Below are 137,975 nucleotides of genomic sequence, written 5' to 3'. Positions count from 1 at the left end.
CAAAAAAAAGAGCCATTGGATAAACTGGACTAAGTTGAGAAAGCTCTTTGTCCTGAAAAGCTATTGGTGTGTTCCTTTCTCTGGGTGGTTTTTTCGACTGTCCTGTCAGTAATATTACACAGGCAGGTATTTCAGCAAAAAAACACCTTCACTGTGTACTGTCTTCAACAATGCTTTATTTAGATATATATATATATATGTGAGGACATACAGTAGCCACACGCAAAATGCCACAAAATATACAGTGAACTTCGGAAACTATTCAGACCCCTTGACTTTTTCCACATTTTGTTACGTTACAGCCTTATTCTAAAATGGATTAAATACATCAGCAATCTACACACAATACCACATAATGACAAAGCCAAAACAGGTTAGACATTTTTGCAAATGTATTAAAAATAAAAACATACCTTATTTACATACGTTTTCAGACCCTTTGCTATGAGACTCGAAGTTGAGCTCAGGTGCATCCTGTTTCCATTGATCATCGATGTTTCTACAACTTTATTGGAGTCCACCTGTGGTAAATTCAATTGATTGGACATGATTTGGAAAGGCACACCTGTTTATATAAGGTCCCACAGTTGACAGTGCATGTCAGAGCAAAAACCAAACCATGAGGTCGAAGGAATTGTCCGTAGAGCTCAGAGACAGGATTGTGTCAAGGCACAGATCTTTGGAAGGGTACAAAAAAATTCTGCAGCATTGAAGGTCCCCAAGAACACAATGGCCTCCATCATTCTTAAATGGAAGAAGTTTAGAACCACCAAGACTCTTCCTAGAGCTGGCCGCCCGGCCAACCTGAGCAATCTGGGGAGAAGGGCCTTGGTCAGGGAGGTGACCAAGAACCCGATGGTCACTGACAGACTTCCAGAGTTCCTCTGTGGAGATGGGAGAACCTTCCAGAAGGACAACCCTCTCTGCAGCACTCCACCAATCAGGCCTTTATGGTAGAGTGGCCAGACGGAAGCCACTCTTCAGTAAAAGTCACATGACAGCCCACTTGGAGTTTGCCAAAAGGTACCTAAAGACTCTCAGACCATGAGAAACAAGATTGAACTCTTTGGCCTGAATGCCAAGCTTCACGTCTGGAGGAAACCTGCCACCATCCCTACGGTGAAGCATGGTGGTGGCAGCATCATGCTGTGAGATGTTTTTCAGTGGCAGGGACTGGGAGACTAGTCAGGATCGAGGGAAAGATGAACGGAGCAAAGTACAGAGAGATCCTTGATGAAAACCTGCTCCAGAGCGCTCAGGACCTCTGCCTGGGGCGACGATTCGCCTTCCAACAGGGCAACGACCCTAAGCACACAGCCAAGACAACGCAGGAGTGGCTTCGGGACAAGCCTCTGAATGTCCTTGAGTGGCCCAGCCAGAGACCGGACTTGAACCCGATCTAACATCTCTGGAGAGACCTGAAAACAGCTGTGCAGCAACGCTCCCCATCCAACCTGACAGAGCTTGAGAGGATCTGCAGAGAATGTGAGAAACTCACCAAATACAGGTGTGCCAAGCTTGTAGCGTCATACCCAAGAAGACTCAATGCTGTAATCGCTGCCAAAGGTGCTTCAACAAAGTACTGAGTAAAGGGTCTGAATACTTATGTAGATGTGATATTCCAGTTTTTTATTTTTTATAAATTAGCAAAAATGTCTAAAAACCTGTTTTTGATTTGTCATTATGGGGTATTGCATGTAGATTGTTGAGGGTGGAAAAAACAATTTAATCAATTTTAGAATTGTACCTTTAACAGATGTTAACATTTTCTTAATGTTCTTGGTTGTAGCTTAAGAAAATGTACAAAATAAATTAAGGAAGTGTGCTAGTGTTTAGGAGGCACCCAATCAAGTCAGTGTTTTACCCTTACTGAAATTGTTCACTGGTTTATTAAATCAAGATATACACTTTATATTCCATAAAAAGTACATCGTCTACCAGTTTTCCCGAATCAAAATCTTCATTTGTCTGTTCTCGATCATCTACTTTTCAACATGTTACATCACTTTGCGCAGATATAAACTTTGAGCACTGATCTATTATTGAGTTATAGTATATTATTAAGGTCAAAGGAATCCATATAAGAAATAAGACTGGTTATGTAAGCCAGGATAACAATGACTTGAGTTGGAAACTGACCCTAGAGAAGTCAAAGGACTGGAAGAATTACATCACTACCACACAAATGGTTGTCTCCAGATTTAGCAAACAACCAATAAATGAAGTTGTCAATTTGAATGAGGTTCTCATCTCAACGCACAAAACCAATCGCAAAACTTTCAAATATATTTTTTCAAGTAAAACAAATCCAAACTACTTTCCAAAGGTAATTCTTCAGATAAATCCCAAAACGAGCTAGAAGCACTGCAATCACTTATTTTCCTCTTATTACATCAGCAGGAATTAGGAAAGTGATAACAAGGAAACATGATGGACCAAAGGGCAAAACTCACGAGACAAACCCTGAAAGGAGGCTTGAATTTCAGTGTCTGATATGGTAATAGTGAACACATGGCATTGCCCTGTGAACAGACAGACTGGGCACTGCACTGAGTCAGCTGAAGACACTTGAAGGTCCTTGTTGAAACAGAGGCCCAGTTCAAACCACACTGACGAGTTAAGAAACTTCCTGATTTTGACAAGGAATTTAAACGGCAACATTTATCAAAAGTAATTTAAAAAACTGTAACAGAAACCTCACCATAGTTCTGATGTAACCTGTTTTCTGGTTTCATGAGGTAACTACAATGTATTGTACTCATTTCAGACAGAACACAAAATCTGTCACCTTTTTACATTGAGTGTGGTAACTGTCCATATAAGATCAAGGTCCCAGAGAAGTTGGAGAAACTACTTTCCAGAGTAGTAAACAGGAGAGGGGTTGGAGGTTTACATTTGGTTGAGAACACATAATTGCAGAACACTCGTAAATTGCACAGTAATATCATAGATAAGTCAACAGGTTTATGTTTTTGTATGGAGTTATTTGAAAATAAGGAAAAGGTCTAGAAAATAAAGCTCTGCTACTTTTTACAAGCATTTAGTGTATTTCTATTTGCAATATGGCAAATAGAAATCAAAACTGGATAGTGTTCAGAGATGGGAGGGGTTGAGGGTCGCTGAAGGATGAGATTAAAAACAAACATAAGATAACTATTGTAAAATACACTGTCCGAAAAATGGATATAGTATGTTTAAGCTGGAAGTAGAAGCCTAAGTGTTGTTGTCCATTAGTTTACTCCAATTAGGGGATGCAGACAATAACATTGATGGAAGCTACAATCTATCTGCAATGTTAAAGCTGATCTACCCCATAATAAAATTACAATTAAAAGTCCAATAAAAACAATAAGCAGGGGTCAGTCATACAATTCCACAGTATCTACATGGCAACATCATTCACTCTCTTCCAGACTCCATCTTCTGATCCATCTATCCATTGTAATTGATTCATTTGTTTCGCCCACGCCACAAATATATCAATAGTCTACTGGTCTTCCAGCAACGCACTTGAAAGAGAAGAGAAAAAGTAGATTATTTACCAGGAAAGGAAGCGGGGGAGTTAACATAAGGTGATGAGGGGAGGTTAACATTTCATTATCACATTATTAATCAATTCTACCCATCAAACTTGTGTTATATAGGAGGTATTGTGTTATAAAGGAGCGAAACACAGAAGGTCATGTCTCACTGGTTATTTTGTATTTGAACATTTTGTAGTGTATTCAACGTGATGTCATTGTTTCATTTTCTTCATCTGTCTCACTGAGGCGCTCAAATTCACTGCATATCACTGTCTCTCATTGTTTGGTATGCAGCTAATGTGAGTAGCGCAACAGTGGATATTCACAATTGATTTATGACCACAAACAAAGGATGTTGCTACTTTGTGACCTGACCAAAATGAAGTGACTAGCTGATGCAATCTGTGTGCAACGGCCAGCCAGCGGTTGTCTGTGTTTGTCTGTGTCTTACAGGTCTCCGAATTTGGCTGCGTAGCGGGCCACAACATTCTTGCTGCGGGCAAAGTCCTTCCGTAGCTCGCCCACTTCCTGTCGTAGCGCCGTGTTCTCACGCTCCAGGAACGCTGCCCGCACCGTGATTTGGTTCTCCTTGAGTCGCCGCGCGTCCCGGGAACGCTTAGCCGCCACGTTGTTCTTCGTCCTCCTCTGCCAGTACTTCTCATCCTTGTGAGGAGGAGAGAGAGGGGGAAAGAGAAAGAGCAGAGAGAGAACAAGGTGGTTTTTGAAAGCGACCTTGATGAGAGCATGCTTTCAATTCAATGTCGCTGCTCAGTTATTGAAAGCCTCGTTAAAAAGCAAAACCTAGTTTTCCCTCACTGGTGATAATTCATTTAAAGAGCCCTTCTGAATGACTGAATGCTCTGACAGTGGTCACCAACCTTTGAGTCAGGATCACTTTCACAGTCAAAAAGCAAGCAGAGATCTACTGCTCAGATTATTATTCTTTTTTAACATGACTTAAACAAATGTAACATTAACCTAATAAAAACCGTTCTGTAGGGAATGAGGTACATTATTATCACAGCATATTGGCTATTTGCCTGGCCTGACAATATTGTTCTTCTCAGACCATATTATATACTGAACAAAAATATAAACACAACTTGTAAAGTGTTAGTCCAATGTTTCATGAGCTGAAATTAAAAGCTCACAGAAATTTTCCATACACACAAAAAGCTTATTTCACAGACATTTTCCATACGCACAAAAAGCTTATTTCTCGCCACTTTTGTGCACAAATTTGTTTACATCCCTGTTAGTGAGCATTTCTCCTTTGCCAAGATAATCCATCCACCTGACAGGTGTGGCATATCAAGAAGCTGATTAAACAGCATGATCGTTACACAGGTGCACCTTGTGCTGGGGACAATAAAAGGCCACTATAAAATGTGCAGTTTTGTCACACAACACAATGCCACAGATGTTTCAAGTTTTGAGGGTGCGTGCAATTGTCATGCTGACTGCAGGAATGTCCACCAGAGCTGTTGCCAGATAATAGAATGTTAGTTTCTCTACCATAAGGTGCCTCCAATGTCATTTTAGAGAATTTGGCAGTACGTCCAACCGGCCTCACAACTGCAGACCACGTATAACCATACCAGCCCAGGACCTCCACATCCGGCTTCTTCGTGTGAGACCACCCACCCGGACAGCTGATGAAACGGAGGAGTATTTCTGTCTATAATAAAGCCCTTTTGTGGGGAAAAACTCATTCTGATTGGCTGGGCCATCCATGGCTGCGCCCCTGCCCAGTCATGTGAAATCCATAGATTAGGGTCTAATGAATTTATTTCAATTGACTGATTTCCTTATATGAACTGTAACTCAGTAAAATCGTTAATTGTTGCATGTTGCGTTTATATTTCTGTTCAGTATATTTCAACACTTGAGCTTTGATAATAAAATAGATCAGTTTGTGTAGCACTTAAATTGAAATAATTTGTACCTGCATCTGATGGTCATGGTGCTTTCAAGACAACTGGGAACAAAAAAATAAAAAAAAGGTTAAATCATGAAGTCAGTGATCTTCAGGTCGGAGTGCTAGAAAGATGCCAGACTTGGAATTCAGAGTTGGATGACCGTTCAAAAATATTTTTCCCAGTCGGATCTAGTTTTTGTCAGAGTTCCCAGTTGTCTTGAACGCACTGAAGTCAGAAATGTCCAAGTTCTGAGTTTCCAGTTGTTTTAAACACGGCATTAGTCTCAGCGGAGGGAGGGAGAGAGCAGCAGAGGGTCCGCCTCTCACGGTCCCTCTCTCCCTTCCTTTCTTCCAGTGAGACTGACCAGAGAGAGGGGACACAGTCTTCCACCTGATGGCGAAACTCGAGTCGCACCGCATCAGCATCTGCCTCATGCACAAATTCACATTGTTCCTATGACCAGAGAAAGTGAAATATTTCTCAATATTAAAATAGACACGACGAGCTGCTAATAATACTAAAAACGCAGGGATATGGATTCACTTGGCTACTGATTCATAGCAGCTGGAGCGAGTGGTAGTACGAAGAAGCGTGTTTTATAGTGTTGAATAAAAACAGTGTTGACAGTGCTGAATAAAAACTTAAACATGAACTCGCTCATAAAAACAGCAGCTCTTTTATGTATTCTTTGACTGTCTCTCTCTGGTCAAGTCTCATGTAGGCTAGTATCAAACTTTGCTGGAAGCTGTAGGCACGGTGACACTCGATTTAGCTACAGATCTCCCAACAGCGAACATTTTTTTAATGGAGCAAGCCTTTATCTTTGGCTTTTCTACAGAAATGTTTGGTGATCGACTAGGAATGCCTTGAAGATCGACCAGTCGCGGTTGGTGACCACTGCTCTATGAACTATCTGGTGGTACTGTAATCCACAATTAAATAACATTTTTTTAAACATACAATTTCTCTTCTTGGAATTAGAATAAACATACACCTACCCACACACCCACCTACCTACCCACCCACCCACCTACCCACCTACCCACACACCCACCTACCTACCCACACACCCACCTACCCACACACCCACCTACCTACCTACCCACCCACCTACCTACCTACCCACCCACACACCCACCTACCCACACACACACCCACCTACCCACACACACACCCACCTACCCACACACCCACCTACCTACCACACCCTTATCATGCTTTCCGACCTCCATGTGTCTGACTTACCTTAGAATCCTCAGGTACATACACCTTCTTGGCCTTCTTGATCATGGGCTGTGGTTTGAGTTCCTCCTCTGAGAACTTGTGTTTGCGTGGGTTGAACAGCTCTCCTCCAGGAACGCTGGACAGGACCAGGTCTGTAGGGTCTGGGTCAAAGTTCACGTTCACCTCAATCTCCTCCGGGTCGATGGTTTCAGGGGTCAGCCTGTCCTTGTCTGTCACCACCTCTGTGGGGGAGATACAGGTGACCAAGCATTAGGTTAAGGGTTCAAGTATCCCGTTTGGGTTTGTTGGGTTCTAACTTGAAATATACTTATTCCTGTCACTGTATAAGAACATATGGATTACGTTACATGTATGATAACCGTTTATGTTCTATGTCAATGAAGGGTGAATAAGGAATGTGTATTGAAAATTACTGTGCGTGGCGAAGGGCAACAGTTAATCTCTGATAAGGCAGGCCAGCTGCGGAACTAGGGTCAAGTCAACAGATGAAACGAGAAGAAACCACTGGAAGGGGGGCCAGAGGGGCCCACCACAACGACCCTCCTACTACAGTCCTATCTCACACACACATACACTTCCACGAAGGTTCTAGCATCAGGCAGGGCCATGACTACACCAGTAAGAGGAACCAATTTAGTTCCTGCCTAGCAACAGAGATGTACTGGCTGTCTAGATGTGTGTACGGAGTTTACCCCGCCTAGTAGGTTATAAATATATGTGCTTGTATCGTCATATCCTGTCTTTGCAGCTATATGACCCAATGGGATGAAATTGGCTTGAGCTTTTTCCTAGTCGTCCTTTTGAGTTATTACTATTTTTTCAGAACCTTACAGGTAGATGGGCAAAAGCTACAATCAGTTTTAAGGGTAAATAAATGCTCCCAATGTAAATGGAATATTCTCTTCTGTGAGACTGCAAGTAATTTAATTCCTGTTCCAGAACCATACATTTGGCTCTACCCTCCTTAAATCCAGGCTTCTACATTTGATAAAGATGACCTCATGGAGCACAGCCCACGTCTGTTGGTCAGCTCTAGTAAACACCTCTGTTGTCTTGACCACTCAGCATAGCTAGGATCTATTTTTACCACCATTTACAGAAGCACACACAATGGTGCATACAGCCTTGAATGACATTCAAACAAACCAGTAAGTTTCCCTGTACATGTGCGCCCTTGGTGCTCAGACATGTCTGACTGTCTATGGCAGAACCAAGAACAAATTACTTGATTTACTTTGATCTTAAATGCATTTGAGTCCACGCTTTGTATTATTTACGCATTATACCATGTAACTACTAGGGTAAGTATCTATGTAATAACACTAACAGACCATTAAGACATAAGGCTCTAATGATTTCACAGGTGTATCCTACCGGTGTTGGCTGTGATATCAGCACTGTTGAGGGTGATGGTGACCACCTCCTCCTCACACTGGTCTAGTTCCAGGACGGGCAGCAGGGAGATGGGGGCTGTCGTGGTGCTGGTTGGCTTCTCTGTCTTCTTCTCTGCAATTTCCATGTTGAGAGCATCGTCCAGGGACGAGGATGAGGTGGGGATGCCGTTCTCCATGAGGAACTCCTCCAGGTCCATGTACTCCAGGTGGAAGGTCTCCCCGTCGTACGGGATGGTCTTGTCCCAGATGGCTGGGGTCAGGGCGGCCGACGGACCCATCCCGCTCCCTCTTTCAAGGTCCACATTGTCCCCCGTAAACAGCTTATCCTTGTCATTGTCTGTGGCAGCAAAACAGAAGAGCCTTACTTAATGTAATGGGTTATGGCAGGCAGGATAAAACAAGTCAAATCAAATGTTATTGGTCACATACACATATTTAGCAGATGTTATTGCGGGTGTAGCGAAATGCTTGTGTTCCTAGCTCCAACAGTGCAGTAGTATCTAACAATTCACAACAATAAACAAATCTAAAAGTCTAAAAGTAAAAGAGATAAGACGGGCATTGGAAAAGGGTTTATTTGACATGGTCATTCAGTAAATGGTTTTATCCTGAGCCATTTACACTCAGGACATATTTCATCTAAGTGGTCCATGTGAGAACCAAACCCACAACTCTGATCATGCAAGAACCATATTTCAACCAATGGAAGAGATATGATGAAATATAAGGCCTACATCACTATTTGGTGGAAAGCGGACCTTGACACTAGTCAGACGAATACGTGACCTAGCCTACTAATTTATGCAGTGTTCAAAACTGGGAACTCTTAAATAGCCTACTTCAATGCGTTCAAGACAACTGGGAACTAGGAAAGAAACGAGCTACGACTGGGAAAATCGTTTTGAATGGTCATCCAACTCAGAATTCGAAGTAGGTATGTTTCAATTAACTTGTCCATTGATTTTTTTGTGACATTTATAAAGTTCGCATAGAAAATATATGCGAAAATTGCCTGCTAGGGTGCGTTTCCATGTAACTCGTGTGGATGAAAAAGACTGGACGTTTTCGCAAAAACCTACAGCGTCAAATAAAAATGTAGTGGTTGAAGTGTTTCCATTACCCATTTAGGCAAATACATTGGCGACAGCATGTATGCCCTCCCACCTATCTGTTTCATGTCTCAGGTAGCCCGCGAAAGTCAGCATGGATAGAATGCAATTACTGACTAATATTTGCCAACCTATCGCCACCGTCTATGCCACACTCCTATAGATCTGAAATAATTGGATGGTGAAACTTGACAGCCAACCAGGAAAGCAAGGCGAAGCAATTCAGGCATTCTTGAATGATAGGACGGACAATCGTTGTCCTTCAAAGAAAATGTTGTATAGTTGAAAAATATTGATTTTGCAAGACTTAGGCATTTATAATTTATTGTAGAGTGGAACTTTATAGTTACACCGTGACATCACGTACCTTGAAAATGATTCGTCAATCATAATTTATTCGAAAAATACTGTTTCCATCGTCATTTGTCGCAATAAAGAAAGTTCGACAGAAGAAAGATCCACCCCTGTCGAACGAAAAAAATATGTATATCTTTAGAAAATGTATCCTATACCTGCCGTTTCCATTACACGTCGCATTTTGCGACATTGCTTTTTTCTAATACAGCTGGGTCAATGGATACCTGCCTAGTTAGTGTGGTGATGAGGTGGAGAGTAGAAGGGAGTGGGGGAGGGGGGAGAGAGGAATTTACTGTCAACTGTCAACTGTGTATGTGCTGTCTGAGAACCAAAGGACTGAAGTGCAGCTACCCAATTTTTGTTTAAATTCAGATGAAGGGATATCTGAATGCTTGGTTGATCATAACACTATAGAAACAAACAGACAGGATGTGATTTTGTGTAGGCCTATCAATTTTAGGCTACTACATTGCATAAAATGTATTCGCATTCGGCTTTACCCGGCACAATTCGGCCGCTTCACAGTTTGTTGCCTAGAACTAACAGTGCGTGTAACCCCCACACAGAAGCATCTAGACTTACCATCGTCGCCCTCGAGTAAATTCGGTGGGGGCATTTCCATTATTTTCTTCAATACCACGGGAAACGCACCCGGTGACCCCTTGAAGTTTTCCATCGTGGTGGCGATCGGCTCTACAGACATTTCTGCCGGTAATTACGCAACAACTTAATTTAAAGATATGCTACTTCAACAATAAAGCCTAGACTACTGTAACATAATCTCCTATCCCTTCAGAGATAGTGAAACTAAGATTAGACTAAATGTTTACAATGTTACAGCATACGACTCGACATTAGTTTACCTCTTCAGAGTTTGACCGATTCTCCAAATAAAGCAACAAAAAACGTTTTCTTAGTCAAGAGAAATCGCACCTCTCGAATAGAAAGTATAAAACAGTCCATTCTTTGAGCGACGTAGGCAAGGCGTAACACCCCATTGGTTGACCAAATTATATATCGTTGTAACCCTGCATAAATTAGAGGAACATTTGGTGGGAGGGGGAGCAGCCCCAATGATATCTCCATACTGTTAGACTTTTGCTGGCTTCATATGCTCGTGGAAACTGGGAAGTCGTAATGCCGCGTTCAAAACAACTGGGAACTCCGCAGGCGGTGTCAGAGGAAGGCCCTAAAAATTGTCAAAGACTCCAGCCACCCAAGTCATAGAATTCTCTCTGCTACCACAATGCAAGCGGTACCGATGCACCAAATCTGGAGCCAACAGGACCCCGAACAGCTTCTAACCCCAAACTATAAGACTGCTAAATAGTTAGTTAAATAGTTAACCAATAGCTACCCGGAATATCTGCATTGACCCTTTTTGCACTAATCTATTTTGACTCATCATATACGCTGCTGTTACTGTTTATTATCTATTCCGTTGCCTAGTCACTTTATCCCTACCTATATGTAGGGTGAGTATTGGTTAAGTGGGACACCTGGCAAAGTGGGACACTTAAGCTTTGTAATGGATATCTTTAAATATGTACAATAACATAACCAACCATCAATGCCTGTGTGTTAGTGAGTACCTGTACACAGCCCATCTGAAATTAGCCCACCCAACTACCTCATCCCTATATTGTTATTTATTTTGCTCATTTGCACCCCAGTATCTCTATTTGCACATAATCTCTTGCACATCTATCATTCCAGTGTTAATACTAATTGTAATTATTTTGCACTATAGCCTATTTATTGCCTTACCTCCATAACTTGCTACATTTGCACACACTGTATATATATTTTCTGTTGTATTTTTTGACTTTATGTTTTGTTTTACCCCATATGTAACTCTGTGTTGTTGTTTTTAAAATCGCACTGCTTCGCTTTATCTTCGCCAGGTCGCAGTTGTAAATGAGAACTTGTTCTCAACTGGCTTACCTGGTTAAATAAAGGTTAAATAAAAAAAGTGAGGGAGTATGTGATGATTTTTTTTTTTTTAAGGGTTCAATGGTATGACGTCATCATTGTGGGCGTGGCATCCCGTGTAATGACACGTCTCTAGATCCAGCCATAATGGTAAGTAAAATTACATGGTCCTGAGGTAAATAATGTTAAGGTTATAAAAACGTAGAAAGGATATTCAGTGTCTCATTACAACATATTTTGTAATGGGGTGTAGTTGTAAAACAAAATTACTGTAAATGTTGTTTTTTTCACTACTCTCACCTTTTTTTAAATAGTGACATTTTGACAGTGTCACGAGTTACAAAGCCAGAACCCAGAAGCAGACCAGGACAAGGTAAGTTGAAACGAAGGTGAGTGTTTATTTACAAATTCAAGAGTGATGCTGAATAATCCAGGGAACAGAGCGGGCGGCGTTGATTAGTTGTTGGGGGTGCAGTGGTTGATCCAATCATGGCTCGGCAGCCGCCGACCACCAGGCAGAGGTTGGATGAAGGTTCCGGACGAGTGATGTTCATGGCTAACGATCCGGCAGGGAATGGATGTTAGGCCAGAGCCTAAGAAGGGTGATGATCAGGACCAGGTGTGCAGATTGCTGATGGGATGCAGGTGCGGAAATCAAGAGAGCTCCCCGGAGCGTTCCAGAACCCTCGGGAAACTGGAGATCCCGAGCAGAAAAACTAGTCCACAGACAGGACCCGACTCAGACTGCCGGGATCGTTACAGTACCCCCCCTCCGGCCAGACGCCACCGGGCGGACTCCCGGAGCGCCAGGATGGAGGCGGTAGAAGTCACGGATGAGGTCAGCATCTAGGATCTGTCGCGCGTGAATCCAACTCCTCTCTTCAGGACCATACCCCTCCCAGTCCACGAGATACTGGAAACCCCGGCCCCGCCGTCTGGAATCCATGATGCGTCGCACCGTGTAGGCAGGACCACCTCCGATCATCCGAGGAGGAGGAGGAGGGCGGAGGAGGCAACAGAGGACTGAGGAGAACAGGCTTGAGGCAGGAGACATGAAAGGTGGGATGGACTCTGAGCGTCCTCGGGAGTTTGAGTCGAACTGCCACCGGATTGATCACCTTCTCCACCACAAACGGACCAATGAACCCGGTAACAACTTCCTAGACTCAGTCCGTAAAGGAAGATCCCGTGTGGCCAACCAGACCCTATCTCCGATGGTGTAGGTGGGAGCGGGGATCCGGCGACGATTCGCCTGGAGCTGATACCGGTCCGAAACTCTAAGGAGTGCCTTTCTGGCCCGATGCCAGGTCCGGTGGCAACGACGAATATGGGCCTGAACAGAAGGCACTGAGAGCTCCCTCTCCTGAGAAGAGAACAAGGGAGGTTGGTAGCCATACAGGCACTGGAAGGGAGACATCCCAGTGGCAGATGTAGGGGAGAGTATTGTGGGCATACTCAACCCAAGGCAACTGAGAGACCCAGGAGGTGGGGTTGGAAGAGGCCAGGCAGCGTAGCGTGGATTCCATCCTCTGGTTGGCTCTCTCCGCCTGACCATTAGATTGGGGGTGAAAACCAGATGTGAGACTGACTGTAGCTCCAATGGCCAAACAGAAGGACTTCCAGACAGCAGAGGTAAACTGAGGGCCACGGTCGGAAACGATATCACTGGGCAACCCGTGGACCCTGAAAACCTCCCTAACCAGGATCTCGGACGTCTCCGAGGCCGAGGGAAGCTTGGCAATTGGCACAAAGTGGGCGAACTTGCTGAATCTGTCCACGATAGTCAGAACGACCGTGTTCCCCTCAGAAGCGGGCAACCCAGTGACAAAGTCCAGGGCCAGATCGACCATGGTCGCGGGGGAATAGGAAGGGGGTGAAGTAGTCCAGAGCTGGGCCGATTGGTACTCTTATTCTGCACACACACTGGACAGGCAGCAACATAACCCCGAGTATCCTCGGCCATGGCAGGCCACCAAAACGTCTGCGAAGAAACGCCATCGTCCGAGCCACGCCAGGGTGACAAGCCATCTTGCTGGCGTGGGACCATTTGAGGACCGCAGGACGAACCGACTCAGGCACAAACAACCGACCGGGTGGACCGTTACCGGGACCGGGCTGCGTCCGAAGAGCCGCCATCACCTCCTCCTCAATCTTCCACCTAACAGCTCCCACGACGCAGTTCCGGGGAGAATTGTCTCGGTCTTGGACCCACTCTCCTCCGTCTTGGAGAACATCCGAGACAAGGCGTCCGCCTTGCCGTTCTTAGATCCAGGTCGGAACGTCAGGGAAAAATTGAATCGTCCGAAAAACAACGACCACCTGGCCTGGCCGGAGTTGAGACGTCTAGCCCGATTGCACGTAAGCAAGATTCTTGTGGTCAGTCCAGACAATAAACGGCTGCTCCGCCCCCTCCAACCAGTGACGCCACTCCTCCAAGGCAAGTTTCACCGCGAGAAGCTCCCGGTTACCCACATCGTAATTCCTCTCCGCAGGCGAAAGGCGACGAGAGTAGTAGGCGCAGGGATGGAGTTTACTGTCCGTGGAGCATCGGCTGCGACAGGATGGCGCCAACTCCCACATCAGACGCGTCCACTTCAACGACGAACTGACGGGCCGTGTCCGGTTGAGAGAGAATCGGTGCGTTGGTGAATCGCCTCTTCAAATCCAGAAACGCTCGATCCGCCTCCGGATTCCACTTGAAGCTCCTGATACTGGAAGTCAAGGCCGTTAACGGAGCGGCCACACGGCTGTAATCCCGGATGAATCTGCGGTAGAAATTCGCAAACCCCAAAAATCTCTGGAGCTGCAATCTCGTACCGGGCTGGGCCCATTCCAGAACCGCTCTAACCTTCTCCTGGTCCATCCTAATCTCTCCCCTGGAGATGATGTACCCGAAAAGGATGTCGTGTGGGCGTGAAACTTCGCACTTCTCGGCCTTCACGAACAGGCGATTCTCCAACAATCGCTGCAGAACCTGCCGGACATGCTGGACGTGGTCGGAAGGTTCCTTCGAAAAAGATCAGAATGTCATCCAGGTAAACAAACACAAAGAGACCGATCATATCTCTCAGGACGTCGTTCACCATACTCTGGAATACCGCTGGAGCATTGGTCAGTCCAAACGGCATCACCTGATACTCGAAGTGACCCATCGGTGTATTGAAACCCGTCAACCACTCGTCTCCCTCTCTGATCCGGACCATGTGATACGCATTGCGTAGGTCTAGCTTGGTGAACACCGTAGCACCCTGTAAGGAGTCGAAGGCAGAACTCATCAAGGGCAGGGGATACTTGTTCTTGACCGTGATGTCATTCAACCCCCGATAATCAATACACGGTCGAAGAGAGCCATCCTTCTTACCCACAAAGAAGAATCCTGCCCCCAGGGGGTGATGACGAGGGACGAACGAGACCAGCAGCTAGGGACTCCTTGATGTAGGTCTCCAAAGCCTCACGTTCAGGGCGGGAGATACTGTATAACCTTCCCTTGGGGTAGACAGCTCCAGGGAACAGGTTGATGGCACAATCATATGGTCGGTGGGGAGGAGTGACAGAGCCTTCTGCTTACTGAACACTTCCCCAAATCGTGATATGTCTCGGGAACCAGGGACAAATCTGGGGGTTTAGCCTCAATCACCTGGCTGGGAACCGAATGGGGACAGGCAGTCTTGAGACAGTTAGCATGACAATCAAGGCTCCAACTCGTTACCTTGCCCGTCACCCAATCGAACGTGGGATTGTGTTCCTTCAGCCAGGGGTATCCAAGGACCAGAGGAACATGGGAAGACGGCAGAATGAAGAATGAAATCATCTCCGAATGATTCCCCGACAACAGCATCTTAACCGGTTCAGTCCTCATCGTGATACGTGCCAGACTACTGCCGTTCAGAGTGGTCGCTTCAATGGCTTCCGGCAATTGCTCCTTGGAAAGCCCCAGCTGTTCCACCAACTCGGCATCAAGAAAGCTTCCATCGGCACCTGAATCGATAAAGCGTTAATCGCTAAGCTCTGATTCCTGTTCACAAGGGTAGCCGGAAAACGGGGTCTGACAGAGGTACTGAGAGGTTGAAACTGGCTCGCTAAAAGTCCTCCCAACTTTAGCGAGCCGGGCAGTTTGACGACCGCCGGGAACAAGTGGAGATGTAATGTCCCGAGCTACCACAGTAGAGGCAGCAGTTGGTCTTACGTCTATGTTGACGCTCCTCCTTGGTTAACCCGTGCCGCCCCCACTTGCATGGGTTCAGAATCGGGAGAGAGGACCTCTCCACTAATCCTTTGTGGTGGAGAATGATCGACGTGTTCTGGTCCACCACCCGACCCGACTGGGAACTGAGAAGCTGATCGATTGGACGGACCCCATTGCTTCTCCCTCCTTCGCTCTCGGACTCGATTATCCACCCGAATAGACAAGGCTACCAAGCTGTCCAGGTCACTAGGCTCCGGATAGGAGATCAACTCATCCTTGAGCTGCTCCGACAGACCCTGGTAAAAGGCCGCTTGCAGAGACTCCTCATTCCACCCACTCTCCACAGCCAACGTCTTGAACTCAATCACGAAGTCGGCCACGCTGCGAGTTCCTTGGTGAAGCGAAAACAGGCGCCTAGCTGCGTCCCTCCCTCGGACGGAATGGTCGAAGAGCTTCCTCATCTCGGCCGTGAACCCCTGGTATGAAGCCATGCAGGGGTCTTGTCGTTCCCAAACGGCTGAAGCCCACTCCAGCGCTCGACCACGCAGCAACTCAATCACAAAGGCTATCCTAGCCTTGTCTGTGGCATAAGAGTAGGGCTGTAGATCGAACACTAACCCACACTGCATAAGGAAAAGCAGCATCTTCCCAGCTCCCCCTCATATTTATCCGGCGTCGGAACCTTGGGCTCACGGAAGGACACAGCTCCAGACGCGGCAGGCGAGATGGGTGAAACCGGTAGTGGATCCTCCACCGGAAACTTGCGCTGGCTCTGGACCTCCGTCAGACCGGTAGAAAGGTTCCGAACAGACAACGCTATCTCCTGTAGTGCCGTGCTATGTTGTCCCAACATCTTCTCCTGATGGGAAATGGCATGGCGAACAGAGTCCAGGTCCGCTGGGTTCATTACTGGCCGGATCGTTCTGTCACGAGTTACAAAGCCAGAACCCAGAAGCAGACCAGGACAAGGTAAGTTGAAACGAAGGTGAGTGTTTATTTACAAATTCAAGAGTGATGCTGAATAATCCAGGGAACAGAGCGGGCGGGCGTTGATTAGTTGTTGGGGGTGCAGTGGTTGATCCAATCATGGCTCGGCAGCCGCCGACCACCAGGCAGAGGTTGGATGAAGGTTCCGGACGAGTGATGTTCATGGCTAACGATCCGGCAGGGAATGGATGTTAGGCCAGAGCCTAAGAAGGGTGATGATCAGGACCAGGTGTGCAGATTGCTGATGGGATGCAGGTGCGGAAATCAAGAGAGCTCCCCGGAGCGTTCCAGAACCCTCGGGAAACTGGAGATCCCGAGCAGAAAAACTAGTCCACAGACAGGACCCGACTCAGACTGCCGGGATCGTTACAGACAGTGTCCCAGTATGCCAATTGCCTACTGTCAAACTGGGTCACCCTATTACTGTCAAACTGGGACACTCCTCTAGGCCATTTTAATGCAGAACAAATATTTTGGGGGATTAATTAATACATGTTTTCTTAACAGAAATCAATTTTCTAAATAGGATCAAATGTTCAACTTCATTTTCCTCAAATCTGCTAGAAAAAGCTAGCATAGCTGCATTTTACTTAAAAAGATATTACCTCACCAGCATTAAACATATAGCTATATTCATAAACATACAGGTATATGATGATTTAAAAAACGTTCATTTTACAGTATTTGACTCTGGTGACAATAAAACAGTCATTGAAATTGTTGAGAGTTAAGGTCTTTCTGGTTTCATTCTACAACATGTCCATTAGTGTAGTGTTGAGAATGTTGAGCTGATAGGCCTAGATGAAGTTAAAATATATATATTTATAGGCTATACAATTACATATAGGCTACATCATATAATTATAATCAAGTATGATGATAATAATAATAAATGATCATTCTTAATGTTCCACAAAAATAATTTTCATTTAATTTGTATGAATAATTGAAGTTTATCATTAAAATATCGAAATTACTCCTATACGCTCTAATTTATCCTTCTTTACAATAAATAATTAAGTGTCCCACTTAGCCAATCAAGGTCTCCCAATTTGCCAGTATCAACTTATAAAATGTGGTCTCAGCACAATTTGTGTTTGATGAAGAGTCATCCATCCTGTGTTTAATATATATATATTTTTTTCTAGTAGAGTTCTTAAGCTATTTAGAATGGTATCATGTTGGGGGTTAACATTTACATTACATTTACGTCATTTAGCAGACGCTCTTATCCAGAGCGACTTACAGTTAGTGAGTAAGACATTGGGATGATTCTGTAAGGTGTTCCGGAAAACACATTTTCAGAAAGTGTCCCACTTTACCAATACTCACCCTGCATATCTACACTACCATTCAAAAGTTTGGGGTCACTTAGACATTACCTTGTTTTCGAAAAGAAAATCATTTTTTTTGTCCATTAAAATGACATCAAATGGATCAGAAATACATTGTAGATATTGTTAATGTTGTAAATGGCTATTGTAGCTGGAAATGGCTGATTTTTTATGGAATATCTACATAGGCGTACAGAGGTCCATTACCAGCAACCATCAGTCCTGTGTTCCAATGGCACGTTGTGTTTGCTAATCCAAGTTTATCATTTTAAAAGACTAATTGATCATTAGAAAACCCTTTTGCAATTATGTTTGCACAGCTGAAAACTTGTGCTGATTAAAGAAGCAATAAAACTGGCCTTCTTGAGACTAGTTGAGTATCTGGAGCATCAGCAATTGTGGGTTCGATTACAGGCTCAAAATGGCCAGAAACAAATAACTTTCTTCTGAAACTCGTCAGTCTATTCTTGTTCTGAGAAATGAAGGCTATTCCATGCGAGAAATTGCCAAGAAACTGAAGATCTCGTACAACGCTGTGTACTACTCCCTTCACAGAACTGGCTCTAACCAGAATAGAAAGAGTGGGAGGCCCCGGTGCACAACTGAGCAAGAGGACAAATACATCAGAGTGTCTAGTTTGAGAAACAGACGCCTCACAGGTCCTCAACTCGCAGCTTCATTAAATAGTACCTGCAAAACACCAGTCTCAACGTCAACAGTGAAGAGGCGACTCCAGGATGCTGACCTTCTAGGCAGAGTTGCAAAGAAAAAGCCATATCTCAGACCGGCCAATAAAAATAAAATATTAAGATGGGCAAAAGAACACAGACACTGGACAGAGGAAGATTGGAAAAAAGTGTTATGGACAGATGAATCGAAGTTTGAGGTGTTCGGATCACAAAGAAGAACATTTGTGAGACGCAGACCAAATGAAAAGATGCTGGAGGAGTGCTTGATGCCATCTGTCAAGCATGGTGGAGGCAATGTGATGTTCTGGGGGTGCTTTGGTGGTGGTAAAGTGGGAGATTTGTACAGGGGAAAAGGGATCTTGAAGAAGGAAGGCTATCACTCCATTTTGCAACGCCATGCCATACCCTGTGGACAGCGCTTGATTGGAGCCAATTTCCTCCTACAACAGGACAATGACCCAAAGCACAGCTCCAAACTATGCAATAACTTTTTTTTTTTTTTTTTACAATTTGGGGGTAGATCAGCTTAATATTGCAGATAGATTGTAACTTCTATCAATGTAATTGTCTGCATCACTTCCAATCCCCCATGTTTTTTATATATATACTCCCCTTTATTACTTTTCAACCCCGCCATCCTTTCCCTACTTGGGGTAAATTAGTGAACAACAATGCCCAGGCCTCTACTTCCAGCCTATACTTACTATCTACACCTTATGGACACAGTCAATTTTACAATAATGTAAATGTTTTTTTTGTTTTTGCTCCTGAACTTCTTCTACTCTCAACCTCTCCGATCATTTTCATGATGTCCATCCGGTTTGCTTCTATATGCCATATCTTTCTAACTGTGCTCTTTCCCAAAAGCTCCCAACTATATACTTATTATGGACACAGTATGCTTACATTATTAGTTATCTTGTTATTATTTGTTGTTATTTGTTATTAGTCCCATCCTTCAACTCCATTCAATACCTCCCATCTATCGCTTAACACCATCCATATAGGATTTCTATTTGCCATAAAAATTTCAACCGTACTGTGATGTTTTATAAAAGTTCTGAACCTTTCTATTCTCATTGCTTCTACAGATTGTGAATTAAATATAAACATTTTTGCTAAAAGTATTATATTATTGATCGATTGACTATGACTTTTCAGATCACCCAGTAATGCTATCTGCAAGGTTAGCTCCAGGTAAATATTGCAATCCTTTAGCCATTCCTGGACCTGTGTCCAAAAACAAGCTACAAATGGACAGAACCAAAACAAATGATCTAATGATTCTGTCTCTTCACAGCAAAATCTGCAGAGCTGGGAAGATTGTATCCCCCATATAAATAACATTCATTCTTGCAACGCCATGCCATACCCTGTGGACGGCGCTTGATTGGAGCCAATTTCCTCCTACAACAGGACAATGACCCAAAGCACAGCTCCAAACTATGCAATAACTATTTAGGGAAGAAGCAGTCAGCTGGTATTCTGTCTATAATGGAGTGGCCAGCACAGTCACCGGATCTCAACCCTATTGAGCTTTTGTGGGAGCAGCTTGACCATATGGTACATACAGTGGGGAAAAAAAGTATTTAGTCAGCCACCAATTGTGCAAGTTCTCCCACTTAAAAAGATGAGAGAGACCTGTAATTTTCATCATAGGTACACGTCAACTATGACAGACAAATTGAGGAAAAAAAATCCAGAAAATCACATTGTAGGATTTTTAATGAATTTATTTGCAAATTATGGTGGAAAATAAGTATTTGGTCACCTATAAACAAGCAAGATTTCTGGCTCTCACAGACCTGTAACTTCTTCTTTAAGAGGCTCCTCTGTCCTCCACTCGTTACCTGTATTAATGGCACCTGTATGAACTTGTTATCAGTATAAAAGACACCTGTCCACAACCTCAAACAGTCACACTCCAAACTCCACTATGGCCAAGACCAAAGAGCTGTCAAAGGACACCAGAAACAAAATTGTAGACCTGCACCAGGCTGGGAAGACTGAATCTGCAATAGGTAAGCAGCTTGGTTTGAAGAAATCAACTGTGGGAGCAATTATTAGGAAATGGAAGACATACAAGACCACTGATAATCTCACTCGATCTGGGGCTCCACGCAAGATCTCACCCCGTGGGTCAAAATGATCACAAGAACGGTGAGCAAAAATCCCAGAACCACACGGGGGGACCTAGTGAATGACCTGCAGAGAGCTGGGACCAAAGTAACAAAGCCTACCATCAGTAACACACTACGCCGCCAGGGACTCAAATCCTGCAGTGCCAGACGTGTCCCCCTGCTTAAGCCAGTACATGTCCAGGCCCGTCTGAAGTTTGCTAGAGTGCATTTGGATGATCCAGGAGAGGATTGGGAGAATGTCATATGGTCAGATGAAACCAAAATATAACTTTTTGGTAAAAACTCAACTCGTCGTGTTTGGAGGACAAAGAATGCTGAGTTGCATCCAAAGAACACCATACCTACTGTGAAGCATGGGGGTGGACACATCATGCTTTGGGGCTGTTTTTCTGCAAAGGGACCAGGACGACTGATCCGTGTAAAGGAAAGAATGAATGGGGCCATGTATCGTGAGATTTTGAGTGAAAACCTCCTTCCATCAGCAAGGGCATTGAAGATGAAACGTGGCTGGGTCTTTCAGCATGACAATGATCCCAAACACACCGCCCGGGCAACGAAGGAGTGGCTTCGTAAGAAGCATTTCAAGGTCCTGGAGTGGCCTAGCCAGTCTCCAGATCTCAACCCCATAGAAAATCTTTGGATGGAGTTTAAAGTCTGTGTTGCCCAGTGACAGCCCCAAAACATCAATGCTCTAGAGGAGATCTCCATGGAGGAATGGGCCAAAATACCAGCAACAGTGTGTGAAAACCTTGTGAAGACTTACAGAAAACGTTTGACCTGTGTCATTGCCAACAAAGGGTATATAACAAAGTATTGAGAAACTTTTGTTATTGACCAAATACTTATTTTCCACCATAATTTGCAAATAAATTCATAAAAAATCCTACAATGTGATTTTCTGGAATTTTTTAAATCATTTTGTCTGTCATAGTTGACGTGTACCTATGATGAAAATTACAGGCCTCTCTCATCTTTTTAAGTGGGAGAACTTGCACAATTGGTGGCTGACTAAATACTTTTTTCCGCCACTGTATATCAATGATGTCGCTCTTGCTGCTGGTGACTCTCAGATCCACCTCTACGCAGACGACACCATTTTGTATACATCTGGCCCTTAATTGGGCACTGTGTTAACAAACCTCCAATCGAGCTTCAATGCCATACAACACTCCTTCCATTGCCTCCAACTGCTCTTAAACGCTATAAAAACTAAATGCATGCTCTTCAATCGAACGCTGCTTGCACCCGCCCGACTAGAATCACTACTCTACTCTTGGCGGGTCTGACTTAGAATATGTGGACAACTACAAATACCTAGGTGTCTGGTTAGACCGTAAACTCTCTTTCCAGACTCACATTAAGCATCTCCAATCCAAAGTTAAATCTAGAATCGGCTTCCTGTTTTGCAACAAAGCCTCCTTCACTCATGCTGCTAAACATGCCCTCGTAAAACTGACTGCATCCATCGACTTCGGCGATGTCATTTACAAAATAGCTTCCAACACTCAACTCAGCAAATTGGATGTAGTCTATCACAGTGCCATCCGTTTTGTCACCAAAGCCCCATATACTACCCACCATTGTGACCTGTACGCTCTTGTTGGCTGGCCCTCACTACATATTCGTCGCCAAACCCACTGGCTCCAGGCCATCTATAAATCACTGCTAGGCAAATCCCCGCCTTATCTTAGCTCATTGGTCACGATAGCAACACCCACCCGTAGTATGCGCTCCAGTAGGTATATCTCACTGGTCATCCCCAAAGCCAACACCTCCTTTGGCCGCCATTCCTTCCAGTTCTCTGCTGCAAATGACTGGAATGAACTACAAAAATCTCTGAAGCTGGAGACACTTATCTCCCTCATTAACTTTAAGCATCAGTTGTCAGAGCAGCTTACCGATCACTGTACCTGTACACAGCCCATCTGTAAGTAGCCCACCCAACTACCTCATCCCCATATTGTTATTTACATTCTTTATTTTGCTAATTTGCACCCCAGTATCTCTATTTGCACATCATCTTCTGCACATCTATCACTCCAGTGTTAATACTAAATTGTAATTATTTTGCACTATGGCCTATTTATTGCCTTACCTCCATAACTTACTACATTTGCACACACTGTATATAGATTTTCTATTGTGTTATTGACTGTACGTTTTTGTTTATTCCATATGTAACTCTGTGTTGTTGTTGTTTTTATCGCACTGCTTTGCTTTATCTTGGCCAGGTCGCAGTTGTAAATAAGAACTTGTTCTCAACTGTCTTACCTGGTTAAATAAAGGTTAAATAAAATAAAAATATCTACTGGTAGAAATACTGATTTTTCATTGATATTTTCATTTTTAAAGTGAATTCATACTTTCTTATCTTTTGGTTGCTAGAGACGCTACCCAGTTGTTCTTTCAATTAGTTCAATATTTATGGGCGCGACCCAGTCATTCATTCTTTATGTTCCATGCCAACGTTCTTATCCCTTGCTTGCTAGCTAGCCAGCTAGCTATGGCTAATACAGTCACGACCTCTGCAGCAAGAATAACAGCAAAGTAGCTGTTTTCTATTGACATTCATTTGGATACATCCATAACAATGAGCTGATGATGCCCGATTTTGCCTGGCATAGCTAGAAAAGTTTGCCTTCTCGTCAGGACACTCGTCAACAGTGACTGTTAATTACGAGGAGATCGCATTGCATTTCAAACACTAGGCTAGAAGCTAGCTAAATAGTTTGTTGTTAGCCAACCGGCCAATATGACAACCGAATTCAAAAATATCAGTTGCTAAAAACAGCTGGTCAAACTAGAAAAGTGGTAGAATTTGACAGCATAGCACCACTTGCGTCATGACTGCAATAGTAGGGACCAGAGAAATTCATGTTAATCCCTCACCACGTTAGGTAAAGAGATGCTAAAAAAAAAAAAATCTGCAAAAACGAATTAATGCTAGCTAGCTACGTTTTTCCTCGTTGGACCTGCGTTTACAATGTTTACAATTTTGGTTTGTGTGGTTGTTGGTTTAGCTTTCTGTAACTTTGTAGCAAGTATGGTCTGCATGTGTAGGCGCTTATTGCGACATGATTACAAGGTGTCCTGATATCTTTCCAACTGTCCCGATATCTTTTCCAAATGTGTCCCGTTATCTGGTTTTAATGTCCATTCTAGAATGCCCTTCTAGCCAATCAGAAACGAGTATTCAACAATGATGTAGTATAATGGAAGTGAATCAGTGAAAAACAATATCCCCACATTAAAATAGCCAACTTGTCAACAATGCCACAATGTGCGGCATATGGATGCAGCCAGCACCAATTCAAGGGATGTGGGAAGCCATTTAATATGTAAGTATTTACTTTTTGGTTTATTTTGAGAGACCACCTGCTCCTGACAGCTTGTGGTACTGTGTAACCATAGCAACATATGTACGCAAATGTCTGTGTATACTAGCTAGCTAGCTAGCTTACTTAAGTGACAATGCCAGAGAAGCTGGTGTTTGGAGGATATACTTGCACGGGTGTTGTTAGGCCCGAGACGAAGTCGAGAAGAAAATAATGCTTCAATGTCCCAATAATTAAAGGGCACTGTATACAGTGCATTCGGAAAGTATTCAGACCCCTTGACTTTTCCACATTTTGTTGCGTTAAAGCCTTATTCTAAAATGGATTTAATTGTTTTTTTCCCTCATCAATCTACACACAATACCTCATAATGACAAAGCAAAAGCAGGTTGAGAAATTTTAGCAAATGTATTAAAAAAAAATTGAAATATCACATTTACATAAGTATTCAGACCCTTTACTCAGAACTTTGTTGAAGCACCTTTGGCAGCGATTACAGCCTCGAGTCTTCTTGGGCATGACGCTACAAGCTTGGCACACCTGTATTTGGGGAGTTTCTCCCATTCTTCTCTGCAGATTCTCTCAAGCTCTGTCAGGTTGGATGGGGAGCGTCGCTGCACAGCTATTTTCAGGTCTCTCCAGAGATGTTTGATCGGGTTCAAGTCTGGGCTCTGGCTGGGCCACTCAAGGACATTCAGTGACATGTCCCAAAGCCACTCCTGCATTGTCTTGGCTGTGTGCTTTGGGTTGTTGTTCTGTTGGAAGGTGAACTTTCACCCCAGTCTGAGGTCCTGAGCGCTCTGGATCAGGTTTTCATCAAGGATCTCTCTCTGTACTTTGCTCCGTTCATCTTTCCCTCCAAGTTCCTGACGCTGAAAAACATCCCCACAGCATGACGCTAACACCACCATGCTTCACCATAGGGATGGTGCCAGGTTTCCTCCAGACATGACGCTTGGCATTCAGGCCATGGTCAATGGAAACAGGATGCACCTGAGCTCAATTTCGAGCAAAGGGTCTGAATTCTTATGAAAATAAGGTATTTCTGTTTTTTACTGTTTTCGCTTTGTCATTATGGGGTATTGTGTGTAGATTGATGAGTGAAAAATTAATTGAATCAATTTTAGAATAAGGCTGTAACATAACAAAATGTGGAAAATGTCAAGCGGTCTGAATATTTCCGAATGCACTGTATATCATTGGAATCTACAGGCAGTAGGTCTAATGTTTGAGAAAATAACATTTGCTTTTATTGCCTAGCCTATGCTATATAGTAAATGTGAGCCATAATTTGCCATTCTATTTATTTTCAGCCCTTTAAACGCTGATAAATAATTGTTCCCTTTGTCCCCAGTTGGCCTGGTTCATTCGGTTCATTCTCACATGGCAACACGTGCCGTTATCGTATGCCCAAATACACGGAGACCAATGAAAACTGCGCAGTGAGATTTTGCCTTGACACTTTTTTTTAATCAATGTATTTATTGACACATTATAGAGTCAGATCTCACAAGGGCATCTCCATACGAGACTATTGTGCCACTGGCATTAAGCAAGATAATTTACTATAAACACTAGACCAGTCTAGACACTAAACAGCCTACATATATTCAGACATGGGCCTTCATATGCATATACACCATGTCAGCCAAATGCACAACATACTAAGCCCTCACTCAAAACATTTAGCTATAGGGATAGAAGTGATATACGAGTTGTCAAACAGATCAAGCAGAGGCAAGGACAGCATTCTTGTATTGTAATCTGAGGAGTAAGATCGTTTTTTTTAGGGGGCATTACTGCAGAGTACAGAGTGTGCTGTTCTGTCCATATACAGAGCTAGTCTAGCATCCTCGCCACAGTAAGAGAGGAGAAAATATAGATGCCGTCCACTACTGTCTTTATGACACCTTCATAAATCCTTTACAAGGTCTACATAGATGCTTCACAAATTATTTAAAAGCTATTGATAGGCCTACTATACAGTATAAAGGGTATTTTATCAGGTCCTCCTTACATCTGGCATTTTGCCAAATGTGTCATAACCTTTTTTCACCCTCTGGATGTTTGCTTCTGAATGATTTGTGAAGCATCTATGAAGGCCTTATAAACAAGTCCATCCAAAGGGGTGATATGGTATGAAGGAGCCAAGAGTGTATCAGTCACCATCAAGACGAGTGGATGGACCTCCAGGGAATTACCGGCACTGCCAGCATGACTCTGCACTTTGTCCTCCTCCCCTCATGTGAGAGATACAATACAATATACTTTATTGTCCATTTACATGGAAATTATTTTTGTGACGTCAGCATACAAATACACAAATGACACACTATATTACATGCAGTACGGAACACTGGGAAGTTAGTACACAAGTCACACATTTACATTTTCACCTATTCAAAGCCTCTGACCTACTTTCCAACCTTGTATCTGTCCTATGTCCCACTGTTCAGCAGCCTGATGGCGGATGGAATGAAACTTGCCTTGCTTATATTATTGCTGAACAGTGGGGCCCTTAATCTCCTTCCGCAGGGCAGCAGCTCAAACATTGGGCAAGATTGTGTGTGGGTTCCTCTATGATGCGCTTGGCTTTGATCGCACTATGCAGCCAAGGGCACCAATATTTGTGTACTTAACAGTGTCTCCCAAGGCCTTACAAACATTTGTGTGAATGTGTCTAATAACCAGCAATTAGTGAGCTCTGTGTTTACAGTTCTTATTATTACACTACCAGTATTTCATTATCAGATGCATGCCAGACAGCTATTATGTGGACAGGTTGCATCATTAGGTTTTAGGTGCCAGGTCCTGTCCAGTGGTATTTGGGTATTGGGTGTTGATGTCAGTGGTTCAAGTGTTGTGAATGCCCTGAGTAATTTGTATCCCGAGTGTGATCAGTACTTTTAGGAGTACCAGACACCACATGCATTTAGCAACTGTCCATGTTTTAATTGTCTCATGAATCTCATGATTTTAAGAGAAAAATCATATCTACTCTAATCTTGTTTTACAATCTGGTTAAGTGTTGCCAACATCCGCTTGGACTGTTTACATAAATCACATCCAATCTCACAAATGAGAGAACACAACCACATCCAGAACAGAACAGGTTAATAGAGCCCTCAAACAATTACAAACTGTAATCCTACTTTTCCCTACAACCCCCATCAATTGTACAGCCAGCCGTATTGTACGCTAGCCTATTCCCATATTCTGCACATTAGACAAGTTACATGCTTATCTCTCCATATGGACAGGTCATTTGAGCATTATACAATTCACTGGTGTACACCACATGATGCTGGCATGTTGATTAAATCTGAAGTCAATCTTGTGATCAAATTGCCTAGGCTAACTAAGCTGAGACGCTGTCAAAATGGCACCAGGGTTTTATTGAGGTTACGCAATATATAGGACACGCAGTGATAAATCACTCCAACATATTGTATTTATAGTCGAAGAGTGTTCACAGACAGGACGTTGTTTATGTTTACAAAAAATGTATCAAATACGTTTTAAGGTTGGAACATATAGTCTCGCGCGTGGTTTACTATATCGCTGGGAAAACATTATTCGCTATCATTCAGTAACAGCGCAATTTATTGAAAATCTTCACAAAGAAATGACGGTTATTTCGCTTCTTCTTACCGTTGTAATCAAGGATAGGAACAGTGAAGGGGTCCTCTAGCAGAGCTTTGAAAATCTCGGGAATCTCTGAAGACATCTTTATCGACTTTTCTAAAAGTTTTTAAAGATCACCTGGTCTGACTATCAATTAAAAACTGTAGCAGATATATGAAATTGACAAGATTTATCAACGCTTCCAAGTTCAACAGCAGAAAAATATTCACATGTAAAACGAGATTGATGGACACCTTGAAAACGGAAACTTTTTTTTTCATGACCACAAGGTTTGTATCCCGCCCTCTTAGCGCCTTTTTCCCCCATAATGCCTGGCTGATCTAGCCAATCACTGCCAGGTATGCCCACAAATTATAACAACAATGACGGAAAGAGTCGTAATAGGTTTCTGCTGTTGTCCGACAAAATGGAGAAAGCCAATCGGAAGCGTTTACAGTATTACCTAAGAAACAAAACTGCGTGGTTACGAAATAAGTCTACGTGCTCTGCAAAAAAAAAACTCAGAAGTTGCCTCCTACAGTTTGTATTTCCTAAATAGATCACTGATCTATTGAATTTAATTTATTTTGGGTAACAGACATTACAACATAATGTACAATGTGGACCCAGAGGATATCATTTGAAAGTATTAATTCAAACGCTTGTTTCCAAAGTGGTCCTCGATGGTAAAAACAATAACACATAATGATTAAAAGACAAGACAAAATTACAAACAACCATAAATACATTAATTTATATCGACATCCTAAAAAGTTGCACTATTCACTGCACTTTTCCCTAACCTTAAAAATCTATAGATATGTATACATAATATGAAATGGTCTAGCGGACTGTTCTCTGTACAGAAAATAGGATTATGCATAATTGGATAAAATTACTATTCTGTTTATTCCTTTGAGTTAAAGATAAACTAGCACATTATAAGAAACCTGTATTTCTTGGCTATAAATAAACATTATTATTTTGAGGTTTGAGAATGCAAACAACGGAATTTCTTCAACTCAAGGGATTGACTCATCTCCATACAGTCATTGGTCCACACCATCAGAGTATGTGAGTGGAGTTGAGCGGTTAGAAATCCCGCTCACAGTTCCGGCGCTCCATGTCCTTTCCTTCTGCTCTGCTAAAAACCGCTCCATGCTCACAGGAGGCAAAAAACTCCCGCTCCAAATTCGCTCCATTCATTAAAATCACAATTTAACCAACACCCATCTATTTTGTGACTACCTGGACCTACCAATTGGTTTTTAAGTACTGAAACCAAACCATATTGATTTTAATAAAAAAGTATTTGAATAAACATGAAAAGGTGAATGTAAGAAGCGAACATTATTTCAAATAGGCTACATGTCATATTAAACAGCATATAAACACTATAAATAGGTCAGGCGCCCGACAGGGAGACTAAGAAGGAAAGAAAATGAATTATTTAGGCTATATTATTTCAATTATTTCAAGGCTATAACCTACAAATAAATACATTGTGAAGCATTTGCGAGTGCGACACAATAGGCTGGTAGGGACATAAAGAGCGCAGCATTTAAACCACATTTTGTTGTATTAAATCATTATTGTCTACAAATTGCGCATATAGGCTGTGACATAGAATTAAATACAAATTAAACGAAAAATGACATTCGTGCGATGGTGCCTGGAGAGCCGGCCAGCAGCAGAGAATATCCTCTCCACACTTGCAGAGCCACTGGGGATGCTAAACACCCTTTTGACCAGTCTTGCCAGGCTGGGCAGAGATGCAGAGTTGATTTTTTATTTTTCTATAGGTAGGCCTAAAGAATTTTTAGCAAAATAACCCAATCAAAACAGAAAGCTCCTTGGACGTAGGAATATGTAAGGCCTATTGTATAGGTAATAGAACGAAAATGAACGAAACATTTAAGAGATCTGAATTTCTCTTTATAAATACTTTGCTACAATGACACACTTAGTTATCTATCGACCTCATTCCTTTCTTTTAGCATGTGCACGTAGTAAGTATGGAGGACTAAAAGTGCCACAATTAAATAAATAAATACACCATTAAATAATTACTTAAATGTGTCATTAATTAATTAAAATTAGAATTAAATACATAAATGTGTTATTAAATGTGTCATTAATTAATTCAAATACCGATTCATTTTATGTAAAATACATATATAATTATTTCACTATTTACATTTACATTTCATGGTCCTGCGTTGGAGTGATTCATGAATTACTTAAAACTGTCAAACTGACCCATCAAAAGTTGGTAGGCGGAACCTAACGCCTGATTGGTTACCCTCTGCATCAAGCCAAGACAAATCAATTCCGGATAATGGATTGATGCAGAGCTACTGAACACATTCCAATACACTGGGTGGCGCTATTCACCTCTACGTTGGTTTAGTTACACGGTTAAACAGAACTTTCATTGCAACGGCTAAAAATCAAGAGAAGACTCGGTCCTGCTAGCCCCAATGTTGAGACGCTGTGTGAGGTGCAGGACAAAATGTCTAAAAGTTGCCCGGAGCTGCTGAGAGAAGCAGCGAATTTGATTGAGGAAGCTCTGAGCAGAAGTCCAACGGCTCCCGCGGCACCGGTGACTCCGGCAGCTCAGTCACAGCAGATACCGGCCGCTCAATCACGTACACCTGTCCAAGGTAAGCTAAGTAATTTCATGTTAGCCAGGTGTGCTACTATTTAATGATTCGGGACACACGTGTAGGTTAAATTAGATCGACTCGAACATGTATTTGCATGCGGTATTATGATGCTTCGTGCGTGACACGTTTATTGTTAATGGGGGGAAGCATAAACCTAGCTAGTTCGCTAATCGGCTAAATGGTGTTAGCTGGCTTGAGCATCCCAAGATAGAAGTAGAGGCTGTTTTAGCTGACTGGTGACCATTGAGCTGTTACGTTTTTTCTGTGTTGCAGCGGAGGTAGCAAGGCTCTTTGTGCCATATAACATTGGAGCCAGAAGGAATATGACGAGACGACCAGCACAAGTCCAAGTTAGCCGAAGAAGCTACACACACACTGTCTGTTGTTTGGCTGACCACAATGCGGATAAAATTCCAAGCGTACTGTTTAAAGCTGAACTTCTTACTTCAGGACTTGGAGAGCAAAAAGTAACATTTTCAGGTCAGTGCGAAACTAGGCATTTACCAAAAGTAAAAAAAGTTTGTACTGTCTGTGGCTTGTTGAAATTATTTGCATTTCTTTTTATAGTGACTCAAACTTAATTGGTGTTCATAGTGTCAATAATAGTTATCACAGGCTTATTTGCTTAATTTAAGGTGAGGTGAGTTATGATTTTGTTTTGTTTTTTTCTCCAGGGAATGACCACGATCCCATGGTTATGTTTTGTGTCAGGTAAGTTTGTAGTAGGGTATACAGGGGAATTGAATTTGAAGTGGTTTGGGGTCCTTCTGTAAGTCATTTTGGAGTAGGCTACAATTTGGTTTAAGTGAATTCTACAAGCAGCAATACCACAGGCCAAGTAATCGCCACTAGTATGATGTAATATATCTATCTATCTATCTATCATACATTTTTATTTAATGTATTTAAGAGGTTAATTGTTGTGACTTTATTCCCTGCTCTCTTGGTACTTTACAGGAGGAATGGGCCGAACACTGCTATTTGAGGGTGAACCTGACCATCTTGTTCCAGCAGCATCAGAGGCACTTATTGAAAGCAACCTCTTCCGGGTTGCAGGAAGGATGTTGGGCCACACCTTTCTGCATGATGGTCCCCATGTCACAGGACTAAGTCCTGCTGTAATTCATGTACTGTTCAATGGGGACCCTGAAATGGCTACTGTTGTTACAGAAGACTGTCCTGATCTGCACATCAGGAGCATCATAGAACTGGTATGTAACCTAAAAGAAACTTTGCCATGTAAAAAATATTGCTTGGGCAGATATAATAACTTGTATGGTCTTAATTCTAGCTTGAACATGAAGATCTTACACCGAACAGAAGGACACAGTTTCAGATCTTTCCATGTCTTGGGATCTTCCGGCAGTCACCAAAACAAATCGGAGATGGCTACATAACAAACTTCTACTCCATGCAGTGAGTTCCTGCTGGTTAAGTGACAGAATTCATCGCTGTACTTGTTGAAATTATAGAATGTGTTGTGAACCCTGGCTTGTTATGTTAACACGAGAGTTTAAGTACTAGAGTTTTAATGGATTTTTATAAAGCACTTTATTGTGTTTATTAACATTTTTCCTACTGTGCCAACTTTTGTCAAATTTGGGTTAAGGATTTGGATCAAAAATGTGATATTTGATTTTCTCCATATTGCCCAGCCCTAATGTCAATGCATACACAGTTCAGATGAATTGACACAAGTTCAGTGTCTTTGAAAACATTAACACACTGTGCAGTAGTTGGCTTTTTTTCTTCCATTTACTAAAATCAAACTGTTCTGCACCTTCATTGCTAACAGTACAGCATTCATGTTAGTCATTCTGTGGACCATAATGAGACAGGAAGCTTCAAAGAAACAGCTTTTTTCCTTTCTTTTAAAAAGGAAAGTAAACTTTCAGTTTTTCTTTGCTTGTTCTAACACAACAAATAAAAACATGGGTTGGACATCAGTCTAAGATTCTTGATAACACTTCCACAGTCTCTACATATAGTCTAAGTGCATCAGTAACAGAAACTCCTGGAGCTGGCAAAATTGCAACCTCTTCATCTGAGAGCTCACGGGCCAGCTGAACCTCGGGGACTGACACAGTGCCTCGATGAAGGCAGTGAGGTCCGTTCCAATCGATCCCATATTCTTCAGGAACCTGAATGGATGACAAGCATAATCAGTCTTGTACTTAAAACTAGTTTGACATGTCCTTACACAAGATTGTTATTTTTGGTCACCAAGGCAGTGAGAAATGAAATGTTACTTATTCAGTTTTTTAAAATAATACAGCTTTGCATAGTATGCACTGTAGAAACTACAGCTCACAGGTTGATCTTTAAAAGCTCGGGAGATTTTAAAGAGACAATAATCTATAGTAAATGTTTCATTTAAAGTATCACATTTAGCACCATTTTTTTCTCCCATAATTCCTTTGGGGAAACAATTTTAAGAAAGTGTTTAAAGTTCATTGTTAACCTCAGTAGGATCCTCCTCAGGGCCTTGCTCTCTGTAACTTCTCCAGAGTTGCTGTGGTGACTGATTCCTTTCAGTTCTAAGACCGTGGAAGTTCCAAGCATCTCGAAAAGAGTCGAGGCTTTGCTGAACCAGTGGAAGGAAAATCCGGTGCAGAGCGAAAAGATGGACTTCATTGTCTGGATTCAGTGTCTCCTGATCTTCCAATGAAGTAAATATCTGATAGAAGAGGTCCAGGGCATGTTCATAAACATCTCTCCACATCCTCTCTATTCTGTGTTTAGGATAAAATTGAGAAATTGTTAATTTATGACATATGCTAAAAGTACATTCAACTAGTATGTTAGTTGTGTGAGCCTAGTTGCCAAACATATTTCTTTACCGCTGATTGTGGACACTTCTGCCTGTGATGTGTGAATTCCTGTCGGTACCTCTGCTTCTGATCATGAATTCTGCTACATCTGCATTCTCCCCCCCTTTGTCAGACCGTACCCTTGATGGCAGCCCATACTGCTCAACAGCGGCGATAAAGCTCTGTAAGACCGTTTGAGCTCTATTATTGCCGGCCACAGTCAGGTAGACCACTAAACGACTGAATCCATCCACCCCACCGTGGACAACAAATCTCCACCTGTTGCAAACACATGAAAAAATATAACTTTATTGTATAACAATTGTAATGAAACATATAGAAAGATGCATTGTTTATCTGCTAATATCACTGACCTGATAAGCTTATGGTGGCCATCTATATGCCACAAAGAGTTTGGGCCAGGAACAAAATACTGCCGTCGCCTTAATACACGCAGCCTCAGACGTCTCATGTAGACTCCCTCTGCATTGACTCTGCGTAAAGACTCTTGCAGTCTTGAGACTGAGGGGAGGAATTTAAAATGAATAACCACACACTCACTGGCTACTTATTGAGGATATAGTGGTGTCATAATAAAATAAATAATGTGTGTAAAACAGTCAACTATTACAGAACCACCACAGCTTCAAAAATGTACTTTACTGTCAGATATTGTACATATACATACATATACATATATATACATATATATATATATATTATATATATACATACACATATACACATATATAAAAATTATATATACATATATATATATATACACATACATACATATACATACATATATACATACATATATATATTTATATATATATACATACATACATACATATATATACATACATACATATATTTATATATATATATATTTATATATATATATACATATATTTATATATATATATATTTATATATATATATATACACACATATATATACACATATACATATATATACACATATACATATATATACACACATAGATAGATAGATAGATAGATAGATAGATAGATAGATACCACATGCTCGAACAGAGATGACCTGAGATTTTTGCCTCCTATGATATTTTGCTTTTCTATGATTATATTATACCCTTTACAGCAGGGGCACATCCGGACAGCTGAGAATATTACTGTCAGATATTGTTCCACCTCTATTAAACAGGAGGCTAAAAATCACAGGACATGTCTATCCTGATGATACAAGTCAGCCGTCCTGAAATGTGTGTTTCTCTTCACATTTCTTCTACACATTCTACATCTCAGAGGCGATGTCTTTCCATAAGCGGGCTTCCTTCACCTTTCAAAGGGGCAGAGCTCCAAATTAAAAATACATTTAAATAATGCCCATATTATTATCTACTCACTTGGAACATGCACACCTCTTGCATTCAGGTGACCACGCATTAGCTTGTAGCCGGTGTTTGGATGACTTCTGTGAATTTCACTTACAATACGGTCTAACTCCTCATCATTCACAGCTGAATAGAGATCTGTCTTTCTGTACAAACAAGAAAAACACAACATCAAGTAATGTTACCTTAAACGTCATATTCTTTCCGAGTGTATGAGAGCAGCAATTCATAAACAGAAAACTCATGAATTTAGTGTAAATACCTTAAACTGTATTGTTGCATGCGCCTCCTGATGGTCCTCTTTGACACACCGAACATCGCTGCAATTTGAACTGCGGGAACTCCACAAAGAAGTTGATGCTCCAGAACTGCACTCGGTATGTCAAACGCCAAACGCCCGGTCCCTGTGTGTGTTGGGCCTGAAGTGCCCTGGTACCAGAGAAGCGGTGGACAACTTCTTCTAGATTTGCAATCACTCTGTGGTCGATATCTTCGTCGGAAATGACTCCAACAACTTCAATAAGTTCCTCTGCTTTACTAGCTACATGCTCTGGGTCAGCAGGTCCTGCTTCTACATCCTCTGCTAAGTTTAAAATGTCTCTAACCAACTCCCTGGAAAGTTCACGGAGATCCTCCATTGTCTCTATCCAGGTTGGCCTACTCTACTTCAGACCAAAGCAATGGATCAGACTAGATTCACGTTAGCCCCGCCCACTGACTTTGATGGGTCAGTTTGACAGTTTTAAGTAATTCATGAATCACTCCAACGCAGGACCATGAAATGTAAATGTAAATAGTGAAATAATTATATATGTATTTTACATAAAATGAATCGGTATTTGAATTAATTAATGACACATTTAATAACACATTTATGTATTTAATTCTAATTTTAATTAATTAATGACACATTTAAGTAATTATTTAATGGTGTATTTATTTATTTAATTGTGGCACTTTTAGTCCTCCATAAGTAAGAACACCCTCATACTTTTGGGATAAGTATATTTTCAGATTCCACAATGTTCTTTAGTTGTGGACCCTACATCACCGCACTCCCTCTCTTGCTCTTGGTCCTCATCTTTGTAAATCCCCTTGATTTAGCACCTTTGTGTTTTATCAGTTTCTTTACGAAAATATTTAGCTAACTCCATGACAGTAGCTAAAGCAAGGGGCTATTAGCAACACACAAGTAGACTACAAATGCATGCTGGGGCGGGCATGCCCTGAGCTCGTGAAGTGAGCGCTACTGGAGCGAAATTGGAGCGGGCGAGAAGCCTGATGCTCCAGCCTTTGGGAATCTCGCTCCACTTGGGCATGTTCTGCTCATCGCTCCGATCCTCTCCAGCTCCGCTCAAATACTCTGACACCCATTGATCTCATGCATCTCTTTCGGCTGGCACCCTGCCCTATCTTGGGCACATGTAAAACACTGATCACTTCAGTCAACATCAGCCAAGTTATAAGAGTTCTGTCATAATTATGGAAGACCTCTTGCAAGGCCATACTTCTAGGCTGGGATCTGAGTCTGGGTTAGAATCCTAGGATCATTGTATATCCAGTACATTGGGTTTTTTGGTTTCAGCATGGACATTGCTCACCAGTAATAGCAGAGGTGCATAATGATGGCGGCCCCTATGCACTTACCACAAATTCCTCGTTTTGCTATGTTCTCTGTATAGTACATTGCTCTCCTTTATTTTTTGTATGGTCATTAGCACAGTATAAATTATCCCAATTTTAGCTTCATGTCGCTGGCTATTTTAAAAACCGAAAAGGTAGGTTGTGCTGATTTATTGGCCAATTGAACCATGGATGTGTTCGAATACTCATACTAATGGCACTAACCTTACTATTTGTGATGTAAATTGAGTATGTAGTATGCTTATTGGTCATAGTATGGATATAGTTAGTATGCTAAAAGTTCCCGGATGTCATACTAAATTCACCAAATTCACCAAAATACGAAGTATACAAGCAGTGGACACTATTTCCGTGCTTTTAGGGCCCATAATGCAATTCTTCAGAAAATGTGCGTGGCTTCACAACGTTTTCATATTTGAAGAAAATGGCGGAAAATATGCAGCCGAAGTCCGACGAGAGCGGATACAAATTCATTGCTTTAACTTATGACAAATGTTAAGAAAATTTTGAGCAATGTAATAAAGTAATTACTTTTCAAATAAGTTACATGTTATGTTGGCTGACAATTTGCTAGCTACGCTATTCTTACGAACCACATAGCATTACAGCAGTGTGTACCAGTATGTTAGCTAGTTACCTGACGTTAGTTGGCTACTGTGGGGATCTATTTTCTTGTAACTACATGTGATGACTAGCTTAGAAAGAATGCATTAATGATTAAACATAAAAGGTTTGTACTGTACTGATATAAATTGTTTCACATAACAAGCTGTGATTCATGTGAGGAACGTTAGGGGGGTAGGATGAGATAAGAACTTGTATTTCTCACAGACACATACACACTGCCTCTTTGTTAAACCATCATACTCAAGGACGTGTACTGCAAAAGTGCTGACTTTCTGGATAAGTTGCAAAACAACTAGACACCTGGCAACAGTGGAGCGCCAGGGGGGACTCGCTGTTGCAACTCGCTGTTGGCTGGCCTCCCTGCCTGTGCCATTAAACCCCTACAACTCATCCAGAATGCCGCAGCCCGTCTGGTGTTCAACCTTCCCAAGTTCTCTCACGTCACCCCCCCTCCTCCGCACACTCCACTGGCTTCCAGTTGAAGCTCGCATCCGCTACAAGACCATGGTGCTTGCCTATGGAGCAGTGAGGGGAACGGCACCTCTGTACCTTCAGGCTCTGATCAGTCCCTACACCCAAACGAGGGCATTGCGTTCATCCACCTCTGGCCTGCTGGCTCCCCTTCCTCTGCGGAAGCATAGCTCCCGCTCAGCCCAGTCAAAACTGTTCGCTGCTCTGGCACCCCAATGGTGGAACAAGCTCCCTCACGACGCCAGGACAGCGGAGTCACTCACCACCTTCCGGAGACATTTGAAACCCCACCTCTTTAAGGAATACCTGGGATAGGATAAAGTATTCCTTCTAACCCCCCCAAATTGTAAAGTGGTTATCCCACTGGCTATAGGGTGAACGCACCAATTTGTGAGTCGCTCTGGCTAAGAGCGTCTGCTAAATGATGTTAATGTGCCCTTGAGCAAGGCACTTAACCCTAATTGCTCCTGTAAGTCGCTCTGGATAAGAGCGTCTGCTAAATGACTAAAATGTAAATGTAAAATGTGATAATTGACCACCATTTTTGGCTTAAAACACCAAAGAGTAATTGTATAAAAATGAATAATGACCAATATAGATAGGAGATAAAAGTTTAATGTTGGACAAACGTTGACAAACACACACCCATAGACATAATAAATACTCAAAAATTATTTATAGAATCTAAAATACAACAGTAATCCTGTATTATAAATAAAATAACGTATTGGAGTCAGTGAGGTTTTAATTAAAGTTAACAATAAAATACTAAGATCCCAAAACCATAAAATAGACATGACAGATAAAGTAATTAAAGCGTTGAAATCCACCCTCGAGACAAATGGGGGAAAGGATGGAAAGGAGTGGAAGAGGAGAGGAGAAAGATTATACCGAGAATGGATAGAAGATGGATGCATAATGGCAAAGGATGGAATCCCAGAAGGATAGTAGGCGATGTTGAATTTGACAATGTAAAGGTAAAGATAACGAATAACTAGTATGACTAAACTGAAATGTTTGAACTGATATAACTGAACTGTAACGTTTGATGTTTAACATAGCATAATACTGGTTTTAAATAATTATGTTGAGGCAATTTGGTTTATTATTTGATTTAACGTTTGATGTTTGACCCTGCAAAATACTGGTTAAACAATTAGACTGAAATAATTCGGTTTATCGTTGAAATATAAATATGCACCGACTTTAACTAATTAGGTGGGAATAATTTGATTTAAATAAATAGACTAAAGTACTTTAAATAATGGCAGAATATTGGAAACGCTAAAACGAAAAACAGACAAAGCCTGTTCCCACTGGACACAGAAGGGAGAGCCGCAAGGGGAGGGGCTGGAGACAGCGAGAGTGTGGCTTTTGAAGAGTCAGGAGAGAAAAGGGGGTGATTTGTGTCGATTGGTAGTTGGCTGGGAACACCACGGGGCGATTGTTTGAGGGGTACCTATACATTTCTAACGATATATACGTATGAACTTGCTCACCCGAACGTAGACGTACATCATGGGTGAGAAAGTAGAGAATATTTACATTTGCATTTTTGGTCATTTAGCAGACGCTCTTGTCCAGGGCGACATGCAGGAGCAATTGGGGTTGGGTGCCTTGCTCGAGGGCACATCGGCAGATTTTTCGCCTGGTCGGCTCGGGGATTGGAACCGGCGACCTCTCGGTTGTTGGCACGGCGCTATTGGTCACTAAGCTGCCTGCCGCCCCATATGAGTTTAAGGTTGTGCCGTTGTTTGATCATGTGATAAGGTTTAATGGGTAATCGGACCATAACTAATGTGGTTATGGAAGTAATGTATAAATAGTGGAGAGCCAATAGGGGGCTCCATTGAGCTATTATGGTTTATTTGGCATTTCAATGGCATAAGGTGAAATCTGTATGTATGAGGGGAATTCGATTATGTATTATTATAGTATTATGGACACACCGTAATAAATAAACTGAACCAAACAAGACGTTACTACAGCAATAGAGGATGGTTAATGTTGTTACGTTAATTTTTAAACCCGATGATAGAGGTAAATGCAGAACGCTGTCACTCCACACTTCTATGTGTGTTTGGTGTACTTTGAAAGCATCGCGGAATGTGTGGAGTGACTGGCGATGTATGTAGAGGGTCCCGGGTTCGAACACAGGTAGGGACAGTGGGTAAAGCCTTCGCATTGGGGATATATACCTAGATTACTACGTGGATTGAGAAATGTGAAAGGTTGAATTAGATAGCTTAAGTAGAAGTATTCTAGAAAGGTCTATGAAAATATGTTACAAGGTCCCCTTGCGCCTTCTCCGTTGTGTAGGGAGGAGCAAGGGGAGGGGTGAGAGATAGTTAAAATGTTAGGAATATCATTAAATGTATGCTTATCAACGATAGCAAGTATTTGTTTTATTAATAAAAATTAGGGCCTAATCAGAGAGAACAGTTAAAGAAATTGAATAGCGAACTGAAAATGGCGATGGAGCTGTTAAAATTGAGTTGAGGACAAAGGAGAGTAATTCATGGCTCTGGTTAGCGGAAAAAATATAGAGACAGTAAAGCGAGTTGGGTTGAGCTGTGGGATTTCAAGTGGAGGTCTGAAGGCTTGACTGGAAGGCAGTGCTTTGATATATTCTAATTGTTATTACTTTATTCGATGGGTTGTTTGACGCCAGTGGTGTATACAAATAGTTGGTAAATTGTAGAACGATAATTTATTTTCGTTACGGGGAACAGGGGATACAAGTGGCTTTGGCTGTTGTGCTGGGGGAATAGCGCTAGCCTGTGTGGGTTCTGGATTTGTTAAATAAACAAACTTATATTTTAAACTAAAGTGATGGAATAGGCTACAATTATAACATTATCAGAAAAAGGGCACAATATAATGTGTAATAGTTATTACAATTATTATTAATAGTTATTACAGTTAGTAATGATAGAAGGATAGTAGAGGAAAGGCAAGGGATTACATCTCATTTAGGGAAAGAGGAAGAGTATGAAATATTAGGGAGAAAATACCATTAACTGAGGGAACATTTAAAGTAACCGTGATTGTATTGGCTAAAAACTGAAATATGACATTTACAGGGGGGAAAGGAACAATAGAAGGGGAGACAGATTTTCCTAGGGGGTTGATCAAATAATTGATAATGGATCATTTGAGATGAGATCACATGTAGCAGATTTAGGGTAATCAATTAAATAATCATTGTATACTTGAGGAATTTTGAGTGGTTTTATGGATTTGTTATGAGGAATTAGATTGATACAAGCAGGTGTCTTTTATACAGGTAACGAGTTCAAACAGGTGCAGTTAATACAGGTAATGAGTGGAGAACAGGAGGGCTTCTTAAAGAAAAACTAACAGGTCTGTGAGAGCCGGAATTCTTACTGGTTGGTAGGTGATCAAATACTTATGTCATGCAATAAAATGCTAATTAATTACTTAAAAATCATACAATGTGATTTTCTGGATTTTTGTTTTAGATTCCGCCTCTCACAGTTGAAGTGTACCTATGATAAAAATGACAGACCTCTACATGCTTTGTAAGTAGGAAAACCTGCAAAATCGGCAGTGTATCAAATACTTGTTCTCCCCACTGTATATACATATACATACACATATATACATACAGTACCAGTCAAAAGTTGACACACCTACCCAAACCCTTGAATGAGTAGGTGTTCTAAAACGTTTGACCAGTAGTGTATATATAAAAATAAATGTATATATAAAAATAAATGTGTATATAAAAATAGTGTGTTTGTGTGCATGTACAGTTGAAGTCGGAAGTTTACATACACCTTAGCCAAATACAATCAAACTCATTTTTCACAATTCCTGACATTTAATCCTAGTAAAACTTCCCTGTCTTAGGTCAGTTAGGATCACCACTTTATTTTAAGAATGTGAAATGTCAGAATAATAGTAGAGAGAAATATTTATTTCAGCTCTTTTTTCTTTCATCACATTCCCAGTGGGTCAGAAGTTTACATACACTCAATTAGTATTTGGTAGCATTGCCTTTAAAATTGTTTAAAGCATCTTCACAAGGTCCTTTGCTGTTGTTCTGGGGTTGATTTGCACTTTTCACACCAAAGTACGTTCATCTCTAGGAGACAGAACTCGTCTCCTTCCTGAGCGATATGACGGCTGCGTGGTCCCATGGTGTTTATACTTGCGTACTATTGTTTGTACAGATGAACGTGATACCTTCAGGCGTTTGGAAATTGCTCTCAAGGATGAACCAGACTTGTGGAGGTCTACAATTTTTTTTCTGAGGTCTTGGCTGATTTCTTTTGATTTTCCCATGATGTCAAGCAAAGAGGCACTGAGTTTGAAGGTAGGCCTTGAAATACATCCACAGGTACACATCCAATTGACTCAAATTATGTAAATTAGCCTATCAGAAGATTCTAAAGCCATGACATCATTTTCTGGAATTTTCCAAGCTGTTTAAAGGGACAGTCAACTTAGTGTATGTAAACTTCTGACCCACTGGAATTGTGATACAGTGAATTATAAGTTAAATAATCTGTCTGTAAACAATTGTTGGAAAAATTACTTGTGTCATGCACAAAGTAGATGTCCTAACCGACTTGCCAAAACAATAGTTTGTTAACAAGAAATTTGTGGAGTGGTTGAAAAACGAGTTTTAATGACTCCAACCTAAGTGTATGTAAACTTCCGACTTAACTGTATATACACACACGCATCACAATTTTTAAGACTAGGCTAAAAACCTATCTTTTAAGCCTACATTATGGGTAGTCTTATTTTACTTTTCATTTACTTTTTGTCTTCATCATTGATATTTGGGCGGCAGGTAGCTTAGTGGGTAAGAGCATTGTGCCAGTAACCGAAAGGTCGCTGGTTCTAATCCCCGAGCCGACTAGGTGAAAAATCTGTCGATGTGCCCTTAAGCAAGGCACTTAACCCTAATTGCTCCTGTAAGTCCCTCTGGATAAGAGCGTCTGCTAAATGACTAAAATGTAAATGTAAATATCATGCTTATCATCTTTTCATTAACTCTGACACCTCCTCCCAGACAATCAGTTTTTCCCTTGATGAATCAGCGTAGGTTTACATTGAAGGGCTAATGGGGCAAAGGTAACTTCACTTTATCCTAGTTAAACTGGTGGTCGAGATGCCAAATGAAGCCACGTCACCTGACCAGTAGGGCTGTGACAGTCATGGAATTTTGGATGATGGTTATTTGTCTTTTTTGGGGGGTTTTACAACGCACATTTTCTCCTCTCCTCCTGACTGCATGTTTTCTCATTTCCCGACTTCGCTCCTGACTATAGGGAGGGGGGCATTGCCTAGGCAACCAAATACTAGTTTTCTACAACACCTTGCTTGTTTCAGCAAGGAGCAACAAAGTTTAATCACGTTGTGAAGAGTCCATGTTACCGTGGAAACGGACTCAACCGCACGAATACCCGAACGTCCCGTCTTCAGTCAGTTGTTCCACACCCGTCGCTATGGGCGGGCCATAGGGGGCCGGGCCCGCCCCCAAAAATGCTTGTGCCCCCCCCCCACTTGAGGGAATTTATTATTAAATATAGGTACTGTTGGCTAATAATAATTGTGCCGTGCCCTCCCATGCATTTCATATGCCCCCCTTAAGACTGAGGTCTGGCGACGGGTCTGAGTTGTTCGTAAATAAAAATAAACGGTTCTGAAAAAATGTAATATATCGTCAGCTACACGATTATGCGGTAATTGTGCCAGCCCTACTGACCAGGACTTGTTCATGTGGTCTGCGAAAACTCCAGGCTCTAAGCATACGGCACAGTATGTTTGAGTGGGTCCGAGTGAAGAGTCTGCGAGTACTGAAGCTAAAGACAGCTGCTAAATGTCAATGCCATATTATGAAACACTGTTCCATTCTGAGCCTACTCAGTCATACAGTATGTATGTGAATGTGTGTGTACATGTCAGTGCTGGCCACAGGTAGGACTGCCTGGCTTGCTTATGTAACCAAGAGACTGCCATGCTATTTCTATCAATTTTTAAAAGGGAGGATAGGTGGGGTAGGGGGTCATTTTATAAATAAGATTTGTCTTGGGTATTCCAAATACATTCCACAACCATATTTATTTGATGACTTTCTCATAATGGCATTGACTGGCTTTACATTTATAGTCCTCTACCAATATGGCAGACAAATAGAGTGAACTACTAACTACCATGGACAAACAAAATGGCGTACTTACCATTTCTGTCCTATTTCAGTCTCCCTCTTTCTACATTCCTACAAGGGAAGGAGGGTAGGATTTGGTTGTAGATGTTTGTCCCTAGCTACATATATAGGGGGCTTATTTGTAAGGCTGAGCGACCGAAACGACCGCCCAGTTCCACCCCCCTGGACGCCTCTTCCCCAGAGCTAAACAACCTAATCACGTTCAGCGCATTTCTCTGCCTCATATTTCTGAACAGCTGAAATAAAAACCCTGCAGCGATTTGAACAAACATTTTTAAAATACATATATTTTGTAGGCTAATTTGTTTGGTTGTTTAGCGATCGGGAAGAGGTGTCAAGAGAATTCGGCCATGCAGCCACTCCGTATTTTCAAAGGGGCAACTTTGGGGGCTGTAATATAGGGGAAGGGCAGACATGTCCAGTACATTGACATCTGCAGCGTGTTAGAAATGCACTGAGGTTCAGATTGAAGTTAATAACAGCTAAACCTTAGTCAAACCCTTCAGATTATGGGTGTGCATTTTCTTATTCATGACTTTCTGTGTGTGGAACAAGGCGGTGCCTGTTGCATAAGCAGTTTGTCGTACTGTAAGGTGTGTGTGTGTGTGTGTTTGCATTCAGACTCTCGTCACAGGCGGTAGGTACTGTATCTGGTCTCTGTTGTAGTGGGAGCAGGGTCACCTATCCACAGCTCCAGGGCCAGCTCCTCCTCAGCATGACAACACTCACATATCTCCTCCTCCTGACAACTGCCGCCCAGACTGACACACACACACAAATGAATAAAAAAATACCACTTGTCTTTAATCCTTAAGAAGTCTACTGACACACCCGTGGGTCAAATCTAAGTAACATAAAAAAAATCCACATCAAAATCCGTCAGTCTAAAAGCTAGAGCTATCAGGTTTTTGAAATGGGCTGTGTCTCAATCCACCGTATCCGCCTATGTCGGCCTTCTGCATCTGCGGTGGAAGGTGGCAGAGCTACAGCGGTGTTTGTCAGACCATGAGACATCTCACAAAAACCTATGTAGCGTCCGAACGGTTTGGCCTGCAAACTATTATTGCACTCTATTGAAAGGGGAGACTCTCACGAACACAATGGAGTTTTTATCTACGACTCCCACAAGTGTCACGGGACTCTTCTGAAGATAACCCATTCAAAAAGGAATGGAAGTATGGAGGTAGTTGTGCCAACTAAAATAAGGGATTAAAAAAATAATATTTATTTATTATATCTCCTAGATATAGGACATACAGTGCCTTCAGAAAGTACTCAGACCCCTTGACTTTTTCCACATTTTGTTACGTTACAGCCTTTTTCTAAAATGGATTAAATAAATTGAAATCCTCTCCAATCTACACACAATACCCCATAATGACAAAGCAAAAACAGGTTTAGACATTTTTGCAAATGCATAAAAAAAAAAAAAGATATACCTTATTTCCATTAGTATTCAGACTTTGCTATGAGACTCGAAATTGAGCTCAGGTGCATCCCGTTTCCATTGATCATCCTTGAGATGTTTCTACAACTTGATTGGAGTCCACCTGTGGTAAATTCAATTGATTGGACATGATTTGGAAAGGCACACACCTGTCTATATAAGGTCCCACAGTTGACAGTGCATGTCAGAGCAAAAACCAAGCCATGAGGTCGAAGGAATTGTCCATAGAGGTCCGAGACAGGATTGTGTCAAGGCACAGATCTGGGGAAGGGTACCAAAAAATGTCTGCAAGAACACAGTGGCCTCCATCATTCTTAAATGGAAGAAGTTTGGAACCACCAAGACTCTTCCTTGAGCTGGCCGCCCGGCCAAACTGAGCAATCGGGGGAGAAGAGCCTTGGTCAGGGAGGTGACCAAGAACCCGAGGGTCACTCTGACAGAGCTCTAGAGTTCCTCTGTGGAGATGGGAGAACCTTCCAGAAGGACAACCATCTCTGCAGCACTCCACCAATTAGGCCTTTATGGTAGAGTGGCCAGACGGAAGCCACTCCTGTGCCAAGCTTGTAGCGTCATACCCAAGAAGCCTCAATGCTGTAATCGCTGCCAAAGGTGATTCAACAAAGTACTGAGTAAAGGGTCTGAATACTTATGTAAATGTGTTGTTTTATGTTTTTATGTTTAATAAACGTGTTTTTGCTTTGTCATTATGGGGTATTGTGTGTAGATTGAGGAGGGGAAAAAACAATTAAATTAATTTTAGAATAAGGCTGTAACGTAACAAAATGTGGAAAAAGTCAAGGGGTCTGAATACTTTCCGAAGGCACTGTACACTTCCAAACCTTATGATTTATTTTTTGACTACTACTACTACTACTACAGCCCATAGAAATGCATTGAATAACACATTCATAAATAGCTAAAAAGACAGTCAGGTAAGGTAAGTCATGAGTACCCCATGACTTAAGCCACTCACCAATGATTAAGTGTAATCTGTCATCATAGAAACCTGTTTCTCCTCCGGAGGCGGGGTCATGAGGCTTCCATCAGTGAGTCTGTTCTGATTGGTCAGCGTGAGCCACATGTCATACATCAGCTGCATGTCCCGCACTGTGGACAGGAGGGGACATGGGTTAGCAACGCAAACAAATACACTGTAAATACACTTATTTGTTTGGCCATGATGCACACACAAAAATAGGAAAATAATGAGAGGAAAGCAACAGAAAGACAGAATCTTCCAGCTGTTGTTCTTCATGTACGTCCAGACGTCCCTCTCTTCCAGACTGTGGGCGAAGGAACAGTTCCCGATGTAGTGGCACTTCTTCTGCTTCATCACATGGACACACATCTATGGAGACACTGCTTTATTACTACATTATCACAGCACTTCATGTCCATATTGTATACTTTCCTGTGATTTTATTGTGTTTTTATTTGACAATCCTTATAATCGGATGTCAAAACACAAGTGAAACGAATGCCGACATACTGGCCCTTTGTTACCGAAACCCTTTTCCTTCACAAGTAGTAGCAAGACAGATAGCTAACCTATTGTGGAACAAAGGCCAAGCTGCCTACGGGTGTAAAGAGGAGAGGAGGAGAGCTGTAAACAACATTGGCTGTATTCAGCATGTGAGAGGTCTGCTGGAAATGACTGCCTGATTGGAGAGATTAAAACAGACCCCGAGGGGAGGGAGGGAGGGATCAAAAGGATGAGAGGGAGAGAGGGGTGACTCAGTTCATACTTATGTGGGTGTGACTGTGTATGAGAAAGGGGAAGGGAGAAAAGAGGGAGTGGAGGGATAGAGACTTACGTCGTCCTGCTGTGGGTATGTACGCGAGAAGGGAAGCGGCCGCACAACGACCCACTTCTTCTTCTCAAAAGACTTCACCAGCAATACCTGACGCTCCTTAGTCCAGCTGGAGAGAGGGGGAAAGGGGGAAGACAGAGATGAGGAAGAGAGGGAAGAGAGATGAGAGATGGGTGGGAGAAAGAGAAAAGTGAGGGAGAAAGAAAGAAAGAACACATGATTATAGACTTCAATCATCAAGTTAGTGAAATTGACCATTCAGAGCAAGGTATTATGCATTTCCATAGAGTTAATCCTTTAAGGGGCCTATTTCCTTAACATTCCTTTTACCCTATTAATTACCAGTTCAGGCCTGGTCATGAATCAGATGGTAGCGCCTTCAGCCTCATATTGACACGAGAACTTCAGCACTTACCATCAGTGCAGATGTCAGTTTGATATAGTCTCTCACCTGTGCCGTGCTTTAGCAGTGCAGTACTTGAGGGCCTTGTCTTGTTCGTGGACCTGTCCGTCCCTCCAGCACTGGCCACCGACAAACTTCATCTTCAGGTTCAGCTCCCTGCCTCTCCCTCCTCCTCCTCCTCCTCCTCCTCCACCCCCAAGGTTGTCTCCCCCTATTCCCCCCACCCCTCCACTACAGCTCTGGTGTGGGACATGCATAGGCTGAGAGTGAGAGAGATTTTGTAAATCAGGCCCTTAAAACAATAGCCCAAATGATGTATTGTATTAGGAGACAAGGGCATCGTGCCCATCTGATGCGCACCTTCTGTCTCTGAGCATTTTGCTCTAGCCTGTACTAGTGCCTCTTGGACTCCTGTACCATCTCTTCCTGGGTGATACCTGGGAGAGAGAGGGAAGTTAAGAGAGACACACAAAGTAACAGATGATAGCATGAACTTTGGTTATTTTGCTGCAATCCTTAATAGCGTGTGTCTGTGTGTGCATCCATGCGTGCAAACACATGAGTACTTCTGTACCTGTGTCCTGCTGCAGTACCCAGCACTTGAGTTCTATGACGGAATGGGCGAACGAGCAGCTGTCCTCGCGTTGGCAGCCGTAACGCACCTCGTGGCGACACACGTCAAACTGGCAGAGGGGGTGCAGCGGGCGCACCTTACTGTAGCGCACGTTGGCAGAACGCACCACATGCACTAGGCACCTGAGAAGACAGGGATGAGATAGAGGGAGAGAGAAGGAGAGGGCAAGAGGGTAGAAGGGGACAGGGTGCAAGTAGCTGACCAGAATATTGTCTGAGGGAAATTGGATTTAGGATCCATTATACTAAGATAGTGCTTATTTGGATCTGATACAATGAAGGACAGAGAGATGACTGAAAAGTACAGAACGTTCTAGGTCTAGGAGAAGACTCACTTGTTATCGTCGAAGGGATGCCGGGCGGTGAGGTTTGAGCAGACAGCCAAGTTCTCTTTGCTGCGCTTGCTGATGATGCGAGGCTTACTGTCAAAACATTCCTGCAGAGAGGGAGAGAGAGCGAAACGGAGTGTGTGTGAATGTTCTGTACATACAGAATACTGCGAAGTTCACCATGTGGAGGTATGTGTGCGTGCATCACACCCTACCTCACAGAGGAACATGAACATGCCCATGTGCAGCTGCAGCAGGTGTGTGACGCTGAGTGCCCGTCTCTCGGTGCTGCCCAGCGGGTCAAACAGCAGCTCCCTGCTCAGAGCCCCCTTCCTCTCCTGGGTCCACACGTCTATCTCCTCCTGGCAGTAGGCAAACGTGCAGTTCTCCCCGTACTGGCATTCCTGGCGCTCCTGGACCTCTTCAGGGAGCCAGAGGAGGAACAGGAAAGGGGGATGAGATAGAGAGTACATACTATCACTGATGGGCAAATTCTGTTTAAGCAACATTAAAACTACTGCCAGCACTTCTGTGCTTATTTGAGTGAGCGAACATGCATGTACACACACACGTACCCACACATACGTACCTTTGCACAGCACGAACGCCCCCAGGAAGTTGTTTCTAGCGGGGCGAGGCCTGACCCTCTTCCAGGTGGGGTCTTCTGTGTTCTTGAAGCGAGACAGCAGCACGTCCCTCTTACAGCGGTGAGCCGCTTCCGGCTGGTACTGGTAGTCCATCACCTGCGAACCTGCAGAGAAAAGAGTAGGGGGACTTATCATTCAACTGCAACATTCAATTCATTTTTATTAAAAATACTTTATTTATCCCACAAGGTGCAATTATGCAGACATTGATGTAACAGACAACCTTGACTTTATACTGCTTAGTATAAAATAAATCCTCAACGTAACATATTCTGGAGGGGTAAAAGAAAGGTCAATGTAGCCGTGTACCTATTCGGCTGTAACAGGCATGGCAGGCCTGTCTGAACTCGTGGCTGGCAGCCAGTGGGTTCCGGGAGAGCAGGGAGAGGTTGGTACCTGCTGGAACATTCTGAGGGGGGAGACAAAGACAAACCAATCCATCACCAGATTAAATACATTATCTTCATTATGAAAAACCACAATTTACATGCAAGTTATCAGAACTAGGAATATCACAAAAGTAAATAACAACAATAGAATAAATGTAATCTGGGATTTAGAAGTATAGTAGGAGCAGCCAAAGACATCCATGTTGTGATAAACTCAGAAGAGAGGAGAAAGAAGTTGAGAGTATCCATCGGAGTGTTCAGGCGTTATGCCGCTGTCTTACTGCTGTGTGAGTGGAGCTGTGTTTGCGGATCCCAGGGATGAAGCTGTGAGAAATTCTTCCCCCTGGAGAACAGAACAGCAACACAAGGACACAGGTGGCCTTACAGCAGTGCTGCTGACAAGGACTAGCTTCAACAACCACTAACGCATGCCCCGAGGACTGTTCAGGGTCACTGGGCAGTCCCGGGAAGGTTTAAGTAACAGCTGATGCAGGTTTAAACTGTATGGTTGCAAAATAAGACTGGATAGTGGCAACAAAAAAAACTGCTACAATGGCTTTGCTGTTTTCAATATAATTGACATCATCAAACACACACCCAGACCCATACACCTTGTTCATATGTATCATCCACTCACCAGGCAAGGTGTACTCAGAGAGGGAGTCCAGCCCTCCAATTCCAGCCCCTCCTTTGCCCTCTGTGTCCCCAGCCCCTGGGGAAAAGGCCCCCAGGGCGTCCAGCGCCTGTGTGGAGGTTTGGTCCCTCTGGCCCAGTGAGGGGTAGGGCTCCAGGGTGGACATCTGGCTGACCGAGGAACTGAAGGCGGCGGGGGGTAGCTGGGGCGAGGGGAGGCTGGAGGAGTATGGAGGGTGCAGGCCCACAGCTGTGTTGGGGAGGTTGGTGGGGATAACGCCTTGGACTGGGCTCTGTGACTTTAAGAGAGGGAGAGAGAGACATATGACATTATCCATGTTATTCTATTTCTCCTTCTAGACCAGAAACGCATAGCTCTGTGTTCCATGTAATGTACTTCAGTGGTGGAAATTAAACCACTAAAATGTGCACCCCCTGTCAGACAGTGGTGGAAAAAGTACTAAAAAGTCATACTTGATTAAAAGTAAAGATACCTTAATAGAAAATAACTCAAGTAAAGGTGAAAGTAACCCATTAAAATACTACTTGAGTAAAAGTCTAAAAGTATTTGGTTTAAATATACTTAAGTATCAAAAGTAAAAATATTAATAATTTCAAATTCCTTATATATTATGCAAACCAGACGGCACATTTTCTTGTGTTTTTTTTAAATTACGGATAGCCAGAGGCACACTCAAACATTAATTTACAAACGAAGCATTTGTGTTTAGTGAGTCTGCCAGATCAGAGGCAGTAGGGGATGACCAGGGATGTTCTTGATAAGTGGGTGAATTGGACCATTTTTCAGTCAAAATGTAACAAGTACTTTTGGGTGTCAGAGAAAATGTATAGAGTAAAAAGTACATTATTTTCTTTAGGAATGTAGTGAAGTAAAAGTTGTCAAAAATATAAATAGTTAAGTACAGATACCCCAAAAAACTACTTAAGTAGTACTTTAAAGTATTTTTACTTAAGTACTTTACTCCACTGCTGTCATGCAAGTCACGGAAATACTTTCTTAAATGTTCCTATATTCTACTGACTAATGTCTGTACCTCCTCTCTCATCAAATGTCTACTGATCAACAGAGGGAGGAACTCAGCACGGCCAGCATCCTTCCTTGGAGTGACCCTAGTAGCGACCCTCTCACCTCATTGACTTTCTTGGAGATGCAGTCCCCCAGCAGGCTGTCCAGATCGTCAGGGATCACACTGCACTCCTCCATGTGCTCCGACACGGGGACAGAGTAGGGCATGGGGGGCAGGCCCATACTGGGGCTATCTGATAGGTCAGCAAAGGGCGTGGCCACTGGGCTTGAGGGGTCATCGCTGACAGGGATGGGTGTGGCCAGAGGGGCGGGGATACACTGGGTGCTGGACAGATCAGCTGGGAGGGAGGAGAGGGATAAAGAAAAAGGAGGAATGAAGAGGAAGAGGAGATCGGGTCATGGAGAGAAGGTAGAGAAGGGAATTTTAGAGAGAAACGCTAATGACAATGACAAAAAAATTGTTAAAGTTAAACGTAATGTTATGTTTTTATGGTGGGCTGCCATACCTGATGCAATGTCAGTCAAAGATTCTAGCCCATTGGAGGACATCTAAAATAAAAGAGACAAGGCTTGGTTAATCAAAACATTAACCATTCACCCCATTTGCCCGTAATAAGAAAGATAATTTGTTCATTCGGGATCTTTGTGTCGGTAAACTGAATTATGCGAGAAATGGCAGTGGAAATGCTTTTATGTGAAAATATTGCTATAATAACCATAACATAGAAGTAAACTTGAAGTCACGCGATGATATGGTGTGGTCCTCCCACTACGACTCGGGAAACCATGCACTTAGGCTACAGATGAAATAAGTTATGATGAACTTCACAGGGTGGTGAAAGTGCCCTTGATGCTCCTTTCCAATAAATATTGAGGCTCTTATTCTGGTGACATGATTATAGATGCTTGACTGCCGTTTGACTAATACAAATATTCTCGCTCTTACCAATACTAACCTCATCATGTAGACTAACCTACCCGCTAGGGCTGTCCCCGACTAAAAAAAATCTTAGTCGACCGAGAGTAGTACTGTTCTTTCGATCAATCAATTGGTCTAAATGTTTAAACTTATTTTTCCATATATAGACATATACATCCTATGTGTTTGAATAAAATCAACTACATATGCACTAAGCTTGTCTGATGCTTTAAGAACAATGTTTGATTAAATAATTAAGCCACACGAATGGCTCACGAAAGAGCCCGATGGTCACACTGGTCACAGAAAATGACAGCGAGTGCCTGTGTGACTGGCGCACGTTGTCTCGCTCTCCTCCCTACTGCAGCCAAAAGGCACCACAGCACAGCAAGCGTTTGTTGCGCTGTCCCTGCAACATAATTTCAGCCATTTAGTTTCTTACTTGTTTCTGACTGAAAAGTTATGTTACCGAAATCCCTAATTTGAATGAATTAATGAATGATTGATACAGTAGCCTATATATTGAAATATAAGCATAAGAAAGTTATGGTTTTAAGACTAAACAAGACGCGCTCTAAGGCCTACAGCTCGATGGTGGTTATACAAGGCTACTATACAAAGCCTACTAATGCTAACGACATTACTTATTAATAATGATCATAATAATAATAATAATAATAATCATAATAACAATAATAAGGAGATCAAGAAAAAGGAGGGTATAGGAGCGAGAGCTGTGTACATATTATGTGTGACAAACAGGTGCTGTTAGATTACAATATAATTTTTCTGCCTGTTTGGAAGTGTAAACAACATTAAATAAATTATAAGTCATTTAAGAAGTTCCAAACTTCTTCCATTTAAGAATAATGGAGGCCACTGTTATCTTGGGGACCTTCAATCTTTGGTACGCTTCCCCAGATCTGTGCCTCGATACAATCCTGTCTCGGAGCTCTACGGACAATTCCTTCTACCTCATGGCTTGGTTTTTGCTCTGACATGCACTGTTAACTGTGGGACCTTATATAGACAGGTGTGTGCCTTTCCAAATCATGTCCAATCAATTGAATTTACCACAGGTGGACTCCAATCAAGTTGTAGAAACATCTCAAGGATGATCAATGGAAACAGGATGCACCTGAGCTCAATTTAGAGTTTCATAGCAAAGGGTCTGAATAAATAAGGTATTTCTGTTTATCTTTAATAAATTTGCACCATATGGGGTATTGTGTGTAGATTGATGAGGGAAAACATTTAATCTATTTTAGAATAAGGCTGTAACGTGACAAAATGTGGAAAAAGGGAAGGATCTGAATACTTTCCAAATGCACTGTATGAATAAAAGCATTCACTGTGAAAGTTGATACATGTAGGCCCTTCATATATAGGCTATGTGCAGGACTTCTTTAAATTTATCGAATCAGTTATTGTTTCTTGCTCAAACCGTGAGCAACACCTGTCAAACTCAGACTTTTCTCTCAAAACACAGGGATGTCGATTTGCATGGGACTAGTATTATCAGAAAACCTTGGAGTTCGCCAAAAAAACAGTAGGTTACTCTGGCTGGAATTGTTACTCTCCTGCCATGTACAAATTACTGACATGGCAGATTCGGACCGGACTAAAATTACAGATGTGGTGTTTTGTGCTTGTGCACATAATTACATTACCCGACCACTCCCAGTAAAACTAAACTAAACCAGTCCGAATGGGGCATTTGCTATTATGCACATAGCAACTTAGGGAAAGGTGCCAATTCTACGGCGCACTGAAGATTGTTTGAGAACCACGGACAGTGACCATATCCAATGCAGGAGAAAGCGCATTTGTTATAAAATAATATCAGATTCATTAGTGTTGCACCATTATTTTCACATAATATAACCACATACAATTTCAGTATCACATGTCTTAGAGTGATGGACTGTGCAATGGATTAGTCCACTAAGACAAGCGCGAATCACACAGGTGTCTTGTGCACCATGAAAATGTTTTATACAATTGCGACTGCTCGACTAAAGAAATCTCGGTCAACCAACAGCCTATCGACCAAACAATCTACCAGTCGACTAAATGGGGTCAGCCCTACTACCCACACTTTTGGCTAGAGTGCACGTGCAAAGACCAGAGTAGACACATTTGCTATTTAACGCAACAGTTTTTGTGACAAAACTATCGGTAGAATTGAAAATGCGATGGAAACACATTGAACTTTAGATTTTAACTCGGTACATTAAAACTTAAGCAAAAAAGTACATTGTGCACAGATTTTTATCCGCAACAAGTCCGTTTGGTGGAAACACACCACTGGTGGGAAAATTCACATATTTTCTTTATGCAGATTTTTGAATATTCGCATGAAAATCTGTCGCCAATTGGATGGAAACCTAGCTAATGAGAAACTATTTTTCCAAGACGAGAAGACACTCACCTCTCCTGCGGGTGAAGAATTATCTCTATTGCTCTCCCCCCCTGATGTTGAGGACTCCACCTGTAAAGAGAACAGTATCACTTATATGGACCACAGCAGATACAGTGCATTCGGAAAGTATTCAGACCCCTTGACTTTTTACAAATTTTGCTACGTTACAGCCTTATTTTAAAATGGATTAAATTGTTTTTTTCCCTGAAATATCACATTTACATAAGTATTCAGACCCTTTACTCAGTACTTTGAAGCACCTTTGGTAGCGATTACAGCCTCGAGTCTTCTTGGGTATGACGCTACAAGCTTGGCACACCTGTATTTGGGGATTTTCTCCCATTCTTCTCTGCAGATCCTCTCAAGCTCTGTCAGGTTGGATGGGGAGCGTCACTGCACAGCTATTTTCATGTATCTCCAGAGATGTTCAATCGGGTTCAAGTCCAGGTTGCTTTGTCTTGGCTGTGTGCTTAGGGTCGTTGTCCTGTTGGAAGGTGAACCTTCGCCCCAGTCTGAGGTCCTGAGCGCTCTGGAGCATGTTTTCATCAAGGATCTCTCTGTACTTTGCTGCGTTCATCTTTCCCTTGTACCTGACTAGTCTCCCAGTCCCTGCTGCTGAAAAACACTGTAGGGATGGTGCCCGGTTTCCTCCAGACGTGACGCTTGGCATTCAGGCCAAAGAGTTCAATCTTGGTTTCGTCAGACCAGAGAATCTTGTTTCTCATGGTCAGATTGATGAGGATTTTTATTTATTTAATCAATTTTAGAATAAGGCTGTAACGTAACAAAATGTGGAAAAAGTCAAGGGGTCTGAATACTTTCCGAATGCAATGTATCTGTCCTGGCATGTTGATCTTTGAGTGGATAGAGAGTCAGAGGTAACTAAACTCACCTGAGGGCTGATGTAGGCCTTACGAACCTTCAGGCCTAGTTTATTAGCCAGGTCCTGGGCCAGTTCACCCACCTGCCTGTCCTGTATGAGAAATAAAGTACATCCCATAAACAATACGTTTAACTGACATTTTTTACACATCTAAAGAAATGTGAGTAACTAAAAGTATGTAGTAGAATAAATTGGTGATCCATATGAATCCTATAAGGATTAATCATTTTAATTTAACTATGGTTCAGGTGCTCAGGTGCCCTGTGGCCTTGACTTACATGTGGGGCAGTGAGCAGGCATCCGGTGCCACACTCATAGGCCTCCCGGAGTCGGCCCAGCTCCCTTAGACAGAGAGCTTTTCTGTAGAGCGCCCTGCGACTGCCCTCACACACGCACAGCGCGCTGTCGCAGTCATGCACGCCCAGCTCAAACTCCCCCTGGGGGAGAGACAGGGAGAGCGAGAGATATACAGAGAGAGAGAGAGAGAGAGAGGCAGACATAAACAGAGACACAAACATAGAAAGAGGGAAAGAGAAGGGAGGTGGAAAGGGAGAGATAAGATGGGGACTGGATGTAAAACCTGACTGGGAAGTTGTCTGGGGGAAATTAAAATGTGGGATCCATTTTGTTTAGACAAAGTGCTTATTCAGACCTGATATAATTATTGGTTTAACATAACTTTTGAGACATCCATAAGCTAACTAAAAATGTTAACATTGTTAATTGTGGGTGTCTTACAAACTGAAAGTGTGCCGCTGCCCTGTTGACATAGAGGCTCTCCAGAAGCTCAGGGGGGATGACCAGTGCCTCTGCCTGAGCATAGAGGGCCACGTTGACCCCCTCACTGTAATGCTGTGCTGCCTGCCTCCATTCCCTATCCCGAAACACTGTGTTTCCCTCATCCAGCAAGTTACACACCAACTGGGTCAAAAAAGCCTGAGAAGAATAGGAGGTGGTGGTCGGAGTGAGAGAGATTGTGAGGATGATAAAATATCATTAATAACTGAGATAAAGCGCAGATTTGTGGACCGACACATTTAATGACAGGCAGGTGGCTTCATAAATTTGGGTCAGGCAAGAGAATAAACATTGAATGAAACAAATTGGTACCTCATAACCTTCAGGCTCAGGGAAAGGCAAGGAGGACCTGTAGAGAAAATGTGAGATATATTAATCAGTGTCATCACATGTACTTTATGTGTGCTCAGGGACGGCCTGTTCAATAGGGCGATATGGGCGACGCACTGCCAAACGGGAAAAGGAAGGGATTTTTTTTCTAATCAATTATATCACGGCAACAGTAGTTATCAGTGTTGTAATCTATACGTCTGATCTGCCACAGTGCCACACTGCCACTAAATGTCGAATCAGGCTAAAGTCGTGCTTCAAATGGCTCCACCCCCTTTTGGGGCGATTTCAGTCAGATTGAAAATCGCCCAGAACTTCTGTCATAGACTCCCATGTAAAATCTATTTTTTTCAAATTTCAGAGCCTTCAATACAATCTCAATGGGTGTCTGTGGGCTTGCACTTACGCGCTTTCGTCACATGAACGTAACTAAGAAAAGAGAGGGTAGCAGCGTCAATCAATTCACTACTACTATCAACATGGCTAGGCTTCAGTGCAACTCGATTGTGTCTTTGAAAGAATTTCCTTTTTGTCGGCGAACAAATGAAGATAAATTGGCAACGAAACAATTAGGACCTCCCAGACCAAATTTAATAATTCAACAGGTTTCTACTAAAGGGGGGAAGTCCTACACCCGAGGATTTTCCAAAAAATGGTACGAACGAAAAAAATAACATTGCCACTCAACTGGATGAGGGATACAGGCTAGCTGTCCGCCGCCACAACGATGAGGTTAGTGTTGATAATCACAAGTTTTCTGGAGAACTGAGACCAAGTAGAGACTTTGGACAGGGTGGATATGGTTATATTGCGATATTGTCAATACAGTATATCGTAAAGTATCACTATGTAACTCGATTTCTTTCACCCCAATCCCTCAAATTAACGGTAAATAACTGAATTGTTTGCCCCACATTTAGCTAAGATGATTAGCTAGCCAGCTAAAATGTTTTATTTAGTTAGCAGTCGCATCTACAATAGTTTACTGTCAATAACATGTCTCCAAAAATGACGTGGTGTCTCCAATTGTGTTGACATTTTACAATTGCGATGCGCATCCATGAGTATCCACTTTCTGTAGCTCAGCTGGTAGAGCACGGCGCTTGTAACGCCAAGGTAGTGGGTTCGATCCCCGGGACCACCCATACACAAAAATGTATGCACGCATGACTGTAAGTCGCTTTGGATAAAAGCGTCTGCTAAATGGCATATTATTATTATTATTATTATTATTATTCCAGCCTTGTGTAGGTCTCCAATTTTGTCCCTGACATCCTTGGAGAGCTCTTTGGTCTTGGCCATGGTGGAGAGTTTGGAATCTGATTGATTGATTGCTTCTGTGGACAGGTGTCTTTTATACAGGTAACAAGCTGAGATTAGGAGCACTCCCTGAGATCAGTCAATAAATGATTCTGGTATTGACTTATATGCTGCCCCTGTCTTCATGTTGTTGCTGGACATATCTTTTTAAAAATGTGTGTAGGTCACCTAAATCATCAGAAAAATTGCCCCTCCTGAGAATTTTTTCAGGAGCCGCCACTGTGTGTGCTTATATGTGTACTGACTATAAGGAAAAATATTTTAAAAATCTCAAGATGCCTTACTGAATAAAGCCCATTGCTTTCTGGATTTCCTCCCTTCGTTTCTGTCGTTCCATATCCATTGCTAAGGAAAGGAGAAGGTAACAATAAAAAAAATGTTATAACAATCACAAACGTGCATTATTGACAAACACAAATGATGCTGTTGCCACAACCAACCAGTGCAGAGTATCCCCGCGCTCGCCTAAAGAATTACTCGGATTAGACAGAGTAGCTGCAAATACAGCAGTATAAACTAAAATAACTAGTTAGGTATGTGATGAACTAAGAAAGCATAATCCATGTATAGGAAATGTTCAAATGTTACTTTTAGACAGCAAAAAATAATACCAAAGATTTCAGATGAAAGTTACAGGATAACTTCGAGTGGCTAACGTTACCTTTCGAAATAGCTAACTTTAGCTTGTTGCTAGCTAGTTACTGTAGCTAATCCACTGTAAAATATTTGGCTTGTTTAGCCACGTAGCTAGCGTGATCTGACTTCAACCAGCAGTGACTTTAATATATATATATTTATATTAACTAGCCACTAAATATAGAAAATACATAACAGTAACTAGCTATATCAGCTGGCAACTCAGCTTACTACAGACCATATGTTTGATTATTTATGGAGAGGCAATTTGCCTGCAGCAGGGACAGCATCGCAACACCGGGGCTAACTAGGTAGCCAGAGTTAGTTAGCTGGCTAGGTCAATTCAAAATAACAGTGACAACTGACTGACAGATATACAGCTTCATAACTGTTATTTTGTAAATTCGTCTTCTGTGTAAGGTAGCTAAACTGACTGTACATTAGCATGCAAGCTAAAGTTAGCTACTCACCGAAAACAACACCTCGTCCCGACCTTGTTCTTCTCCAAAAACTGCTTACGGCAATACATTAACTTGATTTAAAGTGTTTATCTAAAGAATTGATAAAATATTAATCCTCTAGACACATATTTATTTGTCCACTTTCCCGGTAACGGGTTGCAGTATCTGGACGGAACATTCTACACAGTTCTTCGCCAGTGAAGTTGCGCTCAAATCAAGAGATTATGAGACGCTTGGTCCTTTAGAACTGTGGGTTGGTTGAGTGTGGCTATTTCCAATATGACCACTAGGGGGCAGTTGCATTGATGAGCAAGCAGAGTCAGAGTTGAGTTCAGAGTCAGAGTTGACAGAGAATGGAATAAATGTTTATTATATTCATAAATTCCTTTTTGATTGTTGAACAGATTTTGAAGTGACCTGTCGAAAAAGTATTGAAATTATGCAAAATGTGACAGACTCTTGACCTGGTGGTGCAGACAACACAGTAGCTACACGATTTTGGTACAGATAACCCCTTTTGAATAGATTGAAAAATACACATTACATTAACATTTTAGTCATTTAGCAGACGCCTTTATCCAGACCGAGTTAGTGCATTCGTCTTAAGATAGCTAGGTGAGAAAAGCACATGTCACAGTCAAAGTAAGTACATTTTTCTTCAATTTTAGTAGCTATAAGCAAAGTCAGTGCTAGTAAGAAAAGACAAGTGCAAAGTAGGCAAGGGTGTAAGTTGTACAGTAAATGCATATACATGTGGTGATGGTAAGGGGATGGAAGTTGGCAGTCAATAATAGGGTATCATCATCACTGTCACTGAAATGTCTTCTTTTGATTTTTACCACACAGGTTCAAGAGGTTATATTTTATTGCCTAAAAATGTATACTTGTTCATCCTCTTGACAGGTTGTTTCCAGAAGACCTTTCGCCCACACATCATGTGTGTGGGTTGCAACCAGTTTGCAACTCCACTCCACAAGTCGGCGGCGGTAAAGCGTAATCTAGTTAGTGGGCCTGTGAGCAAAAAAAATACAGAAGAAGACAACACCGACGTCACAGAGTTTCAAAACTAAGAGGCGTAAGGTAAAAAATTATAAAAAGTAACACAATAAAATAACAATAACGAGGCTATATACAGGGGGTACCGGTACCAAGTCAATGTGTGGGGGATACAGGTTAGGTGAGGTAATTTGTACATGTAGGTAGGGGTAAAGTGATATGTAGCTAGTAATTTAACCTTTTTAAATTATTATTATTATTTCTCGCTGGTATGAAAGATACGTTCCTTATGTTTCCAAAACCGTACCGCAAGCAATGTGTGTTAACATTTAGAGCAGGGGTGTCAAACGTCCGGCCCGCGGGCCGGATCAGGCCCGCAAACGAGTTTAATCCGGCCCGCGAGATGATTTTGTAAAGTATAAAAATGCGCTGCAATTTTTCAAAAAAATAAACTGCTGTTCCAATTGCGTCCACTGGGTGGCGCAATAGCAATTGTGTTAAGCAAGCAAACTGTTTATACCGGGGCAGAGCAAGTAGGTCAAGCACGTGCAGCCAATGAGCTACTTTGTTTTGCCCGCAATATTTATTACGGCTTCTACTTTTAACATTATGTGCTTTGGCACCCTCATTACCCCAATATGTCTCTGTCAAAAAAGAGAAAAGTGGACGCAGAGTGCAGAGTGTTCCAAGAAAAATGGTCATCCTCCTATTTATTCACGGAATTGAATGGGAAAGCTGTAGGTTTGGTGTGTTCACAGCATGTTGCAGTGCTGAAAGAATATAACCTTCGTCGCCACTATGTGAGTCTTCATGCCGACAAATATGACAACTTTCAAGGACAGCGGAGAAGAGAGAAGGTGAATGAACTGTTGGCGGGTCTGAAGAAACAGCAGTCTGTGTTTACTCACAGCCGAGACATCAGTGACGCTGCAGTGAAAGCTAGCTACCTCATTGCTAATGAAATCGCAGTGGCTTCAAAACCATTTAGTGAGGGTGAATTTGTAAAAACATGCATGATGAAGGCAGCGGAGATTGTGTGCCCTGAAAAGCGGCAGGCTTTTGCAAATATCAGCCTGACAAGAAACACAGTTGCAGACAGGATTTATGATCTTTCAGTGGATTTGGACAGCCAGTTGAAGCAAAAAAGTAAAGTCATTCATTGCGTTTTCGGTTGCAATTGATGAAAGCACGGACATTACAGATGTTGCACAACTGGCCATTTTCATCCGCGGAGTTGATGACACATTGACCGTCACCGAGGAGTTCGTGGAGTTGGTGCCGATGACAGATACAACGACAGCAGCTGATATTTTTACCGCATTCGTCGGCGCGCTGGACAGGGTCGGAGTGGACTGGTCCCGCGCTGTCAGCCTGGCTACAGATGGTGCGCCCTCAATGATCGGGAAAAAAGCAGGCGTTGTGACAAAGTTCAGAGAGAAAGTGCAATCTGCAAATGGAGGACGTGATTTTTTGACTTTTCACTGTATTTTGCACCAGGAGGCTTTGTGTTGCCAGTCATTAAAGATGGATAACGTCATGAAGGTGGTCATCCAAACTGTTAATTTCATCCGATCCAGAAGCCTGAATCACCGTCAGTTTGACAGCCTTCTCAGAGAGAAAGACCACATCTATGGCCTGCCATACCACACTGAGGTAAGATGGTTAAGCCGAGGTGCTGTGCTGAGGCGTTTCTTTGATTTACGAGAAGAAATTGAACAGTTCATGGAAGAAAAGGGCAAACCAGTGTTAGAATTTCATTCCGCAGAATGGATGCAGGACCTTGCATTTATGGTGGATGTTACAGAGCACCTGAATAACTGCAAGGGCGCAACAAAGTTGTCACGCAGTATTATGACAGCATACGTTCTTTCAAGTTGAAGCTGTCATTGTGGGAGACGCAACTTGCCGGTGGTGATGCAGCTCACTTCCCCTGTCTGAAAAATGTGTGCGCGACCCAACATGTGGCAGACATGAAGCGGTTCAAAGATAAAATAACGGGACTGTTATGGGAGTTTGAGCAACGCTTTCAGATTTTTGGTGAACTGGAGAAAGACTTCAACGTTTTTTGCTCGCCATTCACCGTGAATCCCTCTGATCTGCCCGCCAGCATCCAACTTGAAATAATAGACTTGCAGTGTGACTCGGATTTGAAGGGCAAATTTGCCGCAGCTGGCTTGGACACATTTTATCAGAATCTCTTGCCAGGTTACCCCAACTTGACAGCCCTCGCTGCAAAACTGTTGTGCATGTTTGGAACCACATATCTTTGTGAGCAAGTTCTCTGTAATGAGCATAAATAAAACAAAGCTGCGCTCAAGGCTCACGCACAAGCACTTGAATCACATCCTGAAGTTGGCTGCCACTCAGGATGTGACGCCTGATATTGATGCGCTGGTGAAAGCTAAAAGATGCCAGGTATCAGGAGTCAAATAAACTATGCAACCCCACTTAAAGTGCTGCATGAGACACCCTGATATAGTTCTGTGATCTGTGATATACTTCTGTGAATCACTGAGGCATTGTGTGTTTGTGTGTTCTTTGTCCTCAGAACTTTCAAATAACTTGAGGTGTTTTATGATTAATAGTGATGTTGTGCTTTTGGACACACTGTCCTCAGGCTCCAGCTTTATGTTTATATGTTTTTATGTTGATGTGCTATTGTTTTTAATTGATTTTATTTTATTTGTATATTTAACCTATTCTTGACTCTGTGGTTCTTGCACTTGTTCGGGGAACAGGATTTCATTATTTTTATCTACATTTCTGCCTGAGAAATGACACCCTGATATAGTTCTGTGATCTGTGAAACAGTTCTGTTAATCACTGAGGCATTGTGTGTTTGTGTGTTCTTTTTCTTTAGAATTTTCAAATAAACTTGACGTGTTTTATGATTAATAGTGATGTTGTGCTTGTACTATTTTGGACACACTGTCCTCAGGCTCCAGCTTTATGTTGTATGTTGATCGTATTAAAACAAAGAAAACAATCTGAAGTTGTTGTTTTTAAGTTATATATACCATGATTTTTCTGGTCCGGCCCACTTGGGAATAGATTTTCCTCCATGTGGCCCCTGAGCTAAAATGAGTTTGACACCCCTGATTTAGAGCAAGCGTCGGGGCTCTTAACAAAAATCCCCCAGCCAGAAGATACTATCATTAATAGGCGCTATGATGGGGTAGCAGCCAGCTAGCTAGTCACCCTAACAACAGAATGGTACTGCGTTCCCTTTTCCCATTATGTTTGTTAGCTAGCTAGCTATGTAACTCAAACCCCATGTTACCTGGCTGAGTAGTTGATTCGTAAACTCAGCAAAAAAAAGAAACGTCCTCTCACTGTCAACTGCGTTTATTTTCAGCAAACTTAACATGTGTAAATATTTGTATGAACATATTTATTTGTGGTCCTCTGTAGCTCAGCGGGTAGAGCACGGCGCTTGTAACGCCAGGGTAGTGGGTTCGATCCCCGGGACGACCCATACACAAAAATGTATGCACGCATGACTGTAAGTCGCTTTGGATAAAAGCGTCTGCTAAGTGGCATATTATTTTTATTTTTATTATTATTTAACATAACAAGATTCAACAACTGAGACATAAACTGAACAAGGTCCACAGACATGTGACTAACAGAAATTGAATAATGTGTCCCTGAACACAGGGGGGGGCCACACCAGTCAGTATCTGGTGTGGCCACCAGCTGCTTTAAGTACTGCAGTGCATCTCCTCCTCATGGACTGCACCAGATTTGCCAGTTCTTGCTGTGAGATGTTACCCCACTCTTTCACCAAGGCACCTGTAGTTCCCAGACATTTCTGGGGGGAATGGCCCTAGCCCTCACCCTCCGATCCAACAGGTCCCAGACGTGCTCAATGGGATTGAGATCCGGGCTCTTCGCTGGCCATGGCAGAACACTGACATTCCTGTCTTGCAGGAAATCACACACAGAACGAGCAGTATGGCTGGTGGCATTGTCATGCTGGAGGGTCATGTCAGGATGAGCCTGCAGGAAGGGTACCACATGAAGGAGGAGGATGTCTTCCCTGTAACGCACAGCGTTGAGATTGCCTGCAATGACAACAAGCTCAGTCCGATGATGCTGTGACACACCGCCCCAGACCATGACGGACCCTCCACCTCCAAATCAATCCCGCTCCAGAGTACAGGCCTCGGTGTAACGCTCATTCCTTCGACGATAAACGCGATTCCGACCATCACCCCTGGTGAGACAAAACCGTGACTCGTCAGTGAAGAGCACTTTTTGCCAGTCCTGTCTGGTCCAGCGACGGTGGGTTTGTGCCCATAGGCGACGTTGTTGCCGGTGATGTCTGGTGAGGACCTGCATTACAACAGGCCTACAAGCCCTCAGTCCAGCCTCTCTCAGCCTATTGCTGTTGCCATCCTGTACCTGTCCCGCAGGTGTGATGTTCGGATGTACCGATCCTGTGCAGGTGTTGTTACACGTGGTCTACCACTGCGAGGACAATCAGCTGTCCGTCCCGTCTCCCTGTAGCGCTGTCTTAGGCGTGTCACAGTACAGACATTGCAATTTATTGCCCTGGCCACATCTGCAGTCCTCATGCCTCCTTGCAGCATGCCTAAGGCACGTTCATGCAGATGAGCAGGGACCCTGGGCATCTTTCTTTTGGTTTTCATAACTGTGACCTTAATTGTCTACCGTCTGTAAGCTGTTAGTGTCTTAACGACTGTTCCACAGGTGCATATTCATTAATTGTTTATGGTTAATTGAACAAGCATGGGAAACAGTGTTTAAACCCATTACTGTGAAGTTATTTGGATTTTTACAAATTATCTTTGAAAGGCAGGGTCCTGAAAAAGGGACGTTTCTTTTTTTGCTGAGTTTATGAGCGCAGTAATAATAGTCATTGGTAATGGTACTCACTGTCAGTGAGTTGCTAGTCATCAAAGAATAACCTCCTGCAGCAGTGCTTTGTGAGCCAATTCATCTCACTGTTCTTGCTTTCACAGACCACCATGGCTTCCGATGACATTGCCCTGGTGGCCAAGGCGTTGTCCAAGACCCATGTAGGAGATGGAGAGTTGAGCTACAAGGGCCAGGGACTGAAGCTGGACAACGCAGAGTCTGGTGAGAACACCGACTGCAAACACACACATTAATTATGAATCACTTTCAAACTGGTCAACAATAGGAGACTTCAATATGGCATTGTTCTCTATCAATGCCAGCACAGTTAACGGCATTGATAATAATCTTCTGTCATGTGTTGGTGAATCTGGTTCTCTCTGCAGTGAAGGAGTTTGTGCAGGAAGTAGAGGAGTACCAGGGACTATGGGCCCTGCGGTTGGAGGGAAACACAGTGGGAGTGGAGGCAGCGCAGGCTATCACCAAAGCCTTGGAGAGCAAAGACCAGCTTCAGGTACTGGGAAGAGAGAGCCTTGAGATCAAGTGTCAGTCTGAGCAAAGAAAACTGACTTGTGCTGACTGCTGAAAATATTGAAGCCACAATTTCACACCACACCATGATCCTTTGGAGGGTATCAGCATTTTACTCTTGCATGTATTTCTTCACATCTTGCTTTAACTGTATATTTTTCAGAGTTGCCACTGGAGTGATATGTTCACGGGTCGCCTGAGCTCTGAAATCCCAACTGCCCTGGTGAGTGATCACTAACAACCTCCCCTTGCGCTTCATAAACTATCACTGGGCTTATACATATACTGATATATGTTCCAGAAGTCCTTAGCTCTTCATGTGTCTCTCTTCATCCTCAGAGATCCCTGGGCAGAGCATTGATGACAGCAGGGGCCAACCAGACTGAGAGAGCTTGACCTGAGTGATAACGGGCATTGAGACTACTGAAGAGCTCTGCGTGTCACTCTCTACGGGAGCTGAGACTCAACAACTGTGGCATGAGCATCGGAGGGGGCAACGAAAGAGTTTTGAAACACTAATTGTGTGACTAAGGTCTTTCATAAGTACTTACTTACTTAGTTAGGCCCATCACTCCTTCGGGAGCATAGGACATTAACAACTTTTCTCCATCGCACTGTTTTCTGGTCTACTGTTAGGATGTACCACAAACTAACCAGTGTTATGTTGTGTCTGTCAGATCCTGGCGGCAGCGTTGACTGAGTGTCATAAACAGTCCAGCGCTCTCTGTGCCCCCCTGAAATTGAAAGTGTTAATAGCAGGCAGAAACCGCTTGGTACAGACAAACTGACACAAATTTCTACTTTGTCATTCTGTGTAATACAGACATTTCTCTTATTCACTCACCAAGCTTGGTCTAATACCTTTCCCTCTTTCTCCTCAGATCTCTTTTGTGCTCTCTCCCTCCCACCAATTTCTCTCACACACACTCTTTCTCCATCTCTCATTCACTCACTCACTTACTCCCTCACTCGGAAGCCTAGAGGAGGTGCACATGCTCCAGAATGGGATCAACCATGCAGGGGTGATCAAATCAAATGTATTTATAAAGCCCTTTTTACATCAGCAGATCCAGGCTCTGTCGTAGCCGGCCGCGATCGGGAGACCCATGGGGTGGCGCACAATTGGCCCAGCGTCGTCCAGGGTAGGGGAGGGAATGGCCGGCAGGGATGTAGCTCAGTTGGTAGAGCATGGCGTTTGCAACGGCAGGGTTGTGGGTTCGATTCCCACGTATGAAAAATATAACAAATAATGTATGCACTCACTAACTATAAGTCGCTCTGGATAAGAGCGTCTGCTAAATGACTAAAATGTAAATGTAATGTCACAAAGTGCTTATACAGAAACCCAGCCTAAAACCCAAAACAGCAAGCAATGCAGATGTAGAAGCACGGTGGCTAGGAAAAACTCCCTGTAAAGGCAGGAACCTACGACGAAACCTAGAGAGGAACCAGGCTCTGAGGGGTGGCCAGTCCTCTTCTGGCTATGCCTGGTGGAGATTATAAGAGTACATGGCCATTAAGGCCAGATTGTTCTTCAAGATGTCCATAGATGACCAGCAGGGTCAAATAATAATCACAGTGGTTGTAGAGGGTGCAACAGGTTAGTACTTCAGGAGTGAATGTCAGTTGGTTTTTGAGAGAGCGAGGTGAAATGCATTCAATAATCATCTTTATCTCCCCACTCTTCCAAGTTATCAACTACATCTTGTATGGACTGTAACTGAAAAGATATGTGTCTACTCACTCTCCTGCTCCACAGGCTCAGCCTTAATGTGCTGTATGAGAGTTGTGGGGTCTGACTGTCCTGGGGTTCCGGCCTCCGGTTCAGACTGTTGGCTCGGCCGGGGTGGTTCTTGGAGATGAGGTTTGCCAGTTTCTTCTTAACCATCCTTTTCTCTGGAACGGGAAAAGAGAGGTTTACGACAGAGGAATAAATATTGAGTTGCATGGTTGAATCTAAAAGCGGGTTATCTGGTTTAGTTAGTATCTGTGGTGTGGGATGGTTTTGGGAGAACTTACTATTTTTCCCCATAGGCTTGTGTTTCTTGCGACTTGCAACAGCGTCTACGAAAAGGAGAACACAAACAACACATGCCAATCAAACGACACTCAAAGCTTACATCAATATAACAGCAAATAGTGGGGCCTGTGTGTGCGTGCATGTGCTCGTATGCGTGTTTCTCCACACATCCCTCAGTTCTTACCTGGTCCAGTGGGTAGCTGGAGCTTGTATCCGGTGACCTCACACCAGCCCACAAGGTAGATATCTGGTGACTGGATGTCCACCCACAGGTCAAAGTCTGGCTCCCAGCCATCAAAGTGCAGCAGCCAGCCCACACAGCGCCTCACGGTGGCCACGCACACCAGGTCCACTGCCTCCAACTTAATGTTCTGAGCGAAGCCGTGACCCGAGCTGTCCTGTAGAACACACGCACACCATAGATGCAGAATTAGAATAGTGTTTCCCAAACCTCTCTTTGAGTACGAATAAGCCAAAATACTGTAAGCTGGGCACCTGTATGATACTTGGTAGGTAAAAAGCGCTGTTACCGTGTTGAAGAGCCATACTGGTGCTGCTATGGTTCCATTCTCCTCCAGGTATTTGGCCCAGGTGAAGAATTTCCAGTCATAGCCTGGTGGAGAAGATGAATATCCCACTGGTGTAAGGGATATGACACAGCATGGGGAACCACTCACTTCATTCTTATCATATATTCACCAAGCAGGTGGTGTTTGCCCCAAAAAGTAAACCAGAGCAACAAGAAATAGGAAGAGAGCGAGAAAGTAGGGGAGAGAGAGTATGATATTACCAGGGAGTGGTGAGCTGTATGTTGTGATTTTGGCAGTATCCCTTGGGTAGGATGGCATGGGAGGAAGCGTGGTAGCAGAACCAGTCAGACCCATCACCTGACACATCTGTGCCATCAATGCCCACCATGAGGTAACCATCCAACAGCACCTGAGAGAGAAAGAGACCTGTTTCATCAGGTTGAATCACTAGTCTGCTAGCTAGAAGTAGCCATTATAGCGAACTCCTGTTACCTTGTGTATAGTGGCCACACAGATGTTGCCCAGGTTTAGAGGGTTAATGGCCTCCAGCTTCATGCCCACCACAAAGAAGCCTCCTTCCATGTACATAGTCCTGGGCTATGGGGGGGTCATAGTTAGGCATAGCGGTGCTATGAAAGGTTTACAGTCATGAAACAAACATTTGTGGCATGCAGAAACACTGTGCTCTATTTGTGCTTCTTTGGCCGACTCCACTGGTGTAAGTTTGTTGTCATGCCAAAGTGTCATCTATAGATAGATATTGATTAATCTGATCAGTCTATACACTGACTTTCTAAAACAGCATGGGGCCGCTGTCACAGTACACCTTACAGAATGATGCGTCGTCAACATCTGGGGAAAAATATCATCAACCTTCAACTTGATCAACATTGAAACAAAAAAAAAAACACTGTGTACGGGTTGGTTTAATCCCGTACCAGTTGGTTTGATGACATGGCCCACTTTAATGGACCAGTCCACTGGGTGCAGTAGGGGACTCCACATATGGCACCAGAAGTCAGAGAGGGGCTCCCCTTGGGCCTCCTGCTCCCTGTCATCATAGACAAGTTTGAGGCGGCCCCCGGTCACAGTGTCCACCACCGCCAGCCGCATCCGGCTCACCAGAGTCCGGTCCACCACCTCACATGCATCCCAGTACGGAACGGACACTTCATACTCTCTGCCAGCTGTGTGTGTGTGTGGTAGTGAGTGAGTGAGTGAGAGAGAGAGAGGAGAGACACAGGCAGCAAGAAGGGAGGGTCATTAGGGGCAGCGGTGGAAGATGTTGGTTCTATCACAGAGAAAAGGCAGTATGTTTGTCACAAAAGAGTTCTGGCTCCAACCAGCCAGTTCATCAGGTACTCCTTCCAGTCTGGGATGTTCTGGTGCACAGCTAGAAAGGGGACACAACCAATATATTGATAAACTAGCAAAAATTCCAAATTTCCATCATGTTCTTATAATTATTACACCTCTTCAGATACTGCTTTAAAAAAGCTGGCTCGTTCCCCACATGCGCAAAAAAATAAAGGGAACACTAAAATAACACATCCTAGATCTGAATGAATGAAATAATCTTATTAAATACTTTTTTATTTACATAGTTGAATGTGCTGACAACAAAATCACACAAAAATTATCAATGGAAATCAAATTGATCAACCCATGGAGGTCTGGATTTGGAGTCACCCTCAAAATTAAAGTGGAAAACCGCACTACAGGCTGATTCAACTTTGATGTGACTAAAGCATCCGCCAACTCCTGGACAGTCTGTGGTGCAACGTGGCGTTGGTGGATGGAGCGAGACATGTCCCAGATGTGCTGGTCTGGGGAACGGGCAGGCCAGTCCATAGCATCAATGCCTTCCTCTTGCAGGAACTGCTGACACACTCCAGCCACATGAGGTCTAGCATTGTCTTGCATTAGGAGGAACCCAGGACCAACCGCACCAGCATATGGTCTCACAAGGGGTCTGAGGATCTCATCTCGGTACCTAATGGCAGTCAGGCTACCTCTGGCGAGCACATGGAGGGCTGTGCGGCCCCCCAAAGAAATGCCACCCCACACCATGACTGACCCACCGCCAAACCGGTCATGCTGGAGGATGTTGCAGGCAGCAGACGTTCTCCACGGCGTCTCCAGACTCTGTCACGTGCTCAGTGTGACCCTGCTTTCATCTGTGAAGAGCACAGGGCGCCAGTGGCGAATTTGCCAATCTTGGTGTTCTCTGGCAAATGCCAAACGTCCTGCACGGTGTTGGGCTGTAAGCACAACCACCACCTGTGGACGTCGGGCCCTCATACCACCCTCATGGAGTCTGTTTCTGACCGTTTGAGCAGACACATGCACATTTGTGGCCTGCTGGAGGTCATTTTGCAGGGCTCTGGCAGTGCTCCTCCTGCTCCTCCTTGCACAAAGGCGGAGGTAGCGGTCCTGCTGCTGGGTTGTTGCCCTCCTACGGCCTCCTCCACGTCTCCTGATGTACTGGCCTGTCTCCTGGTAGCGCCTCCATGCTCTGGACACTACGCTGACAGACACAGCAAACCACCTTGCCACAGCTCGCATTGATGTGCCATCCTGGATGAGCTGCACTACCTGAGCCACTTGTGTGGGTTGTAGACTCCGTCTCATGCTACCACTAGAGTGAAAGCACCGCCAGCATTCAAAAGTGACCAAAACATCAGCCAGGAAGCATAGGAACTGAGAAGTGGTCTGTGGTCACCACCTGCAAAACCAGTCCTTTATTGGGGGTGTCTTGCTAATTGCCTATAATTTCCACCTGTTGTCTATTCCATTTGCACAACAGCATGTGAAATGTATTGTCAATCAGTGTTGCTTCCTAAGTGGACAGTTTGATTTCACAGAAGTGTGATTGACTTGGAGTTACATTGTGTTGTTTAAGTGTTCCCTTTATTTTTTGAGCAGTGTATATATATATATATCATTATTTTTTTAACAGACATTTCACCTAAAATGTTAATACCTATAGTACTCTATATTGTGGAGGTCACTCACCCTGTGGTGGCACCAGCAGCTTGCCGGTCTTGGCACCCATCCGATGGGGTACATGTCTCCAGAGCCCAGGCTGCACCAGAAGTCCTGGCTACTGTCCTCCTCAAAGCCCTCATACCTCAACCGAGCTTTGTAGCCTGGAAAACAGAGGGAGGAAGCGTTAGACCAGAGAGAGGTAAACTGTAACATACAGTACTTGACAAGAAACATATCAGGTTTGAGGTCTCAGTATGATTCCTAAATGGAACCTTATTCCCTGTATAGTGCACTCAAAAGTTGTGCACTATAATGGGAAAGGGTGCCATTTCAGATGTGCCATCAGTCAGTTTCAGTGTATTTGGCTGACCTGCAAGTTGGATGATGCTGGCGATCCAGTAAACCTTACTAGGCAGGATGGCACTGGTATTCAGGACCTCCACCTTTAACCCCACTGTGATGTCATCCCACTGGGCACATAGCGGCACCTGCAGCGTTGGGATCAGGGTGGGAAATTAACTTTTTGGTCCACCAGCCACTGTGACAGGTAGATTAAAAAATCTACCAGCCACTCAGAATTTTTACCAGCCAAAATATGTTTCCTCCATAATTACACAAAAAATTTAATAAAAAACGGATGAGCATGCATTGTAATGTTTCTAAAACAAGAAATGTATTACTAGTATGAAGTAATGTGGTATATTGCTTAATTTAATGTTTGTGACCTGCATCTTTTAACCAATGTATGTTCAAAGAAATCATTCAGATACATGATACAATACTAAAAACAGATCAACAGCTGATTGATCAATAATCAGCAATGTGCCTGCCCTGCCACAAAATGCTGAGTGATACAGCTTATTTATTATTATAGTTCAGGCAGGGCCTTAACCAGGGTCTGAGTTTTATTGCTGGTCTGGACATAATTGAATAAGTACAGAGGGATCTGTTAGCAGAAACATAATTTATTAACAAAAAGTAAACAAATGAGTTTGCTTTACAGAACCGTTTTACAGCTAATTTCCTGCAATTTTACACATTTTGCCATGGGGTGGGGAAACATTTGTGCAGTTTTAAAGCTATGGCATAAGCCATTTTGGCATGACTTGTGCCATGTTAATATGATATCTGAGTGAGTGTGACTAATAAAATAATTTACAAATCTACATTTTTTTACTGACATGGGCAAATTGAGCGACTGTCAGTGACATATAACAAGAGGAAAACTGCTGATTCACAACTAAGTTTCGAAATTGGACCTTGTGTATTCTACTATTCTAACTCAACAGAAAGGTGAGACCCCAACTGAGTTCCAAAATAATACTATTATTATTTTATTTTTTATTAGAAGAAATTACGGAAGTCCGGACCTCGGTGTCCTCATATGTAGTTACGGCCCTGAGTTCAGGGCTCTACGCTGACATTTTTTTTACAGGGAGTACATGATTTGCTCCTAAAGTAGAAATGTAGAAACACACAAATAAATCTAGGAGCACAATTAAAGCAGGCAAGATGATCCCATCTCACCTCCGCTATTTTTATTGTCTATGGAGCACCTGGCCCAGGCAATTTGACAATCGAAAGGAATTACACAACATCTCTCAATTCTATGGATTGCGTCATCTCATTATACGCCAATGATATCTTACTTTATATGGACAATGTATCTCAATCCCTCCCAAATGCTTTGAAGATCATTAGCAAATTCAGCTCCATCTCAAGTTCTAAAATAAATCTAACCATATCTACCCTACTGCCTCTCAAGACCCCGATGAAGGACTCTTTCTCTATTTATGGAATCCCAATCGTTTCCCATTTAAAATATTTGGGAATATATATATATATATATATATATATATATATATATATATATATATATATATATATATACAGTACCAGTCAAAGGTTTAGAACACCTACTAATTCCAGGGTTTTTCTTTATTTTTACTATTTTCTACATTGTAGAATAATAGTGAAGACATCAAAACTATGAAATAACACATGGAATCATGTAGTAACCAAAAAAAGTGTTAAAACAAATCAAAATATACTTATATATTATATTTGAGATTCTTCAAAGTAGCCACCCTTTGCGCTGATGACAGCGTTGCACACGCTTGGCATTCTCTCAACCAGCTTCATGAGGTAGTCACCTGGAATGCATTTCAATTAACTGGTGTGCCTTGTTAATGCGTTTGAGCCAATCAGTTGTGTTGTGACAAGGTAGGGGGGGTATACAGAAGATAAGCCTATTTGGTAAAAGACCAAGTCCATATTATGGCAAGCTCAAATAAGCAAAGAGAAACGACAGTCCATCATTACTTTAAGACATGAAGGTCAGTCAATCTGGAATATTTCAAGAACTTTGAAAGTTTCTTCAAGTGCAGTTGCAAAAAGCATCAAGTGCTATGATGAAACTGGTTCTTATGAGGACCGCCACAGGAAAGGAAGACCCAGAGTTACCTCTGCTGCAGAGGATAAGTTCATTAGAGTTACCAGCCTCAGAAATTGCAGCCCAAATAAATGCTTCACAGAGTTCAAGTAACAGACACATCTCAACATCAACTGTTCAGAGGAGACTGCGTGAATCAGGCCTTCATGGTCGACTTGCTGCAAAGAAACTACTACTAAAGGACACCAATAGAAGAAGAGACTCGCTTGGGCCAAGAAACACGAGCAATGGACATTAGACCGGTGGAAATCTGTCCTTCGGGCTGATGAGTCCAAATTTGAGATTTTTGGTTACAACCGCCGTATCGTTGTGAGACACAGAGTAGGTGAACGGATGATCTCTGCATGTGTGGTTCCCACGGTGAAGCATGGAGGAGTAGGTGTGATGGTGTGGGGGTGTGGGGGTGCTTTGCTGGTGACACTGTCTGTGATTTATTTAGAATTCAAGGCACACTTAACCAGCATGGCTACCACAGCATTCTGCAGCGATATGCCATCCCATCTTGTTTGCACTTAGTGGGACTATCATTTGTTTTTCAACAGGACAATGACCCAAAACACACCTCCAGGCTGTGCAAGGGCTATTTGACCAAGAAGGAGAGTGATGGAGTGCTGCATCAGATGACCTTGCCTCCACAATCACCCGACCTCAACCCAATTTAGATGGTTTGCGATGAGTTGGACCGCAGAGTGAAGGATAAGCAACCAACAAGTGCTCAGCATATATGGGAACTCTTTCAAGACTGTTGGAAAAGCATTCCAGGTGAAGCTGGTCGAGAGAATGCCAAGAGTGTGCAAAGCTGTCATCAAGGCAAAGGGTGGCTACTTTGAAGAATCTGAAATCTAAAATGTATTTTGATTTGTTTAACACTTTTTTGGTTACTACATGATTCCATATGTGTTATTTCATAGTTTTGATGTCTTCACTATTATTCTACAATGTAGAAAGAATAAAGAAAAACCCTTGTATGAGTGGTCCTCTGTAGCTCAATTGGTAGAGCATGGCGCTTGTAACGCCAGGGTAGTGGGTTCGATCCCTGGGACCACCCATACGTAAAAATTTATGCACACATGACTGTAAGTCGCTTTGGATAAAAGTGTCTGCTAAATGGCATCTTATTATTATATTATTATTAGGTGTATCCAAACTGTTGACTGGTACTGTATATTTCCTTCCTTAGATAAAACCATTGCCAGAAACTTTAACAGAATGCTCAAATCAATTCAATCCGACCTTAGTAGATAACTAACATCTAGCCTTGGGCTGTATCCAGATTTTCAATATTGTCATGCCGTCCTTAACTCATACTGGGATAGACAGTATTACCGGCATAGCACACAAGGGGGCGCCATAAACGCAAGAAAATACAATTGGGTCTCATTCTTTTCCAGAATGTTAGCGAAATTAGCACAAACTAATAGCGAAATCACATAGACGCTGTTAGCTAAATGCTAATATACGAAAAATAACAAAGAAATTGCAAAGACAGGCAAATCCAGCTCATAAAGTTATACAAGCATAGCTAGTAGCTACCAAATGTCATTTTCAGTGAGTATGGAAGCTATTATAAGATATCTGATGGCAAACATTTTGTTCTGAATTGCATACAAATGTAATTTCATCATGATATATCTGTTAAACAATGTAAACTATGCTTTGGTCCTATTTCTGGTCACACAATCTCTATTTGGCACAAGATTTTAAAACAGTGTATTTTATTTATTTTAACTAGGCAAGTCAGTTAAGAACAAATTCTTATTTACAATGACGGCCTACACCGGCCAAACCCTGGAATCGAACCAGGGGGTCTGTAGTGACGCCTCAAGCACTGAGATGCAGCGCCTTAGACTGCTGCGCCACTCGGGAGCCCAACAAAGTAACTGGGAATCAAAATGGCATGCCCATACTCCAATATTTCACAATAATGCCTTGCGATCTGGAGGGCGGCCTTTTGCATCCCCCCAATGGCCCAAATGCGGAATCCATATCCTTGCCGATATCATGGACAGTAATGGCTTGAGAACATTCCAAGATTTGAAAGACACATACATTACCATGCAACTCCTTTTTTTTTTTTTTTTACAACTTTGGTCAACTATGCTGGCCTATGGAGCCCCTTGCAAAACCCAACTACCGAACCATCCAATGATGGGATTTATAAATCAATCATCTTGGCTCCCAAAAAGATTGATCTCAATAATACAGTGCATTCAGAAAGTACTCAGACCCCTTCCCTTTTTCCACATTTTGTTACGTTCCAGCCTTATTCTAAAATGGATTCAATAAAAAAAAATCAATCTACACACAATACCCCATAATGACAAAGCGAAAACAGGTTTTGAGAAATGTTAGTGTAGCCGGCGCGGTCTGCTCGTTGCCGACTACTGCGTTGTGTTCCGGTGCACTGAAGACAAGACACTGGCGTACTTGAAGGCACTTTATTGTGTACAACTCTCTCAATCTGTTCAACATCAAGGAGAGAAAATGTTCAAAACTCTACCCTCGACCAGAATCCGCCTCTCTCAGTCGAGTAGAATGCAGACTGAGTATAATCACATTCAAAAATACAAGGAATAAAATACAACATAATTGGAAAATAAACATCGCATCTGGTGTATATCTTATGTATGTGTCATATTGCATGTTATCTCTGCCAAAAACTCTGAGCTTTTAGCCTTTACATTAATACTGTGCAACATTAAATAAACCATCTTTCAAATAGGTAATACATACAGTAATATGCACGAAGCAACATGTAATCCTTCACATTTGAGCTTTTCAGTGCCATTAAACACTAATCAATACATGAAAACATTTTAAATGAACACATATTTTTAACCTGATATAGGGAATACATACCTGTTCAACATCAAGGAGAGAAAATGTTCAAAACTCTACCCTCGACCAGAATCCGCCTAACATAAAAAGAACAACGTGGGCTTCAACACAAGAGGATAGAATGACGATCGATAACTTACAGCTAAACAAAACACGAGGTTAGCTAAGTTAGCAATTTCTCAAACTCTCAAAAATAGCTAAATTCACGACACAGCTTGATTAAATGTATGTACACTCATCATATAATATACATACAAGTTACTATGTGCACTGAAACGTTTTAGTTTTAACAGGTATATCAAGTTTATGTCACGCCGAAGTGAACACATACCTCTCTCAGTCGAGTAGAATGCAGACTGAGAAAATCATGAGACAACTCCGCATATAACCAAACCAACACTCTAGAGGGCGCACTTACACAACTAACTCTCCCAATATCTGGAAACTACACGAAATGCTGAACAATACAATATTTTGGTGAAATCAACTCACAAAATAAAATAAAAAATAGAAAATGAACGGTTGCAAAAATCTGTAATTCTTTGACCTGTTACATTCACCCCTCTTTAATTTCACCAAAATCCTTCGCACGTCGAGGGTGGAAAATAACCAAAACCATATAGAATAAAACTCTTGTCCACTTGGTCCAAGATAGCCCTGGGACTCCATTTCCCATATACAGCGTATAAAGCTACTTACAAAGTAAGTTAAAAGAAAACAGCAGTTGATCAGGCTACTGCCCCTTCTAGTGAATATGATGCCTTATACACCATATGAAATCTTGGAACACTTTCCCTCCAATATGAACATCTCATGACCCAGGTCATACTACTGGTAATAAAGAAAAATATCTTAATCTCAAAAATGTATCTAAAATAAAGAACGGAAAGACAGTGACCTTCTGACTCCTGTAACAAAACCCTTGGTGAGTGGTTTTTGCACCATGTTCTCTATCAAGCGATCGACTGCCTTAACAACCCTGCCAGTACGTGTTCTGACAACCTGACTTTCAAACCCTTGTACTTGGGAGGGTATCTGACTATCAATCAGTGTAACAGGTGAATTGACGTCCGAAGACCCTGTCTCATCTAAGTCAGGAACATCAATTGGGGCAACAGAGTCAGTGTCAGTCATGTGCAAATCAGGGGGGTCACTGGAATCCGACAAGTCTCTCACAGGTGAGTATTCATTTTCCCCTTGGCCTCTGACCTCTTTAGACTGGGCTCTCGTGGGTGTCAGTTGAACAGACTTCCTGGACAGAGAGTGGGGCATCTCATTCTCCATCTCAGACTCATCAGCTTCTCCAATAGACTCAGAGGATGCGTTTAACCACGAACATGTACGGTCCTCAGAAGCATCTACTGCTAGGCCACTCAAAGCATCAACAGAAGGAGGCTGAAACTCACTGGCCACATCCGAGGCAGCTCCATTCATCTCTTCATCGCTTAGTTCTGGCATGGGCAAGAAGCTCACGTCCAACATCAAATTCCGATGAACAACTTTTGTTTTCCCACTTTCGTCTCTGACTTTGTAAACGTGAGTCTGAGGGTTCCGGTCTATGATGGTATACATAGTGGCTTCCCACTTATCCGCTAACTTCCTCTTCCCTCTCTCTGCTTTATTAGCTAACAAAACTCGGTCGCCAACGTTCAAGTGGGTTCCACGAACTCTCTTGTTGTAGCCATCAGCTTGATGTTGCTGTCCTTTCCTCGCATGCTGCTGAGGTATGTCGGCAGCCACATGGAGGTTCGCCATCAGTTTCTCTGCATAGGTCTTATAATTCACCACGACTGGATCCCTCAAGACTTGTTTGAAGACCATGTCTACTGGGAGTCTGGGGACTCGACCATACATCAAATAGAATGGAGGATATCCAGTTGTTTCATGAGTGGTGGCATTATACGCAAAAGTCAAAGTCTGTATCTGTTGGACCCAGTGTTGCTTAGCTGTCAGGGGTAGGGCACGCAACATACTGCCAAGTGTCCTATTGAACCTTTCGGTTTGCCCATTTCCCATGGGATGGTATGCTGTTGTGTGTGTTTTCATAATCCCTGTGAGGCTGAGGAGTTCAGCTATGAGTTTGCTTTCAAAATTGGCCCCTTGATCAGAATGTATTCGCTCTGGGAAACCGTAGATGCAGAATACGTTATCCCATAACTTCTTTGCTATTTGCTTTGCAGTTTGGTTTATGCAGGGAAAGGCATGAGCCAATTTTGTAAAGTGGTCTGTTATGACTAACACATCGACAGATCTTTGCTTACAGTCCTCAGCACTCCAAAAATCAATGCACACCAGCTCCATGGGTGCCGAAGTGCGAATGCTCTCCAAGGGAGCTCGGGCAGCTGGTTCAGGGGTCTTTGCAAGGATACAGCGTTAGCAGCATTTCACATATTCCTTGATGTCTCTTCCCATTTGCGGCCAGAAGAAACGCTGTCGGGCGAGGTGTGCTGTTCTAGCCTGCCCTTGATGCCCAGCGAAATCATGCACACCAGCGAGAGCTTTGGCCTTCAAGCTAGCAGGCAGCACAAACTGATACCTCTTCTCTCTGCTTAATGGGTCTTTGGTTACCCTATATAGGACTCCGTCCTGGACTTTTAGATGATGCCACTGCTTGCACAGTGTCTGGGTCGTAAGAGCTAACCTCCTCCTCCCTCGCCTAGGTGGTGGCTCACCCCTCTGAATGAGTGGCAGGACTTCCCTGATAACTGGATCTATTTTTCTCAGCTCGCCGATGGAGAGGGCTGGAAGTGTGTCTTGTTCTGAGGGCACCGCCTGGGGAAGAGCATTGAGAAACTGTGTTGCTCTTATCTCTGCTCCCCTTTCCCACTCTACATGAGCTTCACAAGCAGATTTCACATGAGAGGGTTCTTGACTGCCGGCCAGCCTGTCTTGAGTGGGGTCCATAGTTACACAGCACCCTGCATCATGTGCCTGGAGACACTGGGTCTTACTCCGGAATAGATCTTGGACTTTCTCCTCTTTGGTTCCCTCCGCCTCGGCCAAAAGACTTCCATAGGGCTCACTGATCAACCTTTGGCTCACTGATTTAGCAAACGGATCTCTACTCAGGGCATCTGCCACAATGTTCTTTACCCCAGGAATGTGTTTGATACTGAAGGTGTAGGGGGAAAGCTTTACCACCCACCTCTGTTCGCAAGCGTCAAGTTTTGGTTTGGTCATTATATAGGTCAAAGGATTATTGTCGGTCCATACTGTAAAAGTGTGGCCTTTCAACCAGTGGCTGAATTTTTCACAAACACTCCATTTGAGCGCCAAGAACTCCAGTCGGTGAGCAGGATACCTCTTTTGTGAGCCAGTGAGGGTCTTGCTGGCAAAGGCGATCGGGCGTGCCTTCGTTTCTCCTTCTGGTATCTGGGACAGAACTGCCCCAAGGCCATCAAGAGACGCATCAATGGACAGAACCAAGGGCTTAGAAAAGTCTGGATGGCTAAGGACCACACAATTCAGGAGCTTCCCCTTAAGGCCGGCGAAAGCGGAATCGCAGTCAAGGGTCCAATCCGCAGGTTTGAGCTTTCTGTAGACTCCCGCATTCTGACTGTACTTCCCGGCCTTTCCTCTCCGTTTCTGGCCAGCTGTGAGAGCAAACAGGGGTTTTGCGATGGAGGAGCAATTTGGTATGTAGTGTTGGTAATAAAATACCATCCCCAGGAACGACTTCACTCTGCGAACTGAAGGAGTGCAGCCATCATCTTCCATCAAGTCCCTCTTTGACATTTTGGTGATGACCTCGACCTTCTCTGGGTCAACAGCAACACCGTCACTGTCAACGATGTGTCCGAGAAACTTCACAGATCTCCGCAACAGATGGCATTTTTTTGGACTCAACTTTAGATTGTGCTCCCGTAGCCTCTGGAAAACAACCTCTAATCTGCTGAGGGCCTGCTGTTCATTGGGGGCAAATATCAAGAGATCATCTAGGTAGCACAAGAGACTGCTGAAGTTAAGATCGCCAAAGATACTCAGCATCATCCTCATGAAGGACGCTGGACTGTTGCAAAGCCCCTGTGGCATTCTGTTATACTCGTGCAGGCCTAATGGTGTTGTGAAGGCGGTATACTTTTTGTCCTCCTCATGCATGGGCAAGTTATAAAATCCAGACGTGAGGTCCATGGTGCTGAAGACAGCATTACCGCCAAGGGCAGCCAAGCAGTCCGATTGATGGGGCAAAGGATGAGCATCCTTGATAGTTCTTGCATTCAGCCATCGAAAGTCTGTGCATATCCGGAGGTCGCCATTTTTCTTCCAAACCATCACGAGTGGAGAAGCATATTCACTCATTGATTTCCGTATGATTTCCTGTTCCTCCATCTCGGTGAGAACTTGGCGCAGCTTTTGATAGTGGGCTGGCGGCACTCTGCGATATGGAAGACGGAAGGGACGGTCGTCAGTGAGGCGGATCCTATGGGCAAAGCCCTTGGCTTCTCCACAGTCAAGATTATGCTTTGAAAATATATCCTGATATTTCTCCAGCAATGTCACAAGTTGGAGCTTGGTGGAGGGGCTCGCTTCACAATGATAAATGTCGACATTTCCTAGACCAGACTTCTGCAGTCTGTCTTTCAGGTCACCGTTGTCGTCCTGTTTCACATGAGTCACTCCAACAGAGCCAGCATCACTCTGACAGGAACCCTGGAACAGTGTGAGATCTTCAGCTGCAACACAAGTAGAGACGTCTGCAAGCTTGCTGTTCCTTTTCAGTGTGAGTGGTTTGTCTGAGATATTAGTGATTTTCATGGGAGTCCAGCCATCTCTCCATAGCGGTGTTACCACTCTCCCCACCATAATGCCCCGAGGCACACACCTGGAGGTTGTAGGCTCCACCATAACTGTACTCCCAGGTGACTTGGGTATATTACTTGGCAGTCTTCCCCACAGCAGGTACTCTTGTTTGGGAAGGAGAGTCACCGCCTGAGTTAGCTTCACTGTCCCTACTTTTCCTGGGACATCTTCACCCCTCCATCTTGTGAGACTGGTCATCATTTCTAGAAACTGTTCGCCATCTGGAGACCCTTTTGTGTTGCTCGAGATAAGTGTCCAATAACTGTTCTCGTTTTTCAGCTGATGCAGTACACGTTTCAACATGTTGGTGCCTACTATTATGTCGTCTTTCTGACCAGTGATCACCAGAACTGGGACCATGCACTTTACCCCATACAGACTTAGTTCCATGTCATACATGCACTTGGGGCGCACTTGTACTCCTCCACAGCCAACAAGGATGATATGCTGTGAGAGTTCTTGATGTGGGGTCAAGACGCTATCCGATAGTAGTCTCTGCTCTGCCTCTTCACTTATCGTGCAGGCCATTGAGCCTGTATCGAGGAGCCCTTGCAACTGAGCACAGCCATTAACTGTCACCGGTGCGTGAAATAACTCACTGAACGTCTCAACTCTGTGAATATTCTGAACAATTACCGTGCAATTATCAGACATTGCTTTACAGACATTGACATACATCTCCTTCAATTCTTCACTTTCTTCAAGGGTTGAATCTTCAACGCTCACACATCCCCTTTCCGTATGTGAGCTATCTAGTTTAAACTGGCTCCACCTTGCTCAGAGTTAGGTGGTGTGTGCGCTAACTGTGGCTGAGCGTTAATTCTTGGCCGGCGCTGTTGGCATTCTCTCTTCCAGTGGCCGGGCTTGTAACAGCCCATACAGAGGTTCGCCTGTCTACAGTGTGCAGTAGTTGAATGTTCGGCAGACTGACAGACTTTACATCTACTCTGAACAATGGCTGCTGGCCCCCTGCTTGGTGGCACGACTGCTGTTGTGTGTGCCGTCTGCTCTAGCACACGGTTCAGCAAGCCAATGAGAGACTGCATGCAGATGCTCTCTGTCTGAGGAGAGGATGGAAGCCCCATTGCCTTTGGGTAACCAGTAAGGTCTGTTGGGTTTTCAGCAGCGACTGTCTCTGTGGTCAATGCCTGAGCATGTGCACCAATGTTCTTTGGCCGATAAGATTTGGCTTGACACATTGTTCTAGCCTCTCTCTGATGTTCAACGAGGTGTTCCTGAATCTCATTTGCTGTCCACTTTTCAGCTGTTTTGCACTTTAGGACACTTGCAAGAGCGGGGTCGGGACAGTGTTTCACCAGCATCATTGTGACTTCGTGAGAGGGGTCCTCAATGTTTCGCCCCTGCCTTCTCAGACACTCATCTGCGACATCCACAGCCTTGTTCAAGCGTATCCAATAGTCCATGGGACTTTCTCCGGCCAGAGGAAGTGTGTTATAGAAATCTGCTAAAGGCATAGAGGAGTAGGTTAACTCACTGAAATGTTGTTTCAGAATATCAAAGACGAGCTTGGAGTTCTCAGCTGGCTGCAGCGATGGCATACTGCGCAGGGTAACTTTAACAATGTCTCTAGCCTTTCCCATTAGTCTTGACATTATCTCCTGGGAGTGCTCTTGCGGGTGTACACCCCTCTTATTCAGGTAAACGCTCATAATCTCTTCCCACTCATGCACTGTGTGTTTGTCTGTTCCATCACCCCTGAAGTACGGCGGCTCTTTGACATCTGTCTTCATGACTAACTTTACTCCTGTTATGTTCAAATCAGACTGCCCATATCCTAAGTTCAGGCTAGGCGTAGGAGTGGTTTGGTTATCTGCACTACCAACAGATCTCTGTAATTGGCTAGCAATGTTCTCTCCTATTTCATGAGCTAACTGTGTGATGAGACTCCCTAGGTCTGCAGAACTCACATGTGAACTAGACACTGGCTGACGTGGAGAATGTTCATCTGTTTGGGTGTGAGTGTATGAAAATGCAGGACGGCCCACTGAACTAACGCTGCTTGCAATGTCTGGAGCATCTCCTAAACTACGCATGTGTGGTGCGGGGGAATATTCATCAGTGCGTAAGCGTGTGGACGAGAGTACAGGTCTGCCTAGTATACCAGCACCCCTAACCGGCGTGCTCTCCACCCTACTCATAAACCTGCCCCTCCCCAGGCTTACCCCTGCAGCATCTCCAACACTAAATGGTGTCTGCGCATCCTTACCATCAGTCATTTTTTTTTTTAAATAGAAAGTTGTAATAGACTATGGTAATGATATGTGAATCACCAGAACATGTGAATATGAAAAAAATTTGTAAAATGATAGAAGTAGCTGAGGTAAGCAATTAAGAGCTACAATTTACACATTAATGTTTGCCCTTATACTTGTCAACGTTCCGAAGAGGTTCCTACTCGTCACAGCAACCACCGGCGATCACCCTGGCGATGATCTGAAGCGAAGATATCCGGGTCACGGCACCAATGTAGCCGGCGCGGTCTGCTCGTTGCCGACTACTGCGTTGTGTTCCGGTGCACTGAAGACAAGACACTGGCGTACTTGAAGGCACTTTATTGTGTACAACTCTCTCAATCTGTTCAACATCAAGGAGAGAAAATGTTCAAAACTCTACCCTCGACCAGAATCCGCCTCTCTCAGTCGAGTAGAATGCAGACTGAGTATAATCACATTCAAAAATACAAGGAATAAAATACAACATAATTGGAAAATAAACATCGCATCTGGTGTATATCTTATGTATGTGTCATATTGCATGTTATCTCTGCCAAAAACTCTTTTAGCCTTTACATTAATACTGTGCAACATGACATAAACCATCTTTCAAATAGGTAATACATACAGTAATATGCACGAAGCAACATGTAATCCTTCACATTTGAGCTTTTCAGTGCCATTAAACACTAATCAATACATGAAAACATTTTAAATGAACACATATGTTTTACCTGATATAGGGAATACATACCTGTTCAACATCAAGGAGAGAAAATGTTCAAAACTCTACCCTCGACCAGAATCCGCCTAACATAAAAAGAACAACGTGGGCTTCAACACAAGAGGATAGAATGACGATCGATAACTTACAGCTAAACAAAACACGAGGTTAGCTAAGTTAGCAATTTCTCAAACTCTCAAAAATAGCTAAATTCACGACACAGCTTGATTAAATGTATGTACACTCATCATATAATATACATACAAGTTACTATGTGCACTGAAACGTTTTAGTTTTAACAGGTATATCAAGTTTATGTCACGCCGAAGTGAACACATACCTCTCTCAGTCGAGTAGAATGCAGACTGAGAAAATCATGAGACAACTCCGCATATAACCAAACCAACACTCTAGAGGGCGCACTTACACAACTAACTCTCCCAATATCTGTAAACTACACGAAATGCTGAACAATACAATATTTTGGTGAAATCAACTCACAAAATAAAATAAAAAATAGAAAATGAACGGTTGCAAAAATCTGTAATTCTTTGACCTGTTACATTAGCACATTTTTCCATTGATCATCCTTGAGATGTTTCTACAACTTGATTGGAGTCCACCTGTGGTAAATTCAACTGATTGGACATGTTTTGGAAAAGCACACACCTGTCTATTTAATGTCCCACAGTTGACAGTGCATATCAGAGCAAAAACCAAGCCATGAGGTCGAAGGAATTGTCTGTAGAGCTCCAAGACAGGATTGTGTCGAGGCACAGATCTGGGTAAGGGTACCAAAAACATTCTGCAGCATTGAAGATCCCCAAGAACACAGTGGCCTCCATCATTCTTAAATGGAAGAAGTTTGGAACCACCAAGACTCTTCCCAGAGCTGGCCGCCCGGCCAAACCGAACAATCGGGGGAGAAGGGCCTTGGTCAGGGAGGTGACCAAGAACCCGATGGTCACTCTGACAGAGCTCCAGAGTTCCTCTGTGGAGATGGGAGAATCTTCCAGAAGGACAACCATCTCTGCAGCACTCCACCAATCAGGCCTTTATGGTAGAGTGGCCAGACGGAAGCCATTCCTCAGTAAAAGGCACATGACAGCCTGCTTGGAGTTTGCCAAAAGGCACCTAAGGGACTCTCAGACCATGAGAAACAAGATTCTTTGGTCTGATGAAACCAAGATTGAACTCTTTGGCCTGAATGCCAATCGTCACGTCTGGAGGAAACCAGGCACCGCTCATCACCTAGCCAATACCATCCCTACGGTGAAGCATGGTGGTGGCAGCATCACGCTGTGGGGATGTTTTTCAGCGGCAGGGACTGGGAGACTAGTCAGGATAGAACAAGGCTGTAATGTAACAAAATGTGGAAAAAGTGAAGGGGTCTGAATACATTCCGAATGCACTACACCTCCATTCATTTGTTTTTTACTGGTACCTGGCTACCGTACGTGTTCGTGAGAGTCTCATCTTTCTATAGAGGGGTCATAACAGTTTGTAGGCCAAACCGTTCAGACGCTACAGACGTGTTTGTGAGAAGGCCGGTTTTCGGGATGTCTCATGGTCTAACAAATACCGCTCTAGCTCTGCCACCTTTCACCACAGATGCGGAAGAGCGACATCGGCGGATGCAGTAGATTTCTCTAGCTTAAATTGACATATTTTGATGGGGATTTTTGTATTATGCTAATTAGATCGACTCTCGGGGGTTAACATACTAAATGTTTTGCTATGCAAATTTTTTATGGAATAGGTTCAGATAGGATAAGTGCAGAGTTAGACACAGGTCTGAAGCAGGCCACTGAAGCAGCGAGAGAGTCTGCCTCCTCCAGGTAAGCACCCCAGTCAAAGCTTCCTGTTGCTGCAGCTATATAGCAAGAGGGAAAGGGGGTCGATAATACTGGACAGGAGGTCTCAGAGAGAGGAACTAAATGTTTCACCTCTCGTAACTTACATAAAATGATTCCGAGTATTTTCCTTCCTGGCTGCAATGGTGTGATGTTTTAACTAACATTGTTTATGTATGTGTTCGTCAATAATGTGGCTTTTCGACTATAGAAGCACAATAGTCTTTAGATCAAACACGTGTAAAAACCCAGAAATGGAAAAGTCCTCTAAGTGGTCTCACCATCCTGTCCAGCAGAGCTGGAGCTGTTGTCCTGACTACTGCCCAGAGAGGCAATCATGTTCCCCATGGGGGGGGGGCCAGGCCGTCTTGGAGAAAATAGAACAAGTTGAGAAAAGGGTGTTGCTATATAATGCTATATGAAAGGCTTCATAAAGACTAAACAGTATAAAGTCTATACAAATCTAGCCTCATCACCTGTACACACAGAAATAAATGTTCTACCTAGAGGCCGATCATCACCTCTGCCTTCCTTCTCTCTCTCACCTGCAGCCGTGCCAGGATAGAGGACTTCTTGCAGTTGGAGGAGTAGGCTCTGGAGCAGGAGACGCTGCAGAAACGCTTGGTCTTGGAATAGAAGGTGTCTCTGGTCCCACTGAAACCACACATCTCACACACTGCTGTGGAGGGAAGAGGATGAGAATATGTTACAGACAGGATCGTGGTTTGGTGAGCCGTGATTGCCTGGACCCAGAAGACTTGCGTTAGCTCCCTGATTAGCTTGAGATCAGCACGCTAACACAGTCTTTCCTCACCTGGTCCGTCATCTAAAGTAAGAGCCGAGTAGTCATCTCCAAAGGAATCATCCATCTCGTTTTCATCCTCTTCGTCATCATCTTCATCGTCATCCTCCACATCAGTGCCCCCCTCAACATCCTCCTGTGAGAGAGGTTGGGTGAGAGAGAGAGTCCTGTATGATTTGAACTATTCTGTGATATGGAACTGTGCTTACAGCTAAAAAATAAACAATCCGTTTTTACCATCACAGCTGATCAATTTATATTATAAATCTACACTACATGACCAAAAGTATGTGGCCACCTGCTCGTCCAACATCTCATTCCAAAATCATGGGCATTAATATGGAGTTGGTCCCCCCTTTGCTGCTATAACACCCTCCACTCTTCTGGGAAGGCTTTCCACTAGATGTTGGAACATTTCTGCAGGGACTTGCTTCCATTCAGCCACAAGAGCATTAGTGAGGTCGGGCACTTATGTTGGGCGATTAAACCTGGCTCGCAGTCTGCATTCCAATTCATCCCAAAGGTGTTCGATGGGGTTGAGGTCAGGGCTTTGTGCAGGCCAGTCAAGTTCTTCCACACCGATCTCGACAAACCATTTCTGTATGGACCTCGCTTTGTGCACAGGGGCATTGTCATGCTGAAACAGGAAAGGGCCACAAAGTTGGAAGCACAGAATCGTGTAGAATGTCATTGTATGCTGTAGCGTTAAGATTTGCCTTCACTGGAATTAAGGGGCCTAGCCCGAAACATGAAAAACACCAAACTTTACAGTTAGCGCTATGCATTGGGGCAGGTAGCGTTCTCCTGGCTTCCGCCAAACCCAGATTTGTCAGTCGGATTGCCAGATGGTAAAGAGTGATTCATTACTCTAGAGAATGCTTTTCCACTGCTCCAAAGTCCAATGGTGGTGAGCTTTACACCACTCCAGCCGGTGCTTGGCATTGCACATGGTGATCTTAAGCTTGTGTGTGGCTGCTCGGCCATGTAAACCCATTTCATGAAGCTCCCGACTAACAGTTATTGTGCTGACATTGCTTCCAGAGGCAGTTTGGAACTCGGTAGTGAGTGTTGCAACCGAGGACAGACAATTTTTACACGCTACGCGCTTCAGCACTCGGCGGTCCCGTTCTGTAAGCTAGTGTGGCCTACAACGGCTGAACCGTTGTTGCTCCTAGACCTTTCCACTTCACAATAACAGCAGTAACAGTTGACCGGGGCAGATCTAGCAGGGCAGAAATTTGACCTAACTGACTTGTTGGAAAAGTGGCATCCAATGACGGTGCAACATTGAAAGTCACTGAGCTCTTCAGTAAGGCCATTCTATTGCCAATGTTTGTCTATGGAGATTGCATGGCTGTGTGCTCGATTTTATACACCTGTCAGCAACGGGTGTGGCTGAAATAGCCGAATCCACTAATTTGAAGGGGTGTCCACATACTTTTGTATATATAGTGTATGTTGTTGCATGGTGCAACCATAGAGATCCTATTCAAGTATTCTAATTCCTAATTACATGGTTGCAACATGGTATTTCAGATTTGATAGCATATCCATCATTTACCACCATGCATGCAGTTGCAATTCTGATTTAACCAGATACATTGTATCATATTTGTGTTGCATTGCAACAGAGGCTATTGAAATACACAATTTTCATCCCTTGCATTTTTCCAGAACCTGTCGATAATAGGCTATTCTATTCCCAATAAATTGCAGCTGCGCTGGTGTATTTTTTCGCATCACCTCTTCGCCCACACCACAGCCATTTATGTTCACCTTATGCTAAGGGTGGCAGAAATGACGGGCGCGTACGATCATGGAAGATATACCTTGGGACTATTTTCTCGCATCAAATGAGGCTAACGTTATATGAGTTTAGAGGAGAGCGGCTTCGTGTGTTCCATACCGACCCCCCTCCTTCTCCGCTGGCAATTTATAAAGAACAAAAAATCCGACTAGGGAGGGGGTTGATACGCCGAAGCTGAAATCGAGAGGCGAACCCAGGAAAGGAGTATTTTTTTACACGGGACTCCCCCCTCCCCCCCCCCCGTCCCCCAAAAGGAGGGGGAAAAGTCACAATTGTGGAATCTAAAAGGAAAATAAGGTTCAAAATACGTAAAAACGTCTCCGGTTGTGGATACCGTATATATTTTTAATTCGAAAAAATATGGCCGAGAACGTTCTGGACTCTGGCCCGCCTTCAGCCAAGAGGCCTAAACTATCCTCTCCGGCACTTTCTGTCTCCGCCAGCGATGGAAACGGTAAATATTGTTTAGGATTTTATTTTGTTAGGGTATTGTTATTTTTGTTTATTTGGTATTATTTTCAATTATTGTGATTTTATTCGAAAGGGAAAGGGGCCGTGTAATTGCCCCCATGCGAATGTGTGTGTCGGACTTGCATAGCAGTAGGCTAGTAGTAATTTCAGCACTACGATGAACGCTGGCTGGCTAGGTAGCTAGTTATGAATGCGGGGCTTAGATTGATTGCTAGCTTGCTGCATGGGTAGTTAGCGACATTATTTGTCGTTACCATTTAGGTAATAAATACTGGCATTTAGGTAATAAATACTGTCAAATTAAAATGGTATGTCAACACGGCTAAAATTATTTGTAATTATTATCCCCGAGATTGACAAGGACGCTTTAATTTAAGCGACACACAACTCGCTAGTTAACTATTTTTAAGTAACTAGCTAACGTAAACTAGAGTTAGTTCGCTACTACTGTAGTGGTGAAACTAACCGCTTGATCGGTGTGGCAAATCATGGTTTAAAAACATGTTTTATAATAAAGTAGGTAACTAATTCAGCTAAGTGGCAATCCATGAAACACAAATGGTTCAACTCGCTCACTAGTAAATGAGCTAACTCGCCTAGCCAAGTACTTTGCTAACTAGTTATTTTTTAGGTTGCTAGTGAGCTACTTAGTCAGTTCGCTAGCGAACTTTCAAAGCGAGTTGTGACAAAGCTCTCATCGCCATTCAATGCTAACGCGTTAGCTAGCCCGTAAGCACACCAACTAACAGTTAACTTAACCACTTTGTGACGTTTTGACATTTTCCAAGATGGTATTTCATAAAGTTAGCTCATTAACGTTAACTATATATATAAAACAATATAATGTTAGCTAGCAAACTAATTGAAGTTTCGTTCACCTGGTTACTTGGTACGTTTCCTACTTGGCTAATTTAGGTTTATTAACGATGACTAGCCAGCTAATAGTAACGTTAATTACATAGCTAGCTAGCTACTACTGAAGCAGGCCCATGTAGCTAGCTAGCTGAGTGAGTGATTATGTTCAAATTGCCATTGTTAACTAGTTTTTCTGAAGATGTGTGGCAGAGACTGGAGGACCAAGGCCAGCAACCTTATACAAAAACGTAAAACAACTGCAAAAAAAACATAGAACTGGGCCACATTATGTATCACTGTGATATGTTTAAATGGCCTTCTGCAGACGCTAGATAGCTAGCTAGTAGTAGTTGTTTGAAATTGGACTTGAAAATGTCCGTTAATTTTGTCATTGCATAGCTAGCTAGCTACTGCCTCCCATTGTCCATCTATTAGCTACATGCTAAAGTCAGCCACTTGACACAAAATACTTTGAGGTTCCAATGTACTTAATAACAGAAAATAATCCAGTGTCTGTACTGCACTTTTGAAATGTATTTTTTTAATTCTCATACTGTGGCCTCCAGAAAAAAAGTCACGTAGGCCTATAGTAATTTGTACATTCTCTAGTTAGTCTTTTGTAAAAAGAAAAAAACTTGCCCCATATTCAGTGCATATCAAAACTAGGCCTGTATTTGCAAATGTGCTGAACTCTTAACTGAACAAGTGTGTGAAGTCTTAGGATTGATGGACGCTACAGAAACTTCAGTGACTTATGTCTTCAGGTGAGACACAATGCACTGCTTTCTATTTGAGAGCATGTCAAGGATTCACCAGTTGACAATATGTGGCAGTGTAGGGGGGACCCCTTTTTTTTGTCTTGACAATTGGTATAATTTTGCTACGATCAGTCTCATCCCTGGGTTGTGTTCAATACTCTGGCACAGCTTTGCAAAATGTTTTGAAATGGACAAGTACCTGTTGCCCCTCAGTTTCAAGACGGTTTTCTCCCATTTGTTATCTACTGAACATGACCCAGGAGATGGACATGGGTGTCCAGAGAGTTTCTGAACCTGGCTCTCTGTGGTGTTAACGCGGTGTCGAGGCCCATCCGTCACTCTGTGTGTAAAGCTCTGTCTGCGCCGTGCTAAATCACACTCGAGGTCTGGCACAGACAGTCTACGGCCAGCCACTGTGTGTGGGAGAGTCTGTTTGGGCACCCGCCTTCATTTCAAAGCTTTGGTTTTCCTCATTCTACAAATGTAGTTCTCGGGCTATGCTAATTGGCCACCACATTTGATGCAACCATATATGATTATGTTTGAATGCAGTGCACTGCATTTGATTTTGTTAGGAGGAATCTATTGTTATGCCTTCAATGTACCCTTGCCCACATCTCTCTCTTTCTCTCCCTTTCACTTTTCTTCTCTTTCCTCTTCTCGCTCACAATCCGCTCTGGCTCTCTTTCTCCCTCTCTCCGTACTCTCTCGTTTTCTCCCTCCCTGCACAGATTTCGGCTCGTTGTTTGACCTGGAACACGACCTCCCTGACGAGCTCATCAATTCCTCGGAGTTGGGCCTGGTCAACGGAGGGGACCTCAGCCAGTTGCACACCAGTCTGGGGGGGGGAGGAGGTGGGATGGGCCTGGGCCTTGGAGGAGGGGGTGGTCAGGACGCGGTGGCCAAGCACAAGCAGCTCTCCGAGCTCCTTCGATCAGGCGCTCCACACGCCTCCACCCAGCAGGGCCAAGGTGTGGTGGGCAGCCCAGGTGGAGCCAGCATGGGCCACCTGGGGAACATGAAGGTGTCCCCTGGGCCCCAGGGCATGGGCCAGCAGCAACATCTCTCAACCCAGCAGCAGGCCAGCATGATGCAGCAGCAGGCGGGGATGGTGGGCGCCATAAACAGGGGCATGATGGGGGCCCAGAAGGGCAACGGACAGCAGCAGCAAGCCATGATGGGGGGGCCTGTGATGAACGGATCCCCCAGGATGAGCTTCTTGAACCAGGGGATAGGGGGGAACAGTAACCTACTGGCTGAGACTCTACAGCAGCAGCAGCAACAACAGCAGCAGGGTGCCGGGGGACAGGCTGGACTCAGAGTACAGCAACCTGGAGCACTGAACAAGGTATGTATGGACCCTTCAGACAAGAGGGCAGAGATGTTGTTTTCTAATTTACCTATTCTTTATTCTAAGAACATTGAGATTGGCATCTTTTTTCAAGTAAGCCACCCTGACCAAGAAAGCTGCATGCAGTTATTGTTTGCCCACACAATGTTACAATGCAACAGTTTATTCACAAAAACAGGTTAAAAGAGCAGGTCTCATTACTCATATATTAAGGATGTTTTAATCAAGGTTTAAAAATGTACAATTCAAATGATTTGAGTTTTAGAGATCAAAAGCTATGTATAGTTGAAGGCTCTGTCAGGGAGGAGGAAGACTATAGGAGGGCATGGCTGGGATATGGAGGGAGAAAGGTGGGGAGGAAGGATGTATGCAAAATTATGAAAGCATTCGATTAACCCCCAGCCCTCGCGCACACACCAGCACCGCTGCAAGTGAACAACCAGACATAACTACAAATTGGGAGCCACGTGGAAGCCCTTGATTAATTAAGCACATCACAGTGGTCGTCTTATTCCAACATGTCAACATGAAATGTGGGGCAACCGTTACATGGCGGAGAGGTAATTGGTCTGCCTGTTCTGAGCCATCATTAATGATTTAATTGAACCCATCAACGTTACCTGCCGCTAATTGATTAGAAATGAAGTACATTGTCTCTCTGTAGAAGTAGTGGATTTTAATTGGTGTGTAAACGGCGGGGAGGGGAAGTTGATTAGTGGTGAAAGGTAGATGGTTGTTCTTTTAGCTTTAATGCTCTTCACTAGAGCTGGGAATTTCCAGGGTCTTCGATACGTTATTATGATATTTAGGTGCCGATATGAATTTTGATTCTCACGATTCTATATGTATTGCAATTCAATGTTCCAAACACTGCTGCAGAGGGTCAAGCGCGAGTCATAAGAAAACAAGTTTTGATCAGTCATGGAAATAAGTGCCGACAACAAATTGTGTCCCTATTAAAAAGATGGAGAACAAGCTATGAAGGACAAATACTGGCATTTTGGTGCATGTACAGCAAACTAGCACAAAAAATAATATTGTGATATTGTCAAAACGATACGATGTATCATAAATAATATCCCAATTTTATTTTTCTCCCATTCTTTTTCACGTTGTTAGTGAGTAATATCCCCGGGGTCGTGCTCATTTAAAAGGACTACTCTCGGTCTGAATAATACAATTCAAATGATTTGAACACGTCAATTTTCTAACTCATTGTACCATGTTTGGAGCAGCATATAAACTGTAAAAAGAGATGTCAATTTATTTTACTGTATTTTTCTCAATCCAATATGTCTTGTTTAAACCACATGTGTCAAACTCATTCCACGGAGGGCCGAGTGTCTGCGGGTTTTCGCTCCTCCCTTGTACTTGATTGATGAATTAAGGTCATTACTTAGTAAGGAACTCTCCACACCTGGTTTTCTAGGGCTTAATTGAAAGGAAAAAACAAAAACCTGCAGACACTAGGCCAGGGTTCTTCAATTCCGGTCCTGGAGGGCCGAAACACTTCTGTTTTTTATTTCTACCTGGTAGTTAATTGCACTCACCTGGTGTCCCAGGTCTGAATTAGCCCCTGATTAGAAGGAGAGGATGAAAAACAGAGGTGTTTCGGCCCTCCAGGACCGGAATTGAAGAACCCTGCACTAGGCTCTCCATGGAATGAGTTTGACACCCCTGATTTAAACCATGCCTTCTCTAACCCTCCCTCCTGTCTTCCATTTCTGTCTCTCCTTATCTCCTATACTTTTTCCTGCCTATTCCCCCTCCCATCCTCTCCTCAGATGGGTATGATGGGTAACCCAGGCCCCTATGGAGGCCCCTACGTTGGGCAGCAGGCGGGCCTGGGAGGAGCAGGGCTGGGCCCTCCACTCCAGAACAAAGGCTCTATGCCCAACAGCCTGGCCCAGTTCAGCATGGACAAGAAGAGCCAGCCCATGCAGGGCATGGCTGCCATGGTAAGGAAGTTAGCTAGCTAGTCTCCTACCTATCATTTTTAACTTACCTGTCATGAATGCTGCCTTTTGGGTACCAGTCAACCGCACTGACCAACCCTGAACAGACTATTCCGTCTTCCTCCCCTCTCTATCCTCAGGCCACACAGCAGTCTGCCGCAGGTGTGGGCGGTGGAGCCGGGGCAGGAGGCACTGCAGGGATGGTCCCCAACGCCCAGGAAGGCCTGGGGTCCGCCGTATCTGCAGCCGCAGCTGGGGCACCCCCTACGGCAGACCCCGAGAAGCGCAAGCTGATCCAGCAGCAGCTGGTGCTCCTGCTCCATGCACACAAGTGCCAGCGGCGGGAGCAAGCCAACGGGGAGGTGCGCCAGTGCAACTTGCCACACTGCCGCACCATGAAGAACGTCCTCAACCACATGACCCACTGCCAGGCCGGCAAGTCCTGCCAGGGTGAGTTGATAAGACCCAGAATAGAAAGACCTGCAAGATGGTTCCCTGTCACACCTTTACCTAAGATGTGTATTATATTCATCAAGAGCTCTCTGAAGTACTCATCACATTTATTTTCTCACTTTTTATTTTCCTTGTCTCTGTCCCTCTTCCCCTTCGTTCTCTCTCTCCTCAGTGGCTCACTGTGCATCATCTAGACAGATCATCTCTCACTGGAAGAACTGTACGCGGCACGACTGTCCTGTCTGCCTGCCGCTCAAGAATGCCGGGGACAAGAGGAACCAGCAGTGTGAGTGTATCTGCCCATCAAACACTACTTTTCTCTCTACCCCTCCCTCCCTCAGTCTGTTAGCTGGCTCGTATAATAGTAGTACGCATCTTGTCTTATTAGGTTTAGAGAGCCGTCAGGTCTCAACTCTTTCAAGTAATGTCAATGGATGTGCATTTGGAAAGTATTCAGACCCCTTGACGTTTTCCACATTTGGTTATGTAACAGCCTTATTCTAAAATTGATTAAATCTACAAACAATACCCCATAATGACGTAGCGAAAACAGGTTTTGAGAAAGTTTTCAAATATAAAAAAATTTAACAAATATATTTACATAAGTATTCAGACCCTTTGCTATGAGACTCAAATTGAGCTCAGGTGCATCCTGTTTCCATTGATCATCCTTGAGATGTTTCTACAACTTGATTGGAGTCCACCTGTGGCAAATTCAATTGATTGGACATTAATTGGAAAGGCACACACCTGTCTATATAAGGTCCCACAGTTGACAGTGCATGTCAAAGCAAAAACCAAGCCATGAGGTGGAAGGAATTGTCCGTAGAGCTCCGAGACAGGATTGTGTCTAGGCACAGAGCTGGGGAAGGGTACCAAAAAATGTCTGCAGCATTGAAGGTCCACAAGAACACAGTGGCCTCCATCATTTTTAAATGGAAGAAGTTTAGAACCACCAAGACTCTTCCTAGAGCTGGCCGCCCAGCCAAACTGAGCAATCGGGGGAGAAGGGCCTTGGTCAGGGAGGTGACCAATAACCCGATGGCCACTCTAACAAAGCTCCAGAGTTCCTCTGTGGAGATGGGAGAACCTTCCAGAAGGACAACCATCTCTGCAACACTCCACCAATCAGGCCTATATGGTAGAGTGGCCAGATGGAAGCCACTCCTCAGTGAAAGACACATGACAGCCCGCTTGGAGTTTGCCAAAGGACTCAGACCATGAGAAACAAGATTCTCCGGTCTGATGAAACCAAGATTGAACTCTTTGGCCTGAATGCCAAGTGTCACATCTGGAGGAAACCTGGCACCATCCCTACGGTGAAGCATTTTGGTGGCAGCTACGTGCTGTGGAGATGTTTTCCAGCAACAGGGACTGGGAGTCTAGTCAGAATCGAGGGGAAGATGAACGGAGCAAAGTACATTGAGATCCTTGATGAAAACCAGCTCCAGAGGGCTCAGGACCTCAGACTGGGGCGAAGGTGTGCCTTCCAACAGGACAACGACCCTAAGCACACAACAAGACAACACAGGAGTGGCTTCGGGACAAGTCTCTGAATGTCCTTGAGTGGCCCAGTCAGAGCCCGGACTTGAACCCGATCGAACATCTCTGGAGAGACCTGAACATAGCTGTGCAGCGACGCTCCCCATCCAACCTGACAGAGCTTGAGAGGATTTGCAGAGAAGAATGGGAGAAACTCCCCAAATACAGGTGTGCCAAGCCTGTAGCGTCATACCCAAGAATACTTGAGGCTGTAATCACTGCCAAAGGTGCTTCAACAAAGTAGTGAGTAAAGAGTCTGAATACCAATGTAAATGTGATATTTCAGTTAATTTTTTTATACATTTGCAAAGAAATCTAAAAACCTGTTTTGCTTTGTCATTATGGGGTATTGTGTGTAGATTGAGGGGGGGTATTTAATCCATTTTAGAATAAGGCTGTAACTTGACAAAGTGGAAAAAGTCAAGTGGTCTGAATACTTTACGAATGTGCTGTATATAAGACGTCTAGATGCTTTGAGATGAGATTGTTTTATAATTGCACTCTTCCATGAATTAATGGATATGTTGCATTATAAATTAGTTGTTCATAGCGTACCTCCTAGAGGACAGAAGTATTAACACTCCTGTCTCTACAGCTCTGCTAGGAGGTGCTGGTGTAGGTCTGGGTAGTTCCTTGGGCTCGGTGCCCGGAGGCCAGCCCAGCGCCCCCAACCTCAACCCCCCCAGCCAGATCGACCCCAGCTCAATTGAGAGGGCCTACGCCGCCCTGGGCCTCACTTACCAGGGCACCCAGATCCAGAACCAGCCCAACCAGGCTTCTCTGCCCTCACAGGGTCTGCAGGGCCAGCCGGGCATGAGGCCGCTCAACCCTATGGGTAAGCTGTTGGTTAGCTAAAAAATTGTCAGGTCTACTGTATGTTTTTACCCCCATTTCTAAGCCTTCAAACATCTGGCCTTTTCTTTTTATTTTTGTCTCAATGCCAGGTAAGCAGGTAGCTAGTGGCCGGGTTCTACACATTTCAATATTCAGGTGTCCTGTCTCCTTAAAAAGAAAATGCCAGCGTTTTACCTCAGAATATACAGAGAAAAGAGTCCCGTTTTGTGAATCCTGTTATTATTCTGTAGGATTCTAACTGGTTTAAATAATTGATGTACTACACCAGCAGTGTGCATGTTCCTCTTGGGTTTTGAAGCTGTAACCAGTCTCTCCATAATAGTAAGGTTACACTGCTGCTTTCCCTGACTGAAACCTCCCCCTTTTGTCCACTTTAATGGGAATTACTCCAACACACACACACACACAGATGTTTACCTCTGCACGTTTTATTTGTCAACATTTTGGTGAAGTCGACCTTCTTTCAAGTCATTGGGCTCCTGAGTGGCGCAGCAGTCTAAGGCACTGCATCTCAGTGCTTGAGGCGTCACTACAGACCCCCTGGTTCGATTACAGGCTGTATCACAACCGGCTGTGATTGGGAGTCCCATAGGGCGGCGCACAATTGGCTCAGCGTCGTCCGGGTTTGGCCGGTGTAGGCCGTCATTGTAAATAAGAATTTGTTCTTAACTGACTTGCCTAGTTAAATAAAGGTAAATTTGAAAATAAAACGTGTGGTGGGAGTAATTTCAATCATTGACTTCTAACTACTGTTTTTAATTTTGTATTATCAGAACCACAAACAAAAGGTCATGTTAAATATTATTTGGGGAGAACCCTGGTGTGTGATAATGTTTCTTTCAACCTGTCAGGGGGTAACCCAATGGGGGTGAATGGAGGAGTGGGTGTTTCACCCCAGAACCAGCAGACCAGCCTGCTGCAGGACACCATGCTACACCTCAACATGAACTCCCAGGGGTGAGTAGCAGACCTGCCTTCAAATTATTTGCTTTCTTTTAAATACTTCTACCTGCACTTGATTGAGCATGCCTGGTGCAATGGAACCAATAGAATTGTCCCAGAACTGCAAATCCCATCTGACACTTCGGGCAGGCGCAAACTTTGTGTTCTCTCTGTGTGTTCTAGTCTGATGAACGATGCGGGCGGGACGGGTAACATGGGCTCCATGCCCACGGCGACACCACCCTCTGCAGCGGGTATGAGGAAGAGCTGGCATGAGGACATCACCCAGGACCTGAGGAACCACTTGGTGCACAAACTGTAAGTGACCATGAGCCGGGAGGGAGGGACAATACAGCCTAAAAACACCACGTCTTATACACTGACATACTGGACACCCCCGCAGCAGTCATGGGGGCCCATGTGCCTGTCATGGATGTCCATTTAAAAAAAAATACTTTTAATACATCATTTTTGACAGTAACCCTCAAAGTCATTCATTAATGTTTTTAATTTCCATATGTACTAGGAAGCTAAGTGTTTGTTTCTTGGGCTTCAGGAATGTGACTGAAAAAGTGCCTCAGACCTTGAAAAAGAAATGAAACTGATTTGAAAGTATAAGGGCATATCGGTGAACAAATGCCGTTGTCAAGGCTACTACGGTGCCAGTCCAGTGAGTGGAGCTTACCCAGGTGTTCAAAAGCGCATATCAGAGCGAGAGCCTAATGCTTCTTAGGTAAATCACATTTTATTGGTCACATACACATATTTAGCAGATGTTATTGCGGGTGTAGCGAAATGCTTGCGTTCCTAGCTCCAACAGTGCAGTAGTAACCAACAATTCACAATACACACAAATCTAAAAGTAAAAGAATGGAATTAAGAAATATATAAATATTAAGACGAGCAATGTCGGAGTGGCATTGACTAAAATACAGTAGAATAGAATACAGTTTATATACATATGAAATGAGGAAAGCAGTATGTAAACATTTATTAAAGTGACCAGTGATTCCATGTCTATGTATATAGGGCAGCGGCCTCTAAGGTGCAGTGTTGAGTAACCGGGTGGTATCTGGCTAGTGATGGCTATTTAACAGTCTGATGGCCTTGAGATGTAAGCTGTTTTTCAGTCTCTCAGTCCCAGCTTTGATGCACCTGTACTGACTTCGCCTTCTGGATGTTAGCGGGGTGAACAGGCTGTGGCTCGGGTGGTTGATGTCCTTGATCTTTTTGGCCTTCCTGTGACATCAGGTGCTGTAGTTGTCCTGGAGGGCGGGTAGTTTGTCCCCGGTGATGCGTTGGGCAGACCACAACATCCTCTGGAGAGCCCTGTGGTTGAGGTGCAGTTGCCGTACCAGGCGATGATACAGCCCAACAGGATGCTCTCAATTGTGCATCTGTAAAAGTTTGTGACGGTTTTAGGTGCCAAGCCAAATTTCTTCAGCCTCCTGAGGTTGAAGAGGCACTGTTGTGCCGCCTTCACCACACTGTCTGTGTGGGTGGACCATTTCAGATTGTCAGTGATGTGTACGCCGAGGAACTTTAAGCTTTTTCACCTTCTCCACTGTGGTCCCATCCATGTGGATAGAGGCGTGCTCCCTCTGCTGTTTCCTGAAGTCCACGATCAGCTCCTTCGTTTTGTTGGAGAGGTTATTTTCCTGCCACCACTCCGCCAGGGCCCTCACCACCTCCCTGTAGGCTGTCTCATCATTGTTGGTGATCAGGCCTGCTACTGTTGTGTCATCTGCAAGCTTGATGATTGAGTTGGAGGCGTGCGTAGCCACGCAGTCATGGGTGAACAGGGAGTACAGGAGGGGGCTGAGCTCGCACCCTTGTGGGGCCACTGTGTTGAGGATCAGCTAAGTGGTGTTGTTTCCTACCTTCACCACCTGGTGGCGGCCTGTCAGGAAGTCCAGGACCCAGTTGCACAGGGCGGGGTTCAGACCCAGGGCCCCAAGCTTAATGATGAGCTTGGAGGGTACTATTACATTTACATTTTAGTCATTTAGCAGACGCTCTTATCCAGAGCGACTTACAGTTAGCACATACATTATTTTTATCGAACCCACAACCCTGGCATTGCAAACGCCATGCTCTACCAACTGAGCTACATCCCCTGCCGGCCGTTCCCTCCCCTACCCTGGACGATGCTGGGCCAATTGTGCGCCGCCCCATGGGTCTCCCGGTCGCGGCCGGCTACGACAGAGCCTGGATTCGAACCAGGATCTCTAGTGGCACAGCTAGCACTGTGATGCAGTGCCTTAGACCACTGCGCCACTGGTGTTGAAGGCTGAGGACCTTGAATTAACAGCATTATTATATAGGTATACCTCTTGTCCCAGATGTGATAGGGCAGTGCGATGGCGATTGCATTGTCTGTGGATCTATTGGGGTGGTATGCAAATTGCAGTGGGTCTAGGGTGTCAGGTAAGGTGGAGGTGATATGATCCTTGACTAGTCTCTCAAAGCACTTCATGATGACAAGTGAGTGCTACGGGGCGATAGTAATTTAGTTCAGTTACCTTTGCTTTCTTGGGTACAGGAACAATGGTGGACATCTTGAAGTAAGTGGGGACAGCAGACTGGGATAGGGAGAGATTGAATATGTCTGTGAACACTCCAGCCAGCTGGTCTGCGCATGCTCTGAGGACGCGGCTAGGGATGCCGTCTGGGCCGGCAGCTTTGTGAGGTATAACACGCTTAAATGTCTTACTCATGTCGGCCACGGTGATCGAGAGCCCACAGTCCTTGGGACCGGCCGCGTCGGTGGCACTGTGTTATCCTCAAAGCGGGTGAAGAAGGTGTTTAGCCTGTCAGGGGGCAAGACCTCGGTGTCCGCGACGTGGCTGGCTTTCCCTTTGTAATCCGTGATTGTCTGTAGATCCTGCAACATGCGTCTTGTGTCTGAGCCGTTGAATTGTGTCTCCACTTTGTCTCTGTACTGACGTTTTGCCTGTTTGATTGCCTTACGGAGGGAATAACCACTGTTTGTATTCAACGATATTCTGAGTCACCTTGCCGTGGTTCATGCTTTCAGTTTTGCGCTAATGCAGCCATCTATCCACGGTTTTTGGTTTGGGTAAGTTTTAATAGTCTTATTATTATTATTACAGTGGGAACAACATCCTCTATACACTTCCTGATTAATTGAGTCACCGTATTCGTCGATGTTATTCTCAGAGGCTACCCAGAACATATCCCAGTCTGCATGATCAAAAAAATCTTCACGCATGGATTCTGATTGGTCAGACCAGCGTTGAATAGACCTTAGCAGGGATACTTCCTGTTTTTAGTTTCTGCCTGTAGGAAGGGAGGAGAAAAATGGAGTCGTGATCTGATTTGCCGAAGGGAGGGCGGGGAGGACCTTGTAGGCATTTCGAAAGGGGTAGTAGCAGTGGTCGAATGTTTTACCAGTGTTGATAGAACTGTAGCGTTTTCCTCAAATTGGCTTTGTTAAAATCCCCAGCTACAATAAATGCGGCCTCATGTGTTTTCCAGTTTGCATGAAGTCAAGTGTAGTTCATTGAGGACCGTTGTGGTATCTGCTTGAGGGGGTATATACACGGCTGTGATTAACCGAAGAGCGTTCTCTTGGGAGGTAATACGGTCGGCATTTGAGGTATTCTAGGTCGGGTGAACAAAAGGACTTGAATTTCTGTATGTTATCACAATCACACCATGAGTAGTTAATCATGAAACATACGCCACCGCCTTTCTTCTTCCCGAAGAGTTCTTTATTCCTGTCTGCGCGATGTACTGAGAACCCAGCTGGCTGTATGGACGGGGACAGTATATCCCGAGAGAGCCATGATTTAGTGAAACAGTATGTTACAGGCCCTCATGTCTCTCTGGAAGGAGATCCTCGCCCTGAGCTCATCTACTTTATTATCCAGAGACTGAACATTAGCGAGTAATATACTCGGAAGTGGTGGATGGTGTGCACGCCTCCTGAGTCGAACCAGCAGGCCACTCTGAATACCTCTTCTCCACCGGCGCCATCTTAGAGCAGCCTCTGGGATAAGTTAAATTGCCCTGGGGAACAAAGGATCCAATTTCGGGAAAGTCGTATTCCTGGTCGTAATGCTGGTGAGTTACCGCCTCTCTGATATCCAAAAGTTATTTCCGGCTGTATGTAATAACACAAAAAAACGTTCTGGGCTAATAATGTAAGAAATAACACACAAAAAAACAAAATATTGCAAAGTTGCTTAGGAGCTAGAAGCAGAGCGTCCATGTCTGTCAGCTACCTCAAATAATGAGGTAGCCTCGTGGCAGAAGGGACAGTTACAGGGATGGTAAAAACGTCTTGATTGCCATAGCAACATCAGGGAAACTGGGCAGAAGGGATTGGTGTTTCAAATACAGCATTTCTGCAACATCATTAATTGAGCCTCTCATTCTCCTTAATTGTCGGCCTCAACACGTTACAGAAAGAGATTAACTGTATAGGAAGCTCTGGGGACAGGTAGTCTGGATGCAAACAGATTATTGAGGGCTTGAACCAAAAAAGTGCTTTGCGATTTCGTTCATACTGGTGAACCGGCGTTTGAGTTGTGCGGTTGCAATATCAACAGTCCCTTATCTCTGGTATACAGTGCATTTGGAAAGTATTCAGACCCCTTGACTTACACATTTTGTTACGTTACAGCCTTATTCTAAATTGGATTAAATTAAACATTTCCCTCATCAATCTACACACAATACCCCATAATGACAAAGCAATAACAGGTTTTTAGAAATGTTGGCAGATTTATAAAAAATAAAAACATAAATACCTTATTTACATAAGTATTCAGACCCTTTGCTATGAGTCTCAAAGTTGAGCTCAGGTGCATCCTGTTTCCATTGAGCATCTTTGATGTTTCTACAACTTGATTGGAGTCCACCTGTGGTAAATTCAATTGATTGGACAGGATTTGGGAAGTTACACACCTATCTATATAAGGTCCCACAGTTGACAGTGCATGTCAAAGCAAAAACCAAGCCAAGAAGGGTACCAAAAAATGTCTGCAGCATTGAAGGTCCCCAAGAACACAGTGGCCTCCATCATTCTTAAAGGGAAGAAGTTTAGAACCACCAAGACTCTTCCTAGAGCTGGCATGCCTGGCCAAACTGAGCAATCGAGGGAGAAGGGTCTTGGTCAGGGAGGTGACCAAGAACCCGATGGTCACTCTGACAGAGCTCCAGAGTTCCTCTGTGGAGATGGGAGAACCTTCCAAAAGGACAACCATCTCTGCAGCACTCCACCAGTCAGGCCTTTATGGTAGAGATGCCAGATGGAAGCCACTCCTCAGTAAAAGGCACATGACAGCCCGCTTGGAGTTTGCCAAAAGGCACCTAAAGGACTCTCAGACCATGAGAAACAAGATTCTCTGGTCTGATGAAACCAAGATTGAACTCTTTGGCCTGAATGCCAAGCGTCACGTCTGGAGGAAACCTGGCACCATCCCTACGGTGAAGCATGGTGGTGGCAGCATGCTGGGGGAGGTTTTTCAGCGGCAGGGATTGGGAGACTAGTCAGGATCGAGGGAAAGATGAACGGAGCAAAGTACAGAGATCCTTGATGAAAACCTGCTCACGACCTCAGACTGGGGCAAAGGTTCACCTTCCAACAGGACAACGACCCTAAGCACACAACAAGACAACGCAGGAGTGGCTTCGGGACAAGTCTCTGAATGTCCTTGAGTGGCCCAGCCAGAGACCGGACTTGAACCCGGTCGAACATCTCTGGAGACACCTGAAAATAGCTGTGCAGCGACGCTCCCCATCCAACCTGACAGAGCTTGAGAGGATCTGCAGAGAAGAATGGGAGAAACTCCCCAAATACAGGTGTGCCGAGCTTGTAGCGTCATACCCAAGAAGACTTGAGGCTGTAATCGCAGTGAAAGGTGCTTCAACAAAGTAGTGAGTAAAGAGTCTGAATACTTATGTAAAAGTGATTGTTTGTTTTTTATTTAATACATTTGCTAACATTTCTAAAAACCTGTTTTTGCTCTGTCATTATGGGGTATTGAGGAATATTAGTTTCTAAAATCCATTTTAGAATAAGGCTGTAACGTAATAAAGTGAAGGGGTCTGAATACTTTCCGAGTGCATTGTCTTGGCATGCATCATTCAAGACCAGGTTGACCTACAGGCTGTGGTGAAAACTGTCCAAAAAAGGAGTACTTCAGGAGACCATGCAGCCCAGTTGTTTAGGCTATTAGCCAGACAACCCGCTGAGTTCAACATATCTAGCGGCTGAATTTATCCTCAAGCAGACTACTTTGTTCCTAATTGATAGGCTGTTTGATGTATAATTTTTATAAGGTTTATAAATAGCAGCTAAATACAGTATATAGCTATAGATGGTACACTCACTGCAGAATGAAACTAGCAAGCTAGTGTTTTGAGGGTTGACCGACTGTATTATTTGCCAGGAATAGACTGGTTTTACAGACTTTCTATCTAAGCTGGGAGAGAGCTTGCCTGGAAACCTGACATTGAATTGCATTGAATTCTACATTGGGCAGAAATTAGCATTTTTTGAATCGAAAAGTTTCCCCTCTCGACCTCTACAAGCAAGAATGTTGAGTAAAATTATATTTTAACATACTTTACTGGTTGTCTGTGCGGTTGGTTCTTTTGCCGCTAGGAATGTGTGCTGGTGGTGTGTTGCGTTTTCTGTCACCTGATGCCTGCGCAGAACCATGTAACACGTGCACGAGCTCTGCAAGGATGCGTGCATCTTGTGCTGGTATTTTTTATCTTGTGCGCATGCTTCAGGTGATAGAAATCTGAACGCACTAGCCGCTCTTTGAAAACTTTAATTGTACTTTCCTGTGGATATATTGTCACATTCCTACCGCCGAAAGGACAAACTGCACGGACAACCGGTAAAGTACAGGGGGTTCCAGGGAAACTGCGTTACGCCAGTGGTCTAATTTTATTGATTTAAAAAATATACTTTTCGGCAACATTTTCAGTGTACATTTTAAATGACTAAAACCAGATATAAAGGAGCTATACATTTTCAAATAAGATCATCTTTGAGAACTAACAATCACCGGAAAATAAAAACTAGACTGTCAGGGAGTATATAAAATTCATAAAATGTCATAGCATGGGGACCCCATTGATTTTGTTGTAATATTTGAGTCACTCATAGCATAAGAACACTGCATAAGCCATGGCAAAATGTGTAGAATTGCAAGAAATTAGCTTTAATAGGGAAACACTGTCTCAGCGGCCAAGAGGGCCTCTACATTCTTTGGTCGGAAGTTCATGCCATTGGCCACGCCCAACGCTAACTTTGCCACCTCTGCTGAAAATAATTCTACGGGAAATACTGGCGCTTGTAAGCCTGAAGGGGTCCCTAATTCAGGGGGAAATAGAGACATCCTGTTACCCTCTACGGGATCGGTGTCCCGTATACGGGACGGTTGAGCTAACGTGCGCTAATGTGATTAGCATGACTGTTGTAAGTAACAGCAAACTTTCCAGGACATAGACTTGTCTTATATGGGCAGAAAGCTTAAATTATTGTTTATCAAACTGCACTGTCCAATTTATAGTAGCTATTACAGTGAAAAAATACCATGCTATTGTTTGAGAGTGCACAACAACAAAAAAACGTATCACGGCAACTGGTTTGATACATTCACCTCTGAAGGTAATGTACTTGCATTCCGTAATCTTGCTCTGATTTGTCATCCTGAGGGTCCCAGAGATAAAATGTAGCATAGTTTTGTTTGATAAAATCATTTTTTATATTCAAATGTAGGAGCTGGGTTCTACAGTTTGAACCCCTGCTGTCTCTGGCTCCACACCCACCCCGCCCGGCCTTCTAGATGTGTGAAAGTTAGTGTATAAGCTAATGATCCATCGTGTATGACATTCCTGGGAGTGTGTAAACTTACATTTTGTATTACCATATCATTTTTGCATGTTCTCTATAGTTATGTACTTGAAAAAGTATCAATTGACTAAATCGGCACATTTGGGCAGACTTGATACAAAATAGTCCAGCATTGCAATGCTTCACTGGATCAATCTGAAACTTTGCACACAGATTGCTGCCATCTAGTAGCCAAAATCTAAATTGCGCCTGAACTTCAATGTTATATTGTGGCCTTTCTCTTGCATTTCAAAGATGATGGAACAAAAAAAATTAGAAAACACATGTTTTTTTGTTTGTATTATCTTTTACCATATCTAATGTGTTATATTCTCCTACATAAATTTCACATTTCCACAAACTTCAGTGTTTCCTTTCAAATGGTATCAATAATATGCATATCCTTGCTTCAGGTCTTGAGCTACAGGCAGTTAGATTTGGGTATGTCATTTTAGGCGAAAATTGAAAAAAAGGGTCCGATCCTTAAGAGGTTAAACTTGGTTTGTTGATTTTAGGAGTTTCTTCCTTTCAATTTGGTTCAATTAGTTGTATACAAGCCAAAAGGTTGCTTCTGTTTTAATGCAGCTAATGCTATTTCATGTCATAGATGTGTATGCTGTAAGAACATGGAAAATGTAGTTGCTAGACAAATAGTCAATACACTGAACAAAAATATAAACGCAACATGTAAAGCGTTGGTACCATGTTTCATGAGCTGAAATAAAAGATCCCAGACATTTTCCGCACGCACAAAAAGCATATTTCTTCAATATTTTTTTTTACATCCCTGTTCGTGAGCGTTTCCCCTTTGCCAAGATAATCCATCCACCTGACAAGAAGCTGATTAAACAGCATGATCATTACACAGGTGCACCTTGTGCTGGGGACAATAAAAGGACACTCTAAAATGTGCAGTTTTGTCACACAACACAATGCCACAGTCAAGTTTTGAGGGAGCCTGGCAATTGGCATGAACAGGCCACACCGTTTCATAGTAAACTCACATCCTCTGAGATTTCATGCAGCGTAGAACTATAGAATAACACACTGACCACATTCACCACTGTCAAGCAGCTCAGACACCGCTAGCTAGCTGTGATTCAGTCCGCTTGCGACACACTTCACTGCTGCATCTCCTCTAACTTTCTTGTTAAAGGATTATCTCAATGGAACAAAATCAAAGTTAACAAAACAGGTTTGTGTTCACTGAAATTTGCTTTACATCGTATTCTCGTTCACATATCCCCCCCCAGTTTCCCTAATGTCTCTTGTTTCTTTGTGTGTAGTGTGCAAGCCATCTTCCCGACCCCCGACCCTGCTGCTCTGAAGGACAGGCGGATGGAGAACCTGGTGGCGTACGCTAGGAAGGTGGAGGGGGACATGTATGAGTCTGCCAACAGTAGGGTAAGCCGCTACATTGAGTGAAGATGCTCTTTTATTGAATTTCTGTTGAGATGGGGACAAATGTAAGACAGTACAACTGTCTGGAATATAACTAAACTTGTCTCTTTTGTGTATTTTTCTATTCCTATGTTCTAATTTCCCCCTCTCTCCCTTACACAATTTCCCTTCTTCCATCATCCTCTCCGTAATCTTCATTCACCTCACTGTCTCCTTCACGTTTTCTAAATTTCTCGTTCCCCCTCTCCTCCTCCCAGGCGGAGTACTACCACCTGTTGGCTGAGAAGATCTATAAGATCCAAAAGGAGTTGGAGGAGAAGAGGCGGACGCGGCTCCAAAAGCAGGGTATGTTGATGCCTACTCAGCCTGGGCCTGGCATGCCCCCTGGCATGTCTCCTAGAGGCTTTGGGTCTCTGGGCATGGTTCTGGGCCAGATACAGCCACTTCCACCCACAGGACTGCCACGTACTGAGTGGACAGGACACACATGTAATATTACAGAACAGTTTTGGGACAAAAAAGACTGTAAATCACCTAGAATTCAGCTAAAATAGTTTAATTCAGGAAATCTGTTCCCAAGTATTTCTACAAATAAAAAGAGACGTGACCGTGTCTCAATGTAATCAAGGTGTAAAATTGTTATTTTCAAATACACTCTCTTTTTGGACGTACTTGTGGTCAATTTGCTGGGTACAAATTTGTATAATTATGTCCCCCTGACCAACCGCTCGAACCAAAATCGGCCCGCTGCTGAATCTAGTTGCCTACCCCTGTTTTATAGTGCGATAATGGCAAGACATCCTATCTCTCTCCTTCATCTTCTTGTCTCTCCACTCCTACAGATGGTCCCCTCCCTGACCCCTCTCTGGTGCGGCCCGGTGGACCCAACCAGATGGTGACTAGGATGCAGAACCCGGCAGGTGAGTCCATGGGGACAGGAGAGGGGGGTCGCCACACAGAGGCGTAACATTATTGGGCTGATTTTAGTAGTTTTAAGATGGCACTACTGTATGGTTGCTTACTTGTGAGCTCCGAAACAACTTTGCTATTTTGTGATTCTTTTGGCGTTTTATCTTTACTTCTTTATGAAATGTATCCGCTATCATTTCTTATGATTGACAATAACTTTTGGACATCAGATCGTCAGTTACTAACTTCAATTCCGACATCGACTCATCTGTCCTGGGTTCTTTGTGTCCCTCCGACCCAGTCTTTGGGCTACCCAAGAGGAAACGCAGGTGAAAAAGAGGCAGGAAAGCGGTGTCCTGGTGAGGCAAAGGGAAAACCGGCCACCACTTCCCTCCATTCTATTGGCCAATAGTCACTTGATAATAAGATGGATGACTTTCGATCGCGGATTTGCTATCAACAGGACTCTTGTAACTGCAATACTCTGTTTTTCTGAAACATGGCTTTCGGACAAGATGCCCCCCATGGCTATCCAACTTGATGGATTCTCCGTTCACCGAGCGGACACTACATTTAATTAAAGGAAATCCAGAGGGGGAGGGGAATGTCTATCAACAACAAATGGTGTTCAGACTCTAGCGCAGTGGAAGTCTCAACCTATTGTTCACCTGTCTTGGAATACCTCATGGTCAAATGTTGACCCTTCTACTACCCAAGAGTTTTCATCCGTTATCGTGACTACTGTATATGGGTATTTCTATAAATAAAGGGGCCAATGTGTGACATCGGGGCCAAAATTTCAAAATGGGTTGATTATATGATTTTCTTGCAGCTTCACATGTGTAGTTACAGGAAGAAGAGTCTAGATGGGCACAATGAGACCGTAACTCCTAGCAACAACAAAACATCTGTCATTCAAAATGTTTTTGTTATGCATAGTAGCCAGGTCTGTTTGTGCTTTAGTCAATTTTTCTATCATTTATAGCCATGCTAAACCTTCCAGAAGAATTAAAAATAAACTGCATTTCTATATATTTATAGTTCATAACATTTCTTACAATAATATAATACAATGGGTTCTGTCAACATCATTGACAATAATGAAATCATTATAATCAGTGAACTCTTCAAGCTGTGTGTGTGTGTGACTAGACATCACATTCTTGCTTCCTCTGTTCTTGTTTCCTCCACTCCTTGCTTCTTGAAAGTGTGTTGGAGCACAAGGGGAGGAACCTTCCTGCCTCTCCCCCAATGTGCTATGAGAGGGAGGTGAGGAAACAAGGGGAGAATCTCAATTGTGCCCCCTTCATTCCTCACGTCCTCTCGCCTCCTTCTAAAAAAATAAAATAAAAAACCCATTGGAAAAGGTGAGGGGAGGGATCTCTGACCTTCTCATCCAATGGGTTTTGAGAAGGAGAGGAGGATGCAACGAATCAAGGAAATTCAATTGAGATTCTCCCAAGCAAGTATTTGACAGCTAATTTTTGAGGGCCTGACTAGGGATGGGCATTTAACCTTTTTTTGATTGAGTACTCTCATGAGGGGGGAAATAAGCTATTTTTAGAACAAAGGCGACACTGGAAAAAAAACTGCGTATTTATCTATATGCCAACAGTGAGCAACAATACCTAATTTATCAACCATTACAGATAACAAATCCTAATTGCTAAATTGCCTCATAATATATTAAGTCAAATGTATTGAAACTGTTATCAACTGGGTTATTATATCGTCGAACACAATCTTCAAAAAAGTAGTAACCTCCGCAGTGTTGCACTCGCTTGAGGAAGCCTACGGCAGTGCAATGGCATAGCCCTGTTTTGTTAATTTAGCAGACAAGACAGTCTTATTTCCTGACCCTTATCACAGTCAAGACACCTATTTTATAGAAGGGGAAAAAACCATGATGTAATATAATGAATAAAATAGAACAGAATTGTGCGACGTGATTTGCATATCTCATCTGGAACAGTTATTCTGTGATCATTTGAAACGGCTCAATTTGGCAAGTTGAAATACTTTTTTAGGGTTACAAACCAAAATTGTTCTTTTTGATATACAGACATTTGATTTAGTTTATTATGCCTGTTCCTTGGGATTTTCTAAATGGATTAACAATTCTACATTGAACACTGCATGGGGATGAATTATGGCCAGGACATCTGTATGGTGAGTCGGCCTAGGCTTAATGATTCTGATGAAAATACGCTCTGTCTTTATCAAACTAATGTTTTTGCATATTTTCAGAGTGGGACCTGTCTGTTTAAGGGAGTAATAGCCTAGGCTAACCCATTCTAAATGCCACTAGAAGTTCGCAAAGTAGGGTCGTCACTAACGTTAGTTACCACAGCCACAAAGTCATAAACCCTGCCTGTTTCTAAAATTTCGCTTCTTAAAATCTGATTTTAAAACTAACCAGAACCACACTGTTAACCTTATGCCTAACCTTTAAATTAAGACCAAAAAGCAATAAAAAATGCATGAATTTTGACTGGCAAGTAGTGATAACTGCGAAGTAGCCTAAGCGGAAAATGTTGCAATTATTCCGAAACTGCAGCTCGTTGTTGGAACACCCACATTTCTCAACTTCAGTCAACCAGTCCATTTAGAATTTGTGATAAAACTGTCGTCATTTGGCAAGGAATGTAGCCTATGTATCCCATCAGTTAGATACGTTTTTATAGGCATTTATTTCTGTAGGCGCTGTAGGCGCATACTACTGTAGAGGGAGCGGTCGGAAACTCGAGTGAGTGAGATAGGGAATTTGGGGAGCTTAAGTGTGTGTGTGTGATGCTTGGCTTACTTTATTTTTTTGTGTCCCGCAAATGAACACAGTCTTCAAGGCAATTTCTACCAAATAGTTATACAGTATTTGAAAATAATGTTATCTCTGGTTAAAGATCGAGTTTAGACAACCATTCGAGTACTCGATTACTCAATCCCATTCCTATGACCGACTGAGCAACCATAATACCCATGGCCTGTCAAGAAGCGACCCCTAGTCCCTACTACCCAGAGTCTAGACACTTGAGATCTGAGAGTGATTGATGGGTGGTAACATAGTGAGAGCTCCATGTTACCCTCTGATAGGCTTGGTGGAATTTTGGCGGTATTGCTTACACCTGTCCAATTCTCTCAGATCTCCACGAGTGTCTAGGGTTAGGGGCTGTTTCTGGACAGGACCCCACAACCCTATCTATCTAGCAATGGAATTAAATATATACACACTCTCTCACACACACACACAAACACACACACACACACACACACAGGCGTAAGCTGGACACACTCACTGCACCCTATCAGGCTGATCAAACGGTTCTGGGTAGCTGGAGACCTGTTGTAAACAAAGGACCTATTTACATGTCTGCTATACACACCTTTGCTTCATTCCAGCTAGTTAGATGTGCAACCACTGACTAACTATAGCTAGGGCATGTCTCTAGTCTAGCAATAGATACTGTTTTTTGGCTGTATAGCATCATTTAATAAGATTAACAATGGTTAGCTAGGATATATCAGTCAGTAACAACATAACAGCAGTTCATTAAGTCAATACACACTAAATCTTATGCAGAAAACGTACCTTATCGTGGCACGGTATAGGCAGCTATTTTTTAAAAACATGCCGGTTTTCACGTTCTCAATTGCTCTGTTATAAAATGTACACACCGTAATCTTACCTCACAAATTTTGATTTGTTGTCCACAAAGTAGGCTAATTATCTTGACCGCCGTAACAACATAGATGTCAATCCTCGAGATCAACATTAATTGCCGCACTTTGGCTGATAAATCGCATGCAGTATCACACAAGGTCTTTATCACTTGACTGTCATTCAGAAAATCCTTTCCTGAATCCGCTTATGTTGCGCGATAATGTCCCCACGTAACTAAACAGCTAGACCTCAAACGCGTATCAAACCACTATTATGCGTAATTATTGAAGAACCCCGTAAATGGTGGTATCTATTTTGTTGTATTAATCATTAAATGTACTTTCTGTTTGAAGCATTGGATTTTGCATTCACATACATTCTTTTGGATACATGTGCCAATGAAAACTGTTTTCACACCGTAACATGGGGAGATAAGAAATGTTACGAGGTATCCATATAAAAAGAGTTCGACAGAAATATCAAGGTCGATGTGTAATTCAATTGTTAAATGCTTAGTATATGATATATCAAACAGCAGTATCATAAATGTAAGGAAAGAAAGTTAGTGTTTTGTCAGATGATTTATGCTAAATCTGTGAAGACTCCAAGCATGAGAAAGGGTTTAAACAGAGGTTTTGATTCAACTCATGAATTACATTGAATGTATGTATGTTCCCGCTTTATCTTATTGTATTCACATGGGGGGGAAATTTTTAATTATTATTAATGACTTTGTAACCGCTCCAAACAGTTGTCCACTACAAGAAATGCTCATTGGTACCCTAGTTTATAGACAGACTCATATTCCACCTCAGGACAACAACAAGTTGGCACTTAACAAACTGTATGAGGCTATAAACAAGCAAAGAAACCATGCACCCAGAGGCCGCTTTTCTTGTTGCCATTGATTTTGATTTCGCATCACTAAAGCCTTGTTAACATTGACCGTTTTGAAGTGACTAAAATGTCCGATTTTAGAATCCGTTCTTTTTCCTGCAGTCTGAACAGTCATAAAGCACATGGAATCTGATAGTGGTTTGAAGTCCGATACAAATCTGTTCCCTAGCCATGTGACTTGTGTGAATGGTCAAATCCGATTTATTTGCCATCAAGTGGTTTTTAGACTTATTTGGCATTTCTTCTTTCTTGCTAGGTACCCTGACAGTTTAACAAGAACCTGTGGTAGCTAACTAGCTTGTTAATTGTTTACAAACAAATTAGTGAATGTGCTAAACAGCTACCTAGCTAGCTAGTGGACTGCTGTGGCTAGCCAAAAATGACTTGTTTTGAAAGTTGGATAATCTTATCCTTTTGAGGCTTTAAGTGTTCTTTCTGATGCTATGACTTGGAACATTCAAAGCAACTGGGAAATGTCCATGGCAGGCGTTGTCACCTTGGCTTGCTACATAACTTCTGAGTGATAGGAAGCACGAGCACCACCACCAATCGGCCTACACCACTGCACACACACCCGTCGTTACTATGACAACTAGTGTAGCCATGTTAACAAATGACTGCTGTCTGAACACCATCCGATTTGGTCACTTGTAACTTTCTCTTTTGGATTGTCAGTATTCCAAAACGGATTTGAAAAACAAAAGGGTGGACAGTGTGAACAAGGCTTTAGACATGTGATTCCCAACTTCTATCATCACTTCTCCTTCGCCACTAGGGGCGATTTAAGTCCTAGACCACTATTACTCAACCCACAAGCTAGCATACAAGGCACTCCCTCGTCCCCTCTTTGGCAAATCAGTTCAAGACTCTATACTCCTGCTTCCTGTTTACAAACTGAACCTTAAACAGGAAGTACCCATGACGTGCTCTGTAGAGAAATGCTCCAGGACTGCTTTGCTAGCGCTGACTGGAATATGTTCCGGGACTCCGCCGATAGCATCGACGAGCTAATCACCTCAGTTACCGGCTTCATCAGGAAATGCATCGCCGACTTTGTCTCCACGGTGAAGGTTTGCTGCTTCCCCAATCAAAAGTACATACACATAGACATGCATAATTTAGACCAGGATTCATCAACTAGACCAGGGATCATCAACTAGATTCAGCTGCGGGCCAATTTCTTGAGCGGATGGTCAGGGGGCTGGAACATAATTACAAATAATTTGTAGACTGCACATTGACCGCAAGAAGCCCAAACAGATATATTTGACTAAAACATAATAATTTCGAACCTTGCTTACATTTCTATATGATCACATCTCTATGTGTGGGAATACTTCAACAGAGTTCCAAAATTAAAATCACTTGGAGCTGATTTCCTGGTGTTTTTACAATCTTATGTCCAGCAATAAAAACGAAATAAAAAAACATTTGCTCAACTTGGGGGCCCAAATAAAAACGTTGGGCCGCCAGTTGGGGAACCCTGATTCACACAAGTCAGCTCAGACCGATCCAGCTCATGAGCTCAATCATCAGCAGATTTGAATTTAGAATAAAAAATGAATGTGTTTATTCAACAAATGTGAGTGCATCGAATCAAATCGCCCCTGGTTCACCCCAGACTTGACTGCCCTTGGCCAGCACAAAAACATCCTGTGGCGTACTGCATTAGCATCGAACAGCCCCCCGATATGCAACTTTTCAGGGTAGTCCGGAACCAATATACACAATCAGTTAGGAAAGCAAAGGCTAGCTTTTTCAAACAGAAATTTGCATCCTGTAGCACTAACTCCAAAAAGTTTTGGGACACTGTAAAGTCCATGGAGAATAAGAGCACCTCCTCCCAGCTACCCACTGCACTGAGGCTAGGAAACACTGTCACCACCGATAAATCTACGATCATCGAGAATTTCAATAAGCATTTTGCTATGGCTGGCCGTGCTTTCCACCTGGCTACCCCGGCCACCAGCTCTGCACCCCCCCGCTTCTCCTTCACCCAAATTCAGATAGCTGATGTTCTGAAAGAGCTGCAAAATGTGGACCCCTACAAATCAGCTGGCCTAGACAATCTGGACCCTTTCTTTCTAAAATTAGCTGCCGAAATTGTCGCAACCCCTATTACTAGCCTGTTCAACCTCTCTTTCGTATCGTCTGAGATCCCCAGAGATTGAAAAGCTACCGTGGTCATCCCCCTCTTCAAAGGGGGTGACACTCTAGATCCAAACTGTTACAGACCTATATCCATCCTGCCCTGCCTTTTCGAAAGTATTTGAAAGCCAAGTCAACAAACAGATCACCGACCATTTCGAATCCCACCGTACCTTCTCCGCTATGCAATCTGGTTTCCGAGCTGGTCATGGGTGCACCTCAGCCACGCTCAAGGTCCTAAACGATATTATAACCGCGATCGAGAAAAGACAGTACTGTGCAGCCTTCTTCATCGACCTTTGGTTTCTCAAATGACTGCCTCGCCTGGTTCACCAACTACTTCTCAGTTAGTTCAATGTGTCAAATCGGAGGGCCTATTGTCTGAACCTCTGGCAGTCTCTATGGGGGTGCCACAGGGTTCTATTCTCGGGCTGACTCTATTCTCTGTGTATATCAATGATGTGGCTCTTGCTGTTGGTGACTCTCAGATCCACCTCTACGCAGACGACACCATTTTGTATACATCTGGACCTTCATTGGACACTGTGTGTTAACAAACCTCCAAACGAGCTTCAATGCCATACAACACTCATTCCGTAGCCTCCAACTGCTCTTAAACGCTAGTAAAACTAAATGCATGCTCTTCAATCGAACGCTGCTTGCACCCGCCCGACTAGACTCACTACTCTCGGCGGGTCTGACTTAGAATATGTGGACAACTACAAATACCTAGGTGTCTGGTTAACTGTAAACTCTCCTTCCAGACTCACATTAAGCATCTCCAATCCAAAGTTAAACATAGAATCGGCTTCCTATTTCGCAACAAAGCCTCCTTCACTCATGCTGCCAAACATGCCCTCGTAAAACTGACTATCCTACCAATCCATGACTTCGGCGATGTTGTTTACAAAATAGCCTCCAACACTCTACTCAGCAAATTGGATGTAGTCTATCACAGTGCCATCCGTTTTGTCACCAAAGCCCCATATACTACCCACCATTGTGACCTGTACGCTCTCGTTGGCTGGCCCTCACTACATATTCGTCGTCAAACCCACTGGCTCCAGGTCATCTATAAATCACTGCTAGGCAAATCCCCGCCTTATCTTAGCTCATTGGTCACGATAGCAACACCCACCCGTAGTATGCGCTCCAACAGGTATATTTCACTGGTCATCCCCAAAGCCAACACCTCCTTTGGCCGCCATTCCTTCCAGTTCTCTGCTGCCAATGACTGGAACGAACTGCAAAAATCTCTGAAGCTGGAGACTCCTATCTCCCTCACTAACTTTAAGCATCAGTTGTCAGAGCAGCTTACCAATCACTGCACCTGTACACAGCCCATCTGTAATTAGCCCACCCAACTACCTCATCCCCATATTGTTATTTATTTTGCTCATTTGCACCCCAGTATCTCTATTTGCACATCATATTCTGCACATCTATCACTCCAGTGGTTAAATAAAGGTGAAATAAATAAAAGTTCTCTAATCAAACCGAATTGCACCGAATCGTTTCAAACTAAAACGTATCAGAGCCTATGTATCCTCAAAGGGAAAGATGCACATCCCTAATTGCTACACTAGCAGTGTTCTCTGTATGCTATGATCCTCATGGTTGTTTTCTTCAGGTATGAACCAGTTCAACCAGATGGGGATGCAGTCTATGGGCCAGAGGTCCACCCCTCCTCTCCCCCTCTCACCCATCAACCAGGTCAGTGCGCTCATCCAGGCTTTACATACATACACTTAATCGGCATAAGCTTTTCATTTGAAAATAAACCATTATACCCAAATACAGGAGTTTTAGTGTTCAATAGATCTTATAGACCTATTCCAATGCAAGAGGAACCATATGTCATAGCACTAATGTATACATTGATGCCACATATAGTGTAGTCCCTAGTATCCAAAGTGTCAAACGACTAAAATGAGCTCTATTCTAAACCAATGCCTGTTATGTGTCCCCTGTAGATGGGCATGGGGAACTCCAGGATGGGCCAGCCCAACGTGGGCCAGCTCCAGAACCAGTACCTTCCCCAGGGACAGTTCCCAGGCTCCGGACCAGGCCTCGGCACGGGGCAGCCTGGCATGGCACAGCCTGGTATGAACCAGCAAGGCATCCAGGGAGGCATGGCACAGGTGAGAGAGGTGGAAGTATATGGTCTGTTGCTATCCTCAAAGTCCTACGTCGATGGACAGATTGGGTACGCAAAAAGTATTGACTTCAATGCTGGCTGTTTTAATTAGGGTTGCAAAACTACTGGTCATTTACTAAAGTTTCCAGAGTTTTCAGTAATTTTGTTTTAATTTAACAGGCAATCTATGGTTTAAAAAAAATCACGGCCCAGTACAGTCCAACGTGATTTTCCTGTTTTTTATATTTATTTCCACACGGAGGTTGGAATAATACTGTGACATTGTGAAAATTATAATGCCCTTTTAGTGTAAGAATTCTTTGAAAAGACTGCCTAAAATATCAGCCTGTTTTGGTGGGCTAAAGTTTTGGCCTGCCTGGTGGGGTGGAGTTTTGGCCAACATTTAATTAGTTAATAGAGCAATAAGAAAGAGTTCCAAACCTCTGCCAAGAACAGCTAGTTTTCAGTTTACCTCTCCCAAACATTCCTAGCTAAATTCTTGCTTGAGAAATTGCTCTTTGCTAAGAAGCTATTTTGGATTCTTGGACCATCGTTTTCAATTCAAAATCACATTAAGGTATTTAATTGTTACCCAGAAATGATTTGATGTTGAGATAAAAACTTCTGCATTGGACCTTTTATTCTTTATAGCTGTGTCCATATTGTCCACAAGTTAAGTGGAAATTCTCTTCCAACTATTTACTTTTTTCACAACTGCCACCAGTTTGGTTTCAAAACATTTACAACAAACACATATTGACAGGGTCAAATAAATGTGTGTAAAAATATAAAGAATATTTCATGCTGAAACCGTCATCTCTAACACGAACTGTATTCACTAAGTTGATGGGTTATATTTAGGATAATGTTTTACAGCTTTGTCATTGTATTTACAGTGGGGAGAACAAGTATTTGATACACTGCCGATTTTGCAGGTTTTCCTACTTACAAAGCATGTAGAGGTCTGTAATTTTTTATCATAGGTACACTTCAACTGTGAGAGACAATCCATGACGGCGTAGTGTGTTACTAATGGTTTTCTTTGAGACTGTGGTCCCAGCTCTCTTCAGGTCATTGACCAGGTCATTGACCATGTCCTGCCGTGTAGTTCTGGGCTGATCCCTCACCTTCCTCATGATCATTGATGCCCCACGAGGTGAGATCTTGCATGGAGTCCCAGACCGAGGGTGATTGACCGTCATCTTGATCTTCTTCCATTTTCTAATAATTGCGCCAACAGTTGTTGCCTTCTCACCAAGCTGCTTGCATATTGTCCTGTAGCCCATCCCAGCCATGTGCAGGTCTACAATTTTATCCCTGATGTCCTTACACAGCTCTCTGGTCTTGGCCATTGTGGAGAGGTTGGAGTCTGTTTGATTGAGTGTGTGGATAGGTGTCTTTTATACAGGTAACGAGTTCAAACAGGTGCAGTTTATACAGGTAATGAGTGGAGAACAGGAGGGCTTCTTAAAGAAAAACTAACAGGTCTGTGAGAGCCGGAATTCTTACTGGTTGGTAGGTGATCAAATACTTATGTCATGCAAATAAATTATAAAAAAATCATACAATGGGATTTTCTGGATTTTTGTTTTAGATTCCATCTCTCACAGTTGAAGTGTACCTATGATAAAAATTACAGACCTCTACATGCTTTGTAAGTAGGAAAACCTGCAAAATCGTCAGTGTATGTTACAATCGTCTTAATGTATGATTTTATATATTTTACGTTATGAAAATACGTACGTTTTCAAAATTCCTGTAGTTTACTGGTGAACTTCGGAATTTGCCAGTAGTATACACTCCCGTTTTTAATTGTGAATCGTATTACCAAACCAACTAAACACATACGTTCCCACACATCTGTACATGCACAAGTCAAACCCTCCTGCCTACGCTAGTGTCCTCATGTAGAGGTTTACTGGAGGGATTCCCCTGTTAAACATGTTAACCTCTGAATAATGTATGAATGCTAAATGCCTCATCTCATCTGTCCTCTCCTTTTCCCTCTATCTCTCTCCCTACAGACTCAGATGCCCATTCCTTCCCCTCTCCCCGCCAGCCCTCTAGCCGGGCCCGGTTCGGTCGGAGGGGGTAGCAGTGTCCCCTCGGTGGGGCCCATGGGTCCCCAGAGTGTGGGTGGAGGCCCCTCGTCCAACCTGCCCCTGTCCAACAACCCCCAGCAGCCCAACTCCATGACCCACCTCTCGGCCATGCGCCAGAGCTCGCCCTCCCCCGCCCGCAGCATCACCCCCACACCCCACCAAACGCCACCCAGGCTAGCTGGCTCACAGACCCCCCAGCCCCACACCCCTAACCTGCCCCAGCTGGCCCCCCCAGGCCCCCAGCAGCAGCTAGGGCCCGGCAGCCAGGGGCCAGGCTCCAACAAGCCCATGAAGCAGGTGATGGGAGCAGGGTCCACCACCCCATCTCACCCTGGTCACCCCTCCACAACCCCCAACCCCCATGGAGGCCAGCTCCCTCGCACGCCTCGCACTCCGGTGAGATTGATTGATTTGATCATTTAGAAAAAAAACGTACAGCTATATCGCCCATCTTCAACACATGGTACAGTGAGGGGAAAAAAGTATTTGATCCCCTGCTGATTTTGTACGTTTGCCCACTGACAAATAAATTATCAGTCTATAATTTTAATGATAGGTTTATTTGAACAGTGAGAGACAGAATAACAACAACAAAATCCAGAGAAACGCATGTCAAAAATGTTAGAAATTGATTTGCATTTTAATGAGGGAAATAAGTATTTGACCCCTGTGCAAAACATGACTTAGTACTTGGTGGCAAAACCCTTGTTGGCAATCACAGAGGTCAGACGTTTCTTGTAGTTGGCCACCAGGTTTGCACACATCTCAGGAGGGATTTTGTCCCACTCCTCTTTGCAGATCTTCTCCAAGTCATTAAGGTTTCGAGGCTGACGTTTGGCAACTCGAACCTTCAGCTCCCTCCACAGATTTTCTATGGGATTAAGGTCTGGAGACTGGCTAGGCCACTCCAGGACCTTAATGTGCTTCTTCTTGAGCCACTCCTTTGTTGCCTTGGCCGTGTGTTTTGGGTCATTGTCATGCTGGAATACCCATCCATGACCCATTTTCAATGCCCTGGCTGAGGGAAGGAGGTTCTCACCCAAGATTTGACGGTACATGGCCCCGTCCATCGTCCCCTTTGATGCGGTGAAGTTGTCCTGTCCCCTTAGCAGAAAAACACCCCCCAAAGCATAATGTTTCCACCTCCATGTTTGACGGTGGGGATGGTGTTCTTGGGGTCATAGGCAGCATTCCTCCTCCTCCAAACACGGCGAGTTGAGTTGATGCCAAAGAGCTCCATTTTGGTCTCATCTGACCACAACACTTTCACCCAGTTCTCCTCTGAATCATTCAGATGTTCATTGGCAAACTTCAGACTGGCATGTATATGTGCTTTCTTGAGCAAGGGGACCTTGCGGGCGCTGCAGGATTTCAGTCCTTCACGGCGTAGTGTGTTACCAGTTGTTTTCTTGGTGACTATGGTCCCAGCTGCCTTGAGATCATTGACAAGATCCTCCCGTGTAGTTCTGGGCTGATTCCTCACCGTTCTCATGATCATTGCAACTCCACGAGGTGAGAACTTGCATGGAGCCCCAGGCCGAGGGAGATTGACAGTTCTTTTGTGTTTCTTCCATTTGCGAATAATCGCACCAACTGTTGTCACCTTCTCACCAAGCTGCTTGGCGATGGTGTTGTAGCCCATTCCAGCCTTGTGTAGGTCTACAATCTTGTCCCTGACATCCTTGGAGAGCTCTTTGGTCTTGGCCATGGTGGAGAGTTTGGAATTTGATTGATTGCTTCTGTGGACAGGTGTCTTTTATACAGGTAACAAGCTGAGATTAGGAGCACTCCCTTTAAGAGTGTGCTCCTAATCTCACCTCGTTACCTGTATAAAAGACACCTGGGAGCCAGAAATCTTTCTGATTGAGAGGGGGTCAAATACTTATTTCCCTCATTAAAATGCAAATCAATTTATAACATTTTTGACATGCGTTTTTCTGGATTTTTTGTTGTTGCTATTCTGTCTCTCACTGTTCAAATAAACCTACCATTAAAATTATAGACTGATCATTTCTTCGTCAGTGGGCAAACGTACAAAATCAGCAGGGGATCAAATACTTTTTTCCCTCACTGTATAAATAGTTCATTGGTTTACAGAAGTGATAACAACATTGACTCCACAATGATACACACAGCTGCAAAATGGAGCAGTTAATGGTCAATGTAGTAATCAATTATTTAGGAATTTCCTCTGTAACCTCTCACCTGACTGCTGGTCAATTTTCTCTCCTTCACTGTAACTCCCATGGGGGTTGTTGTTGCATTCTCTTGTAGTATCAATCCTTTTCTAACTGTGTCAGCTCTCGCTCTCTCCATCCCTCCTCACAGATGTCCCAGAAGGGTGGCTTCCAGTCCCAGGACAGTCAGGCTCTGACCCCAGCGTCGGTCAGCAGTGTGGACACGGCCTCCCAGCAGGCCTCCCAGTCGGACGCCTCGGCTTCCGTGGACCCCAAGATGGAGGTCAAGCAGCAGGACGAGGAGGACGACGGGGAGGAAGGCTGCTCCAAGGGGGGGAAGCTATCCAACATCAAGCTGGAGAACAAACCCATCAAAATGGAGGGGGTGAAGAAAGAGGAGTGTGAGGGCGAAGGGGGAAAAGGTGTTCCCATGGAAATGTCATCATCGTCGGGGGTTAAGAGTGAAGAAAGGGTGAAGACTGAAGACCGGAAACCGGAGGTGAAGAAAGAGCCGAAGGAGGAGGAGAAGGGATCTGATTCCCCTGGTACTCCGTCTGGTGCCCAGAACAAGAAGAAGAGTAAGGACTGCTTTATTCTGTTGATGATTCTGTGACTGCATATGTACTATATACAGGTTGCACGTTTCTATACACAATCTCTGTGGTTATGTTCCTGCTTCTGAAAATGTATGCAGAGTTATAATCCGTTTCTGAATCCAACTCCAACCCTAACCTCTCTACCCGCTCTCCTTTCCCCTCTTCTCCTCCTCCTCCTTCCACCTATCTCAGTCTTCAAGCCAGAGGAGCTGCGCCAGGCCCTGATGCCCACCCTGGAGTCTCTGTATCGCCAGGATCCAGAGTCTCTGCCCTTCAGACAGCCTGTGGACCCTCATCTACTGGGCATACCTGTATGTACTGTATATTCACACTGTTTTAGTCTGTTTTTAATGTTCTATTAAAAAGTTATCTGGTTTTTACATGTGAAGGTAGCCAAACAAATTTCCCACTTGTGGAATAGTAAAGGAAACTTGACTTGACCATACCGCTCTCCCCTCTCCAGGACTACTTTGACATAGTGAAGACTCCCATGGACCTGTCGAATATAAAGCGTAAGCTGGACACTGGTCAGTACCAGGAACCCTGGCAGTACGTGGACGACATCTGGGTCATGTTGAACAACGCCTGGCTGTACAACCGCAAGACGTCCCGCGTCTACAAGTACTGCTCCAAGCTGGCCGAGGTGTTCGAGGCTGAGATAGACCCTGTCATGGTCAGCCTGGGGTACTGCTGCGGCAGGAAGGTGAGATGGGTTTGAGTGTGTCAGGTTAGTATTAGGGTGTGTGGCTGTGTGTGTGACGTATAGTGTCAGGCTAGATGTGGTTATTGCATTGCTAGTTTCACATCCAATTCTGTGCATGGAAACGAGGAGTGGTTAATTTCAGAGTTTGCATAACACCGCCATATTACGTTTCAACACTTTTAATATTGAACATAAACTCGCAGCTATTTGTTACTTTGCTCATGAATGTGCTAAGCGGTCCACAGGGATGACTGGAGTGACTCCTTTTTATGAAAATGAGACAAAGCGTTGTGGATGTCAGGGATAAGCCCCTCAGATGGACCGTAAGGCCGGACAGCTGTTGTCATGTACTGTGACAATGAGCCTGAAGGGCCATGTGACCCAGGGCTGGGCACATTCCTCTGGTCTAACCAAATTGCCTTCATGATAACTGATTATTTTCTGGTGGTGAAGAAGCTCTAGATATTGATATAGTGATCATCTCTGTCCTCTTGGGTCTAATGGTGTGTCATAATCATGAATGGGTCCAGAGTTTTCCCTGGTTGCATGGTCTGGTAAACCTCCTGGCACTACTGAACAAAATATGCTTTTATTGTATGAATTTAATTAGTTATTCTCCTTCCCCCTGTCTTTGTTTCTTTGTTAGTACTTTTGTTGTTATTTTGTATATCACTTTACCTGTATTGAAAAGCGCTATAGAAATAACGTTATTATTATATTACTACTAGTCTTGAAGGACCAAACTCGTTTGAAAGTTAATTTGGGGATTGAATAAGTGTTAATTTATCATCTAACTTTCTCTCTTTCCTGCTTTTTTTCTCCTCCTTCAGTTGGAGTTCTCTCCCCAGACGTTGTGCTGCTATGGGAAGCAGCTGTGCACTATACCCCGGGATGCTGCCTACTTCAGCTACCAGAACAGGTAGGGAGGGAGCTGAGACACACACACACACACACACAGTGATCAATATCATAATGACTGTATGTTGAATTTTGTGTTTCTATGTGAATAAATGGTTTGTCACATTTTTCCCATTTTTAATATTAATGTTAATATTAATTAACGCAATTACATTTTAAGTTGGTCCTTTCTTACTGCCTTTCTGGACATTTCTTCAAAGTTCAATTTCTAACATCAACAGCTGTATGCTGTGTTCATGTACGAATATGTACATTCACAAATACTATTTGTGACAGCACTGATACCTGATAGAAAATAAGAAAGGACCCACTTTAAAATTAGCTCTATGATAGAGCAATTGTCTGTGCCGCTGTTCATCTGTTCAGTATCTGCATTGTCCCATGCTTCCCATCTCTCCCCCTCCAGTTGATTCTGTCACTGCTCTATATTTAGCTGTGGTGGTTTTGCTCACCTTCTCATGTCCAAAACGCTAATCTGTGCTTTGCCTCGGCCTTCTGCTCTATCTTGTGCTGGATGTTGTCTTGTCCTCTCCTTCTCTCCTCACCATTCAAATCATTCCTCCATCCAACCCTTTCTGTCCTCTCCCTGTGTCATCAATGCTTGTGACATCTGCATTGGCTTGCTTTTGTCTGGTCCAATCATGCGCCTCCAAACCCCACCTCTCCCTTTCCCTTCAATCCTGAATCATGATTGACTGTTCTGATGACGACACCTGTCTCCTGTGTTCCTGCGTGCTTGCTCCCACCCTGTCATGCCTTGCCCTGATTGGTGGCTGCCTCCCCGTGCCTTCTCTGTGATTGGCTGTGCTGTTGGGGAACGGTGTAGTTCACCAAAATTTGGGCTTCTTGCTGGCAGGTACCACTTCTGTGAGAAGTGCTTCAACGAAATCCAAGGGGACAACGTGTCCCTGGGAGACGACCCCTCCCAGCCTCCGACGTGAGTAGAACGTTAACCTCCACTAGCCTTCCCTCAACATGTAGGTTTAATGTAAACTTTATTTTATACTTTTATCTTTTATTATTTGACTCCTCATATGCCAAGGTTCTCCCTCATATCAGCTTTAAAGTACCTCCATTTGCTGTAATTGTGAATGTCTTCCTTCCGTTTCTGTTTTCTATGGTATTCTCTCTTCTACAGTAGTTGATTTGGTTTTATTGTACATCTCTACTGTCGCAGTTATTGTTTCTCTCACCTCTCGTAGACTGTAGTTTTCCTCTATAAGCCTACATCTGTTCTGCAGCACCTCTTTAGTAAATCAAAATTGGGATGAAAATACTGCATATTTGAAAATCTGGCCAAATATCTGGCCGAGTCTTAAACAATATATATGAAATGTTGGACTAGAGCCCTGCCAGAGAATCCAATGCATCTACCTTGTGGTCATTTTGAGTTTATGAAGCTGTATTTATTTAATGGTTGGTTAGACTGTGGTTCATCTACCTTACCCTTTTCAATGTATGTTTCATTTTTCATGAGGCTTTTAACTGGCGTTGGCCTATTTGCTATTGTTGTGGGATGTGTGTTACATTTCTTCTTTCTAATTTCAGTTCCATCGGTAAAGATCAGTTTGAGAAGAAGAAGAATGACACACTGGACCCTGAATTGTAAGTCCACCATTGGAAGTATATATCTTGTTGAGTAATTGCATTTAAGTTGTGATTGCATTGTGAGCGCAATGTCGTTGTGGCGATGTAAGCAGTCAGTGACTGATTTCTCGCCTCTCGTTCCTCTCTGCAGGCTTGTGGAATGTATGGACTGCGGACGTAAGATGCACCAGATCTGTGTCCTGCACAACGACACTATCTGGCCGTTAGGGTAAGTCTGTCTGCATTCCTTGTTTCCTGTAACCATAAGAGATTAAGCAGTTTTACTGTAAGGTTCTGGCTTCTCTACTGACTCTAATGAACTCTTTCACCCACCAGTTTTAATTGTGATGGCTGCTTAAAGAAGTTGAATAAGACGCGGAGAGAGAACAAGTATGCTGCCAAAAGTAAGTGCTGATGTCTTTTTTAAAACCATTTTAACCCTAAATATTACTTACCTGTCTCCATTTGAGGTAGTTCCTCCCTCCTTTACCTATCATATTTGTAACTAAACTAAGCTTATCTCCCTCTCTCCAGGGTTGCCCCACACTAAGCTGGGCTGTTATTTGGAGACACGGGTGAATGACTACCTGAAGCGTCAGAGCCACCCTGAGTCGGGTGACGTCACCATCAGAGTGGTCCACGTCTCTGACAAGGTGGTAGAGGTCAAACCAGGCATGAAGTCCAGGTAAGGGACATGCACCACGGGGGGGAATAGTACGCGTGTTACCCTGAAGAAGTAGAACAGGAGAAAGGGATGACGTTAGGGGCGGAATGAGTGGGGTTAATGTAGTAATTTGCTGAATCCCAAATCAACCCCTAGCTGCTACACCAAGGCACTGTAAATCTGAGAGGATTGGATCACTTTTTTTTTTAATCTCTCAGAATTGGAGGGTTTTTTTTTCGTTTCAGAATTGCAAGGTAGAAAGAGTTCGAGACTATGGTAGAAGGAGAAGCAGTAACTCTGAATGATGACAGATGGTGAATATATACAAATATTGGTATGCAGGGCTGGGGAGTAACTGATTACATGTAATCAGTTACATGAAATCTGATTACCAAAAAACTAACTGTAATCAGTTACGTTACCGGCAAAAATATTGTAATCAGATTGGATACTTTTGGAAAAACTAAATGACTGCTTCTTGAATTACTTTTAAATTCAGAAAGGATGTTTGTGGAAAAAAATAAGTTAACACTTTTCTGTTTTCTCAATGACATTCAATTCGGCATTGGAAAAAAGGTGCGAGTTTAAAGGGCCAGTGCAGTCAAAAACGTGATTTTCCTGTGTTTTTATATTTCCACACTATGAGATTGGAATAATACGGTGAACATTTTAATTCCCTTTTAGTGTAAGAGCTGTTTGAAAAGAGCCTGAAATGTCAGCCTGTTGTGGTGGGATGGAGTTTTGGTCTGCCTGGTGACATCACTAGGTGGTAAATTGGTTAATAGAGAAACAATATAATAATAATATAATAATAATAATAATATGCCATTTAGCAGACGCTTTTATCCAAAGCGACTTACAGTCATGCGTGCATACATTTTTGTGTATGGGTGGTCCCGGGGATCGAACCCACTACCTTGGCGTTACAAGCGCCGTGCTCTACCAGCTGAGCTACAGAGGACCACCTCTCTGCCGATAATAAATCGTTTTCAGTTTTCCCCTCACCACTCAGTCCACTCCCGGACAGTCCTAGCTAAATTCTTGCTTGAGTAATTGCTCTTTCCAAGAAGTACATTAAGGTACTTACTTGTTACCTAGAAATTATTTAATATTGAGATAAAAACGTCTGCATTGGACTTAAGTTTGTTTCACCAGAGCAAGTCTGACCACAAGTCAGACCGCTATGATGACACACCAAATGTGTTTGATGGATCATTTTTGTCTTCTAATGCCTCTTAAGGGGAAAGTAATTGAAAAGTAAGTGAAAGTAATCAATTACATTACTGAGTTTGGGTAACCCAAAAGTTACGTTACTGATGACAATTTTGCATAAGTAACTAGAAACTAATAGATTACATTTAGAAAGTAACCTACCAACCCTGTTGGTATGCGTTCATTCTAGCATCAGTCATCTCACTGTTATCGTGTCTCGTGTGTCTCTCCAGGTTTGTGGACACTGGGGAGATGTGTGAGTCATTCCCATACAGGACGAAAGCCCTGTTTGCATTTGAGGATATCGATGGAGCTGACGTCTGCTTCTTTGGCATGCATGTACAGGAGTACGGCTCGGACTGCCCTCCTCCCAATCAGAGGTAATAGTTATTTTAAGGTTACATTTTCTCAACTCAGTGGGGAGCAGTTTTATGTTAATGACCAAAGGACTGGACCTCATCCTTGCTCTCTCCCGCCCTCCCTCCATCTTCCTCTCTCTCTGCCTACTTCTCTCCCCCAGACGAGTGTACATCTCGTACCTGGACAGTGTTCACTTCTTCCAGCCTCGTTCTATGAGGACGGGCGTCTACCATGAGATTCTCATTGGCTACCTGGAGTATGTCAAGAAGCTGGGGTACACAACGGGTCACATATGGGCATGCCCACCTAGTGAAGGGGACGACTACATCTTCCACTGTCACCCTATGGATCAGAAGATCCCCAAGCCCAAGAGGCTACAGGAGTGGTATAGGAAGATGCTGGACAAGGCTGTGGCAGAGCGCATCGTGCATGACTTCAAGGTAAAGAGGCTTGAGGGGTCCTTGCTGGGACAATAAAGTTTACATTTAATTACATTCTTGCTTCATCCGCAAGTGGAAGGGTTGAGCGCACAGGACCGAGTCATGGATTGGCCTCTGAGAAGCACCATTTTATCACTGTTCATGTTGTTGTGATAACTTGAAGTGGTGTTACTCATTTGTTACATAAAGCAGGAGGAGTGGAGTGTTTCTTAAATCTGGGTTTAATATCTTTCTATCCCTCTCTCAGGACATCTTCAAGCAGGCCACGGAGGACCGTCTGACCAGTGCCAAGGAGCTGCCGTACTTTGAGGGGGACTTCTGGCCCAACGTGCTAGAGGAGAGCATCAAGGAGCTGGAGCAGGAGGAGGAGGAGAGGAAGAGGGAGGAAAACAGCACTTCCAACGAGAGCATAGATGTAAGTGGGATGGACATTTACTACAAGGTACATTGCAGTGTGTTCATATGGATCTTTGGGTTTGTTTTGATGTGATTTCATTTAATCTCTTTCAATCAATGTGATAATTTGATTATATTTTTAGTCATATGGATCTTTGGGTTTGATGTGATTTCATTTGATCTCTTTCAATCAATGTGATGATTTGATTCTATTTTTACATTTTACTTAATACAAAATGTTTAATAGATTTTTGTATGAACTGCATTTCTACATTTGTTCTAAATAAAAATTATTACTGTATTGTATATAATTCACTGTCTTCCCCACACCTCCAGGTCACGAAGGGCGACAGCAAAAACGGCAAAAAGAAGAACAACAAGAAGACTTCTAAGAATAAGAGCAGTATGAGCCGAACCAATAAGAAGAAGCCAGGTTTGCCCAACGTGTCCAATGACCTCTCTCAGAAACTCTACGCCAGCATGGAGAAGCACAAAGAGGTAGGAGGGAGTGACCGTTGCATGTTTTTATTGTATTTCTGAACATAACAGTTGCTAGGTAGTAAATCAGGCTCAATTGGTGAGAATCAGGTTTAAGGTCTGAACAAGTCACTTTCACAACACAAAAACACTTTCCACTAAGACCGTTGTAGTGGCGATTTCCTATGAAAAGCCACTGGCACAGGAGAGAGCCGTCCATAACGCGTCCACCGAAATTGTTTTCCAAACTGAACTCTTTTCGGGTGAAGTTCCCATTTATTGAGCATACAAAAGATTAATAGTTTACTTCCAATACAAATATTTGCATAGAAAATGTGTAGAGGTCAAATCTATGAGCATGTTCTGTGATATGGTAAGACCTGTATGCCCTCTCCCCTCACCTGTGCTAACCCTCCCTGTGCTATCTACAGTGGGGAGAACAAGTATTTGATACACTGCCGATTTTGCAGGTTTTCCTACTTACAAAGCATGTAGAGGTCTGTAATTTTTATCATAGGTACACTTCAACTGTGAGAGACGGAATCTAAAACAAAAATCCAGAAAATCACATTGTATGAATTTGCATTTTATTGCATGACATAAGTATTTGATACATCAGAAAAGCAGAACTTAATATTTGGTACAGAAACCTTTGTTTGCAATTACAGAGATCATAGGTTTCCTGTAGGTCTTGACCAGGTTTGCACACACTGCAGCAGGGATTTTGGCCCACTCCTCCATACAGACCTTCTCCAGATCCTTCCAGTTTCGGGGCTGTCGCTGGGCAATACGGACTTTCTGCTCCCTCCAAAGATTTTCTATTGGGTTCAGGTCTGGAGACTGGCTAGGCTACTCCAGGACCTTGGGATGCTTCTTACGGAGCCACTCCTTAGTTGCCCTGGCTGTGTGTTTTGGGTCATTGTCATGCTGGAAGACCCAGCCACGACCCATCTTCAATGCTCTTACTGAGGGAAGGAGGTTGTTGGCCAAGATCTCGCGATACATGGCCCCATCCATCCTCCCCTCAATACGGTGCAGTCGTCCTGTCCCCTTTGCAGAAAAGCATCCCCAAAGAATGATGTTTCCACCTCCATGCTTCACGGTTGGGATGGTGTTCTTGGGGTTGTACTCATCCTTCTTCCTCCAAACACGGCGAGTGGAGTTTAGACCAAAAAGCTCTATTTTTGTCTCATCAGACCACATGACCTTCTCCCATTCCTCCTCTGGATCATCCAGATTGTCATTGGCAAACTTCAGACGGGCCTGGACATGCGCTGGCTTGAGCAGGGGGACCTTGCGTGCGCTGCAGGATTTTAATCCATGACGGTGTAGTGTGTTACTATTGTTTTTCTTTGAGACTGTGGTCCCAGCTCTCTTCAGGTCATTGACCAGGTCCTGCCGTGTAGTTCTGGGCTGATCCCTCACCTTCCTCATGATCATTGATGCCCCACGAGATGAGATCTTGCATGGAGCCCCAGACCGAGGGTGATTGACCGTCATCTTGAACTTCTTCCATTTTCTAATAATTGCGCCAACAGTTGTTGCCTTCTCACCAAGCTGCTTGCCTATTGTCCTGTAGCCCATCCCAGTCCTGTGCAGGTCTACAATTGTATCCCTGATGTCCTTACACAGCTCTCTGGTCTTGGCCATTGTGGAGAGGTTGGAGTCTGTTTGATTGAGTGTGTGGACAGGTGTCTTTTATACAGGTAACGAGTTCAAACAGGTGCAGTTAATGCAGGTAATGAGTGGAGAACAGGAGGGCTTCTTAAAGAAAAACTAACAGGTCTGTGAGAGCTGGAATTCTTACTGGTTGGTAGGTGATCAAATACTTGTGTCATGCAATAAAATGCAAATTAATTACTTAAAAATCATACAATGTGTACCTATGATAAAAATTACAGACTTCTACATGCTTTGTAAGTAGGAAAACCTGCTTAATCGGCAGTGTATCAAATACTTGTTCTCCCCACTGTATATGCATATGACAATGACCCCAACATATAGTGCCCTTTAGTGTACAAACAAATTAAAATTACCCTTGACAGACGACAACCTTTACACACCACATAAAATAAAACGTAAACAGGCCAAAATGTCTTCTCACTCTTCTGTTAACTCTGTTCTGCTCTCTCCTCGCCAGGTATTCTTTGTGATCCGTCTGATAGCGGCGCCTATGTCCAACACGCTGGGCCCCATCACGGACCCCGACGGCCTGATGGCCTGCGACCTGATGGACGGGCGCGACGCTTTCCTCACCCTGGCCCGGGACAAACACCTGGAGTTCAGCTCACTGCGCAGGTCCAAGTGGAGCTCCATGTGCATGCTGGTGGAGCTGCACAACCAGAGCCAGGACCGCTTCGTCTACACCTGCAATGAGTGCAAGGGCCACGTGGAGACACGCTACCACTGCACTGTCTGCGAGGTGAGGGTTAGAGGGGACAGGGGAAGGGTAGATCTGGGACGATAAACAGAAAATTAGACACCAACATTGCCTTCTTCTTACGACACAATTTTGCTTAAGTCTGTAATTTTCAGTGATTAGGCAACACAATGTTCCTGCTTATGAATTTTTGTGGTTACTAAAACTACTATTTGGTCAACAGTAATGTGCATTATTCCGATCCCTACAATGAAAGTGCCCTGTCCCTGTTTTGCTGCCCCCTCTCACTCCCTCTTCCCCATGTGCGCATGAATTAGAAGGAGAGCTGCATTCTGATAAGCGCAAGCATATGTCCATTGTGCAACATACACATTACAATTGCAGGAAAAACAGTTTTTAACGCAACTACTGTTTAATTGTTAAAGAGAGGAGAGTAAGCTTTCTGTGAGTAACATTTATTTCTCAATATTGAGCAAATGGCAGCGTGGCGTGAGGCTAATATGGTTTTGAGATGATGCGCCTGTGGAGCTTAGCACACCATTCACATTGAATACATCAAGTAGCCTAGGCCTACGGACGGAACGTTTTTGTAGGACATTAAAGCAATCTAGCTAATGTATTTTGAGTTCCCACTGCCTCAGATGGTGTAGCATAGGCCAATATGCACAAAAAAGATGGCAACAAGATCATATTTAGAGTTAGCAATCTAGCTAATGTTTTGAGTTCCCACTTCCTCAGGTGGTGTAGCATGTAGCTTACAGGGAAAACAAACTGGCCTCGTTGTGTGCGTGAGAGTTGCATAATAACGAGTACATTATATTAAATCATTGCATCCAAACTGCTCGCGCACGTCAATGCTAAAATAGGACTTGGTTCTATTTGAGACACTCGACACACTGCAAGTCCTGCCTCTCCCATCTACTCATTGCAGGGCTCGACACACAGGGCTGCCCGCTGGCCCTGGGAGGTTTTGTTATCCCTCCGGGCCAGTCAATCATCCATGTCAGTGAAAACAATATTGTAATAATGCTATTTTCAATCTAGGCTATGTAATTGATGAAAAAAAACAGATGACTTCCCAAAGTTAGTTCGTTATGTAGATTATTTATCACACGCACCATACACAGCCTAGTTTGAGTGAAATATCAACTGTCAGGCAGCAAGAGCGCGCAGCTCACAACTGGTTGTAGTGTGGAGCAGCTCACAGAAGAAAGACAGCGTTGGGTTAGGTAGGACTTTTCAACTTATGAGACAGTACCTGTTTATATATAATATATATATATTGTTATCACGCAAAATGGATCAATTTATCGTGATAACTTTTTGTCCATATCACCCAGCTCTGGGGAAGGGGGTTGGAGGGAGGGGTATAGAGTGGGCAAGGAGGGTACAGGAGAGGGAGGATTGAAGAGAAACTGGCTGAAAAGTCAAACTGCTAAGATTTAGATTTGTTTTAGGGTATTTCTTATAAGGGGATGATGAGATAAGTAAAGTGTGGTGTTACCAACACCTATGTGCTACTTTCTCTTCTCTCTGTCCCAGGACTATGACCTGTGCATCACCTGCTACAACTCTAAGGGCCACATCCACAAGATGGAGAAGCTGGGTCTGGGCCTGGACGACGAGAGCAACAACGCAGCCGCTTCGTCCATCGCCAACCCTGGGGACTCGCGCCGCCTCAGCATCCAGCGCTGCATCCAGTCTCTCGTCCATGCCTGCCAGTGTCGCAACGCCAACTGCAGCCTGCCGTCCTGCCAGAAGATGAAGCGTGTGGTGCAGCATACGAAAGGTTGCAAGCGCAAGACCAATGGCGGCTGCCCCATCTGCAAGCAGCTCATCGCCCTATGCTGCTACCACGCCAAGCACTGCCAGGAGAACAAGTGTCCCGTACCATTCTGTCTGAATATCAAGCACAAGCTGAGGCAGCAGCAGCTCCAGCACCGTCTCCAGCAGGCCCAGATGCTGCGGAGGAGGATGGCCAGCATGCAGAGGGTGGGTCAGCCACCTCCGGGACCGGGGGGCAACGGTGGGCTACCGTCCCCGGGAAACAACAGTACCACGGGGCCCAGTACCCCCATGTCCGTGGGCACGCAGCCCCCCACGCCTCAGACCCCCACACAGGGGAACATGCCCCCCGGACCCCAGCAGGGGATGGGTCAGGGCCCTCCAGGGAAACAGCAGCAACAACAGCAGCAGCAGCAGGGCGGTATTCCCCAGCAGCACCACATGCACCACCAGTTCCAGCAGCAGATGCAGCAGCAGCATAGTGGAGGGGTAATGATGAACTCTCCTCAGCAGCAACAGATGGTCCAACAGCAGCAACAGGGCCTGTCTCCAAATGTCCAGCAGATGCAGCAGCCAGGAGGTCTTCCCCCTTATACCCCCAGACCTCCAGGAGCTTTGCCCCTCCACCAGTCCCTGGGTAAACCCGGTCTGGGCTCAGCCACTCCTCCACAGCAGCAAGCAAACCCCGGCCAGGGCTCCATGCCCCAGGGGCAGCAGCAGCAACAGGGGCCACCTCCGGCAGCGGTGGAGATAGCGTTGAAGATCCAGCGTGTGGCAGAGACCCAGCGTCAGATGGCCCAGGCTCAAGCCCAGATCCTCCAGAGGCAGCAGGCGGCCCAGGGTGGAGGCATGATGCCCCCTCACCCCCACCACCAGAACCCCCAGGCTCAGATGCAGGGCATGGTCCTCCCAGGAGCAGGCATGGTAGGGCACCAGGGGATGGCTCCCCAGGGCCAGGGTGTGGCAGGGAGGACTCATATGGAGCAGCAGCAGCAGGGGATGGTGGTGGGGCAAGGAGGTATGCAGCAGCAGCAAGTCGGCCCCCAGACCCAGCTCTCTCCCCAGGTTCAGCTCCAGCAGCAGGCCCAGCTCCAGAATCCCAACCAACAGCAGTGGGGCGGCCCGGGTGGGATGACCCCCCAGCAGAGGCAAGGCATGATGGGACAGATGGGTCACCTGACACCGCAGCAACAACAACAGCTCGCCCAGCAACAGCAGCAGCGGCAGCTTGCCCAGCAACAACAGCATCAAGGTCAGCAGCAACAGCAGGCAGGGCAAGGGGGGTTAATGGGGCTGATGGGAGGTCCAGGGGGCGTGGCCGGGGCGGCAGCGGCGATGGTTGGGACAGGGAACCTCCCCCAGGCAGCTCTACAAGACCTCCTGCGTACCCTCCGTTCCCCCAGCTCCCCCGGCCAGCAGCAACAGGTCCTCAACATCCTCCGCTCCAACCCCCTTCTCATGGCTGCCTTCATCAAGCAGCGAGCTGCCCGATACCAGGGAGGTACAGGGGTGCCGGGGGCCCCGGGAGGAGGGCCAGGAGGGGGGCCTGGAGGCGTGCGGTTCCAGGGGGCCCTTGGTGGGGCAGGAATGGGCCCTGGAGGGCCTGGGGGTAACCAGGTGGTCATGGATGGTCAGCAGGTGAACGTAAACCCCGGAGTAGCCCAGCCAGGGATGAACATGGTCCAGGGAGGAGGAGGCGTAAATATTTCCTCTATGGCTCAGCTACAGCAGTTGCAGCAGCAACAGCGCCCTCTCCTGCCTGTGAGTCTGCAGCAACAGCAGCAAATGGCAGCACTACAGCAACAACAAGGTGGTATGCCAGGCCAAGGCACCCCCATGTCCAACATGACTCCCCAGTTCAGAGAGATTCTAATGAGAAGGCACCTCCAACAACAACAACAACAACACCAACAACAACAACAACAACAGCAGCAGCAGCAACAACAACAACAACAACAACAACAGATGAGTAACAATGGTCAGTTCCAGCAGCCCCAGCCCCCCCAACAGCAGGGTCAGGGCCAGCAGGGCTTCATGCATCAGGGCCAGCCTGGTCAACCTGGCCAGACCCAGCCTGGTGGAGGGGGAGGAGGGCCGCAGCAGGGTGGGGGAGGCCCCCAGGGGCCCCAGCCGGGTCCAGGCCAACAAGGACAGGGCTACCCTGGAACCATGTCCCAGCAGGTAGCCACAGCCCTGCAACAGAGGCTACAGCACCAGATGCAGATGCAACAGCAGCAGCAACAACAGCAGGATGGGGGTGGGGGGCCTGGGCAGCTCCAACAGGGGCAGCAGGGTCCCCAGCAAGGCCAAGGTGGTCCCCCCCAGCCCCAGTCTTCCCATGCCATGCTCCAGCAGGCCCTCCACCAGAGACTTCTCCAGCAGCAACACCTAGGAGGGGGCTCGCCCGCACAGCACGGCAGTCCTATGAGCCCCCAGCAGCAGATGGCCCAGTCCCCACACCCCCACCTCCAGGGCCAGGCTCTGGGCGGTCAGTCCCTCAGTAACCAGGTGCGTTCCCCTCAGCCCTCCCCTCGGCCACAGTCCCAGCCGCCCCACTCCAGCCCCTCGCCACGCATGCAGCCCCAGCCCTCCCCTCACCGCATCTCCCCCCAGACCCAGACAGGCTCCCCGCACCTGGGTCACCTCTCCCAGCACCACCCTGGCATGGTGGCCCCCCAAAACCCACAACAATTGTCACAGCAACAACAACAGCAGGCTAACTCTGGGGACCCGGGTACGTTTGGTTCGGACCCGAGTGCTATGATGTCCCAGATAAGTGGGATGGGGGGCTTGCATGGCACAGGGCAGTCGGACATGTTGGGTAATAACCAGGACCTGGGAACGAACATTAACCACAACAGTTTAGACATTATGTAGCCTACTACTACTACTACGTCTGTCTCAGTGCTCTGAAGAACTGTCCTCGTGGGTCTGGCTGGGATGGAATGGAAGGGGGGATGGCTGTTTTAGAAGTTATTTTTATTTAATATTTTTCTGATGTATAAATGAAAAGAACTGAACTTCCTATGGGAGATGCACCATTAAATCTACAAGTCAATAAATGAATAAAGTGAACGAATGGTAAGTTATTGCTGTTAATATATATCTATATATTTTTGCCAATTGTGTACAAAATGTTTAAGGGGTTTCTGGAAAGGAGAGATTTCTCCCTTTGTATATGACTCAAGTAATATTTTTGTGGACTGAGAATTTTGCCTTTTTTATTAAGATTTTTAAGATTTAAAATGTGGTGGAAAATTTAGAGGAGTTAATACAATGGACCTTTTTATCGTTCTGTTTTCCTCCATAAAACCAGTCATGATTGTATCTGTTTTGCAGAGAAGTTTTTAAAATTATAATTATCAATATTATTTTTGCTGGATCTACAAACAAACGTCACAACATATCTTTTTGGGGGGGCAGATGTACTTTGCGACTGCTACAATTCACATAGAATATATTTTTCTTAAAACCAAGAGTGTTAAAAGAAGGGCAAAAAAATGTTTTTAATGGTTTTGTTAGGGGGTTAGGGATCCAAGTTAAACAGTGTTGCTGGGTGCATGTTTTGTTTTTTGCCTTAGCAGATTCAAATAACCAACTCATCATCAAGCTTTGATTATTTCAATCAACTGATGTGCTAGGGCAAAAAAAACGTGCACCCGGGGTGGGGGGTCCAGGACCGAGTTTGTTGAACCCTGTTCTACACCTTCTCTCCCATGAATGTGCACTCCCCCTTTACCCCTACACTTACTACAGGACGATGGATGAGAAACTTACTACTGATGTTGCCAGCTGATTTGGAGGATTGATGGATGGCTCTGTAGTGTATGTGTATATGTGTATATGTGTATGTATGTATGTATATATGTACACGGAGAGGGAGGGTGTGGAGGGGTTTCCTAGGAATAAACTCCCCTCATCATGTGTTTTGGAACAATGCCTCCCTTCCCCTCCTCTCTTCCCAGCCACAAGCCCCTCTTCTTCTTTTCCCCTTAACCGTTGGGTTTAATTTAATGTTTTTACTGTACAAAGAAAAAACTGGACTTTAATGAAATACTGTTTGTAATACAATGAACCATATATTTGAGTTGTACAGACTTTCAGACCTATGATGAGCAGAGACTCTTTTTCTACTCCTGATTTTTATCTCCTTTTGATTTGGTTACCTAGCAACCTGGTCTCCTACTAAACTATGTAAAAGTATTGATTTCTGAAAGGTACAGAATGTGGTGTAGGTCATGAGCACCAATGAGCCTTTGTGTATAAATCTTTTTGAACTGGGGTTATTGCAACAAATACCATCTTGATTGCTGTGAACACCAACACATTCACATGAACACATGCACAAAACAAAACGGGAGAAGGCTTATTAGTGTGGTCAGAAAATTAATTGGTAATTTTGCCTCATTAAAGAATTACACAATATTTCACAAGTTCACTTATTTTTCTCTAAAGGTAGGGATTTGGGGGGAGGGAAAAACAGTGGCAATATATCTTGAGACTTATTTTATAAAAAAAACAAGGGAAAAACTTGTATTTTATATATAGATATTATTTAATTTTATTTTTTTGAAAATAAAACTTGAAGCTACAGGAATTATAGATTCAACTTTTTTGTATTGAAGATGTAATGGTGATGCAAAATGACTGCGGTCATTCACAGCCCTCTGGGGCTGTTGAGTATATCATGCCATTTTCATTAAATGTACATGCATATAAATGTATACATATTGAATCACTGTACAAACCATGGCAACTGAACAACTTTTGTTTTGCTTTTGTTTCTTTCTGCCTAAAGAAACTGGAAATATGACTTTAATGTGTTTAGTGTTCAAATGGAATCTTTGACCACTTTCTTTACTGTTAAAATACTTTGGTGCTTGCTGAGAGAAAGCAAAAAATAAACTGTTGCTCCATTTTCATACATTTCTTATTTTAAGTTATTTTGGTGTTTTTTTTTTTGCCAATTATTTAATTGTACAATAAAGTATGTTTGTACCATTGAAAAAATACCTGTATGTTGAAATTGCTTTTATTTTACTAGCTACATTTCCATCACATGATGAAATGGGTTGAGGGATGGGATTCTGTAGCTCAGTTGGTAGAGCATGGCGCTTGCCACGCCAGGGTTGTGGGTTCGTTTCCCACGGGGGGCTAGTATGAAAATGTATGCACTCACTAAATCGCTCTGGATTAGCGTCTGCTAAAATGACGTAAATGTAAATCAGAAACATTGGTGGGACGGATAACACATTTACTTATCTCACCCATGACAGCCAATAATACACTAAACAAAAACGTTTATGCAGCATGTTTCATGAGCTGAAATAAAAGATCCCAGACATTTTCCATATGCACAAAAATATTATTTCTCAAATTTTGTGCAGAAATTTACATCCTTGTTAGTGAGCATTTTGTCCTTTGTCAAGATAATCCATCCACCTGACAGGTGTGGCATATCAAGACGCTGATTAAACAGCATGATCATTACACAGGTGCACCTTGTGCTGGGGACAATAAAAGGCCACTAAAATGTGCAGTTTTGTCACACAACACAATGCCACAGATGTCTCAAGTTTTGAGGGAGCATGCATTGGCATGCTGACTGCTGGAATGTCCAGTAGAGGTGTTGCAAGAGAATTGAATGTTAATTTCTCTACCATAAGCCGCCTCCAATGTTGTTTTAGAGAATTTGGCAGTACGTCCAACCTGCCTCACAACCGCAGACCATGTGTAACCACGCCAGCCCAGGACCTCCACATCTGGCTTCTTCACCTGCGGGATCGTCAGAGGAGGGGGGAGGGGGGTGGTGCTGAGGAGTATTTCTGTCTGTA

General features: G+C 43.8%; 3 protein-coding genes and 2 pseudogenes across 11 annotated transcripts; 1 reads left to right on the top strand and 4 right to left on the bottom strand.

The window, feature by feature from the left end:
* Positions 1 to 1,870: 1,870 nt before the first annotated feature.
* Positions 1,871 to 28,049, bottom strand: LOC121547464 (thyrotroph embryonic factor-like). Of its 6 annotated transcripts, XM_041858771.2 has the most exons (6): positions 10,412 to 10,528; positions 10,131 to 10,253; positions 8,063 to 8,419; positions 6,689 to 6,909; positions 3,976 to 4,187; positions 1,871 to 3,509 (listed from the first exon to the last, which is right to left on the bottom strand). In XM_041858771.2, exons 2-6 carry the CDS (start codon positions 10,249 to 10,251, stop codon positions 3,488 to 3,490), a joined length of 933 nt encoding a protein of 310 aa, XP_041714705.1. In that variant the 5' UTR covers positions 10,252 to 10,253; positions 10,412 to 10,528; the 3' UTR covers positions 1,871 to 3,487. The 6 variants fall into 6 exon arrangements, with proteins under 6 accessions (XP_041714705.1, XP_041714706.1, XP_041714704.1 ...); XM_041858772.2 differs by lacking the exons at positions 10,131 to 10,253; positions 10,412 to 10,528 and adding an exon at positions 27,804 to 28,049; XM_041858770.2 differs by having other exon boundaries at positions 10,131 to 10,528.
* Positions 28,050 to 42,969: 14,920 nt separating this feature from the next.
* On the bottom strand, positions 42,970 to 58,910 carry LOC121547462 (annotated as a pseudogene).
* Positions 58,911 to 65,528: 6,618 nt separating this feature from the next.
* LOC121547028 lies at positions 65,529 to 85,866 on the bottom strand (annotated as a pseudogene).
* Positions 85,867 to 86,030: 164 nt separating this feature from the next.
* On the bottom strand, positions 86,031 to 88,245 carry LOC121547027 (MBT domain-containing protein 1-like). Its single transcript, XM_041858128.2, has 3 exons — positions 88,159 to 88,245; positions 86,342 to 86,465; positions 86,031 to 86,206 (listed from the first exon to the last, which is right to left on the bottom strand). The coding sequence occupies exons 1-3, from the start codon at positions 88,177 to 88,179 to the stop codon at positions 86,031 to 86,033; spliced, it is 321 nt and encodes a 106-aa protein (XP_041714062.1). The 5' UTR covers positions 88,180 to 88,245.
* A 137-nt stretch (positions 88,246 to 88,382) lies between these two features.
* LOC121547026 (histone acetyltransferase p300-like) lies at positions 88,383 to 137,145 on the top strand. 4 transcript variants are annotated; one of them, XM_045209766.1, is made up of 29 exons: positions 88,383 to 88,590; positions 90,952 to 91,568; positions 93,356 to 93,529; positions 93,667 to 93,976; positions 94,152 to 94,265; positions 96,117 to 96,356; positions 97,228 to 97,333; positions 97,502 to 97,636; positions 106,481 to 106,598; positions 106,853 to 106,940; positions 107,438 to 107,515; positions 115,838 to 115,920; positions 116,181 to 116,348; positions 118,369 to 118,842; positions 120,775 to 121,201; positions 121,412 to 121,530; positions 121,683 to 121,922; positions 122,753 to 122,841; positions 123,697 to 123,777; positions 124,389 to 124,445; positions 124,579 to 124,656; positions 124,764 to 124,831; positions 124,962 to 125,112; positions 126,537 to 126,683; positions 126,824 to 127,103; positions 127,351 to 127,518; positions 127,836 to 127,997; positions 130,117 to 130,398; positions 131,899 to 137,145. In XM_045209766.1, exons 1-29 carry the CDS (start codon positions 88,497 to 88,499, stop codon positions 135,016 to 135,018), a joined length of 8,268 nt encoding a protein of 2,755 aa, XP_045065701.1. In that variant the 5' UTR covers positions 88,383 to 88,496; the 3' UTR covers positions 135,019 to 137,145. The 4 variants fall into 4 exon arrangements, with proteins under 4 accessions (XP_045065701.1, XP_045065700.1, XP_045065699.1 ...); XM_045209765.1 differs by having other exon boundaries at positions 127,351 to 127,545; XM_045209764.1 differs by having other exon boundaries at positions 123,667 to 123,777.
* Positions 137,146 to 137,975: the final 830 nt, after the last annotated feature.

Source organism: Coregonus clupeaformis, chromosome 31 (genome assembly GCF_020615455.1).
Source record: "Coregonus clupeaformis isolate EN_2021a chromosome 31, ASM2061545v1, whole genome shotgun sequence".
NCBI lineage: Eukaryota > Metazoa > Chordata > Actinopteri > Salmoniformes > Salmonidae > Coregonus > Coregonus clupeaformis.
This window is presented reverse-complemented; position numbering and strand designations above follow the sequence as displayed.

Excerpts from the sequence above, each read along its gene's own strand:
- LOC121547464 (XM_041858770.2), bottom strand. The coding sequence starts at position 10,251 with ATGTCTGTAGAGCCGATCGCCACCACGATGGAAAACTTCAAGGGGTCA. Across the intron at positions 6,910-8,062 it reads TGATATCACAGCCAACACCG|AGGTGGTGACAGACAAGGAC; the intron begins GTAGGATACACC and ends TCTCCCCCACAG. Across the intron at positions 3,510-3,975 it reads GCAGCCAAATTCGGAGACCT|TGCGTTGCTGGAAGACCAGT; the intron begins GTAAGACACAGA and ends TTCTCTTTCAAG.
- LOC121547027 (XM_041858128.2), bottom strand. The coding sequence starts at position 88,179 with ATGCGAGAAAATAGTCCCAAG. Across the intron at positions 86,466-88,158 it reads TGCGAGAAAATAGTCCCAAG|GAGGATGTTGAGGGGGGCAC; the intron begins GTATATCTTCCA and ends CCTCTCTCACAG. Across the intron at positions 86,207-86,341 it reads TACTTTAGATGACGGACCAG|CAGTGTGTGAGATGTGTGGT; the intron begins GTGAGGAAAGAC and ends TTCCCTCCACAG.
- LOC121547026 (XM_045209763.1), top strand. The coding sequence starts at position 88,497 with ATGGCCGAGAACGTTCTGGACTCTGGCCCGCCTTCAGCCAAGAGGCCT. Across the intron at positions 91,569-93,355 it reads AACCTGGAGCACTGAACAAG|ATGGGTATGATGGGTAACCC; the intron begins GTATGTATGGAC and ends TCCTCTCCTCAG. Across the intron at positions 116,349-118,368 it reads TCCAGGGAGGCATGGCACAG|ACTCAGATGCCCATTCCTTC; the intron begins GTGAGAGAGGTG and ends CTCTCCCTACAG.